Source organism: Aotus nancymaae, unplaced genomic scaffold (assembly GCF_030222135.1).
Source record: "Aotus nancymaae isolate 86718 unplaced genomic scaffold, 86718_ANA_hifiasm-v0.15.2.pri h1tg000016l, whole genome shotgun sequence".
NCBI lineage: Eukaryota > Metazoa > Chordata > Mammalia > Primates > Aotidae > Aotus > Aotus nancymaae.
In genome coordinates, this window is record NW_026988428.1 from 65914301 (window position 1) to 66036196 (window position 121896).

The 121896-nt window shown below is 47.1% G+C and overlaps 6 protein-coding genes and 3 pseudogenes across 34 annotated transcripts; 6 read left to right on the forward strand and 3 right to left on the reverse strand.

Moving 5' to 3' along the window:
• Positions 1-4791: 4791 nt before the first annotated feature.
• Positions 4792-16812, forward strand: LOC105731155 (microtubule-associated protein RP/EB family member 1). Its single transcript, XM_064377496.1, has 3 exons — positions 4792-5730; positions 9416-14103; positions 15221-16812. Exon 3 carries the CDS (start codon positions 15564-15566, stop codon positions 16230-16232), a length of 669 nt encoding a protein of 222 aa, XP_064233566.1. The 5' UTR covers positions 4792-5730; positions 9416-14103; positions 15221-15563; the 3' UTR covers positions 16233-16812.
• On the reverse strand, positions 13647-14160 carry LOC105731196 (large ribosomal subunit protein uL11-like; annotated as a pseudogene).
• Positions 16813-28343: 11531 nt separating the features above from the next.
• On the reverse strand, positions 28344-36431 carry COPS7A (COP9 signalosome subunit 7A). 2 transcript variants are annotated; one of them, XM_012472862.3, is made up of 8 exons: positions 36249-36431; positions 35639-35843; positions 32231-32306; positions 31911-31999; positions 30760-30962; positions 29716-29821; positions 29403-29554; positions 28344-29239 (listed from the first exon to the last, which is right to left on the reverse strand). In XM_012472862.3, exons 2-8 carry the CDS (start codon positions 35798-35800, stop codon positions 29200-29202), a joined length of 828 nt encoding a protein of 275 aa, XP_012328285.1. In that variant the 5' UTR covers positions 35801-35843; positions 36249-36431; the 3' UTR covers positions 28344-29199. The 2 variants fall into 2 exon arrangements, with proteins under 2 accessions (XP_012328285.1, XP_012328284.1); XM_012472861.3 differs by having other exon boundaries at positions 36276-36430.
• Positions 36432-41514: 5083 nt separating this feature from the next.
• On the forward strand, positions 41515-42821 carry LOC135275295 (nucleophosmin-like; annotated as a pseudogene).
• A 4998-nt stretch (positions 42822-47819) lies between these two features.
• On the reverse strand, positions 47820-47919 carry LOC135275487 (U6 spliceosomal RNA; annotated as a pseudogene).
• Positions 47920-55363: 7444 nt separating this feature from the next.
• PIANP (PILR alpha associated neural protein) lies at positions 55364-64233 on the forward strand. Of its 6 annotated transcripts, none has more exons than XM_012472883.3 (6): positions 55364-55568; positions 58051-58110; positions 58344-58849; positions 59596-59677; positions 60816-61037; positions 61434-62671. In XM_012472883.3, the coding sequence occupies exons 2-6, from the start codon at positions 58094-58096 to the stop codon at positions 61453-61455; spliced, it is 849 nt and encodes a 282-aa protein (XP_012328306.1). In that variant the 5' UTR covers positions 55364-55568; positions 58051-58093; the 3' UTR covers positions 61456-62671. The 6 variants fall into 6 exon arrangements, with proteins under 6 accessions (XP_012328306.1, XP_012328308.1, XP_012328307.1 ...); XM_012472885.2 differs by lacking the exon at positions 55364-55568 and adding an exon at positions 56151-56243; XM_012472884.2 differs by lacking the exon at positions 55364-55568 and adding an exon at positions 56262-57825.
• A 2589-nt stretch (positions 64234-66822) lies between these two features.
• Positions 66823-93145, forward strand: ZNF384 (zinc finger protein 384). 18 transcript variants are annotated; one of them, XM_012472799.3, is made up of 12 exons: positions 66823-67031; positions 68168-68227; positions 79459-79529; positions 79800-80037; positions 80273-80320; positions 80520-80853; positions 82045-82137; positions 86185-86409; positions 87088-87270; positions 88810-88888; positions 90121-90279; positions 91535-93145. In XM_012472799.3, the coding sequence occupies exons 3-12, from the start codon at positions 79464-79466 to the stop codon at positions 91913-91915; spliced, it is 1806 nt and encodes a 601-aa protein (XP_012328222.2). In that variant the 5' UTR covers positions 66823-67031; positions 68168-68227; positions 79459-79463; the 3' UTR covers positions 91916-93145. The 18 variants fall into 18 exon arrangements, with proteins under 18 accessions (XP_012328222.2, XP_012328231.2, XP_012328227.2 ...); XM_012472800.3 differs by lacking the exon at positions 66823-67031 and adding an exon at positions 67158-67299; XM_012472808.3 differs by lacking the exon at positions 87088-87270.
• Positions 93146-96303: 3158 nt separating this feature from the next.
• ING4 (inhibitor of growth family member 4) lies at positions 96304-109033 on the forward strand. Of its 6 annotated transcripts, none has more exons than XM_012472811.2 (8): positions 96304-96388; positions 102515-102586; positions 106211-106377; positions 106557-106671; positions 106839-106947; positions 107196-107343; positions 108226-108287; positions 108376-109033. In XM_012472811.2, exons 1-8 carry the CDS (start codon positions 96352-96354, stop codon positions 108413-108415), a joined length of 750 nt encoding a protein of 249 aa, XP_012328234.1. In that variant the 5' UTR covers positions 96304-96351; the 3' UTR covers positions 108416-109033. The 6 variants fall into 6 exon arrangements, with proteins under 6 accessions (XP_012328234.1, XP_012328235.1, XP_012328236.1 ...); XM_012472812.3 differs by having other exon boundaries at positions 106842-106947; XM_012472813.3 differs by having other exon boundaries at positions 106557-106662.
• A 3039-nt stretch (positions 109034-112072) lies between these two features.
• On the forward strand, positions 112073-121655 carry ACRBP (acrosin binding protein). The gene is made up of 10 exons (XM_012472815.2): positions 112073-112127; positions 112446-112664; positions 112888-112982; positions 113788-113905; positions 114805-115243; positions 115713-115845; positions 119170-119349; positions 119460-119627; positions 120686-120769; positions 121316-121655. Exons 1-10 carry the CDS (start codon positions 112085-112087, stop codon positions 121436-121438), a joined length of 1602 nt encoding a protein of 533 aa, XP_012328238.2. The 5' UTR covers positions 112073-112084; the 3' UTR covers positions 121439-121655.
• Positions 121656-121896: the final 241 nt, after the last annotated feature.

Genomic DNA, 121896 nt, shown 5'->3' on the forward strand with positions numbered 1-121896 from the left:
AGGCACTCTGGTTTTTCTAGGTCTGGAGCTGCCTCTGTCTGGTTTCTCCTTTTGCTTTCCACTTCCCCGGCTTACATACTCAATTGTACACCTTGGGAGGGGACAAAAAATCTTGAGCAGCGGGAAGCAAAGAGGTGAAAGCAGGGGGGTACGTAAGGGATCGAGAGAATCAGAGTTCTGATATAGTTGTAAGGGTTTAGGGTTATGAGAAATATTTGTATGGGACGGGGAGAGAAATCTGTAAGGGAGCAAAAAAAGGCTAGTGGCGAGAGGTTTTCTTGGATTAACTTTATGACCTTGTGCAAACCCTTAATAGGTCTCAATTCAGATTCGTCATGGCACGATGGAAATGATAATACAATATCTGGGAGGCTCTGATAAGATTAAATGAGCTAATGTTTATAAAAGCATCCTTTTAACCAAAAGCGTCTCTACTGATGTAGAATGTGTTGGGCCGAGTGACTTGGGGTCTGGAGGAGAGAAGGATGTTTGAGGAGAGAAGAATCAGGAGCTTGGTGGAAAGGAAAGTGAAAAAGAATGGAGGCTATCTTAGAATTTGTTAGCATTATTTGTTTTCTCTTCTAATCTGATTGGATCTGCTCCCAGTTCTCAAATTGAAAACATACATTTGCCCTTCCACTCACTAAAAAGCAAGGCAATTAGAAATACGGTTATACTTCATTATTATTCTTCCACCCTCTACTCTTCCACAAATATATTCCAATCAAACTCCAAAAGTTGTATTTGTTCTTAGTGTATTTTAATCTTACAGAGTATCATTTGCTTTCAAAATTGGCTCATGTCAGAATCACTCGTAGAGCTTTATAAAAAATAGAAAGGAAGACTGATTGTAGAGCGATTGAATCAGAATTTGTGAGATTAGTTTCTTGCACCTTAAATTTTTAAAAGCACCACAGATAGGTTTGATGTTCAGTCTAAGGCAAGGATTAGGAGTTTAGAGGATCCTCTTTTTTTTGTTTTCCATCATGGTTAGAACTCCTGCATACCACTGGGAAGGTGGTGGTGCACATCACTTATAGTGGATAGTTTTGTAGTCACGATGTCTTTGCAAAAGCATTTGCTGGTTCTTGTTAAACTATTACATTTGTATGATATAATGTAGATTGTGAATGGTAATCACTGTTTATTGAGTACCTGCTATCTGCCGTATCCAGTTCTAGGTATTTTAATTAATTTTCTCTTTTAACTTACCTTCCTCTGACTGACACCATAGCTTGTGTTCTTAACCACTCTGTGTTATTGTGTGCTAAAGTAAGTTTTTGAGTAAATTCTGGAGAGGCAAGTCTAGTATGTAAAATAATCCACACACTATAGGACAGAACTGTGTAAGACAACTATATATAGTTAAGCGTGGCAAGACTATTATGTATCACAGGAAATCATAAAAGGGAAAGATTATCATTTGAGGTACTGAAGGAAGATTGGAAGACGAGTGGAGAATTGTAGTGCTCCCGTCGATCTCTTTAGGGCTGTTATGATCTGGAAAGTCTTCTGGGAAAGACAAGTGGATGAGAATGGAGTCATGAGGTATTCAAGAGGCAGTGAAATGACTACCTGTATATCTGGGTTAGTGGAAAAGGAGGTTAAATATGTTAGATGGGATCAGACAGTGGAGACCTTTGAAAGCCAAGCAGAGTTTAGACCAGTAGTCTCCAAAGGGAGTTGTACAAGAGGACCTAATAAGTTATGGAAATATAATATTTGAACTCCTAAAAACTCTTTTCTATAGTAACAGTAGCTAACACTTATGGAGTTTAAACTGTATGCCAGATACTATTCTAAGTAATGTATGATTTATAATGTGTATATTATATTGGTACTATGTAGAGCATGCATATAATTTTTAAAATAAATACTTTAAAAAAATGCACTGTGCAAGCAGATATGTTGTAGTAGGAAACCAACGTAGGTTTTTTTTTTTTTTTTTTTGAGATGGAGTTTCACTCTTGTTACCCAGGCTGGAGTGCAATGGCGCGATCTTGGCTCACTGCAACCTCCACCTCCTGGGTTCAGGCAATTCTCGTGCCTCAGCCTCCTGAGTAGCTGGGATTACAGGCACGCACCACCATGCCCAGTTATTTTTTTGTATTTTTAGTAGAGACGGGGTTTCACCATGTTGACCAGGATGGTCTTGATCTCTTGACCTCGTGATCCACCCGATCTCTTAACCTCGTGATTCACCCGCCTCGGCCTCCCAAAGTGCTGGGATTACAGGTGTGAGCCACTGCGCCCGGCCCCCAACGTAGGTTTTTAAGCAGAGAAATATAATGAATATATTGTTCTTCTAATAGTACCCATAATAAATGGAAGAAAGAGATGCTGAAACCAAAGATAATAATAATTTATATTTATTGAGCACCTACTATTTGCAAGGCACTGTGTCAGCCGCTCGCCCATATATTATTAATTCTCATCAACCCTTTAAATTTTGAGCTTCATGAAGCCAGGGTTTTGTATTTTACTGTGATAGTCACAGCTTCTAGAATAATACTTGGCCCATAATTATTAAAAAAAAAAAACAAACAAATAGCCATGTGAGGTTAGTGTGACGTTACCTTCTGAGAAATTTCAAAGTAATAAAAGTAAAAGCAACTATTATTCATGGAATGCTTAATATGCTCTGGGTAATGTCCTAAATGCTTTATGTCTAATCTAATCTTACATCCAAGATTTATATCTAGTCTTCTTAACAGTCCTTTGAGATATTAATTCCTTAACTCTAGTAATTCTTACCAGTTCACTGACTCTGCCATCTTTTCCCTGTCTTATCCTATGTCCTCACTTCTTTATTCTAATCATTCCCTTTTATGCATTCTCAACTCTCCAGACCAACTCCCATTGTCATAAAAAACACTGACCCTGATTAAACAAAACTTTCCACATAATTTGCTGCCTGCCACTAAGCAATGGAGAACGGGGCTAGGGAAAACTCCAAACTAACTGGCCTTATGTTAAATTCATGCATACAAATCTCAAGTAGATTTTCAGTGCTACATTTTTCTAGGAAATCAGAGGGGAACAGTCATTTTCCCACCATAAACTCTAATAGTTGATATGTGATAATTCTTTGCCTTTTCTCTTATTACAGTGGGTAAGCTCCTTCTGCTCTGTTCTGTGGCCAGTTCCTTCACTTTGCATTTGATCTCATCCTCTCTCAACTATTCATTCCCTTTCTGGAATCAGTAATTGCCCGCCGCCCCCCACCGTGGAAATCCTGTCATTTCCATCAGCACAAAAATGTTAACTGATATTTCAAACAAACAAACAAACCTGTCCTTGTCCTTGTGTTTCTCTAGTCCAGTTTCTTGTTCCTCAGAAGGATTATCTATACTCCTCATCTGCTTACTTCCTTGCCTCACAGCTTCTCTTTTGTTTCCTCCAGTCTGGCTTTTAGTCCCACTAATCCAATAAAATTGCTCTTATTTATGCCACCTACAGCCACATCCTCCATATTCTGTGGTCCTCTGTTCTCTTCCTACTTCACTTTCAGCATTTGATAAAGTTAACTATTCTCTTCTTGAAACACTTTCTTTTTTGGTTTTTAGATTCTGTTTCCTTCTGTGTTTTTTTCCTACCTCACAGGACTGCTTTTTTATCTCCTTTACTGGCTCTTTGGGCTAGTTACTAACCTTATCTATAATGTGGTGATAAAAAGGTAGCATTAAAAAAAGATAATACCTATGAAGCACTTAGAATAATGCAGGACACCTGCTAAGAGCTATTTAAAGTTAGCTGTAAATATGATGTTATTATTTTGTTGTTATTATATGTTTGTTCTATGATATTAACTTTTAATTTCTGTCACTATGAGTGAGCTAGGCTATTTCTCCAATTCCATACTTTTGGATAGGGAAGAACAATGGCTTTTGGGCAGAATGCCAGTGGAAAGTCATCCCTAGAAAACAAACACAGATTTTCTAAAGGAAGTCCTATTTGTCTCTTTCAGCTCTCCTCAAGTGTACAAAGCACGAATGCTAAACTCCAAAGTTTGTTGATTGGAGCAGAAGTGCGTTAGCACTGTAAATCTTTTTGTTTTTAATTACATGAAAGTTGAGCAGCTAACTCTAAAATTCTACTCTAAGAAGTTAGAAGCGACTTGAAAACTGAAGTGTATCCAAAAGAGATTCGCATTCCTGCCATATGAAGAATAATTGACAGGACAGGAAATGTTTAACCTGGAGAAGAAAGTATTTAGTGGAGATATAATTGCTACACTTAATTGTAGAAGAGGGATTAGACTTGTTCTTTGTCATTCTGGAGGAGCACAGGGCTAAAAACTTCTGGGAAGCAGTCACTGATTCCCCTGTGGTAGAACTTCCGTTCTGTTATAGCTCAAAGCAGAATGGACCGCTACAGGAAGAAGTGAGTTTCCAGCTGTGCAGGTGTTCAAGCAAAAACCAGTTGGTTTCTTTGCACATATGCTATAGAGAAGATGTAAGCATTGGTGAATGAACTTTGAGGGTCCATTCTAGTACCAAGAACCTCAGTCTATGAAAAAGAAATGGGGGGCCGGGCACGGTGGCCCACGCCTGTAATCTCAGCACTTTGGGAGGCCGAGGCGGGTGGATCACGAGGTCAAGAGATCGAGACCATCCTGGTCAACATGGTGAAATCCCGTCTCTACTAAAGATACAAAAAATTAGCTGGGCATGGTGGCGCGTGCCTGTAGTCCCAGCTACTCGGGAGGCTGAGGCAGGAGAATTGCCTGAACCCAGGAGGCAGAGGTTGCGGTGAGCCAAGATCGTGCCATTGCACTTCAACCTGGGTAACAAGAGCGAAACTCCGTCTCAAAAAAAAAAAAAAAAAAAAACGAAAAAGAAATGGGATATTTGACAAAATTCTTGCCATTAAGCTTTCTAAAAGTCAGAACATCTTTTCTCAAGCACTTCACTCCTTTTATCATTATTTGTGATGTTATTCAGTGGTTTTTATAATAAGTCTCAACTATTGAACTGCATTCTTTTTTTTTAATGTTCTATATTAATAATCCTCTGCTTCCAACTGACATCATCAACTTTGTTTTTCATTAGTCACCAGTTTCAGATTCTGTTCCAGGAGACAGACTTATCTTTTGTGTTGCCCTCTGGTAGGCTTATTCATTATACCTCTGCATTGCTATGTGTTTCTCATGGAATTCTGTCCTTTCTTTTTTTCCTGTTTAAGACCTTTCTCAAAACATTCTATCCAGGAATCCTTCCTCATGGTAATGTGATTTAGTGCTCCTTTATTATGTATTCTCAGTTCCTTTCACTATATAGGCTTATACTTTCCTACTTTGTGACTGTTTAATGTGTTTTTTAAACAATGTGACTTATCTTTTTAGGTAAGTACATTGTACAGAGTAGGGAAGATATTTCCTCATGTCCTGTGGATTCTATGTTGTAGTATTTTGTGTTTATTATTGATTTTGATAGTTAAATTACTAAAGTACTGATTGAAAAATAGTATTGCAAGTTTTTAGGGAAAGGAGCTATTTTGTGTTCACAGTTTTAAAAATATTAATATTTGCCATTGTTGTATACTTTGGGGTTTTGTTTAAGGTTCTGCCGTTACTGCAATAGCCACATCTATGTGTCATGGCCCACCCTGTCGCCAGCTTCATCATGCCCTCATACCTCATGGGAAATGTGGACATTCCTCAGTCATTGGGGTCATGGCCACTGTTTGGAGCAACAGGATTCCTGGGCCGATATGTTGTCAACCACCTTAGTAAGTAAAGTTCCTTGAGTTCATATGTTCCATTTCCACTGATCAGGATTGCCTGATGAGAAGCCATGAGCTATGTTTCTCTTCATTTTAACAGCATTATGAATTACTCCTATCTTGGATGTATGTAATTTTTATTTGTTGTGACATTAAGAGCACATTCATGCTCCTATATAGGAATTATTAAGATGGGAATAAGGGACTCTGAAAAGCTATGATATCCTTAGCATGGCAAAATATTCCTTTTGTCAAATATAATATCAATTCACCTACTGTATTAGAATTTAAATATTTACCAAATCAAAAGTGTATAATATATCCACGTTATGTTACTATTGATCCTTTTTTCAATCGATTCTTTTAGGATGCATGGGGTCAGAGGTGGTTATACCATATCAGTGTGATAAATATGACACCATGCACCTTCGTCCCATGGGTGACCTGGGCCAGTTTCTGTTTCTGGTAAGGGCCTTTGTGGCTGATTGAAGTTGATAAATATACATTGCTAAGATCATTTTTAGGAGTAAGAGGGCTGATTGATTGAAATTGACACATATGGCCAGGCGCGGTGGCTCACGCCTGTAATCCCAGCACTTTGGGAGGCCAGGGCGGGTGGATCACGAGGTCAAGAGATCAAGACCATCCTGGCCAACATGATGAAACCCCATCTCTACTAAAAATACAAAAAATTAGCTGGGCATGGTTGCGCGTGCCTGTAATCCCAGCTACTCAGGAGGCTGAGGCAGGAGAATTGCCTGAACCCAGGAGGCGGAGGTTGCGGTGCGCCGAGATCGTGCCATTGCACTCCAGCCTGGGTAACAAGAGTGAAACTCCGTCTCAAAAAAAAAAAAAAAAGAAATTGACACATATAAATTACTAAGGTCATTTTTAGGAGTAAGAAGCAGTTAAAGCAGTAATTTCATCCTAAAATGAACCAGAGGCACTCTCTATTCACAAGTCATTCTTTCAGGTAGGTTCCCACATCTTCTTTGTCGTGCAAGCCCTAGACTGGCAGTTGGCAAACTTTTTCTGTGAAGGGCCAGATAGTAGATATTTCTGGCTTTGCAGGTCATAGTCTTTGTCATAATTACTCAGCTCTGCCTTTGTACCTGGAAGTAGCCATAGACAATATGTACACAAATGGGCATGACTGCATTTCAATAAAATTTTATTTACAAAATTAGGCTGCAGGCCAGATTTGGCCTATGGACTATAGTTTGCCAATCCCTGGTCTACACTTGTGCTGTCTAGTGTGGTAGCCACTGGCCACATGCGGCTACTGAGCACGTGAAATGTGGCTAGTCTGAATTGAGATATGCTGTGTGTATAAAATATGCAGCAGATTTCAAAGACTCAGTATGAAGGAAAGAATATCCAATATATCATTAATAGTTTTTGTATTTGTTACATATTAAAATAATATTTTGGATATATTAGGTTAAATAAAATCTATCGTTAAAATGAATTTCACTTGTTTCTTTTTCACTCATGTGCCTCATGTTATATTTCTGTTGGATAGTGCTCTATAGTCATTAAAAAATCACAAATAGGATGTTTTATAACTTGGCTATTTAGCATAGATTTAACTTAGAACAGTCCTTTCTGAGCATTCCCTTTGTCATTCTGTAATCTACAGGTTCTTCCTTTAGGCCAGTAGTTGCCAGTGGGGTGAGGCAGGGGAAAGAGCATAGAGGAAAGCCATAAGGGAGATTAATGAACTCTTTGGTTGTCACAGTGATTGTGGAGCCATCCTGGTTATTAGGTACAGGCCAGGGATGCTAAATATCCTACAGAGCACAGGACAGTCACTTTCCACAAAGAGTTGTGGTGCCCCAAATGCCTGCAGCCAAGCTATTGATTGCTATACTCTCTGACCTTGATGCCTAAATCTACTGATCTTATAGCTGACATTCTACTTTTATTGTCCTGTAAGGAATGGAGCTCTTCCAGTTACACATTTTCCCTTTTAAAAGATACGTGCTAAACATCGTTACTATCTGGTAATATTGATACAGATTATTTGTAATCCCTTTAAATTTTGACTTACTTTCATTTCGTTTTCACATTTTCATTTATTCTTTATTCAGTGTTCACAAGCTAAGTATAATACTTATATTATAAATTTCTTATTTTTAAAATGTTTTTCTTCTCCAAAATCTTATTATTAAATATCTTCTTGGTATTAAAGTTACAGAACCTTAGCTTATTCCTAGTTCTTTGTGCCTTAAGTTTATTGGTCATCTTGTCAGAGCCTCAAAATTGAAGTTTTTAAAAAGGGATAGCTGAAAACTTTTGAACCATTGGAATTAACCAAATGACATCTATTCCATTATTTCTGCAGAGATTTATTTTCTGAGTGTCTAGCATTGATTGACTTGTGCTCTGAGCATGTTCAGATGAACAAGACCACAGGAAACTCCGAGGCTTATATGTTTAGTGTTTGTTTATGTGTTTATTTTCAAGAAGGACTATTTGGGGTTGTGAGATACTGATTTCTTCATGTTAGTCTTTGTTTGCAACTGTTGTCTGAATGGCCACTTGTTTTACCCACCTGACTCTGCACCCTTGGGCCTTATTCCTGAGAATTTGGTTTTCTTCTAATATGTCACTCACTGCTGTAGATTTTATGTATATTTCACTTAATCCTCATAATAACTTCATGAGGTAAGTTGTGTTTTCTAATTTTACATGGGGCTTGAAGAGATAATTTGTACAAAGTTAGTACATGGCAAACTGAGATTTGCGTTCCTGTCTGTTTGACTCCAAAGCCACTGTTCTAGACTGTGCCTTTTAACCCACTTTCTATCATCAGTCCTAACTGGTTCTTTCTGCTGGGGCTTCATCTTTTTGTTCTTGAATCTCATTTGATAGTTTGTTTTCTCTTTTCTAAGTTAAACAGCATTTTAGTTCTCTCTCTCTCTCTCTCTCTCTCTCTTTCTCTTTCTCTCATCCCTGCTTTCTTTCTCTTTTCTCTTCTTGCCCCATCTCCATCCCATTGCACTGACCCATGTATGTGCACTTACTATTTGGTGCTAAGATATTCTTATTATTTGTTATCTTCCATTGAAATGCTTATAGAAACCAGCCCTTGGCTCACCCTGAAGTTTTAGGTAGTTCTTTTAGACTCTTGTTTTTATGTTGTTAATGTAGAAATGACTAGATCTGGGGTTATAAAACAGGAAAGAATTGAAATGAAATAAGAAAATAGTAATGAATGGCCCCAATTAATACTAGCCTTTAAAAGACATTCTCCCTATCTTCAGTCTGTAAGTGGTTGCTGTCAAGAAGAGAAAGTCTCTGTCTCCCAAATGATCCTCGTTTCTTTGACTATATTTCAGGAGAGGAGACTTGGTTTACTGGGTCTTTTTTTTAAAACTTAGTGTGCAGTAGTTCTGTGGACAAAAACAAATATGCTCCATTAAAAATCAATAGCCTCCTTTCTAGCTCTGTCATTTGATTACCTGAGTAAAATGTACTGTTACATGTTTGTCTCCAAAAGAGTGAGAGAATCAGCAGGGAGTTTGAGACGCCATTTCTGTGGTAATAGATGGAGCTTGTATGAAATGGCACCATATTATGACTACAGCACATGACCCATTTTGAAACTTGCATCCAGGAGGCTACAGAAGTGTTGAATGCCGAGATATACCCCGCTATGTTTTCATCTGATTGCCTTCTGCTATTATAGGAATGGGACTCGAGAGAGATTCTATCAGATGAGCAGTGCAACACATCAATCAAAGATGACCATATCAATCTTATTGGACAAGACTGGGAAACCAAGTAAGTCTTTTGACTCTCGTTTCTTCTTTGCTGAAGTCTTTCTTAGGGCTTAATAGACCTTTATTGGGTACCTTCTATGTGCCAGCTATCACAGTGACATTTTCAGTTAGTTAATAAGGGTTGGTTGAACAATCACTTGCATACCCAGTGACACCCCTTAGGAGATGTAGCTGACATTAAGTCTGGTATAAGTCAGCAGTGTGATATACTGCCCATAAAAAGCCAGTAGGTAGTATTGGTGTGGCTGATGTTGGTCCTGTGCTTAGATCAGTCCCTATGGGATGGGGTTAGAAATAGGATTTTGCCTGTTCTGTTGTTTAGCAAAAAACCTGTTTGTGGTTTGGGATTTTTTTTCCCCTTTCTATTGTAATGGCCTCAGGACCTAGTAATAATACCCTTTCTCCTCCATCCTCTACCCATGTCCAAGTCATATAAACTGAGGTGACCCAGAGAACCAGGAGCTGGCCCACAGTAAGAACCCCACCAGTCACCCACATATTCCAAGTCCATTTAACTCATATGCCTTCCTGGCTTTATGCTCCCATTCCTGGGACTGTCATTCCAGGGGCTGAGGGAAGAGCATGGGTCAAAGATGCCTTCTCTCAGCCCATTCTGGTTGGGGTAGGGGTAAGCAGAAAGTAGTAGCCTTCACCTCTCTGGCTCTTAGACATCACTGGAGTCTTCAGAGAGGAGAGGAAGGAGACAGGTGATGCTGCACCAGGATAAAGATAAGAAGATGGGACGGTGAGGCATGGGAGGTGAAAAATCACTGAGGAGCTGGGGCATGGTGAGGAGACCTCAGTAGCTGACTCTCCTAAGGAGCCTCTGTCCAGCCTCATCCCTCAGAAGAGCCTGTGTTGGGGGCACAGAGCTGGCATAGCCTGAGGGAGAGGGGCCTGGGATGCTGAAGCTTGACAGAGCACCTCATGGTGCCTCAGCCTCCCGAGTAGCTGGGATTACAGGTGCCTGCCACCGTGCCCAGCTAATTTTTTGTGTGTTTTAGTAGAGACAGGGTTTCACCATGTTGGCCAGGCTGGTCTCGAACTCCTGACCTCAGGTAATCCACCCGCCTCAGCCTTCCAAAGTGCTGGGATTATGGGCGTGAACCACCACACCCAGCCCATGTCTACTCTTAAATGGTAGCCCTTGGGGGATCAGGAGAAGCAGAGAGTTGCTTCCCCATCTGGGCTCAGGCCCCTCTGGACGGTCCCTGAGACGAGGCAAACTGGGTTAGCATTCAGAGTTCTTCACCTTTTCTCTGCCCCTTGAGATTCTTTTCTTCCTCCCTAAAGTGCTTATCTTTTGGGTGGGAATAGGGTGCTACTCCTGGTTTCTTCTGGCATCACCCCCTCCTTTTCATCTATCACCTGCCACCTGGAGAGCTTGCCATTTCTGGACCATCATCTTGAAGATGTCAGTGTTCTCCAGCCAGGAAGACGGCCAGCCAAGTATCTGAGGGATCTGGGCCCATGAAGCTAGAGGGTGGGAGAGAGCAGGGCCTTGAAAGACCTGTCCTGGTGGAATTGAGTCTCTAAAAGAGCAGAAATACCTTGGGAAAAGCCAAGATGACACTGAGGTGGTGTATTAGTCCATTTTCACACTGTTGATAAAGATAAACCTGAGACTGAGTAAAGTATAAAGAAAAAGAGGCTTAGGGTGGCTCACGCCTGTAATCTAGCACTTTGGGAGGACGAGGTGGGTGGATCACGAGGTCAGGAGTTCAAGACCAGCCTGGCTAAGATGGTGAAACCCCATCTCTACTAAAAAATAAAAAAGTTAGCCAGGAATGGTGGCACATGCCTGTAATCCCAGCTACTTGGGAGGCTGAGGTAGATAATTGCTTGAACCCGGGAGGTGGAGGTTACAATGAGCCAAGATCGAGATCATGCCACTGCACTCCAGGCTGGGTGACAGAGCAAGACTCCGTCTCAAAAAAAAAAAGGAAAAAAGAAAGAAAAAGAGGTTTAATGGACTCAGTTCCACATGGCTGGGGAGGCCTCACAATCATGTTGGAAGGCAAAAGGCACGTTTTACATGGCAGCAGGCAAGAAAGAGAATGAGAACCAAGCAAAAGGGGTTTCCCTTTATAAAGCCATCAGATCTTGTGAGATTTATTCACTACCATGAGAACAGTATGGGGGAAACCACCCCCATAATTCAATTACCTCCCCCCAGGTCCCTCCCACAATGCGTGGGAATTATGGAAGCTACAATTCAAGATGAGATTTGGGTGGAGACATGGCCAAACCATATCAGATGGGAAATGCTTTGGTGAAAGTAAACCAAGTTGGGCTGGGTCCAGTGGCTCATGCCTGTAATCCCAGCATTCTGGGAGGCTGAGGTGGGCGGATCACCTGAGGTCAGGAGTTCAAGACCAGCCTGGCCAACATGGTGAAACCCTGTCTTTACTAAAAATATAAAAATTAGTGGGGTGTGGTAACACACACCTGTAATCTCAGCTATTCAGGAAGCTGAGGCTAGAGAATTGCTTCAAGCCAGGAGGCAGAGGTTGCAGTGAGCCAAGATTATGCCGTTGCACTCCAGCCTGGGTGACAGAGTGACTCCATCTCAAAAAAAAAGTAAACAAAGCTGTGTTCCTAGCATACCACTGGGTACTTCAGATAAAGATATTATGTATTTGAGTAGGAGAATTCACAATTCACAATGAATATGGCAGGGAAGGACAGAAGCTGATTCCCAATATAGATGAATCTTAATTTCAGCAAGCCCAAAATATGATATAAATGACAATTTTAGAGTTGAAAGAGACCTTAGAGATTATCTGCTCTGGAAATTCCCAAATGTGGCAGTAGGTCTGCTTTCAGACCTAGTAAAGCAGAATGTCAGGGTTGGAGATGATTCAGATGCCCCTTAGCAATAATTCCAGATATCATCAAAACCCCCGTTTCCATTTTCTTCTGAAGAATTGGAGGTGAAGTGACTTGTTCAACGTCATACAGCTATCTAGTAGTACAGCGAGAGCCAGGACTCAAAATCTAGATGGACAGAAATGATACTAATATGCTGTATGGAATGATTCACCATAGAAGTCCTTTAAATAGAAAGTTTCCTACAGGGCATGGCAGCTCACGCCTGAAATCCTAAACACTTTGGGAAGCCGAGGAGGGAAGATCACTTGAGCCCACGAGTTCGAGACTAGCCTGGGCAACATGGCAAAACCCCATCTCTACAAAAACAAAAACAAGGCTTGGCGTGGTGGCTCATGCCCATAATCCCAGACTTTAGGAGGCCGAGGCAGGTGGATCATGAGGTCAGGACTCCTGACCAATATGGTGAAACCCCATCTCTACTAAAAATACAAAAAATTAGCTGGTGTGGTGGTGCGAGCCTGTAGTCCCAGCTACTCAGGAGCCTGAGGCAGAAGAATCGCTTGAACCCAGGAGATGGAGGTTGCAGTGAGCCGAGATCGTGCTGCTGCGCTCCAGCCTGGGCAACAGAGGGAGATTCTGTCTCAAATAATAATAATAGGCCGGGCATGGTGGCTCACGCCTGTAATCCCAGCACTTGAATCACTTGAACCTGGGAGGCCGAGGTGGGCGGATCACGAGGTCAAGAGATCGAGACCATCCTGGCCAACACAGTGAAAGCCCCTCTCTACTAAAAATACAAAAAAATTAGCCGGGCATGGTGGCACTCACCTGTGGTCCTAACTACTCAGGAGGCTGAGGCGGAAGAATCGCTTGAACCCAGAAGGCGGAGGTTACCGTGAGCCGAGATTGCGCCACTGCACTCCAGCCTGGTGACAGATCAAGACTCCATCTCAAATAATAATAATAATAATGATAATAATAATAATAATTAGCCGGGCGTGGCACATGCTTGTAGCCCAACTACGTGGAAGGCTGATGATGTGGGAGGATCACCAGAGCTAGGGAGGCAGAGGTTGCTTCAACCCAGGTAATATAGCAAGCACCGTCTCAAAAAAAAGAAAGTTTTTTGGTGGATTGTACAAATTTTTATGGAAAAAATTACCCAAGTGTGCTGATAACCCAGTGTGTTTGTTTTGTAGTCTTTTTAAAAAATCTATGGCAAAACTGCTTCATGTGTGTATGTTCTGTGAGGTTTTTGTTGTTGTTGTTAAATGATCCTTTACTGAAATATTTCCCTTTGTGCTTCTTAACTAGCTGGGCATTCCACAGCACCGCTGTTGATGTCATCTATGATGTCAGGAGGGTGGCAGCCATCAACATTACAGTCCACAGACTGGGCAGTCCCCAGGATCTCCTTAATGGTTCCAGAGAGTTCTCTGGCTAGAGATCCGTGCCACAACTGTCAAGCAATGTTGACATTCTCATCGAAAGCGATATTCCTGCTGTGTTTAATGTTTTTCTGTTTCTTTCTGTCTCTTGGTGGTTCCTTGAAGACTTTGCTGATCAGGGCAGAAGAAGGCGGCACCACCTCAATCTGGGCCTGTCTGTTCTGAATGGTCAGTTTCACTGTACTCCTCAGGCCCTTCCAGTCACCTGTTGCCTTGGCAATGTCTTCACCAACCTTTTTTGGAGACAGACCCAGGCGGCGGATCTTGGGGTCCAGCGCAGAAGTGGCACCAAATTCACCCCCGGTGCACCTCAGGTATACGACTTTGATCTCGTTGGGGTTGAACTTTGGTGGCATAGTGGAGGCAGCTGGTGTTGTATGAACTCAGATTCGGGACAGCCGAAGAAAGTTGCACCTTGGCCTCCTCCGAGCCAAAAGCCGAAAAGATGTTCTGTGAGTTTTGATACATGTACAGATTAGTGTAACCACCACCACAATCAGGATGAGAACAGTTCCATCACCCCTCAAAGCCCTCTCCTGCTGCTCCTATAGGCACACCTTTTCTCTACCCCTAACTCCTGGCAACTAATGATTTGTTTTCCATTGCTATAGTTGGCCTTTTCCAGAATGTCACATAATGAAATCACATAGTATGTTACATTTTGAAGGTGGTTTTGTTTTCTTTGTTTTGTTTTATTTGAGATGGAGTCTTGCTCTGTCACCCAGGCTGCAGTGTAGTGGCAAGATATCAGCTCACTGCACCCTCCACCTCCCAGGTACAAGAGATTCTCCTGCCTCAGCCTCCCTCCCAAGTATCTGGGATTACAGGCATGTGCCACCATACCCAACTATTTTTTTTTTTTTTTTTGAGTTGGAGTATCACTCTGTTACCCAGTCTGGAGTGCAGTGGTGCAATCTTGGCTCACCGCAACCTCTGCCTCCCAGGTTCAAGGGATTCTCCAGCCTCAGCCTCCCAAGTAGCTGGGATTACAGGCATGTGCCACCGCACCTGGCTAATTTTGTATTTTTAGTAGAGACGGAGTTTCTCCGTGTTGGTCAGCCTGGGCTCAAACTCCCAACTTCAGGTGATCTGCCTGTCTCGGCCTCCCAAAGTGCTAGGATTACAGGCATGAGCTACCGTGCCTGGCTTTGTTTCTTTTCTTTTCTTTTTTTTAATATTCGATATTTTAATATTCAATTCTAAATACATGAAACTAGTATTTTAATGTGACGCATCAAACAGTCATATTTTAATATTTCGGTATTCAACATAACTAGGTTCTAGTTCTTCACACAGTGCCTTATATACAAACTCTGATGCCCCTACACTACATACATACATGCTTCCATCAGAACTTGGCATCTTCTTGTCATTTTTGATTTGAGCTCAGTTCTATGTGCTCTTGATTGCAACCTTTAGTCTCTTTTGCAGTGAGCTGCTGTGCACAAAATCAGGTCAACATGTCTTGAGCACTTGGCCCTGGACCATCTCCAGACCAGAGCACACCAGGATTGCTGGATCATACAGTAACTGTATGGTTAACTATATAAGAAAATGCCCAAGTGTTTTCCACAGTGGCTGTATCATTTTGCATTCCCACCAGCAATTGAAAGAGTTCTAGTTCGTGTGGGCGGGTGGGCAGGGTCTGGCAGTCTGAACAAGACGAAGATGGAACCGGAGCCGGGTGCGGGCAGTGGACACAGTTCCATCAAGAGCAGAAGATGGCAGTGAACGTATAACTCAATGTCAGTGACCAGATCTAAGTCGACATGACATGCTGGCCTGGATCAATGAGTCTCTGCAGTTGAATCTGACAAAGATTGAACAGTTGTGCTCAGGGGCTGCCTATTGTCAGTTTATGGACATGCTGTTTCCTGGCTCCATTGTCTTGAAGAAAGTGAAATTCCAAGCTAAGCTAGAACACGAGTACATCCAGAACTTCAAAATATTACAAGCGGGTTTTAAGAGGATGGGTGTTGACAAAATAATTCCTGTGGACATATTAGTAAAAGGAAAGTTTCAGGACGATTTTGAATTTGTTCAGTGGTTCAAGAAGTTTTTTGATGCAAACTATGATGGAAAAGACTATGACCCTGTGGCTGCCAGACAAGGTCAAGAAACTGCAGTGGCTCCCTCCCTCATTGCTCCAGCCCTGAATAAACCGAAGAAACCTCTCAGTTCTAGCAGTGCAGCTCCCCAGAGGCCCATCTCAACACAGAGAACTGCTGCGGCTCCTAAGGCTGGCCCTGGTGTGGTGCGGAAGAACCCTGGTGTGGGCAATGGGGATGACGAGGCAGCTGAGTTGATGCAGCAGGTCAACGTATTGAAACTTACTGTTGAAGACTTGGAGAAAGAGAGGGACTTCTACTTCGGAAAGCTACAAAACATTGAATTGATTTGTCAGGAGAATGAGGGGGAGAATGACCCTGTATGCCACAGATGAAGGCTTTGTGATACCTGATGAAAGGGGCCCACAGGAGGAGCAAGAGTATTAACAGCCTGGACAAGCAGAGCAACATCCTAATTCTTCACTCCAAATCATGTGCTTAACTGTAAACTACTCCCTTTTATTATCCTTAGAGGACTCACTGGTTTCTTTTCATAAGCAAAAAGTACCTCTTCTTAAAGTGCACTTTGCAGACATTTCACTCCTTTTCCAATAAGTTTGAGTTAGGAGCTTTTACCTTGTAGCAGAGCAGTATTAACATCTAGTTGGTTCACCTGGGAAACAAAGAGGCTGACTGTGGGGCTCACTGTGCGGATGCGGGTCACACTGAGTGCTGGAGGAGGTGTTATGTCATAGGCTGAGGTGGTGACCTCAGTGGAGTAATGTGAAGACTGAATTGAATTTTAAGCTAATGTGAAATCAGAGAATGTTGTAATGAATAAATGCTTTAAGAGTAAAAAAAAAAATAAAGTTCTAGTTACTTCACATTCTTGCCAGCAGTTACTGTCTCTGGTTTTTGTTTTATTTTAGCTATTCTAATAGGTATATAGGTATTCTATTCATTCTACTAGATATCTCATTGTAGCTTCATTTTTTATGTTTTTATTTATCTTTAATTTTTTTTTTTTTTTGAGATGGAGTTTCGCTCTTGTCACCAGGCTGGAGTACAATGGCACGATCTCGGCTCACCACAACCTCTGCCTCCTGGGTTCAAGCAATTCTCCCGCCTCAGCCTCCCAAGTAGCTGGGACTACAGGCGCACACCACCATGCCCAGCTAATTTTTGTATTTTTAGTAGAGACGGGGTTTCACCATGTTGACCAGGATGGTCTCGATCTCTTGACCTCGTGATCCACCCACCTCGGCCTCCCAAAGTGCTGGGATTATAGGCATGAGCCACCGCGCCCGGCCTATTTATTTATTTTTTGAGTGGAGTCTCGTTCTGTCTCCCAGGCTGGCACGCAATGGCACAATCTTGGCTCACTGCAACCTGCGACCCCTGGGTTCAAGTAATTCTTCTGCCTCAGCCTTACGAACAGCTGGGACTACAGGTGTGCACCCCCATGCCTGGCTAAGTTTTGTATTTTTAGTAGAGATAGGGTTTCACCATATTGGCCAGGCTGGTTTTGACCTCCTCATCTCGTGATCCACCTGCCTCGGCTCCCAAAGTGCTGGGATTACAGGCGTGAGGCAATGTGCCCCCTCACCCCCAGCCTCATTATAGTTTTAATTTGAATTTGCTTAATGGCTAATGATTTGAGCATCTTTTCATGTGCTTATTTGCCATCACAATAGTCTCTTTGTGAAGTGTCTAAGTCTTTTGCCCTTTTTTTTTTTTTTTTTGAAAAAGAGTCTCACTCTATCACCCAGGCTGGAGTGCAGTGGCACGATCTTGGCTCACTGCAACGTCAGTCTCCTAAGTAGCTGGGATTACAGGCACCTGCCACCATGCAGGGCTATTTTTTTTATTTTTAGTTGAGACAGGGTTTCACCATGTTGGCCAGGCTGGTCTCAAACTCTTGACCTCAGGTGATCCACCCGCTTCGGCCTCCCAAAGTGCTGGGATTACAGGTGTGAGCCACCATGCCCGGCCCCACATTTTTAAAAATTAGGTTATTTTCTTACTGAGTTTTCACAGTTCTTAATATATTCGGGCTAAAATCTTTTACTAAGTAGATTTGCAAGTATTGCCTCCCATTCTGTAGCTTGTCCTTTCTTCCTTCTACTGTTGTCTTCCTCAGAGCAAAAGTTTTGAATTTTGATGACTCTCAACTTACCACTTTTTTCTTTTATGAGTCATGCTTTTGATGTTAAATCTAAGAACTCTTTGCCTAACTCCAGGTAACTAAGATTTTCTCATCTGTTTTCTTCTCAAAGTTTTATGGTCGTACATTTTATATTTACATCCACCTCTTTCTTCTTGGGTGAGTTTTGGTAACTTGTGGCTTTCAAGATTGCTTAGTCTGTTTTGTGCTGTTATTAATAGAATGCCTGAGACTTCAAGTGATCCACCCGCCTTGGCCTCGCAAAGTGCTGGTATTACAGGCATGAGCCACAGTGGCTGGCCTGCTTCATGTATTTTAAAGCTCTGTAGTTAAATGCACAGACATTCAGAATTATTCTATTGACCAGGCATGGTGGCTCACACCTGTAATCCAAGCACTTTGGAGGCCAAGGCAGGCAGATCACCTGAGGTCGGGAGTTCAAGACCAGCCTGACCAACATGGTGAAACCCCGTATTTATAAAAAATTAAAAAAAGAAAACAGAATTATTCTATCTATTTGAGAAACCAAATATCTTATTATTATATAATGTTCCTCTTTTTTTAAATTTTTTGAGACAGAGTCTCACTCTGTCACCCAGGCTGGAGTGCATTGGCATGATTTAGGCTCACTGCAACCTGGGTTCAAGCAATTCTCCTGCCTCAGCCTCCTAAGTAGCTGGGATTATAGATGAGTGCCAACACGCCTGGCTAATTTTTTTGTATTTTTAGTAGAGATGGGGTTCCACCATGATGGCCAGGCTGGTCTCGAACTCCCGACCTTGTTATCCACCCACCTCGGCCTCCCAAAGTGCTGGGATTACAGGCTTGAGCCACCGCACCCGGCTAATGTCCCTCTTTATCTCTGGTAATTTTCTTTGCTCTGAACTTTACTGTTACTACAGCCATTTCCAGCTTTCTTATGGTTAGTGTGGATGGTATGTCTTTTTCCATCTTCTTACTTCTAACCAACCTATTTCATACTGAAATTTTTTTGACACTATTTCTAGGCCTTTTGAAAAATTATTCTGATATCTTTTTAAATAGAGATTTAGTGGCTAATGCCTGTAATCCCAGCACTTGCAAGGCAGGTGGATCATGAGGTCAAGAGATCGAGACCATCCTGGCCAACATGGTGAAACCCCTCTCTGCTAAAAATACAAAAATTAGCTGGGCGTGGTGGCGCACGCCTGTAGTCCCAGCTACTCGGGAGGCTGAGGCAGGAAAATTGCTTGAACCCAGGAGGCGGAGGTTGCAGTGAGCTGAGATCGTGCCATTGCACTCCAGCCTGGGTAATAAGAGCGAAACTCCGTCTCAAAAAATAAAAATAAAAATAAAAAATACAATAAAATAAATAAATAAATAGAGATCTATTCACTGTGTTGCACAGGCTGGTGTCAAAATCATGGACTCAAGTGATCCTTAGGCCTCAGCCTGCCCAAGTGCTAGAATTACAGAAATGAGTTTTTGTTTGGAGACATGGTCTCACTTTGTCACCCAGGCTGGAGTGCAGTGGCACAATTACACCTCACTGCAGCCTCAACTTCTCGAACTCAAGCAATCCTCCCATCTCAGCCTCCCAAGTAGCTGGAACTACAGATGTATACCACCAGCCTATCTGTCTTTTAATTGTATTTAGGCCATTTAAATTTAATATAATTGGTGGGGTGTGGTGGCTCATGCCAGTAATCCCAGCACTTTGGGAGGCCGAGGCGGGTGGATCACGAGGTCAAGAAATCGAGACCATCCTGGTCAACATGGTGAAACCCCGTCTCTACTAATACAAAAAAAATTAGCTGGGCATGGTGGCGCGTGCCTGTAATCCCAGCTACTCAGGAGGCTGAGGCAGGAGAATTGCCTAAAACCCAGGAGGCGGAGGTTGCGGTGAGCCGAGATCGCGCCATTGCACTCCAGCCTGGGTAACGAGCGAAACTCTGTCTCAAAAAAAAAAAAAAAAAAAAAAAAAAAAAAAATACAAAAATTAGCCAGGCATGGTGCATGCACCTATAATGCCTGCTACTCAGGAGGCTGAGGCAGGAGAATCCCTTGAACCTGGAAGGCAGAGGTTGCAGTGAGCCAAGATTGCACCACTGCACTCCAGCCTGGGTAACAAGAATAAGACTCCATGTCAAAAAAATAAAAATAATTAATATAATTATTAATATGTTTGCATTTATATTATTTATTATTTATTTTATGTTTGTTCTGTTTGCAATTTCTCGGTCTCCATTTTCCATCTTTGTTTTGGTTTATTTGAATGTTATTTAGTATTCCATTTTAATTTATGTATAGATTTTTTTTCTTCCATTAAATCTCTTTTTATCTTTTTTTTTTTTTTTTTTTTTTTTTTTTTTAGTGGTTGCTCTAGGACAGGCATTGGCAAACATTTTCTTTTCTTTTCTTTTTTGAGACTTTGTTGCCCAGCCTGGAGTGCAGTGGCGCAATCTCAGCTTACTGCAACCTCTGCCGCCCACATTCAAGGGATTCTCCTGCCTCAGCCTCCCAAGTAGCTGAGATTACAGGTGCCTGCCACCGTGTCTGGCTAATTTTTGTGGTTTTAGTAGAGACACGGCTTCACCATCTTGGCCAGGCTGGTTTTTAACTCCTGACCTCGTGATCCACCTGCCTCGGCCTCTCAAAGTGCTGGGATTACAGGCGTGAGCCACCTTGCCCGGCTGGCCAACTTTTTCTGTAAAGGACCAGATATAATAAATACGATGAGCTTTGCCAGCCATACGATGTGTGTTGCAACACCCAAATCTGATGCTGTAGTGAAAAAGCAACCATACATAATATGTAAATGATTAGGTATAACTACATTCCAACAAAATTGTATTTACAAAAACCGGCAGTGGGCTGGATTTGGCCTGTGGAATATGGTTTACTAACCCTTACTCTGGGGATTATAAAATACATACTTTCCACAATCAGAGTTTCTTCTATCACTTCAAGTTAAATGTAGAAATTTTACCACTACATAGGTCCCTTTACTGTCTCCTTATCTCGTAGTCATATGTATTACTATAAATGACAAATACCACATACTACAAATACTGAAACTCCACATAGTAAATGCTAAAAATGCTTAGTTCTAGGTGAATTTATCTTTTTATTTTTATTTTTAATTTTTGAGACAGGGTTTCACTCCTGTTGCCCAGACTGGAGTGCAATGGCACAATCTTGGCTCACTGCAACCTCCGCCTCCCAGGCTCAAGCAACTCTCCTGCCTTAGCCTCCCACGTAGCTGGAACTACAGGCACACACCATCGTGCCCCATTAATTTTTTGTGTGTCTTTTGTAGAGGCGTAGTTTCACCACATTGTCCAGGCTGGTCTAGAATTCCTGGGCTGAAGTGATCCATCCACCTCAGCCTCCCAAAGTGCTGATCTGTCCACTTCAGCCTCCCAAATTAATTAATTTGTTTATTTATAGGCGTGAGCCACCACACCCAGCCTTCTAGGTGAATTAATTAATTTGTTTATTTATTTTTGAGACGAAGTTTCACTCTTGTTGCCCAGGCTGGAGTGCAATGGCGTGATCTTGACTCACCGCAACCTCCGCCTCCCGTGTTCAAGCTATTCTCCTGCCTCAGCAAGCGATTCTCCTGCCTCAGCCTCCCAAGTAGCTGGGATTACAGGTATGTGCCGCCTCACCTGGCTAATTTCGTATTTTTAGTAGAGATGAAGTTTCTCCATGTTGGTCAGGGTGGTCTCGAACTGCTGACCTCAGGTGATCCACTTGCCTCGGCCACCGAAAGTGCTGGGATTACAGGTGTGAGCCACTGCTTCCAGCCTTTTTATTTTTTGATGGAGTTTTGTTCTTTCACCCAAGCTGAAGTGAAGTGGCGTGATCTCGGCTCACTGCAACCTCCACCCTCTGGGTTCAAGCGATTCTCCTGCCTCAGCCTCCTGAGTAGCTGGGATTATAGGAGCCCACCAATTAGTAGTAGAAAGGGGTTTCACCATGTTGGCCAGGCTGGTCTCAAACTCCTGACCTCGGGTGTTCCATCCGCCTTGGCCTCCCAAAGTGCTGGGATTACAGGCATGAGCCACCACGCCCAGCTATAGGTGAATTTATAATTAAGTTTTAAAATTATATCTAGAGAATTCCCTCTTGAGGAAACACATCAGATTTAGAATTTTTACTTTCAACTGTCATAAACATTTTAAAGAACTTAAGGGTAGAAAAACAATCTATTATATTTCCCATTGCTATTGCTCTTCATCCTTAATGTTCTGTTTCTTCTGGTGTCATTTCTGCTTAAAGAACTTTAGCATTTGTTTTACAGTGGATTTGTAGGTTACAAATTCTTCTTTTCCTTCACCTGAGAATATGCATTGTTTGTTTTTTGAGATGGCATCTCGCTCTGTCGCCCAGGCTGGAGTACAGTTGGCTAGATCTCCGCTCACTGCAACCTCCTCCACCTCCCAGGTTCAAGTGATTCTCCTGCCTCAGCCTCCCAAGTAGCTGGGACTACAGGTGCATGCCACCATGCTGGCTATGGATGTGGATGTGAGTATATCTTGTTTGCTTTTCTTTATTTTCTTTTCTTTGTGACACAGTCTTGCTCTTGTCGCCCAGGCTGGAGTGCAATGGCATGATCTCGGCTCACTGCAACCTCCACCTCCCAGGTTCAAGCAATTCTCCTGCCTCAGCCTCCCGAGTAGCTGGGATTACAGGCGCCTGCCACCATGCCCAGCTAATTTTTGTATTTTTAGTAGAGACGGGGTTTCACCATGTTGGTCAGGCTAGTCTTGAACTTAGGTGATCTGCCCATCTAGGCCTCCCAAAGTGCTGGGATTATAGGCCTGAGCCACTCCACCCAGCCAGTTTTGGGAAGTTTTAGCCATGATTTCTTCAAACATTTTTTCTGCTCTATACTCTTTCTCCTCTCCTTCTAGGACTCTGTTGACAAGAGTCATTAGTATTGTCCCACAGGTCCCTGAGAGTTTTTAAAAACATTTTTTCAGGCTGGGCACAGTGGCTCATGCCTGTAATCCCAGCACTTTGGGAGGCCGAGGCGGGCAGATCACCTAAGGTCAGGAGTTCCAAACCAGCCTGGCCAACATGATGAAACCCCATCTCTATTAAAAATACAAAAATTAGCCAGGCATGATGGTGGGCACCTGTAATCCCAGCTACTCAGAAGGTTGAGGCAGGAGAATTGTTTGAACCCAGGAGGCAGAACAGTGAGCCAAGATCGTGCCATTGCACTCCAGCCTGGGTGATAAGCAAAGCTCCATCAGATGGATGAATGAATGAATGAATGAATGAGATGGGAGCCTCGCTGTGTCGCCCAGGCTGGAGTGCAGTGGCACAATCTCAGCTCACTGCAACCTCTGCTTCCTGAGTTCAAGTGGTGGCACAATCTCAGCTCACTGCAACCTCTGCTTCCTGAGTTCAAGTGATTCGCCTGCCTCAGCCTCTGGAGTAGCTGGGATTACAAGTGTGCACCACAGCACACCCAGCTAATTAATTCGGTTTTTTTTTGTTTTTTTTTTTTGAGATGGAATCTCGCTCTGTTGCCCAGGCTGGAGTACAGTGGTGTGATCTCGGCTCACTGCAACCTCCACCTCCCAGGTGCAAGTGATTCACCTGCCTCAGCCTCCCAAGTAGCTGGGACTACAGGTTTGTGCTACCACGCCTGGCTAATATTTTTGTATCTTTTTAGTAGAGATGGGGTTTCAGTGTGTTAGCCGGGATGGTCTCAATTTCCTGACCTCGTGATCTGCCTGCCTTGGTCTCCCAAAGTGTTGGGATTACAGGCTTAAGCCACCACGCCTGGCCTTTCTTTTTGTATTTTTAGAAGAGATGGGGTTTTGCCATGTTGGCCAGACTGGTCTCAAACTACTGACCTCAAGTGATCCACCCTGCTTGGCCTCCCAAAGTACTGGGATTACAGGCATGAGCCACCATATCCGGCATAGTTATTGCTATTTCCTATTTGATTTTTTCTATCTCCTATTTCTTTGCTAAGATTTTCTTTACATTTGTTTCAAAAGCATTCTCCCTTTCTTCTTCCTGCCTGGTTAGACTGCTTGCAGCATTTGCTTAAATTCCAACATCTGTGTCTCCTTGGGGTTGGTTGTCTTTTCTCTGGAGAGTTCTTGGTATACTGACTCATCTTAGATTATACTTTGGATATTTTGAATATTATGTTTTGAGGCTCTGGGTCTTGTTAAAATCTTAAGGAGAATGTTAAACATGTTGAATGCTAACTTTGTTTTAGCAGGTAATCAGGTTCAGGCAGCAAGTTTTGACCTGCCTTTTTGGCATTGTGGTTCCAATGTGTTTTATTTTAAAAGTGTTTGCAGTGCTAACTGCATCAGTCCGGCTCGGGTGCCACCCAGTGGCCAGTCAGGCCCAGACAGTGATCCATTCTGTAACTCAGTTCACAAAGCCTTAGGTGGGCTGTTTAGGGACAGATCTATTTGCACAGCTGAGCGCTGAGCCTAGGAGTTCACACATTTTTATGGAATTGTTCTCTTGATTTTCCTCCTGTGATCTCTCTGACATTTTCTGGGCCCCTGGGGCTTCCCTCCCCATTCCCATATGATCGTGACACTGTACTCTAGCCTGGGTGACAGAGCAAGACATGGTCTCAGAAGCAAAATGAAACAAAAAACAAGATATATTTGCCAGTTTATTGATAAATGGACAGTAAGTATAGGATTGTGTATCTTTCCCCATCCCCCAAATTACACAATTCTATTAAAGGACAGGCAGTGGGTCACAGAATGAAGCCTTTCTGCCTGCAGGCCTTTAGCCCACTATTCTTCCCATCCAAGAGGCTCACCCTCTCTTTTATCAGGCTAACTCCTACCTGGGCTTCTAGTTTTAAAGGTCATGTCCTTGGAGGCTTTTCTGACCTCAAGCAAGATGTAGATTCCAGTTAAATGCTTTTATATCACCCAATACTTCTTATCACACTTGAAATATATAACCATGTACTTAAGAACCTCAAAGGACAGGACAAGTCTCTCTTGCTCTCTTGCCCTGTATTCAAAAGTTTCGCTTTTGCTCTTCTCTCTCAGATGGTGACATTGGGCCCTCTTACATGTCTTCCAGGGGCCTGCAATAGCCTTTTCAGAGCCTTGCAGAGCTTAATGAAGGAGGGTGATGAGGACACATTTCCAGCTCACACCCTGGAGATTCTAACTCAATAGAAAAGGGTGGGAGTGGGGTCCAGGAATGCACATTTTCAGAAGCTCCCCTGATGATTTTGATGCTGGTGGCCCAGAAAAACTACCTGTGGTAGGCAACTTCTAACATGGTTCCCAGTGATTCCTGCCTCTGACAGTCACACCTTGTATAATCTTCACCCCTTGAGACTGGACCTGGTAACTGGTAAAAGTGATGTGCTGTCACTTCCATGATTAAGTAACAAGACTGTGATTTCACCTTGCTGGTGTTGTCTTTCTGGCTCTCGCTGTGATGTAGAAGGCTACCTGGGTGGCCTCTGGCCAACAGTCAGTCAGGAAATGAGGTCCTCAGTCCAACCACCTGTGAAGCAGTGAATCCTGCTGACAACCACTGAGTGAGCTGGGAAGCAAATCCTTCCCACTTGACCCTGAGAGGACTATGCGCCTAGATAACACCTTGACTCCAGTCTTGTGAGAAACAAGCAGAAAACTAAGCTCAGCTATGCCCAGATTCCTTACCTACAGAAACTGGGATTATAAATATGTGTTGTTTTAAGGCATGGTTTTAGGGTAATTTATTATATGGCAACAGGTAACTATTGTGACTGGCCCTAAAATCATCCAAGATTGCTATCTAGTAAGGACCAGCATGTGTGTGAGTACGCAAGTGGATGATTCTTGGTTAGGAAGAATCTTGGTGCCCTGGGCTCAGTTACACATGGAATCCCTAAATCTTGAACCAAATTTCCCGGTCAAAAACTGATCCTCTCCACCTCCCAAATAATCTACTGTCCTTTCCCCATGCCTTCATTGCCAAGAGACTTCTCTCTGTATATCAAAGGCAAATGACATTTGTCTTTATCCCATAACCTTGGGAATAATGGTTTCCCCTCCCTCTTTGGGTGAAGTCAGGCAGTACCAGCCTAGCCCACAGTGGACTTTACAGTCTTTTTTTTTTTTTTTTTTTTTTTTTTGAGACGGAGTCTCATTCTGTAGCCCAGGCTGGAGTGCAGTGGCGCAATCTCGGCTCACTGCAACCTCGGCCTCCAGGGTCCTGGTTCAAGCAATTCTCCTACCTCAGCCTCCCAGGTAGCTGGGATTACAGGCACAAGCCACCATGCCCAGCTAACTTTTGTATTTTTTAGTAGAGATGGGGTTTCACCATGTTGGCCAGTCTGGTCTTGAACTCCTGACCTTTTGTTCCGCCCACCTCAGCCTCCCAAAGTGCTGGGATTACAGGCATGAGCCACGGCTCCCGGCCTTTAGAGCCATTTTTAAAGGCTACAATAAGGGAGGCCTGGGAAGTTATGGGACCATTAGCCAGGACCAGCTTACAGGTAAAGGTGATAATAAGTTCCAAAGGAAAATTGGAGCATGGGTAGGAGTGGCAGGACAGGCTCAAAGCACCAGGAGTTAGCAACTTTTACACACTGGAGGGTGTGGGAAGAACGGGTTTATTTCAGAGGGAGAGACTGATTATCAAGTCTTGCTTGCCTAGGGAAAAGCTGAGAAGCCAAGAGTTTCAACTCCTGAAATGGGACTCACTAGACTGGTTCCATTAAGTCACTACTCCCCCCACCCCCCACAAGACAATAAGCTTACCTGGCCAATTTTTAATCAAAAACACAGGATCTGGCTGGGCATGGTAGCTCACGCCTATAATCCCAGCACTTTGGGAGGCTGAGGTGAGCAGATCACCTGAAGTCGGGAATTCAAGACCAGCCTGACCAACATGAAGAAACCCTGCCTCTACTAAAAATACAAAATTAGCCAGGCATGGTGGCACATGCCTGTAATCCCAGCTGCTAGAAAGGCTGAGGCAGGAGAATCACTTGCATCTGGGAGGCAGAGGTTGTGGTAAGCCAAGATTGTGCCATTGCATTCCAGCCTGGGCAACAAGAGTGAAACTCTGTCTCAAAAAAACAAAAGCAAAAAAATGCAGGATCCCACCTTTTTTTTTTTTCAAGACAAGTCTTACTCTGTCACCAGGCTGGAGCGCAGTGGTGCAACCTCAGCTCACTGAAACCTCTGCCTCCTGGGTTCAGGCGATTCTCGTACCTCAGCCTCCCGAGTAGCTCAGATTACAGGCACGTGCCACCAGACCCAGCTAATTTTTGTATTTTTAGTAGAGATGGAGTTTCACCATGTTGTCCAGGATAGTCTCGATCTCCTAACCTTGTGATCCACCCACCTCAGCCTCCCAAAGTGCTGGGATTACAGGCACGAGCCAACTCGCCCAGCCCCCATTCCCACTTTTGAATTCCAAGACTGATAGCTTTAGGACCAGTGAAGAGTGGTCCGTCCTAAATCTCTAAAGAACATCACAAGCTCTGGGGAGCAGCTGTCAACCCCAGGACCCACAGAAGGCAACCACTTCACATACAAACGAAGGCTTGACTGTCCCTCACACCAGGGCTTTCCAATTCCAGGGAGTCCATAGCAACACTCTAGGCCAAGGATCCCAATCCTCCCAGCACACTTCCTGGAGAGCTCTAGTGGACAGAGGGAGGAGTCCAATGGCTTCTGCTTGCCACAGATCTGACAGTTCTTTGTGGTTCTGATGTGAAAATTCAAGTTCATTATCAACTCTTTCCCTTGTAATTATATGAGGTGGAAGGATATAGGCTCAAGCTCCTGGAGAGCAGAAACAGTGGCCATCATTTGCATGTCCAGTGCCTGTCAGGTATTGATACCCAGTAAGTATCCATTACTACTGTTTTTTTTTTTTTTTTGAGATGGAGTCTCACTCTGTCACTCAGGCTGGAGTGCATGATCTCGGCTCACTGCAACCTCCACCTCCCAGGTTCAAGTGATTCTCCTGCCTCAGCCTCCCTAGTAGCTGGGATTACAGGTATGTGCTACTAAGCCCAGCAAATTTTTTTGTATTTTTAGTAGAGACGGGGTTTCACCATGTTGGCCAGGCTGATCTCAAACTCCTGACCTCAAGTGATCCACCCGCCTCGGCCTCCAAAAGTGTTGCAATTACAGGCATGAGCCACCGTGCCTGGCCATAGTCATTACTTCTGAATGGATGCTGAGATATGAAGCAACCTGTCCAAAGTCATACAGCCCAGGATCTAGGTCTCAGCCAGAGACTCAGCAAATAGTATCTGGTTCTCTTCATCTTCCAGCACTGTGCTTTAGAGTAAACTGGGAATGAGTCTTCTTCCCATCCGCAAATATCAAAGACAGAAGATACCCAGTTCAGGGTAGTTTGTAGATAGACTTTTCATAGATTTATTTCTGTGTCATGTTATATATAGATATATGCATATATACCTTTTTTTTTTTTTTAAATACAATCTATATACCCTTCCCTTCCCCATCAAACTCACAAAAGGAGATTAAACCCTTCCAGGACTGCCATCAAGCTTCCCGAGATGGCCAGGGCCAAGAAGGAACCATCTCTCAACATGTTAAGAAACAGCTGCCATTCTTAGGCTCTGGGGTTGAAGCAGCAGCATTCCCAGGACCCAAAGGGCAGAGAGAGGGAAAGAAATGAGTGTAGTGTGACAGGATTTTATGATGAACGTGTCCAGTGACTCTGGGAATGCCACACTGGGCCCCAAAATTCTCAGAGTTCGAGTAAAGGTGGGGGCCCTATGGCTCTTCAGAGGCTGCTCAATGCGGGGGTCGGGGGGAAGGTGTAGGAATTTGGGATCAGGCATGCAGGGTTGGGATGGTAGAAAAAAACGCCTGTGGGTTATGCGTGAGACAGAGCAAACCCCATCAGGGCTACCCACCTACTCAATGACATGTAATGAACAGGGACAGATGTTGAGCTCTTAAGGAAATATCGGAGAAATAGGGGAGAGGGCACGGCAGCAGGGAGCAACGGAAAACACAAAGTCACAAAAACAAAAAGTACCAACAAAAACACGACCTGCACTTGCCTCCTCCCTAGAAGAAGGTGTGATCTATGTTTGGGGTTGGGGAAGTGAAGGATCATGAACCTAGGATTATCAGCTGGCCAGGGGCACAGGAAGGCTCTTTGAGGACTCCTAAGAGGCAGGCAGGCAGCTGGGACCCCACATCCCCAGGGAGGAAACGACAGTCCCTTCAATTCGACTTGGACCAAATCTTGGCGCTCCCTCGGAGCCTGGCAAGAAGAGAAAGAGAGAGAGAGAATGCAGGGAATCCCCTCTGAAGGCTCCCCGACTCCCTACTCCCATGCAAATAACTGAAGGAAGTGAGGACAGTCAGGTCCCTGGGGTAAAAGCAGGGCACCCCAGAAGTGAGCAGTTCCTGCTACCCTGGCTCACCCCTTGCCCTTTGAGGCTTTCTTGCTGGGCTGGCGCTGGTTGGTGCCAGGAGCTGGTTCCCTCAGCTCAGTCAGGTGTTGCTCAGGGTCCTGAGATGTGGCTGCGGCTGCTGCTGCCGTCGTAACTTTAATGGTTTTTTTAAGGTTGGCAACCTACCAGGATGAAAGGAATGGGGATAGCAAGGAAGGTTCCAGAAACTTCCAGACCCTGCTCATTTTGTTGTTTGCTACAACCACTGTCCAAATCCCCTCTGCAAAGGACAAGTGGCCCAGGCTGGAGGAGCCTGGGTCCACCTGCTCCCCTGACTGCTCACCTCACTCTCAATCTGCTGCTTCAGGCCCAGCTGCTGCTCCTTGTGCTGGTTGGCACGGCTCACCTGCTCTTCAATGCCTGACAGTACAACCTCACAGCCCACACACCTGCAGGAGTCAGGGGAGAAGAAAAGTGTCAGCACACAAGATCTGCAATCACAGACTCACAGAAAACAGACTCAAAAAGAACCCTAAACGCAGGGCGCAGTGGCTCACCCCCGTAATCCCAGCATTTTGGGAGGCCGAGACAGGCAGACTGCTTAAACTCAAGACCAGCCTGAGCAATATGGCAAAACTCTGTCTCTACAAAAAGATACAAAAACTAGCCAGATGCAGTGGCATGAGCCTGTAGTCCCAAGCTACTCAAGAGGCTGAGGCGGAAGGATGGCTTGAGTCCAGGAAGTGGAGGCTGTAGTGAGTCAAGATCATGCTGCTGCACTCTAACCCGGGCAACGGAGCCAGAACACAGCTTCTGGCATTTTGAGTCTGAGTTGGGAACCCTCACCAGGGCACCTAGAAACCATCTGTGACAACGCTCCTAGCAGTGAGATAGACACAGTCAGAGAGGGATAAGGAAGTGCCTGGAGTGATATGCAAGATGGTGGTAGGAACTGAAAATAAAATAGGGTAGAAGATGTTAAAGAGAAAAAGAGGTGACTTAATGAATACAGAAACCCTGAAGTTAGACAGAGACACAAAATAAAAGAGAAGAGGAAAAGGCCCATGGCCTGTGGACAATGGTAGTGATAGACTGACTGCTGGAATCTAGCCTAAGGCGACAACCTTAGTGGTTAGGATCCCCTCAAGTGTACCACTCCCTTTTCATCCCTTAATTACTATATCAAGGACACTGACTTCTGCCGCCTCCCAGGGCCTCCCTACTCCTGCATTCCCCAGAAGCCTTTGGAGGGATGAACTCATTTCCCTTCATCCCCCTGAGTTCCACCTCTGCAGACCAGCCCAGCTCCTGCCCCTTCTCACCCTGAAGCACCTTTCTCTTTCTCAGAGTGAGAAGGAAGGGGACAGCACCAGGATATGGTTCTCACCACTCCTGCAGGGTTCGGGCAATGGCACTGAGGTCCTGGCGCTGGATGTCCCGCCCAATGCTGTAGTCAACCTCCAGCCGCTGGTTGCGCTGGTCCAGGGAGCCACGAAGCACATCAGCATACACAGCCTCAATCACAAGGTCTTCCAGCTGCCGCACGTTACGCAGGGCAAGAGCCTCCAGCAACACTGCATATGGGATACACTGGGGCCGCAGAGATCAGGCCAGGATTTGTGAGGCTCCGCAGTAGAAAAGGGCTTCCAAGAATCTTCCCTCCTTTTTCCCCTCCCCCAGCCCACCTGCCCTCCACTCCCATTCCTAAATCACTTCCTCTAAGAGGCTGGTTCTAAAGCAAAATAAATAAAAGTACTCCCACTTCAAAAACAGCATCATTAGAAGGACATTCTTAAATAAAATACAAAATGCTCCCCTACCACCCTTACCCCTCCCACACCACAGAGGGAGAAAAATGACACCTGCCTGGGTGTCACTCCTTTGGCCAAAGCTCAGGGTGTCACCCAGTCCTTAGTCAAGATCAGCTGGACATAGGGGAGGAAGCAGTAGTGAGAGAGGTCTGGAGTTACTGTTTATCATTTATACTCTGCCTACTTGGCACAGGCATTCCTTTGGAGGTATCTCTCAATAGAGAGCCTGGTTTAAAATAAATCCTGAGGACAACTGAGAGTCAAGTAACAATTGCGAGGCCGCATACTGGGCAGGCGGGGGAGGTGGGTGGCGATACTGGACAAAAACCAGCCTAATGGGAATAGAGAGATACTTCTGGGATATATATTTCTTATTCGAACAAAGAGAAGCCTAGCAAGTCATCAGGAGAGAGCCCGGTTTCCAGCCTGGAGGCTGTGTCCGCACAGGGCTTGATGAAGTGGGGAGGATGGTATTGCTGAACAACATGCTAGTTGCCATTCTGACCAAAAACACAAAAGATGTTTATTTAGAACTTAAGTTGATTGCAAAAGAAAAAGACAGAAAACTAAGGACAATATTCAGCCTAAACAGTTGCTAATGGAGTTTATATACAGACCTTGGAGGAGGGGAGGGCAGGAAATAGCCACAGTCCACACAAGAGCTGTCCTGGTGCAGACTCCCAGGGATATACGAAAGGATGCTCTAGACTAGGGGACTGCCACTCACCTTTACTTTAGCAGCCAGGGTGACAACTGATAGGTGTCGAAGCTTATTCTTCTGTGCCTCTGTTAGCGGGGGAAGATTCCGGGCTTCAGCTAGGGAAAAACGACAAAGTATAAGGAATCCTGATTGTGGTTTTGTGGGAAGCCCTAGCCTCCTTCCCTTGCTCCCTCCCCTCCCACTTTCCATGCCAATTCAGGTCTTGACCCTGATCCTCTGCACCCGGAGGTGGGATCTAAGTGGGATATCCCAGAAATTTCTTCCGAGTCCCTACAGAAATTGCCCTTCTATTTCCATTACTCCAGAGCACCAACCCCTCTGGTTACCTAAGTAGTCAGCGTATGTCCCATAAGCAAACACTGTGAGCAGCCGGAAGGTGGAGGCAAAGTCACTCTCAGCCAGCTGTGAGAATGAGGAAAAAGAGGAAGTGATAGGAAGTCTTCCCTCTCCACCCTCCCAGCCTTACAATGTTTTGAACGCCACTTTCTGGCCCTATCATTCCCGGCCAGTGTTAACTGTCCTGGCTCACCAAAAGGAGTTCTCTGCCTCTCTCATCACTCTCCCCACAGGATGGGCTCATTTCCACCTGCAGGCCTTTGTTTACACTATTCTCCCAATCCACAATGCTCTCTTGCTCCATATGCCATCCAATTCCCACCCTAAATTCAGAGTTGAGGACATTCAGTTTTCAGAGTCCAACAGACACACACACCAGACACTGCAAGTTGTGTTGTCTGGCCCTGAGAGTGTTTGATATTTCTAAATGTGAATATCTTTGGGCAGTCTGTAGTACTCCCCAATTCACCAGACTCCTGCCTCAGCCTCACTCATCTCTGAAAGCTGCACAGCCCACCTGACCAGGACACTATCTTGCATCACCCAGTCTAGTCCGCTCAGATCTCCTCTCTCCTCTCTTCCTATCACCAATCACTCATTCTGGCACCTTTTTTTTTTTTTTTTTTTTTGAGACAGTCTCGCTCTGTTGCCCAGGCTGGACTGGAGTGCAGTAGCACGATCTCGGCTGACTACAACCTCCATCTCCCAGGTTCCAGCCACTCTTGTGCCTCAGCCTCCCAAACAGGTGGGATTACAGGTGTGCACCACCACACCCAGCTAATTTTTGTTTTTGTTTTTGTTTTTTTTTTGAGTCAAGAGTCTTGCTCTGTCACCCAGGCTGGAGTGCAATGGTGCAATCTCGACTCACTGCAACCTCTGCCTCCTGAGTTCAAGTGATTCTCCTGTCTCAGCCTCCTGAGTAGCTGGGATTACATGCACCCACCACCACACCCGGCTAATGTTTGTGTTTTTGGTAGAGACATGGTTTCACCATGTTGGCCAGGCTGGTCTCAAACTCCCGACCTCAGGTGATCCAACCACCTCGGCCTCCCAAAGTGCTGGGATTATAGGCATGAGCCATTGTGCTGGGCTAATTTTTGTATTTTTAGTAGAGACAGGGTTTCACCATGTTGGCCAGCCTGGTCTCAAACTCCTGACCTCAGGTGATCCACCTGCCTTGGCCTCCCAAAGTGCTGGGATTACAGGCTTGAGCCACTGCACTCAGCCTCATTCTGGCACTAAATCAATCAATTCCTGCAGAAGGTTGCTACCTAAGAATATCTTTCAAGGTTATAGACCCAGTGTCTGGTATCACACAGAGCTATCCAGTAATTGGCTCTGAAGAAATACTTGTGGCCAGGGCGCAGTGGCTCACACCTGTAATCCCAGCACTTTGGGAGACCAAGGCGGGTGGATCATGAAGTCAGGAGTTCGGGACCAGGCTAGCCAACATGGTGAAACCCTGTCTCTACTAAAAATACAAAAATTAGCTGGGCATGGTGGCAGGTGTCTATAATCCCAGCTACTCAGGAGGCTGAGGCAGAGAATTGCTTGAACCTGGGAGGCAGAGGCTGTAGTGAGCCGAGATCGTGCCACTGCACTCCAGCCTGTGTGACAGAGCAAGACTCAGTCTCAAAAAAAAGAAAAAGAAAAAAAAGAAATACTTGCTAAATTAGTAATTTAGATTTATATTCATTCATCTTATCTCTTCAACTGGAATGTAAGCTTCAGAAGGGTTACCTCCATGCCTTGTACTTTTCTTGTACTCCCAGACCATAAGAAGGGTAGTAAATAGCCACTCAATAACTGCTACTTTTCCTTTTTTTTTTTTTTTGAGATTGAGTCTCGCTATGTCTACCAGGCTGGAGTGCAGTGGTGCCGTATCTACTCACTGCAACCTCCACCTCCCAGGTTCAAGTGATTCTCCTATCTCAGCCTCCCAAGTAGCTGAGAATGTAGTTGCGCACCACCACGCCCAGCTGATTTTTGTTTGTTTTTATTATACTTTAAGTTCTGGGATACATGTGCTTTTTTCTGTTGTTTATTTTTGAGACAGAGTCTCACTCTGTTGCCCAGGCTGGAGTGCAATGGCACGATCTCGGCTCACCGCAACCTCCACCTGCTGGGTTCAAGCAATTCTCCTGCCTCAGCCTCCCAAATAGCTGGAATTACAGGTGCCTGCCACTGTGCCTGGCTAATTTTCATGTTTTTAGTAGAGACATGGTTTCACCATCTTGGCCAGGATGGTCTTCAACTCCTGACCTCAGGTCATCCACCCACCTTAGCCTCCCAAAGTGCTGGGATTACAGGTGTGAGCCACTGCAGCCAGCCAAGGGCTTCTTTTTCATCACCTTCATTGATACTCTTTAGTTCCACTGCAGGGAAGTCAGCCAGTTTTCTCCATACCACAGAGTGAGTCAAAAGGTTAAACCACAGGCCCTAAATAACTTAGCTCACTTTACCCACATACCACTGTCATAGCATGTCAGGACTCCTTTGACTGTAAATTCTTTTTTTTTTTTGAGACGGAGTTCACTCTTGTTACCCAGGCTGGAGTGCAATGGCGCGATCTTGGCTCACTGCAACCTCCACCTCCTGGGTTCAGGCAATTCTCCTGCCTCAGCCTCCTGAGTAGCTGGGATTACAGGCACGCGCCACCATGCCCAGCTAATTTTTTGTATTTTTAGTAGAGACGGGGTTTCACCATGTTGACCAGGATGGTCTCGATCTCTTGACCTCGTGATCCACCCGCCTCTGCCTCCCAAAGTGCTGGGATTACAGGTGTGAGCCAACGCGCCTGGCTTGACTGTAAATTCTTAACTGCCACTTTTGTGTGAATGGTTCTCTCTGCTGTGTTCCTAGCAGTTTGCCATGTGTCTTTGGGAAAAAGACACATTCTCCCTTAGCTACCTTGAATAGATTAGCATATGCTGCACACAGGGAAGAACAGGGCATGCTAATTTAACGTGTTCACTCTCCACTTGTACAGACTTTGCACTTTCCCATAATCTCACTTTATTTCCACAATAACAGTGAGGGGCAGTATTGTCCCTATTTATAAAAGAGAAAGCTTAGGCCCTAAAACAAAAGTGACCTGATCAAGGTGACATGGCAAGAGCTGTAACACTGGTGAAGACCAGCTGGAAATCAGGTCTCCCATTCTGAACAACATGCTCTTTTGCTTAAAATGAAAAATATTGGGCTTTACAGATCCCTCATCTCCAAAGGGAAACTGGTTTGCTTATTTACTGGTTACTTTTGCAAGTTGGCATTTAATCAACACTGTTTACTTGTTCAACTGAATGGTTATGGGATTACAAAATGAGCCCTGCCCACCCATTCTCTAATTCAAACCTTTGCCCACGCTTCTCTGTGGGCTATTCTGGCCGGCAACCCACCTCTCTAACATTGGGCATGTCCAGTAGTTCTCCAAACACGTAGACACCAGGGGCCTCCAGCACCTGATGGATGAGTGTGGCCAGCGCTGCCCCCTTGGCCGACTTGGCTAGGAGCAGAAACTGCTCCTGGTTCTGCCCTGTCACCTTCACTTCCGCACTCATGACTGCACTGAGCTGGGGGGACCTGGGCTCAGGATGTCCAGAGCTGTAATGAAAGAGGACGTGAAGCTAGAGGTCCCTGATCGCTGGTAGGATGGGAAGCACAGGGCCAAGGGACTGGATTGTAAAGGCACGAAGTCAGTTCTGCATGAGTAATCAGATATGCAGCGGTCTAGAATTCTGATCTAGGAATCCTAAAGTCATCCCCCCGGGCCTAACCCCAAGCCCCACCACATGCACCCCACTGAACCCCAAAACACAGGTTGCAACGGAGAAAGGGGTGTCGCATGGTGTCCACCCTAACGACGACGCTGCCTCAGCTCTCCACTCCTGTCCCGCACGTGCCATAACCACGTGACCTCACCCCCAACGAAGCTTACAGGTGGCTCCACCCCCTCCCTTAAAGACACCGCCCAGAGACCGCGGGCTCCGGCCGACTGCTTCGTCGTACCCTGGGTCAGACTCTGCGGGCTGCTACCTGGAAGCTTCGACCTCCAGCGCACCGGGCGGGGCCGCCGCTCAGTCACCTCCGGCAGCTGTTCCAAGCCTTTCCTGCCACCTCCCTGCAGAGTCGCTCTGGCCACTAAACTCTATGGCGGGCTTCCGGCCGTACTTCCGCTCTAACGACGCAAGTTTCGGCAGGACATGCCCCGCCCCCGCTTTCTGACCGCTGAAGCTTTAGTGCGGGACGCAGGCATTCTACTCTCCGATTGGTCGCTGGGGGAAGAATGACGGGCCTCTTTTTTTCTACTTTGTTTCAATAAAACTTTATTAGTGGAGGAGCGCTAGCCACTAAATGAGGACGTCTCCGGCGGGTCCCTGGTCCCGGCTAACTCTGTGTCTGTTCTTAGCCGCTGGGGAGCTGGAGATCAGGACTGCACTGGGTGCCTGAGACAAGAGAAAAGCTGTAATGGAGTGAAGAAGAGGAAAAAAACGGGATGGGGGAATAAGGGAAAGAGAGGAAGCAAACAGTAATAATAGAAGTTTAGCAGCAGAGATCGCCTAAGTGGGGTTCATCCACTCACTTTTTTGAAGAGCAGGAGAAAAGAAGTGAGAAAGGTAAAAGAAATAATAATAGGTAACATTTATTGAGTGCTTACCATTGGTCAGATATCTTTTAAAATTTTATTCCGTTGAACCTTCACAAATGTTTCCAGTGTGACTTCAGGACACCCTCTACCATGATTACATACATATATATTAATACTTGTAGAATGATGCTTTCAGTATATGGACTCTTAATTTCTTGGGGAGGAAAAGACTATGTTATTCTCATTTTACAGAAAAGGAAAATGAGGCTCATAAAAATTCAAAGATTTGTCTGGAACTTTTCCAACTCAAAACCATCTTTCTATTTCAACATGATACTTTTATAAAAACAAAAACAACTAACATTTCTATAGTGTTTTATATTTCACAGCAGGCTGGCAGAAGGTCAAATGAGGGTAAAGTTAATGACATCTTGGCCTTTGTGTTAAGCTATGAGCATTACTTAATTCATCTGATACAACAATCTAGTAATTATCTCCACTTTCCAGATGGAAAAACTGAGACCCAGGAAAATTAAGAAACTTATAAGTAATGAAAAGATGAGAAAGTTAAAAAGAGAAAGATGAAGAGAAATAGGACTTGTAGTCTGTTAGGGCTAAAGGAACTGCAGACGCAGAGTTTAGAAAGTAAGCAGAAACAAAAAGGAAAAACAAAGGAGAAAGAGGAGAAAAAGAAATGAATGGAAAACGTGAAATGTAAAAGTGAGGAGAAGGAATCAAAGGCATAATAAAATATTCAAAGTTTGAAGGAACCAAGGAATTAATGAGTCCAAACTTATTTATTTATTTATTTATTTAGTGGCCACCTCTCCCTGCCCCAAGCTTATCTTCTTTGTTCTCTTTCTTTTTCTTTTTCTTTTTTTTTTTTTTTTTGCTGGGATTTTGCTCTTGACATCCAGGCTAGAGGGCAATGGTGCAATCTCGGCTCACTGCAACCTCCACCTCTGGGGCTCAAGCGATTCTCCTGCCTCAGCCTCCCGAGTAGCTGATATTACAGGCATAGGCAACCACGCCTGGCTAAATTTTGTGTTTTTAGTAGAGACGGGGTCCAAGCTTATCATTTTTAAAGAGAGAAGGGAAAAACATGTGAAATGAAAGAAGGATAAAATAACCCATATTTGTTCTATTATGCGCCAAGTGTTTTATTTGTTGATTTTTTTACTTCGTTTTGTTTTAGGCATGGGTTCACTCTGTTGCCCAGGCTGGACTGCAGTAATGCAATCACAGCTCACTGCAGCCTGGATTGTTCAAATTTTTATTTGATCTTTGCAACCCTATGAGGTGCATATTAGTGTCTCAGTTCACCTGTGAGGACACTGAGGAACACACAATTTAAATAGTTTGTTGAAGGTTACCAGTCTGTGATGGAACCGAGATCCATCCAAATGCAAGTTTGTCTGATTCCAACACTGTGTTAAGACAGAGAGGGGGGTTGAGTGTGGTGGCTCACGCCTGTAATCTCAGCACTTTGGGAGGCTGAGGTGGGCGGATCACTTAAGGCCAGGAGTTTGAGACCAGACTGGCCAATGCGGTGAAGCCCCATCTCTACTAAAAAAAAAATAAAAAAAAAAATTAGTGGAGTGTGGTGGCAGGCCCTTGTAATCCCCATTACTTGGGAGGCTGAGACAAGAGAATTGCTTAAACCTGGGAGGTAGGGGATGGAGGTTGCAATGAACTGAGATCGTGCCTCCGCACTCTGGCCTGGGCGACAGAGAGGAGAATCCTTCTCAAAAAAAAAAAAAAGAGAGAGAGAGAGTCGGGCATGGGGGAGATCAAGGCGGGTGGATCACTTGAGTTCTTGAGTTTGAGACGAGCCTGGCCAACATGGTAAAACCCCGTCTCTACTAAAAATACAAAAATTAGTCAGGTGTGGTGGCGCATACCTGTAGTCCTAGCTACTTGGAAGGCTGAAACGGGAGAATCTCATAAACCCAGGACGCAGAGGTTGCAGTGAATCAAGATTGTGCCATTGCACTCCAGCCTGGGCAACAGAGCAAGACTCCATCTCAAAAATAAACAAATAAAATTTAAAAAAAGAAAGAGAAGTGGGAAAAAAAGCAGAAAGGAAAGAAAGAGAAGAGAGGACAAAGAGATAACCTGAGATTTAGTCCTGATTTGGCCTTAAACTAGCTGTGACCTTAAAGCAAATCATGACACTTTGTGGTATCTCCTGTTCCATATCTGCCAAGAGAGATTAGATGTAAGGCCAATGTGGGTTCTGATGTTTTATAATTCTGTAGGAGAAAGAGGAGTAAGGGGAGAACATGCGAGAACGATGAGCAAGGAGAAAAAGAGAGTTTGGAGAAAGACAGGAGAGAGAATGGACTAAAGAAGTAGGGTTAGAGAGAGAAGAGGAGGAGCAGGAGGAAACGTGAAAAAGATAAGAAAAAGGAGTAGAAATGAGAAAAGAAGAAGGGAAAGTGGGAAGAAAAATAAAGGTGTCCCAAGAAGAAGACGGGGAACTAAGTAAACATGAGCAAAGTCCTGGAGGTAACATTCATTCATTCGTTACTAAGTGGCAGTTATATACAAGGGTATGTGCCAGGTGCTGTGTTTTTCATGCTAATTATAGAATAGATACACTGAAATAAAGCTAGAAAAGCTGACTGACATCCAAGGAATCAGACATGTAATAAAATATTCATCAGCCGGGCGCGGTGGCTCACGCCTGTAATCCCAGCACTTTGGGAGGCGGAGGCGGGTGGATCACGAGGTCAAGAGATCGAGACCATCCTGGTCAACATGGTGAAACCCCGTCTCTACTCAAAATACAGAAAATTAGCTGGGCATGGTGGCGCGTGCCTGTAATCCCAGCTGCTCAGGAGACTGAGGCAGGAGAATAGCCTGAACCCAGGAGGCGGAGGTTGCGGTGAGCTGAGATTGCGCCATTGCACTCCAGCCTGGGTAACAAGAGTGAAATGCCGTCTCAAAATAAATAAATAAATAAATAATAAAATAAAATAAAATATTCGTCATTGAGTCAAAAGGTATCTATTATTATTGCAGCTCCTGGAGAGGCAAGCAAAATCCACGCCCTCTTGCTGCTCATATTCTTGTGGTAGAACTCAGGCCTTAAATAAGTAGTTACAAGGTGATAAATAGGAAGAAAAACAAAACCAATGTAAGGGGCATGGGGAATGCAGGAGACATTTGTTATTTAAGGTCCTAAGGAGGGCCTCCCCAACAAGGTGACAAGGAGTAAGTTGGATGGATTTCTATGGAAATTTCACAGGCAGAGCAAACTACCAGTGCAAAGGCCCTGTGATGGGGACATACTGGATGTGTTTTCTGAGACAGAGTCTTGTTCTGTGACCCAGGCTAGAGTCCAGTGGCATGATCTCAGCCCACTGCAACCTCCGCCTCTCGGGTTCAAGCAATTCTCCTGCCTCAGCCTCCTAAGTAGCTGGGATTACAGGCATATCACACCACACCTGGATAATTTTTGTATTTTTAATAGAGACTGGGTTTGGCTATGTTGGCTAGGCCGGTCTTGAACTCCTGGCCTAAAGTGATCCTCCCACCTTGGCCTTCCCAAAGTGCTGTGATTACACCCGGCCTACGCCATTCCTTTTTTGAGACAATGAGATCCTATCTCAAAAGGAAAAAGAAGGCAGGCCAGGTATGATGGCTCACAGCTGTAATCCTAGCACTTTGGGAGGCCAAGGCATGTGGATCACGTGGTCAGGAGTTCAAAACCAGCCTGGCCAAGATAGTGAAACCCTGTCTCTACTGAAAATACAAAAATCAGCTGGGCGTGGCAGTGCATGCTTGTAAACCCAGCTACTTGGGAGGCTGAGGCAGGAGAATCACTTGAACTTGGCGGGGCGGAGGTTGCAGTGAGCAGAGATCAAACCACTGCACTACAGCTTGGGCTACAGAGTGAGACTCTGTCTTGAAAGAGAGAGAGAGAGGGAGGGAGGGAGAGAGAGAAAGGGAAAGAAAGAAAAGAAAAAGAAGGAAGGAAAGAAAAAGAAAGGAAAGAAAGAAAGAAAAAAAAAGAAAGAAAAGAAAAAGAAAGGAAGGAAGAAAGAGAGGATGAGGCCAGGCATGGTGGCTCACGCCTGTAATCCCAGCACTTTGGGAGGCCGAGGCGGGCGGATCACGAGGTCAAGATATTGAGATCATCCTGGCCAACATGGTGAAACCTCGTCTCTACTAAAAATATATAAAAATTAGCTGGGTGTGGTGGCGTGTGCCTGTAGTCCCAGCTACTCGGGAGGCTGAGGCAGGAGAATTGCTTGAACCCGGGAGGTGGAGGTTGCAGTGAGCTGAGATTGCGCCACTGCACTCCAACCTGGCGCCTGGCAACAACAAACCAAGTCTCTATCTCAAAAAAAAAAAAAAAAAAAAAAAAAAAAAAAAAACAGAAAAGAAAGGGAAAGAAAGAAAGAAAGCTGCCCTGGTGTGATTCCGTCCTGCGTGGCTGTTCTCTGGACTAGTAGTTGTTTATGTCCGAGCCTTCTCTCTCGCCTAAGAGTGTGTCACTACCCCATAGAAGATTAAACAGACATGTACATAAGCCGCCTGAGGCCCCAGAACTGTCTTTTGGGTTGTTAACTAAAGGCCAACAAAGATTATCACTTTAAGGTGGGTAATGATTAAAATGAGCACCAGTTATCTTTAAGAATGGTCAGTTTAGGGGCTGGTGCAAAGGATGAATTGCACATTGTTGAAGCAGAGGCAATGACTTAGGAAGGCAGTTCAATTAAAGTAACACTAGCAACTTTGAAAGTGTCTGTGCAGCCAACAGTTTCCCTGGGGACTTTGAAATAACACCACCAGTGGTCCTCTGGTTGAAGTGTGGTTCAGGGCTAGTGCATATTAGTGGACAGCACTTAGTAGCTGTGGAAGAAGATGCAGAGTCAGAAAATGAAGAGGAGGAGGATGTGAAATTCTTAAGTATATCTGGAAAGTGATCTGCCCCTAGAGGTGGTAGCAAATTTCCACAGAAAAACGTTAAACTTGCTGCTGATGAGGAAGATGATGAAGAAGAAGATGATGATGATTCTGATTATGAGGAAACTGAAGAAAAAGTGCCAGTGAAGAAATCTATATGAGATACTCCAGCCAAAAATGCACAAAACTCAAATCAGGGCTGGCCATGGTAGCTCACGCCTGTAATTCCAGCACTTTGAAAGGTCAAGGTGGGCAAATCATGAGGCCAGGAGTTCGAGACCAGCCTGGCCAACATGGTGAAACCCTGTCTCTACTAAAAATACAAAAAATTAGCTAGGTGTAGTGGCAGGCACCTGTAATCCTAGCCACTCAGGAGGCTGAGGCAAGAGAATCACTTGAACCTGGGAGGCGGAGGTTGCAGTAAGCCAAGATCAAGCCACTGCACTCCAGCCCAGGTGACAAAGTGAGACTCTGTCTCAAAAAAAAAAAAAAAAAAAGTCAAATCATAATGGAGAAGACTCAAAACCATCAACACCAAGATCAAAAAGACAAGAATCCTGCCGAGAGTGGTGGCTCAAGCCTGTAATTCCAGCACTTTGGGAGGCCGAGGCGGATGGATCACGAGGTCAAAAGATCGAGACCATCCTGGTTAACATGGTGAAACCCCGTCTCTACTCAAAATACAGAAAATTAGCTGGGCATGGTGGCGCATGCCTGTAATCCCAGCTACTCAGGAGGCTGAGGCAGGAGAATTGCCTGAACCCAGGAGGCGGAGGTTGCGGTGAGACGAGATCGCGCCATTGCACTCCAGCCTGGGTAACAAGAGCGAAACTCCGTCTCAAAAAAAAAAACAAAAAAAAAAAAGACAAGAATCAAAAAAAAAAAAAAAAAAACTCTTTAACACACCAAAAGGATCTAGTTCTGTAGAAGATATTAAAGCAAAAATGCAAGGAAGCATAGAAAAAGGTGGTTCTCGTCCCAAAATGGAAGCTAAGTTCATCAGTTCTGTGAAGAATTGCTTCCAGATGACTGACCAGGAAGCTATTCAAGATCACTGGCAGTGGAGGAAGTCTCTTTAAGAAAACAGGCCGGGCGCGGTGGCTCACGCCTGTAATCCCAGCACTTTGGGAGGCTGAGGCGGGCAGATCACGAGGTCAAGAGATCCAGACCATCCTGGCCAACATGGTGAAACCCCGGTCTCTACTAAAAATACAAAAATTAGCCGGGCATGGTGGTGCGTGCCTGTGGTCCCACCTACTAGGGAGGCTGAGGCAGGAGAATTGCTTGAAACCGGAAAACGGAAGTTGCAGTGAGCCGGGATCTCGCCACTGCACTCCGGCCTGGTAATAGAGCGAGACTCTGTCTCAAAATAAAAAATAAAAAATAAAAGAAAACAGTTTGGCTGGGCGCGTGGCTCATGCCTATAATCCCGGAACTTTGGGAGGCCAAGGTGGGCGGATCGCCTGAGGACAGGAATTCAACACCAGCGTGGTCAAGATGGTGAAACCCTATCTGTACTAAAAATACAAAAATTAGCCAAGTGTGGTGGTGCATGCCTGTAATCCCAGCTACTCAGGAGGCTGAAGCGGGAGAATTGCTTGAACCCGCGAGGCAGAGGTTACAGTGAGCTAAGATCACGCCACTGCACTCCAGCCTGGGTGACAGAGCAAGACTCCATTGCCAAAAAAAAAAAAAAGCTTAAAAAGTTTGTTAAAAATTTTCCATCCTTGCAACAGCTGGGGCTGCGAGAAAAAAAAAAAAACAACTCCTTCTTATTTCGTTTCTATAACCGTTGATATCTGGCTTTTTTTTTTTTTTTTTTAAGACGGGGTTTCACCATGTTGGTCAGGCTGGTCTTGAACTCCCGACCTCAGGTGATCCACCCACCTTGGCCTCCGAAGTGCTTGGATTATAGGTGTGAGCCACCACACCTGGCCTTTTTTTTTTTTTTTTTTTTTTTTGAGACAGTGTCCTGTTCTGTCGCCAGGCGCCAGGCTGGAGTGCAGTGGCACAATCTCGGCTCACTGCAACCTCCGCCTCCTGGGTTCAGGCAATTCTCCTGCCTCAGCCTCCCAAGTAGCTGGGACTACAGGCGCACGCCACCATGCCCAGATAATTTTTGTGTTTTTAGTAGAGATGGGGTTTCACCATATTGGCCAGGATGGTCTCAATCTCTTGACCTCATGATCTGCCCGCCTCAGCCTCCCAAAGTGCTGGGATTACAGGTGTGGGCCACCGCGCCTGGCCCTGGCTGTCCTTTTTATAATGCAGAGTAAGAAGTTCCCCTACCGTGTTTGGTAAATGTTGTTCAGGTTCCATTGCCAGGAATGTGTTGTCCAAAATGCCTGTTTAGTTTTTAAAGATGGAACTCCACCCTTTGCTTGGTTTTAAGTATGTATGGAATGTTATGATAGGACATAGTAGTAGCAGTGGTCAGACATGGAAGTGGTAGGAAGACAAAAATATACATGTGAAATGAAACTCAGTATTTTAATAAAGGAAAAAAACAGAGCCGGGCACGGTGGCTCATGCCTGTAATCCCAGCACTTTGGGAGGAGGCCAAGGCAGGCAGATCACCTGACGTCGGGAAATTGAGACCAACCTGGCCAACGTGGTGAAGCCCTGTCTCTACTGAAATACAAGAAGTTAGCCAACCGTGGTGGTGCCAGCCTATATAGTCCCAGCTACTCGGGAGGCTGAGGCAGGGGAATCACTCAAAGCTGGGAGGCAGAGGTTACAGTGAGCCGAGATCGCACCACTGAACTCCAGCCTGGCAACAGAGCAAGACTCCATGTCAAAAACAACGACGACAACGAAACAAAACAAACAAAAAAAAACAGTCTGGGCAAGGTGGCACATGCCTGTAATCCCAGCACTTTGGGAGGTCAAGGTGGGCAGATCACTTGAGGTCAGGAATTCGAGACCAGCCTGGCCAACATGGCGAAACCCTGTCCCTACCAAAAATACAAAAAAGTTATCTGGACTTGGTGCCGTGAGACTGTAATCCCAGCTACTTGGGAGGCTGAGGCAAGAGAATCGCCTGAACCCAGGAGGTGAAGGTTGCAGTGAGCTGAGATTGCACCACTGAACTCTAGCCCAGGCAACAGAGACTTCTCAAAAAAAAAACCAATAAAAATAAAATAAATGAATTCAACATACAAAAAGCATAGTCACAAAATAAGAGGTTGATAAATATAGTCATATTAAAATTAAGAACTTCTGATAATTAAAATATATCAAGAAAAAAATAAATGAAGATCACAAATACCTTTAAAAAGAGCAGATATTTGCAACATATATAACTGGCAAAATATTAGCATCCAGAATATATAAAAAACTACAAATTTGACCGGCTATGGTGCTCACGCCTGTAATCCCAGCACTTTGGTAGGCCAAGGCGGGTGGATCACCTGATATCAGGAGCTGGAGACCAGCCTGGCCAACATGGCAAAACCCCATCTCTACTGAAAATACAAAATTAGCCAGGCATGGTGGTGCATGCTGTAGTCCCAGCTACTTGGGAGGCTAAGAGGCAGGAGAATCGCTTGAACCCAGGAGATGGAGGTTTCAGTGAGCTGAGACCATGCTATTGCACTCCAGCCTGGGTGACAGAGCAAAACTCCATCTCAAAAAAAAAAAGCAAAACAAAACAAAAAAAACCTACAAATCAATAAGAAAAACACGAACAACTTAAATGAGCAGGCATTTCCCAGAAGAGGAAATTAAAAAGGCTAATAAATATATAAAAAGATGCTCAACTGCACTAGTAATCAGAGAAATGCCAGAAGAGTCCACATGGAAATACTATTGTATACCCACTAGATTGGCAAAAATTAAGAAGTCTCAAAATACAAGTGCTGGGGAGAATGTGGATCAATTAGTATTCAAATATTGATGAAAACTGGTCAGGCACAGTGTAATCCACCTGTAATCCCAGCACTTTGGGAGGCTGAAGTGGGCAGATCACCTGAGCTCAGGAGTTCGAGACCAGCCTGGCCAACATGGCAAAACCCTATCTCTATTAAAAATACAAAAATTAGCCAGGCATGGTGGAACATGCCTGTAATCCCACCTACTCAGGAGTCTGAGGCAGAATTGCTTGAACCCAGGAGGTGGAGGTTTCGGTGAACCAAGATTGTGCCACTGCACTCCAGCCTAGGCGACACAGTGAAACTCTTATCTCAAAAATAAATAAATAAATAAATACAAATTTTAAAAATTGGTGAAAACTGAAAACAATTTGGCATTCTCTTTCAAAGTTGATTTTTTTTTTAGACAGGATCTTGCTGTGTCACCTAGGCTGGAGTGTAGTGTTGTGATCTCAGCTCACTGCAACCTCTGCCTCCAAGTTCAAGGGCTTCTCGTGCCTCAGCCTCCAAGTAGCTGGGATTACAGGTATGTGCCACCATGTGCAGCTAATTTTTTTGTATTTTTAGTAGAGATGGGTTTTCGTCATGTTGGCCAGGCTAATCTTGAACTCCTGACTGCAAGTGATCTGCTTACCTCAGTCTCCAGAGTGCTGGGATTAGGGGCGTGAGCTGCAGCGCCAGGCCAAAGTTGATTTTTCTTATACCTCACAACCTAGCAGTCTCACTCCTAGGTATATACCTTAGAGAAACTCTTGCACATACACAAGACAGAAATACAATAATGTTCACAGCAACAATGTTTATAATAGCAAAAAAAAAAAAAGCAATTCATAAATGTATCAACAGGAGAATAGACGAAGTATTATATGTTTGGTATATTCACTCAGTAGCATTTACCCTCCAGTGAAAACGTGAACTGCAGCCACATGCAACAATATGGCTAAATCCTGGAAATATAATAGTGAGTGAAAAAACAAGTAAACAGTGCTAGAAGGCTACATATAATATGATTTTATTTATTGATTTATTGAGACAAGGTCTGGCTCTGTGGCCCAGGCTGGAGCACAGTGGTGCAATCTTGACTCACTGCAGCTTCAACCTCCCAGGCTCAAGTGATCCTCCCACCTTAGCCTCCGAGTAGCTGGGATTACAGATGTGTGCCACCATGCCCAGATAATTTTTGTATTTTTAGTAGAGACAGGGTTTCACCATGTTGGCTAGGCTGGTCTCAAACTCCTGACCTCAAGTGATCCACCTGCCTTGGTCTCTCAAAGTGCTGGGATTACAGGCATGAGCCAAGCACCCAGCCTAATTTTTATTTTTGGAGACAGGGTCTCACTCTGCCTCCGAGGCTCTCACTCTGCCTACCAGGCTGGAGGGCAGTGGTGCAATCGTAGCTCACTGCAGCCTCAAACTCCAGAGTTCAAGCAATTATCCCACCTCTGCCTCCTCAGTATCTGGGACTACATTTTTTTTTTTGAGACAGGGTTTTGCTGTTGTTGCCCAGGCTGGAGTGCAAAGGTGCGAACTCAGCTCGCCATAACCTCCACCTCTGGGTTCAAGTGATTCTCCTGCCTCAGCCTCCCGAGTAGCTGGGAATACAGGCATGCGCCACCACACCCGGCTAATTTTGTATTTTAGTGGAGACAATATTTCTCCATGTGGGTCAGGCTGGTCTCAAACTCCCAACTTCAGGTGATCTGCTGGCCATGGTCTCCCAAAGGGGTGGTATTACAGGCATAAGCCACTGCGCCTGGCCCTTTTTTTTTTTTTTTTTTTTGAGATAGAGTTTGACTCTTGTCACCCAGGCTGGAGTGCAATGGCACAATCTCGACTCACTACAACCTCCACCTCTCGAAGCAATTCTCCTACCTCAGCCTCCCAAGTAGCTTATTACAGGCGCACACCACCATGCCTGGCTAATTTTTGTGTTTTTAACAGAGACAGGTTTTCAGCATGTTGGCCAGGCTAGCCTCGAATTCCTGACCTCAGGTGATCTGCCCACCTCGGCCTCCCAAAGTGTTGGGATTACAGGCATGAGCCATCCCACCTGGCCTAATTTTCTTTTGATAGAGATGACATCTTGCTATGTTGCCCAGGCTGGTCTCAAACTCCTGAGGTCAAGTGATCCTCCCACTTTAGCCTCCCAAAGTGCTGGGATTACAGGTGTTAGCAACTTTGCCCACCCTATTTATTTTTTTGATTTACAAAAACATGGAAGGCTTCATGAATGTGCGTGTCATCCTTGTGCAGGGGGCATGCTAATCTCTGTATCGTTACAATGTTAGTATTTGTGTTGCCAAAGTGAGTGTGGTCCTGTGATCTCAGTTCACTGCAACCTCTGCCTCCTGGTTTCAAGCGATTCTCCTGCCTCAGCTTCCCAAGTAGTTGGGATTACAGGCGCCTGCTACCATGCCTGGCTAATTTTTTTGTATTTTTCGTAAAGACAGTATTTCCCCATGTTAGCCAGACTGATCTTGAACTATTGGCCTCAGGTGATCCACCTGCCTCAGCCTCCCAAAATGCTAGAATTACAGGTGTGAGCCACTGCGCCTGGCCAATAGACTGTTTTTTGGGTTTTTTTTTGGCAGAGTGTTGCTCTGTTACCAGGCTAGAGTGTAGTGGCGTGATCTCATCTCACTGCAATCTCTGCCTCCTGGGTTCAAGCGATTCCCCTGCCTAAGCCTACTGAGTAGCTGGAACTACAGGTGCAAGCCACCATGCCTGGCTAATTCTTTTTTTTTTTTGAAACAGAGTCTCACTCCGTTGCCTGGACTGGACTGCAGTGGCGTAATCTCGGCTTACTGCAACCTCTGCCTCCCCGGTTCTAGTGATTCTCCTGGCTCAGCCTCCTGAGTAGCTGGGATTACAGGAGCCCACCACCACGCCCAGCTAAATTTTTAGTAGAGGCAGGGTTTCACCATGTTGGCCAGGCTGGTCTTGAATTCCTTATCTCATGATTCGCCCACCTCGGCCTCCCGAAGTGCTGGGATTACAGGTGTGAGCCACTGTGCCCACCCTAATTTTTTTGTATTTTAGTAGAGATGGGGTTTCACTATGTTGGCCAGTATGATCTAGATCTCCTGACCTCATGACCCACCTGCCTTGGCCTCCCAAAGTGCTGGGATTACAGTCATGAGCCACCGTGCCCGGCCCGGTAGTAGTATTTTTATAGAGCATGAAATAAGTAAGATGGCGGAGCACGGTGGGTCACACCTGTAATCCCAGCACTTTGGAACAGCAAGGTGGGAGGATCGCTTGAGCCCAGGAGTTGGAGATCAGCCTGGCCAACGTGGAAAAGCTCCATTTCTACAAACAATACCAAAAAATTAGCTAGGCATGGAGGTGCATGTTTGTGGTCCCAGCTAGGCAGGAGGCCAAGATGGAAGGATTGCTTGAACAACATCACGACCTGGCATTCATATGCAAAAAAGGAAAAAAGAGACTAAACTATATTACTAAAGTGTACATCCATTTGTGAGAAAGCTATATATATGTGTGCGTATATATATGTATATATAGTATATATGTATACATACATACATATAGCATATATATGTGTGTATGTGTGTGTGTGTGTGTGCATACATTTTTTTTTTTTTTGAGATGGAGCTCTTACCCAGGCTGGAGTGCAGTGGCACGATCTCGACTCACTGCAACCCCCGCCTCCTAGGTTCAAGTGATTCTCCTTCCTTAGCCTCCCTAGTAGCGGAGACTACATGTGTGCACCACCACGCCTGGCTACTTTTTGTATTTTTAGTGGAGACAGAGTTTCATCATGTTAGCCACACTGTTCTTCAATTCTTGACCTCAAGTGATCTGTCTGCCTCAGCCTCCCAAAGTACTGGGATTACAGGCGAGAGCCACCGTGCCTAGCCAGAAAACTATATTTTAAAAACAGGGGCCAGGCATGGTGGCTCATGCATGTAATCCCAGCACTTTGAGAGGCTGAGGTGGGCAAATCATCTGAGGTTAGGAGTTGAACAGCCTGGCCAACATGGTGAAACTCCATCTCTACTAAAAATACAAAAATTAGCTGAGTGTGATGGCATGTGCCTATAATACCAGCTACTCTGGAGGGTGAGGCAGGAGAGTCATTTGAACCCAGGAGACAGAGGTTGCAGTGAGCCAAGATTGCACCACTACACTCCAGCCTGGGTGAAAAGAGTGAAACTCTGCCTCAAAATAAAATAAAATAGGCCGGGCCTGATGGCTCACACCTGTAATCCCAGCACTTTGGGAGGCTGAGATGGGTGGATGACCTGAAGTCAGGAGTTCCAGACCATCCTGACCAACATGGAGAAACCCTGTCTCTACTAAAAATACAAAAATTAACCCAGACCGGTGGCGAGGGCCTATAGTGCCAACTACTGGGGAGGTGGAGGTTGCAGTGAGCCGAGATCACGCCACTGCCCTCCAGCCTGGGCTACAAAGCAAGACTGCATCTCAAAGTAAAATAAAATAAAAATAAAAACGGGCAGGGAGCAGTGGCTCATGCCTGTAATCCTAGCACTTTGAGAGGCTAAGGTGTTGAGTTGAGGCCAGGAGTTGGAGGAGACCAGCCTAGACAACACAGTGAGACCCCTCCACCTCTATAAAATAATAATTAAAAAATAGCTGAGCTGGTGGTGCACACTTGTAGTCCCAGCTACTCGGGAGGCTAAGGGAGGAGGATTTGGTTGAGCCCAGTAGTTCCAGGCAGCAGTGAACTATGATTACACCACTGCACTCCAGCATGGGAGACACAGTGAGACCCTATCTCAAAAAGAAAAAAAAAGTAAACTACAAAAGTTGAAGAGTTTAGATTTAAGTTTATAAAAACGAGAAGGAATTGGAGAAGTAGAGGAGATGGTGAATAGAGAGCTTCTTCTGGGAGAGCTTTCCTGTAAAGGGAAGCAGAGAAGGGCACAGGCTGGGGCCAGACAGCCAGTTGAGAAGGACTTACTGTTTGTCTGTTTTATTTTTTTGAGGCAGAATCTTGCTCTGTTGTCCAGGCTGGAGTGCAGTGGCACAATCTCGGCTCACTGCAACCTCCGCCTCCCCGGTTCAAGTGATTCTCCTGCCTCACCCTCCAGAGTAGCTGGGATTATAGGCACATGCCATCACACTCAGCTAATTTTTGTATTTTTAGTAGAGATGGGGTTTCACCATGTTGGTCATGGCTAGTCTCAAACTCCTGACCTCGTGATCCACCTGCCTCGACCTCCCAAAGTGCTAGGATTAAAGGTGTGAGCCACCATGACCGGCCGAGAAGGATTCGTTTTAAGCTGGGAGGAATTACAGTGTGTTTGTGTGCTGCTGACAATGATCAAATAGACAGGAGGAGCATGATGCTATGAGAAAGGGAGGGACAGTTGCAGGAGTGATGACTCTGGGTGGGTGGCAGAGTTTGAGATCCCCACAGTAGGTGCAGTGGGGCTGGGGTGTGCTGTGGAAGTGAGGAAGTTTTCCCCTGCTTCTTTCTATTTTCTTAGAAAAGCAGCAAGGAAGCTCATTAGCTGAGAGAGAGAAGAGTTCAGAAGTAGAATAATATTGGATGTTTGAGGACAGAAAACAGACAGAAATTCACCTTAAATGATCCTGCTCATAGTGGCTCATGCCTGTAATTCCAGCACTTTGGGAGGGCAAGGTGGGAGGATTGCTTGAGCTCAGGAATTCAAGACCAGCCTGGCCAATACGGCAAAACCCCATCTCTGAAAATAAATTAATTAATTAAAAATGAGCCCAGAGATAGTGATGAAGATACCAGCAGAAGCAGAAACAGGTCAAGAATGTATAAAGACTGTGGAGTGTGGGTAGGTGCTCAAATTCATCTGAAGTCACATTTATCAATGCACATTTCACTGTCTGCCTACCAGACTCTAAGCTCCACCAAGACAGTGGTGATTTCATTCCTGCTCTCCACCTCTTGCATAGGCGTTTTTACAAGAATATATCCTCAGGCGTGGCACAGTACCTGGCATGTCATGGGCATTTTAAAAATATTTTGTTACTAGCCTGGACAACATGGCCAAACCTCATCTCTGCAAAAAGAAAGAAAGAAAAGAAAAGGAAAGGAAAGAAAGAGAGAGAGAGACAGAAAGAAAGAAGGAAAGAAAGAAAAAGAAAGAAAGAAGAAAATTAGCCCAGCGTGGTGGTAGTACCAGAACTTGGGGGCTGAGGTGAGATGATTGCTTGAGCCCAGGAAGTCAAGGCTGCAGTGAGCCATGATTGTGCCACTACACTCCAGCCTGGGCAACAGAGACCCTGTTTCAGGAAAAAAAAATTGTGTAAAGAATAAATGAATCGGCCGGGTGTGGTGGCTCATGCCTGTAATCCCAGCACTTTGGGAGGCCAAGGCGGGCGGATCACTTGAGGTCGGGAGTTTGTGACCAGCCAGACCAACATGGAAAAACCCCGTCTCTACTAAAAATACAAAAATTAGCCAGGTGTGGTGGTGCATGCCTGTAATTCCAGCTACTTGGGAGGCTGAGTCAGGAGAATCACTTGAACCCGGGAGGCGGAGGTTGCAGTGAGCTGAGATTGCACCATTGCACTCCAACCTGGGCAGCAAGAGCGAAACTCTGTCTAAAAAAAAAAAAAAAAGAAAGAATGAATGAATGAATCAAGAATAATAGAAATAATTAATGACCCAAGATCCTCAGTGTCAAAGGCACTTATACTGAGCATGAATATTCACTTGATAAATTTGGTCCATGCCAGTGACAGGAGTTCACCTGGAGCATATCCTCATGATACTCTGGGGCTTACAGGGCCCAGGATGTGGCAGGAGGTGCACACCTAACTCACCTGGCCCCTTGGCTGGGTTCACATCCAGTGTACACTGTCTATCCCCCACCACTGGGAGACATAGGAGGACAGGCAAGCAAGAGGGCAGCCGCTGCAGATGTTGGTCAGAACAGCAGCTTCCTTCCTTCTAGGAGGCAGGAGCAGCAGGCCAGTTCACAATGCAGCAGATGAAGGGGCAGAATCTGGAGGGGTGTGGACACGAGCACGGGCTCAACCTGAAGCATTTGGCACAGGGCAGAGATCAGTGGGGAGCTGGCAGCTAGAGAGGAAAGACAGGAGGACAGCAGGGGAGAGAATTAAGAGTTCAGAGTGGGCAGGGGTCTCAGGAGAAGTTCACTAAGCAGTACATGCTGAGCATCTACTACATGCCAAGGCAAGGCACTGCAGTAGGAGTCGGGATACACAGTAAACAAGACAAATAAGATCTTGGCTCTCTAACGTATTGGGGGGCAGGAGGGAGCAGACAATAAACAGTAAACACATATAAAATTATTTCAGAAAATGATGAGTTCGGCCAGGTGCAGTGGCTCATGCCTATAATGCCAGCATTTTGGAAGGCCGAGGCGGGTGGATCACTTGAGGTCAGAAGTTCAAGACCAGCCAGGCCAACATGGTGAAACCCTGTCTCTACTAAACTACAAAAATTAGCCGGGCATGGTGGTGTGCACCTGTAATCCCAGCTATTTGGGAGGCTCAGGCAGGAGAATCGCTTGAACCTAGGAGGCAGAGGTTGCAGTGAACCAAGATCACAACACTGCACTCCAGCCTGGGCTACAAGAGCAAAACTCCGTCTCAAAAAAAAAGAAGAAGAAAAGAAGTGATGAGTTGGAAAGACAAACATAATGACGAAATAGAGTGGAGGCCACTTTAGATTTTAAGAAAGGATGAAGGAGCCAACCAAGTAAAGATGGGGAGAAGGGTGGCAAAACATTCCAGGAAGAGGAAATCAAAAGTGCAAGGGCCAGGCGCAGTAGCTCACGCCTATAATCCCAGCACTTTGGGAGGCCAAGGAGGGTGGATCTTTTGAGGTCAGGAGTTCAAGACCAGCCTGGCCAAAATAGTGAAACCCTGTCTCTATTAAAAATACAAAAATTAGTGGGGTGGTAGTGGTGTGAATCTGTAATCCCAGCTACTTGGGAAGCTGAGGCAGGAGAATCGCTTGAGCCTGAGAGGCAGAGGTTGCAGTAAACTGAGATCATGCCACTGCACTCCAGCCTGGGGGACAGAGAGAGACCCTGTACAAAAAAAAAAGAATGACTTTTGATGTTCTAGAACAGCAAGTAGTCTGATCCAGCAGGAGCACTGTGTATGAGGGGGTACAGGCTGGGGGGCTTCTCCTTACAAGGAGTTCAGATTTATTCCAAGCAATGAAAAGCCACTCGAATATTTTAAGCAGGGAAGAGCATGACACGGTTTTGATTTTTAAAATATTATCAATATTGCTAAACTAGTTTGTAAAGACAAGGACAGATGCAAGGGACCAGTGAAGAAGCTATTATGATAATCTGGATGAGACATGATGGCTTAGACCAGGACTATAGCAATTAAGACAGAGAGAAGGAGATGGATTCAGGATATATTTTGGACACAGAGCTCACAGGAATTTTGGTGAATTAGATACAGGGAGGGAATCAGTGAAAAAAAGGGGAAAGGAGGGATGTTTCCTAGATTTTTAGCCTGAACAACTAGTAGGTGTCAAGCCTGGGGATCACTGGGGAGAGGTGGATTGGGGGTGGGAAAATTCAAGACATCTATTTTAGTCACATTAGCTTTGCATGGCTATTAGACATCCAAGTGGAGATGTCAAGCAGGTTGTTGGATAAATGAGTCTGGCGCTCTGGATATAAATTTAGGACTCACTGACATTTACATAGTATTTAAGGCCTGGGACCGGATGAGATCACTGGACAGAGAATGTGGAAAGAGAGAATGGCTGGCCAAGGACTAAGCCCTCGGAGGCTCCAACATTTAGAGGTTACCCGAGGAAGACTAAGAACAGCCAGTGAGGCTGGAGTGAAAGGAAGGGAGTGTGGTGTCCTAGACGTGCCCTGAGGTAAAACAGGATAGTGTGGTAGCGAGGGATGGGGTCCAGGTGGTGGGAGAAGGGGCAGGGGAGGCTCCTTCTGATAGAGAGTTTAGGGAAGGCCTCCCAGAAGGCGTTGGACCTAAGTGAGACTGGAATGAAAACAGTGAGTCATTGTGAAAAGCCAGGGAAAAGCATTCCAGATAGAGGGAGCAGCAAGTGCAAAGGCCCTGAGGCAGGTTAAGCTTATCTGCATCCGGGAACATCCATCAGGTCCCCTGTGGCTGAGGCATAGAAATCTTTAGAAAAGGAAATCAGAGAGCAGCTAGAAGTGCTGGAAACGCCCAGGAATTTTGACCTGATCCACTAAATGCACGGTAGCAGGGCCAGAGTGGAATGGGGGACCAAGCTGTGGGGATAATCCGAAGATGGTGCAAGGTACTTCCCTCCCAGTCCTTCCCTCCACCCCTGGCCCCCAGTCTTGACCTCAGAGAGTTTCCACAGCGGGCAAAACAAAGTCGGGGGACGGCAGTGGTGCCTCACGCCTATAATCCCAGCACTTTGAGAAGCTGAGCGGGGAGGATCGCCTGAGCCCAGGCATTGGAGACCAGCCTGGGCAACACAGTGAGACCCCATCTCTACAAAACAAAGTTGGGAATGCGGAGCATTGAGTGACTCAGAATCTCAGAAACGGATTGAGGCTACCATAGGTGTCCCTGGAGTCAGGATGAAGGAGGTGAGGAGACCTGCCATCAGAACCCAGGGAGCCGGAAGGTCGCTGGACCCCGCCACCCTCTCCAGCCCTCCATCTGGGACAGAGCCGGGCGCGACTCCTGCAGCGCGGCAGCGGGAGGGTTAAACCGTGCGTGGCCCCTGGCGGGAGGGGGAAGCGGAGACGGAGCGGTCCCCGCCGCCGCGCCGAGCCCGGCCGAGCCCAGCCGAGCCGAGCCGAGCCGAGCCGAGGCGAGCATCTCCCGCCGCCGCCGCCGCCCCGCGCCCCGGGCGCCCGCCCCCCACCCGCTCCAGCGCCCTGCCGCGGGCCAAACCTCCCGACCATGCCCTGCACCCCGCACGTTCCTGCGGCCCCCCAGCCCCGCGCAGCCCCGAGCGCCCGCAGTCGTCGCGCCACCGCGCCAGGCATGCAGGTGAGCGAGAGGGACCCCCATACCCCCACCCGCGGGGAGCCCGGCCCTGCCCTTCCCGGCTCCGCGCCCTTCGCCTGCTGCCCCTCCCGGCGCGGTCCCTCGCCCAAGCCGAAGCCTTCAGCCTCCTGGCGCCCCTTCCCCAAAGGGCTCTCCATCCTCCGCGGTCCTGGCTCCCTCCCTCGCTCCCTGGCGCGGCCGTCCCCATCCCCGCGGCTGCCTCCATCCTGCCTCGCCTCGGCGGGCGGCTCCGCGCAGCCTCCTGCTTCGGGTCCCCGGTCTGCTCTCGGCGCTCCCTGCCGCGGAGTCCCTTCGTCAACCTCCTTTTCCTGGTCTCCCCCTACTCTCGCCGCTCTCCAGCCCTGTGCGGGGAGTGCGGGCCTGCAGGATGGGTGGCCTGGGGGCCACGCTGGGGAGGGGGCCCGGCTCCCGCACCCCGTGGCTCCCTCCCCACCCCCAGCCGGTCTCCTGCGCACAACAGGTCGGTGAGGAGCGGGGAGAGGGGTGGGGGTAGCGCGCCAGCCCGGGGACTGCGGGCTTCCTGGAGGGGGCGGCTGAAGCCGTGCGGGGCCCAGAGGCTGGGTTGGCGCTGGTTGGGGGGAATGCACAGGCGGAGGGGCGAGAGTCCTGGAGTCAGCTGGCCACAGATGCGCCCGGGAGCCCTTCTCCGCTTCACTGGTTCGCTCTACAAGCCTCGCTCCCTCCCTCTAGCTTTCTTCGCTTCCCCTCTCTCCCTTCTTTCCACCATGCCCCCATCCCTATCTCTTTCGGTTTCTCTACATCCCTTTACATTTAGGGGAGCAATTCCCAACTCCTCCATCTTTGCTGCTCCCCGCCTCTGTTTCCCGGCCCCTTCCTCCTGTCATTTTGTCTTCAGCATTTATGTTCTCTGCTTTTCCACTTCCTTTCTCCCCATCCTGGGCTCTTCCCCCTCTTCCCCCTTCCCCTTCCCCCCTCCACTCCTCTGGCTGTCCTGCCTGGACCACTGTCTCCTTCTCCTCCTGCCCCTTCTTCCCCTGCACCTGTGACCCCTTCACGCTCTCCGTTTCCCCTCCCCGACCTTCGGCAGCCTCCAGAGTTCGGGTCTTCTGTACCCACTCTCCTCCTCTCTTCCCAGTCCACTCTTTTTCAGGACTGTCTACTCTCTCTCACCCTGCACTCCAGGCCGGCTTCCTCTTCACCTTTCTCCTCTCTCACTCTTAAGCAGCCTTTCCTCTCCCAGCCCTTATCCCCTTCCCATCTCTCCCACTGCCACTTCCCCATTCCCTTCCCCTGACTTTCCCATCTTATTTCACTGTTGTTCTCTTGGAAGATTCAATGGGCAGATTTGTTTGTTTTTATTTTATTTTGTTTTTTGAGACGGAGTCTCGCTCTTGTCGCCCAGACTGGAATGCAATGGCGTGATCTCGGCTCACTGTAACTTCGGCCTCCCAGGTTCAAGCAATTCTCTTGCCTCAGCCTCCCGAATAGCTGGGATTACTGGCAACCACCACCACGCTAGGCTAATTTTTGTATTTTTAGTAGAGACGGGGTTTCACCATGTTGGCTAGGTTGGTCTCGAGCTCCTGATCTCAGGTGATCTGCCCACCTCGGCCTCCCAAAGTGCTGGGATTACAGGCGTGAGCCATCGTGCTGGATCCATTGGGCAGATTGAGACCCAGAATCCAGAGGACACTGGTTGTCCTGTCTTCACTCCCTCTGGGGAGCCTACCCCTCCTGGATCCACCACCCTCAGCTCTGAGAACATATACCGTTTCTCTTTCAAAACCAACCATACTGATTTTCCCGGGATTCTTTACCCAGGAGAGCTGCATCTGAGGGGGTGGCTTCTTCCTGACTCCACCTCCCTTCAGAGGGCACCTATGCACTTAGATGATTAAACATTAAGAGCAAAAATTATATTCTGTAGTTTTTCTCCCACTCACCTCTCTTTCTGTCTCTTTTCTTCCATCCCTCCATCTCTTCCTCCCTTTCTCCTGAAGATGCAGACTCCTGGGGCTAATCATAAGACAAATACCTGGCACTGCCAGTGGGGTGGGAGGGCTAGAAGGGCCCCCTGCACGCACGCACACACTCGCTGGCTCAGATTGACTTTCCCTTCCCTCCCCCCACCCTCAGACTCCCTCCCTAGCGGTAGGTGCTCAAGGAATCACAAGGTTCTTGGCTCTAAATTAAGATCCAAGAAAAGCCTGGAGCTGTGGGCAGAGGAAGTGAAAAGAAAGGAAGCCGGAGAAGCCAGAGTAGACCCTGGGGTGGAGAGGTAACAGGGACCTGAGAAGTTGTAGATGGGGCTGGGGTCTGGTCAGGCAACCACGCCGGAGTTTTCCCCCAAAAGGATGCTAAGAAGCAGTGGATCCTGGGTGCAGCAGCATAGCTGGCAGCCGGGTGGCCTGGGAGGGCAGATGCGGGTAGAATTGGTGGATGAATTAGCTGAGGAAGTACACAGGGCAGGGCTGGGGGTGTAACAGCCCCCTTTTTCTCCCAGTAAAGGCTGAAAATCTGGGTCACAGCTGAGGAAGACCTCAGACATGGAGTACAGGATGTGGTAAGTTTGGCCCAGCAGAGGGAGCTTGGAGACCACGTTCCCTGGGGTCATGACTCCCTTCCTAGACCCATCCAGGGCCTTCCCTCCTGAGGGCCATCCTCCCTAGGAAAATGGGAAATGAGGCGAGAGTGTTTCCCCAGGCCCACCTGGAGGTTTCTGGTGTGAGCCTGCCCTTCCCACACGTAGGCCCACAGTGGGCCTGTGTCTCAGCCACGCTCTCTCCCTTCTTGCAGGCCTGCGCTGCTGCTGTCCCATCTCCTCCCTCTCTGGTCACTGCTGTTGCTGCCCCTCCCACCACCTGCTCAGGGCTCTTCCTCCTCCCCTCGAACCCCACCAGCCCCAGCCCGCCCCCCGTGTGCCCGGGGAGGCCCCTCAGCCCCACGTCATGTGTGCGTGTGGGAGCGGGCACCTCCACCAAGCCGATCCCCTCGGGTCCCAAGATCACGTCGGCAAGTCCTGCCTGGCACTGCACCCCCAGCCACCCCATCAGGCTTTGAGGAGGGGCCACCCTCATCCCAGTACCCCTGGGCTATTGTGTGGGGTCCCACCGTGTCTCGAGAGGATGGAGGGGACCCCAGCTCTGCCAATCCTGGATTTCTGGACTATGGTTTTGCAGCCCCTCATGGGCTCGCAACCCCACACCCCAACTCAGACTCCATGCGGGGCGATGGAGATGGGCTTATCCTTGGAGAGGCACCTGCCACCCTGCGGCCATTCCTGTTCGGGGGCCGCGGGGAAGGTGAGTGGGAAAAGCTGGGAGGGATACGAAGGATGGGGAGGCTGGGTGAAGACACCAAGGGGCAGAAATAGAGGCCTTGTCTGTTACTTCCTTCAACAAATGTGTCAGGCACTATACTGGCACAGGATGCAGAGATAAAGACGCCCTCGCGGAGTTCAGGTCCACTGGAGCAGACAGATATGAAAGTACACGGAGAGGAGTCAACATAGTGAATGCCTTAATAGAGGCACGTGCAGCATGATTTAGGAAAAGAGAGAAGGGAGAGTCTCCTCCTGCCTGGGGATCAGGACACCTTCAGATAATTGACATTTGAGCTGGACCTTGAAAACAGAGTGGGAGTATTCCGGGCAGAGAACACCATGGATGAAGGGCACTACGCGGGTGATGTCTTGGCTCGGGGAGTGCCAATGGAGGAACAGTGCCAGTGGTTTGGGAGTTGGGCCACGGCAGAGACATAGTTTCTAGGCATAGTGATAGGTTCTCTCTGATCATGGGGCCTCATCCTCATCACATATACACGTAAGATTTGGTGAAATACTTTTGGGACAGTGGAGAAAAAGAGCTGAAAACTCAAGGAAATGCTGTTGATAAGAATAAAGAGGGAGGCTTAAGAGGAGCAGACCGTCAGGCAGTGTGGATCCACACAGCAATGCCACTCCAGCCGACAGAGTCCACAGCCGAGCCCCGGGCCCTCTTGGCTCCTACCACCTTGGGGCTCCCTAAAACTTTCTTCCCACTCCAATCAGGTGTGGACCCCCAGCTCTATGTCACAATTACCATCTCCATCATCATTGTTCTCGTGGCCACTGGCATCATCTTCAAGTTCTGGTAAGTTGGGAGAAGGAGGGTGCTGGTGGATGGGGCTGGAATGTTTGGCTCTAGCCAGGAGGGGCAGGAGCAGCAATTTTGCTGGGGGATGGGTGGGAAATGGTGGATGAAGGAAGACCTTGGGTAAAGGTAATAAGGATTTGGCTGGGGGAAGACAGTGAGAAATCAGGGCAGATTCTGTCTCCCAGGAAAATACAAGGATAATGGGAGTGCAGGGGAATTATTTCTGTGCACTGGGGGCTTTGGTGGGCTTCCCTTGCCCTATTTCCTCCAAGACAGAGAAAGCTGACCCAGTCTGCAGAGCCCTTGTTAGGGTTGCCTGGGGGGAGCGAGAAAATCCAGAGCTTTCTTTCTTTTTTATCTTTTTTTTTTTTTTTGAGACAGAGTCTCTCTTTGTCGCCAGGCGCCAGGCTGGAGTGTAGTGGTGCGATCTCCGCTCACTGCAACCTCCACCTCCCGGGTTCAAGCAGTTCTCCTGCCTCAGCCTCCTGAGTAGCTGGAACTACAGGCACACGCCACCATGCCCAACTAATTTTTGTATTTTTAGTAGAGACGGGGTTTCACCATGTTGGCCAGGATGGTCTCCATCTCTTGACCTCGTGATCCGCCCGCCTCGGCCTCCGAAAGTGCTGGGATTACAAGTGTGAGCCACCATGCCCGGCCGAAAATCCAGAGCTTTCTTTGCACACATTTAATAATGGATCACTCAGTCCTTCACACTTGACTGAGAGAATCGTTAGACTCAGGTGTCCAGGTCATTAGCTTGCTTTGAACTAGAACTAGTTCAACTGGCCAGCTGTCTGCCAGGGAGAGAAATGACTCTTCTGGGCATGCAGGGGAGAGGACATTGTGGTGGGACTCTGTGTGTTGGTGAGGAGCAGATTCTAATTCTGTGGATCTGGATCAAGTTTGGAGGGCAAGGAGGTTTAGATTTCCAAGCCCCGGCTAGAGGGCAGGGGAAGTGGTTTTATGGGCACAGAGTCCCAGGCGATTTAGTAGAGGGAACTGTTAGAGGCCCAGTTTCTCTGCTGTAAGATGTTGGGAATGACTGGGCAAGACTGGGGGTGACCATTGGTGCAGGCCCAGGATGGAGGTTACTTGAGTGTACAAGAGAACCTCTTTCCCTCTGGTGCCCCAGCTGGGACCGCAGCCAGAAGCGACGCAGACCCTCAGGGCAGCAAGGTGCTCTGAGGCAGGAGGAGAGCCAGCAGCCGCTGACAGACCTGTCCCCGGCCGGAGTCACTGTACTGGGGGCCTTCGGGGACTCGCCTACCCCAACCCCTGACCATGAGGAGCCCCGAGGGGGACCCCGGCCTGGGATGCCCCACCCCAAGGGGGCTCCAGCCTTCCAGTTGAACCGGTGAGGGCAGGGGCAATGGGATGGGAGGGCAAAGAGGGAAGGCGACCTAGGTCTTCAGAGCTGGGGTGGGGGTGCCCCATGGGGGGTGACGAGGAGGCAGTCGTGGCCTCCCACAGCCCCTGACTCTCCTTCCCAGCCTGGTCCTGGGTCCTCCCAAGGGGGCTGGACCGGGTCCTCTCTGGGAGGAACCCTTCCTTCTCCCAGTCTCTCAGGATCTGTGTCCTATTCTCTGTTGCCCGTAACTCCAACTCTGCCCTCTTTGGTTTTTTCTCATGCCACCTTGTCTAAGACAACTCTGCCCTGTTAACCTTGATTCCCCCTCTTCGTCTTGAACTTCCCCTTCTATTCTGGCCTGCCCCTTGGTTCCTGACTGTGCCCTTTCCCTCTTCCTCTCAGGATTCCCCTGGTGAATCTGTGATGCCCCCCAATGTTGGGGTGCAGCCAAGCAGGAGGCCAAGAGGCCAGCACAGCCCCCATCCCACTGAGGGTGGGGCAGCTGTGGGGAGCTGGGGCCACAGGGGCTCCTGGCTCCTACCCTTGCACACCACCCCGGAAGGCTCCCTGGCCCCGTGGGCAATCCTATCTGCTCGCCCTCCTGCAGGTGGGGGCCTCACATATTTGTGACTTCGGGTCCCTGTCCCCACCCTTGCGCACTCACATGAAAGCCTTGCACACTCACCTTCACCTTCACAGGCCATTGCACACGCTCCTGCACCCTCTCCCTGTCCACACCGCTCTGCTCAGCTGACTCTCACGTTCTCCCTCTCGTCTCACATTTGCACTCTCCTTCCCACATTCCGTGCTCAGCTCAATCATTCAGTAGTCAGTGTTTCCTGCACTTTACCTCTCATATGCGTTTCCCGGCCTGATGTTGTGGTGTTGTGTGGCGTGCTCACTCTCTCCCTCATGAACACCCACTCACCTCGTTTCCGCAGCCCCTGCATGCTGCTCCCGAGGTGGGTGGGAGGTGAGCTGGGGGCTCCTCGTGCCCTCACCTGTCATGGTCCTGTCCCATTCCACACCGTGTATTTCTCTGTCTCCAAGGGCACCGGCATCACCCTGAGGGCTCCCCCATGGGAATGGGGGTAGTGAGGCCCCAGACTTCACCCTTACCCCACTGCTAAAATCTGTTTTCTGAGAGATGGGTTTTAGGGAGTCACCTGCTGCACTACATGAGAAAGGGACTCCCATTTGCCCCCCCTTTCTCCTATAGTCCCTTTTGTCTTGTCTGTCCTGGCTGTCTGTGTGTGTGCCATTCTCTGGACTTCAGAGCCCCCTGAGCCAGTCCTCCCCAGCCTCCCTAACTCCACCTAGGCTGCCAGGGACCGGAGTCAGCTGGTTCAAGGCCATCAGGAGCTCTGCCTCCAAATCCACCCCTTCCCTTCCCAGACTCCCTCCTGTCCCCTCCTTTCCTCCCTTCTTCCTTCCACACCTTCCTTTTGCCTCCCTGCCCTTTTCCCCTCCTCAGGTTCTTCCCTACTTCTCACTGGCTTTTCCACCTTCCTTCTTCCCCTCTTCCCTGGCTCCTATGCTGTGATATATATTTTTGTATTATCTCTTCTTCTTGTGGTGATCATCTTGAATTACTGTGGGATGTAAGTTTCAAAATTTTCAAATAAAGCCTTTGCAAGATACTCAAGTCCCCTAGTTCTGCCTTCTGACCCCCGTAGAGAGGAGGAGTGGGGGCAGCCAGTAGGAGGTATAGGATGAGGTGGGGACCCCCTCCAGACCTAAGTCACCTGCCCTCCTCTGACCTGGAGCTGGGGGCCAATTGGGGCTTTAACTTGGGACACAATGGAAGGGAGCAGTCCTGATGAGGAGCAGTGATACAAGAGAGAAACTAGAATAGAAATTGTGGCTCACTTGTTCCTTGCCAGGGAGAGTCAAGAGAGACCCTAAGAAGGGAGACAGTAGAAAAGGAAAATTACATAGAAGGATAGGAAGTGGAGCAAGGAGGAAGAGAGCTGATAAGAGAGTTGGTGGGAGAAGGGGGAAAGCAGAAGAGAAAAATGGAGCAACGGAGAAAACATGAGAGGGAGCCATCTGAAACAAGCTGCCCTGCTTGGTTTATTTTCAGCCTTGCTCCCTAACCTGCCCCCACCCACAGCTGTCCCCCAAAAGCTGAGCAGAATCAGAAGCCCTGTGGTTAACTCATTAGCTTTCCCCACTGCCCTCTCTGAGAGAGGCACTGCAGGAGTGTGGGGGCAGGATCAAGGGGTGTGTTTGGGGAGGGAATGCAGACTGCCCAGCTGGGATCAGTCACCTCTGAGTCCCCAATTCTAGGTTTGGTTCTTGAAACAGCCCTGTGAAAACCCACACATCAGCCTCTCAGCTGTTGCTAGGCTCTATTTCCATGGTAACCACCCAGGTCCCATCTCTCCCCCCTCCCCCAATCTGTGCCCCACTTGCTCCCTGGAAATGGGGTGGCCCCAGGGAGGATAGGGATGATGTAGTGTGCAAAAGGGGGGGCCAGGCTGCCCTAGACTGTAGATGGCCCTATACGTTTATCTTTCAAGCTAGGATAGGAATGTCTGTGTGTTGGGAGCTTTACTGTGAGCTAAGGGAAGTGTGGCTGAGCCTGTGCAGCACATAACGGTGAGTGCCAGGAGGAGGCAGCATATTTCTCAGGACTAGGGCAGTGTGCACATTCAGGGCGTCAGACTCCCTAAGAAAAGGACTGCTACAGAGGAAAGAAGCAGACCGGGGCCAAGGATTGATGAACTAACTCAAAGCAGAGGTGCCAGGCAAACAAGCTTCTGAGGAGTCAACTCACTGGGGCATGAAGAGATTCTAGCATGCAGCTGATGGGAGGGAGCAGGCTGGATGGAACCTGAGGGTACAGGATGAGGTGTGGATGGCATATGCTCTGGGCATAAGGGAGGCATCCAGATCCAAGGAGGGTGGACAGGAAGCTTCATTAACCTTTCCTTCCTTCCCGGCAGGAATCTAGTCCTTGTCAGGTGAGGGTGGGGAGAAGAGAGAAGCATTGGCACAGAAGGGGAAGGAGCTCAAGTTCCAGAGAGCACGCTGGGCTCTCACCTTCAGCAAGGATCTCTCCTCAGAGGGACAGTGTGACCCGTGGCTCATCCATATGCAGAAGGCACACATGAAGGCCCCTAATGAAGAGGGAATTAATTACTGCCTGATTAGACCGCTGTTTCTGTAAATTTAAATAAATTAAAATACACCAGCAAGACACTGGAAATCCTCACCTGTTCCCTCTCCTTAAATGTCCTCCTTTCCCCATGGAAAGTCAGATGGCAGGAAAGACAGAGAAGGAAGCAGACCGTCCCAAGCTCTGAGCCATATTAAAAGAATCCTCCCAAACGATATTGCACTGTCATGTTAGCCATAAGAAGTCATGAGGCTCTTTTCTCTCTCCTGTAGTTGAAACAGAGACTGTGGGGCTTTGGGAGGTCCTCAGAAGGCTGCAGCAGAGTCATTAACCAAGAACAAAACAATGGCCATGCTGCCCTTTTGGGAATTGGAAGGTTCTTTGAGGTCACACATCACAGGCACCACTGGAACCAGCATCTCTTACCACCATCCTTTCTTTGCCTCCTGAGCCGTGCATCAAATGACTCAGCCAGGCTCCTCTTAGCATTTTTCTGGAATGCTTGCCATTGTGGCTCAGACCAAACCAGGGAATGGGGAAGCCCCCAGGAGGAGGGAGGGATCTCCCAGGCACAGCTCAGGGTGTGGAAGTGATTCAAGATGGAAACAGTATGCCAGCTGGAGAACCCCAGGCTAAAATTAACAGCCCTCCTCCCCCTACGCCCCACATTTATTGTTCTAAAGCTTTTCCCTAAGGAGTTCAGAATACTTGAAACTTGGTTCTTCTTCTTTTTTTTGAGGCAGAGTTTTGCTCTTGTTGCCCAGGCTGGAGTGCAATGACGTGATCATGACTCACCATAACCTCTGCCTCAGCTTCCCAAGTAGATGGGAAACTTGCTTCTTATAGCAAAGGCAGGAACAGGGCTGACAGAGATACTGAAGCCTGGGAAGTGCTCAGTTAATGTAAATAGGAAAAGAACAGGAGGAGAACTAGGAGGTACAGTAATTACTACTATTTCTTGTTCCCACCTTTTAATACCAGCCCCTGATGTCAAGGTTTCTCGAATCTGCAATCTCTGATCCCCACAGCACTAGGTCTGGTCACATCTGAGCCCTTAAGATCCTAATTCTGCCAGCTGTTGCTACTCAGTCAACAGAGACAGTGCTGAGCCCAAAAATGTGATAAAGGGAACAGACACTTTAAAAAAGATACAAACTACGATTACAAAGAGATGCATCATCTATTTAAATATTTAAAGGTGTACTTTGTTACCTTCTTGCTTTGACCTTGTGGGGAAAAAATCACTTAAACATTCAGAGGCTTATTTTCATTATCTGTAAAATGGGCATTGTAATTATTTCTGCTAAAGTTATTTTTCGTCTGGCACGTTGGCTCACGCCTGTAATCCCAACACTTTGGGAGGCTGAGGAGGGCAGATCATGAGGTCAGGAGTTCGAGACCAGCCTTGCCGACATGGTGAAACCCCATCTCTACTAAAGACACAAATAATTAGCCAGGCGTGGTGGCGGGCGCCTGTAACCCCAGCTACTCAGGAGGCTGAGGCAGGAGAATGGGTTGAACCTAGAAGATGGAAGTTGCAGTGAGCCAAGATCACACCCAATGTACTCCAGCCTAGGCGACAGGGGGAGACTCCATCTCAAAAAAAAAAGTTATTTTTCTCAGCAAGGGGCTCTTACCGTTAGTAGGAGATACCTCAGTTCTGCTCAGAGCTGGACCCAGAGGGATTCTGGCCAGGTCACGGTGCATGCTTTTAATAGCATTCATTTATTCAAACAACATATATTTATTCAGCATTTACTATGTGCTCAGCAAAGCAGCGTGAGTATTTTCTTCCCTGAGGAGCTGACAATCTTGCTGGGGAATCACATGTAGGAAATAAAATATCAATAAAAGGTATGCATTAAATGCTGTAAGAATGTAAAGGGACCATTACAGGTCAGAGCAATCAAGGAAGGCTTCCTGAAAAGGTTATTAGGTGTTCATAATGAACCAAAGTTCATTTATACAACAGGAATTTACAAACCACATAAGTGCCAGGATATGAGGATTCTGCAATGAACAATTCAGTCCTCGCTGTCCTGTAGCCAGATTTTAGTGGGAAGAGGTGAACAGCAAACAATGTATCAGGTAGTAATGAGTGCCATATTTGAAAGTAAAACAGGGTAAAGCGATAGAGATGTGAGTATGGGCAACAAGAAGAGACCAAAGTAAAAAGAGTAAGGGATGTGTCAAGAGAGGCAGATTTTCATGGCTGGGAGAGGTTGTAACCCTGAGCCGAAGTAGAAACCTCAGAAAAACATGGACACGTCCTAGTCCATTCTCGCATAGTCAAAGCACTAAGACATTCTTGGGGGTATCAGAAAAAATAATGGTCACTTCCTCTATCAGCTTATTCCACCCAGAGGGAAGAGAAACAGGGTCACAGCAGCTGAAGAACCTACACCTCTTCTCCTACCTTGATGCATAATTCATGAACCTGTCGCGTTTCCACCCTCCCACTTCCCCAGAAGTCCCTTCAGGAAGCCCGGGGCCGCAGTCCTCCGGCTCAGCTTTTGCCCTTAGCAGAACCCGCCTTCACTTCCGCTGTGGCGTCACATCCACCGCGGGTTTTACCCGCGTCGCTGGACAGAAGCTACTTCCGCCCCGAGTTAGCATAACTTCTGCCCTGAAAAATCCCGCAGCGCTAGCGGCGCCGGATGTGTTCCAGCCACTCCCGGAAGTGACTCACTTTTGCACGGCCCTCTTTCTCCATTAGCGCCCCCCCAACATTGCTATTTCCCTCCCTCCCCCCTTTTCGTTTCCGGCTCTCCCGCCTTCTCTCCGCAGAGCTCTTCTCTGAGCCTGTGGGGGGGGAGGGAGGGAGGGGGGCGTGGAGGAATTGGGGTTCGCGGGAGCAAGAACTACAGTACCACTTCCGGGTGAGTGCAAGGGGAGGGAGGCAGGGAGGGGGGCCACCCACCGCCTCGCGCCCCCGCCCTGCGGGTGTCTCGTGCGCGTTCCGTGCGTGTGAGTGTGTGGGTCTGTCTCGCGCCAGAAGTGCGTGCCCGCGCCGTACGCCTTGCGCTCTCCCCCTCCTTTGCCCCCCTTTGGTCCTCCCACCCCACTCGGCTCCCTCCTTTCCCAGCAAACGCCGCCCCCCCCGCGCTCTGGCTCAGGCTCTGGCGCCGCCGCAGCCGTTGCCGCCGGGTGAGTCTCGCGCCGCTGTAGCCGGCGCGCGCCAAGCTCCCTGCTCCTTCCCCCTCCCCTTTTCCTTGGCGGACGGGGAGGGGGGGTCCACGATGTGACTGTGTGTGTCCGTCCCGGAACCGGAAGTGGTTGTGGAGGAGCGGGCGATGGGGAGGAATGGGGGGGTTTAGGGGGCGGGTGCCTGTCTGGTGGGTGGCAGAGTTCAGCTCCCTGGAGGGGAATGAGGGACGTCCCAAGGAAGGGTCTTTGAGAAAGGGTTAGGGGGCGACATCAGGAGAAAGCTCCCAGGAACTGTCTCAGGGGAGCGAAGGTTTTGGGGGGACAGCTGGGGTCTCCAGAGATAGACCACTGTGCAGACTGAGGGAGGTACTTCTTGGCACAAGGCCTTGGGTAGGCAGGGGACGAAGTCCTCGAAGAAGTGGGGGGAAGGCTAGAGGAAGTGGCTGGGCCTGAACTGGCACAGTGCCTGACACAAGGACTTGTGCATCCCCCAGCCCTCAGCTTTGCCTTCTGAAGCCACTCCTCAGAGGCAGAGACCCTCCTCCTCTTCCACCTCTCCTGTTCCCTGAACCCTGGTTACCTGTGGCCTGGGAACGAACAAGGACCAGTCTCTGAGCCTAGGAGTGGAACCCAAACGTTGCTGATAGAGTTCGTCTTAGTTTCTAGGAATTGGATTTATTTCCCTTGTATCCACGTAGAGGGTGGCACTAGACTCCTGTTATTATATCCACCAGTCTTTGAATTGCTGGTTGGGGGGTCTCCCTGCCTTACAGACTGACTGCTGACAGTCAGAATTCCTGAAGTTCTCCACAGTTCTCTGGTGGCTGCACCCTGCCTGGCCCCTGTAACCTAGACAATTTGTTTACAGAAAGTTCAGGAGCCCTGGAAAGGAGAAGGAATAAGACGGCAGGAGGAAGAGAGAGAGAGGGTAAGATAATTTGAGGGTTAATGGCTTTTCTGGTTTTGGGGGAGAAGGGGGTCACAACTAAATGGGGCGTGTGTGTGTGTGTGTATGTGTGTTTTCACAATGTGATAGAATACTTAAAGTAATAGCAATTGTAATGCTGAAATTTGTTGTGGCAGAAAATATCAGCTTTTTTCTATTATCTATTGAGGGTCCCCAGGAAGTTTTTGTGTTAAAAGTTAGCACTAAACCCCATCAGTTTCCATTCCCACTAATGCTCATCAGGAATGAAATGTGAAATGCTCAGGTGAAGCCACTGAATAGTGTTGCCTTGTGTCCAAAGGAGAAATTTTTATTCTGCTTTGGGACACAAAGACCCTAAGTGCCAATATAGACCTTATGGAATTGCTTTCCTGTATCTGGAACAAGCAGGGCCGAGTTTAGAATGGAGTTCCTATCCCAAATATTTCAGTGGAGTGTTAGAAGTGGATCTGTGGAGTGATTCGAATGTGTGACACAGGGCTATTTGAAATTGGTGTGGCAGTATGAAATTTTCAGGGGGGGAAAAAACTGCTTCATGGGTAGTTTGGAGTGAAGTGGATAAAACTATATGGAGTAGACTCCAGAAGTAGGTGTGGAAGAGTTTTGGAAGAGTTTCACCATATCTGCCTAAAAGAGTTTGCATTCAGAGCTTATGATCCCAGAGGTATCTTTTTTTTTTTTTTTTTGAGATGAGTCTCGCTCTTGTTGTCTAGGCAGGAGTGCAGTGGTGCGATCTCGGCGGCTCACTGCAACCTCAGCCTCCCGAGTAGTTGGGATTACAGGCACTTGTCATCACACCTGGCTAATTTTTTGTACTTTTAGTAGAGACGGGGTTTCACTGTATTAGCCAGGGTGGTCTCAATCTCCTGACTTTGTGATCCGCCTGCCTCAGCTTCCCAAAGTGCTGGGATTACAGGCATGAGCCACTGTGCCTGGCCCCCCGAGGTATCTTTTAAAAACCAGTTCCAGGACAGTTTATAAAATGCCTCATGGGTTTCTGAGCCAAGTTGTTGATGAAATATTGGGTACATATCTCTTCTTCTCCAGACTTACTTATCTATTTTAGCCTCACATTCCCCAAATCCATCATTTATAGTGGAACAGACAAGGCAAGGAGAACCACAGCGCTGTCCCTCCCATGGGATGCAGGGTAAAGTGGTCCAGTGGTACCCAGGGTAGAAGCTGTTGGCCCGGGTTGCCAGCTGTGGGGTGGTAGCAGTCCTGTTTAGTCTGTGTATGGTGTGATGATGTTTCCCAGTAACATCGGGGTGCATTTGTTCTGAGTTACTTGTACTTGGAAGTCTATGGATAGTAGTAGGAAAGCCTCACGTATCCTACTGGGATGGCCCTTCTTGAATGTCTTTAGAACCTGAGAGAAAGATTTTGTTTCCTTACTGAGAAAAAAAAAAAAAACTTTCTGTGTTTCTTCAAGTCTTCAGTTAATGTAGCCTTTCTGCAGTTGTGTGTTTTGGAATGGTTTCTCAACAGTGTCTAAGTTCTTTCTGTAGTTGAATTCAAGTTGATTGGTTTTTTTCCATCTTTTTTTGTTGTTGATGATGCTACTTGTAGATGATTACTAAGCTGGAGGCTATAGATTTATTACTTTTGGGTAATTCCTTTGTAATTATGTAGTTCTTATGTAATTTTCACTAATTGTTGCTAATAGTGCTCATCTTGTGGAAGTATTTCTATAACTCTTCCTTTTAGGAGCATTTGGGGCATTTTATCCTTTCTCTTTTTTGTGCTGCCTTTATCCCATCACCATATGCCTTACAAACGTATTTGCAAAAGGCTCATCCTCTTCCATCCTCCATTCTAATAGAAACCTAGTAAAATAGTTAATTCATCCACTTAAGTAGTTAAGAGTCATCCACTGATGTATGACCTAGAATTAGAATTCACAAATCTTGGCCAGGCGCAGTGGCTCACACCTGTAATCCAGCACTTTGGGAGGCTGGATCACCTGAGGGGAGCGGATCACTTGAGGTCAGGAGTTCAAGACCAGCCTGGCCAACATGGTGAAACCCCATCTCTACTAGAAATACAAAAATTAGTCAGGTGTGTTGGCAAGCGCCTGTAATCCCCAGCTACTCGGGAGGCTGAGGCAGGAGAATAGCTTGAACCCAGGAGGTGGAGGTTGCAGTGAGCTGAGATTGTACCACTACACTACAGCCTGGGCAACAGAATGAGACTCTGTCTCAAAAAAAAAAAAAGAATTCACAAGTCTTGATTCCTAAGGCCATTCTCTAGCTACTGAACTTGATGGGTATATTTCATGGTTTTCTAAGGATTGGTTGTGTTAAGGGAATGTTATTTTCTTGGGCAAAGAAAGTCATGCTTTATTTGAAAAAACAACAGTAAAAATCAATTAGCGGGTTCTGGGAAAGAAATGGCGGTCTTCACCATATCTGCCAAAAACACCTGCTGGAGGCCATGACACTTTCATTCCTGGATGGTTGGTAGCATTATGGAAGGATGTGGTCAGATAGACAAAGCTCTGGTCCAAGAGTTCAAATCCTACTGTGTTTCATGATTATTATTAATACTTGATAGTATCTCTCTTCTTTCTTTCTTTATTTATTTAAATTTATTTATTTATTTTTTTAAATTTATTTATTTATTTTGAGATGGAGTTTCACTCTTGTTGCCCAGGCTGGAGTGCAATGGCACAATCTCGGGTCACTGCAACCTCAGCCTCCCGGGTTCAAGCAATTCCCCTGCCTCAGCCTTCCGAGTAGCTGAGATTAAGGCATGCACCACCCTGCCCAGCTAATTTTGTATTTTTAGTAGAGACAGGTTTTCTCCATGTTGGTCAGGCTGGTCTCGGACTCCTGACCTCAGGTGATCTGCCTGCCTCAGCCTCCCAAAGTGCTGGGATTATAGGCGTGAGCCACCACGCCCGGCTTAGTGTTTCTCTTTACCTCCTGAGTGCTTCTGAGATTTCTTTTGAGATTGGAGAAGGAACATGTAGTTCCTTGTCTTTTGAGAGAAAATTACCCTCCGACTTAATTATAGTAAACCTCCCCCCCCTACTTTTTTTTTTTTTTTGAGACTAAGCCTTGCTCTGTTTCCCAGGCTGTAGTGCAATGGCATGACCTTGGCTCACTGTAACCTCCCCCTCCCAGTTCAAGCGATTCTCTTGTTTCAGCCTCCTGAGTAGCTGGGATTACAGGCACGTGCCACCACACCCACCTAATATTTTGTATTTTAGTAGAGACAGGGTTTCGCCGTGTTGACCAGGCCAGTCTTGAACTCCTGAGCTCAGGCAATCCACATGCCTTGGCCTCCCAAAGTGATAGGATTACAGGTGTGAGCCACCTTGCCCAGCAGTAAACCTCCCGTCTTACTTTTGGTTTTGTTGAGATGGAGTTTCGCTCTTGTTGCCCAGGCTGGAGTGAAATGGTGTGATCTCCACTCATTGCAACCTCTGCCTCCCGGGTTCAAGCAGTCCTCCCATCTGAGCCTCCCAAGTAGCTGGGACTACAGCTGCGAGCCAGCATGCCTGGCTACTTTTTAAACTTTTTGTAGGCTGGGCGCAGTGGCTCATGCCTGTAATCCCAACACTTTGGGAGGCCGAGGCGGGCAGATCAGCTGAAGTCAGGAGTTGGAGACCAGCCTGACCAACATGGTAAAACCCTGTCTGTACTAAAAGTACAAAAACTAGCCAGACGTGATGGCGGGTGCCTGTAATCCTAGCTACTTGGGAGGCTGAGGCAGGAGAATCGCTTGAACCTGGGAGGCGGAGGTTGCAGGGAGCTGAGACTGTTCCACTGCACTCCAGCCTGGGCAACAGAATGAGACTCCGTATCAAAAATAAATAAATATTTAAAAAAATTTTTGTAGCCGGGCTCAGTGGCACACACCTGTAATCGCAGCTGTTTGGGAGGCCGAGGCAGGTGAATCACGAGGTTAATAGATCAAGACCATCCTAGCCAAAGTGGTGAAACCTCGTTTCTACTAAAAACACAAAAATTAGCTGGGCATGGTGGCACACACCTGTAGTCTCAGCTACTCAGGAGGCTGAGGCAGGAGAATCACTTGAACCCGGGAGGTGGAGGTTGCAGTGAGCCAAGATTACGCCACTGCACTCCAGCCTGGCAATAGAGCAAGACTTTGTCTCGAGAGAAAAAAAAAACTGTAGAGATGTTTTAATTTTTTGTAGAGACAGGGTCTCTCTAATTTGCCCCAACTGTTCTCGAATTCCTGGGCTCAAGTGATCCTCCTATCTTGGCCTCCAAAAGTGCTTTCTTTAAATATATTGCCATAATCATTAAAACTGGCACAGTCTGTGTAGATATGAGTTTTTGGTGTAATATCAATGGGCTTCTTTGGGTTATAAGAATGTTGATATGTGCCTGCTTGGATGTTGGATGGTTTGGAGAAATTTCCTCCACAAAAGATAGAGTAAGTGGTAAAACAGACAGTAATCAGGTATCTGAGTAATCAGGCTCCAGAGTGCCCTGTTACACAACTCTGGGGGCGCCATTTACATTGTATTCTAGCAATAGTTTTGATTCTTAGCTCTCCATGGATCTCATTTTAGGAGTACAGAGATGTAATAAACTGGGTATCCAAGTAAGTGGGAGGGGCTTTTTATTTATTTTCCTTTGTAAAGTATGGCCTCTTTATTCAGGCTCTGTCATCCTAAAATCATTTATCTTGGTAGCTAAGTGAGGTTTCACAGGATGAGGAATATGACCTTGAACTGTGTGTCATTTTGCTTTTATCAGAAACTTCAATTTTGAAAACATTTATTGAGAACTACCTGGAAAATATATAGTTCATTCCTGGAAGTATTCTAAATTTTAATTCCTGGATCAAGCCAAACATCAGAAAGTGTGTACTGCAGTTACATGGTTTTGGTTCCTTGTAGAACCCTTTTCCTTAACTTGTTCTTTGGTGCCTGGAGTCACATTCCTGCTTTGCTCTTTACTGTTGAACTCTGCGCCTCCAGTTTCCTCATTTCCAATGGGAATTACGGTACCTACCTCATTGTTGCAGGGACTAGATAATGTAATAGTTGTAAAGTGCTTAGAACACTACCTTTAACACAGTAAGTGCTTAATAAGTGTTGGTGGTGATGACATTGTCCACCTTTTTTTTTTTTTTTTTTTTTTTTTAAGACAGAGTCTCACTCTGTTGCTCAGGCTGGAGTGCAGTGATGCAATCTTGGCTCACTGCAACCTCCACCTCCCAGGTTCAAGCAATTCTTCCATCTCAGCCTCCCGAGTAGCTGGGACTACAGGCGTGCACCACCATGCCTGGCTAATTTTTGTACTTTTAGAAGAGATAGAGTTTCACCATGTTGGCCAGGCTGGTCTTGAACTCCTGACCTTGTGATCCACCCACCTCGGCCTCCCAAAATGCTGGGATTACACATGTGAGCCACCATGCCCGGCCTCTTCCTTCCTACATTTTCACATCCATAGTGGATGTACTTCTTTGATTTTTTTTTTTTTTTGAGACAAGGTCTTTCTGTGTCACCCAAGCTGGACTGTGGTGGTGCAATCTTGGCTCACTGCACTCAGGTGATTCTCCGGCCTCAGCCTCCCAACTAGCTGGGACTAAAGGCATGTACCACCACACCTGGCTAATTTTTGTATTTTTAGTACAGCTGGGGTGTTTTGTTGTTGTTTTTGAGACGGAGTCTTGGTCTGTCACCAGGCTGGAGTGCAGTGGCAGAATCTCGGCTCACTGCAACCTCCGCCTCCTGGGTTCAAGCAATTCTTCTGCCTCAGCCTCCCGAGTAGCTGGGACCACAGGCACATGCCACCACGCCCGGCTAATTTTTGTGTTTTTAGTAGAGATGGGGTTTCACCATGTTGGCCAGGATGATCTCGATCTCTTGACCTCGTGATCCACCCGCCTCGGCCTCCCAAAGTGCTGGGATTACAGGCGTGAGCGGTGAGATGGGGTTTTGCCATGTTGGCCAGGCTTGTCTTGAACTTTTGAGCTCAAGTGATCCACTCACCTTGCCCTCCTAAAGTGTTAGGATAACACATGTGAGCCACCACGCCCAGCCAACTTCCTTGATTTTTTGGGAATAATTATATATATTGGACCTTTCATTTACTCTCCCTAGTAATTTTTAATCTTTTCTTTTTTTTTTTCTTTGAGACAGAGTCTTGCTCTGTTGCCCAGGATACAGTGCAGTGATGCGATCTTGGCTCACTGCAGCTTCCACCTCCCGGGTTCAATTCTCCTGCCTCAACCTCCTGAGTAGCTGGGATTACAGGCATGTGCTACCATGCCCAGCTAAGTTTTGTATTTTTAGTAGACACGTGGTTTCACCATGTTGGCCAGGCTGGTCTCGAAGTGCTGACCTCAAGTGATCCACCTGCCTTGGCCTCCCAAAGTGCTGAGATAACAGTTGTGAGCCCTGGCACCCATTCTCTTCATCCTAATTCTCTACTTCATTCCCATCATTCATCACCACTCTTATCTTGTCTGTTTCATTTCTCTCTACTAGAAGATTAGACAGAGGGATTGTGGGTAAGACTTGAGCCCCTAGCATTGTTTGCAAAACCTACATGTAGGAAGTTACTATTGTTCAATTCATTAAATATGTAATTGTGTTTTGGGTGATAAAGTCGTATGTTGAAGACATTTATAAGATACAGATGTAAAAGATGCGATTGCTGTTTCCCCAAAAGCTTGGCAAGGTTGGATTCTCTTAAATTGTGATCTGATTGTGTCTTGATTCTGTTGCCTGAAGAGAAGTGTGAGACCCCCATCTTTGTTTTGTTTTGTTTTTTGTTTGTTTTTGAGACAGGATTTTGCTCTATTACTCAGGCTGGAGTGCAGTGGTGCAGTCTCAGCTGACTGCAGCCTCTGCCTCTTGGGCTTAAATGATTCTCCTGCCTCATCCTCCCAAGTAGATGGGATTACATGCACCCGCTACCACCCCTGGCTAATTTTTGTGTTTTTTGCAGAGATGGGGTTTCACCATGTTGCCTATGCTGGTGGACTCAAGCAATCTGTCCACCTTGGCTTCTCACGGTGCTGGAATTACAGATGTGAGCCACTGCAACTTGTGTGTTTTTTTTCTTTTTTCTTTTTCTTTTTTTTTTAAGAGGTGGGATCTCACCGGGTATGGTGGCACGTGCCTGTAGTCCCAGCTACTCGGGAGGCTGAGGTGGGGAGATCGATCACTTGAGCCCAGGAGTTCTGGGCTGTAGTGCACTATGCCGATCAGGTGTCCGCACTAAGTTAGGCATCAATTTGGTGACCTCCCAGAAGCGGAGGACCACCAGGTTGCCTAAGGAGGGGTGAACCGGCCAAAGTCAGAAATGGAGCAGGTCAAAACTCCTGTGCTGATCAGTAGTAGGATCATGCCTGTGAAGAGCCACTGCATTCGAGCCTGGGCAACATAGGGAGACCCTGTCTCTCAAAAAAGAAACAGAGATGGGGTCTTGCTCTGTTAACCTAGGTTGGAGTACAGTGATGTGGTGTGATGATAGCTCACTGCAGTCTTGAATTCCTGGGCTCAAGCCGTTTTCCCACCTCAGCCTTCCAAATAGCTAGGATTATGGGTGTGTACCACCACATCCACTTCTTTTTTTCTCTTTTTTTTTTTCCAATTTTTTTTGAAACACAGTCTCACTATATTGCTCAAGCTTGTTGCAAACTCCAGACCTCAAGTGATCCTCCTGCCTAGGTCTCCCAAAGTGTTGGGATTACAAGCATGAGTCACCACACCCAGCCTTAAGACTCCTTTATAAAGCTATAGCTGAAAGGACGAAGTAAGTACCTGTGTCAGAGACTGATTAGTTTTATTGTGTTTTATAACTCAGAAAATAGAGTTGATGTATACTTGATTTTTGGTCATTTAATAGTGAGCCTATTTACATGAAGCTGTTGTAGTCACAGATTTGGTATATTCCGCCCTTGCTACTTTTTAAAAAGGCTAAAATTCAGTTTTTCCCTTTGTAGATTTTATGAAAATTGATGGTGCTGTTTAATAGAACAAAAAAATGTGATGTTTTCTATAAAAGGATAAGGAACAGAATTATGTTAGAGTGATTTCCAACTTGAGTGATTTCCAACTTCAGTGCCTTTGTTAAAGATCCTTCCTTGTTTCCTTAGTCAGTTCTTAAAACCCAAGTTTCTCTGCCCGGCCACCCTTTAGCTCTCAGTATCTCTGGTGTCCGCCTCCAGCGTATCTTCAGTGGGTCTAACTTGCCTGTCATGGGTCTTCCCCACCTGAACCTTGGTTGTGCTTTGCTCAGAGTAGCAGCCTGGTAATAAAAAAAACTGTTTATTTATTTTCTTGTTCCTTATGTCCCCATTTCACCAGTCTCACACACTCTTCTTATTTGCCTGTTGTGGGGTTCTGTCTTTCCTGGTCCAGGATTTTGGGAAGCTACTCTTGACCAACATACTGCCAATGAAACCTTGCTAGAAGAAGTGATCAGTATGTGAAACTGGGTGGTGGGATCTGTTACTTGTTGGCATGATTCTGAGGAGTTACTTTTCTTGCTCCTTATTTCTCACAGTTTTTGTTTTGTTTTGTTTTTGAGATGGAGTTTCACTCTTGTTGCCCAGGCAATGGTGCAATCTTGGCTCACTGCAACCTCTGCCTCCTGGGTTCAAGCAGTTCTCCTGCCCCAGCCTCCCGAGTAACTGGTATTACAGGAGCGCACCACCATTCCCAGCTAAGTTTTGTATTTTTAGTAGAGACAGGGTTTCACCATGTTGACTGGGCTGGGCTCGAACTCCTGACCTCAGATGATCCACTTGCCTCAGCCTCCCAAAGTGTTGGTATTATAGGCATGAGCCACCGGGCCTGGGCACAAAGTTTTAAGCTTAATTATCCACATACAGAGCATTTGAACTCTTAGAAGCACAGTTGTTGTTGTTGTTGTTGTTGTTGTTTTTGAGGGGGAGTCTCACTTTGTTGCCCATGCTGGAGTGCAGTGGCGTGATACTGGCTCACTGCAGCCTCCACCTCCCAGGTTCAAGCGATTCTCCTGCCTCAGCCTCCTGAGTAGCTGGGATTACAGGCATGCACCACCACACCCAGCTATTTTTTTGTATTTGTTAGTAGAGACGGGATTTACTCCTGTTGGCCAGGCTAGTCTTGAACTCCTGACCTCAGGGGATCTGCCTGCCTTGGCCTTCCAAAATTCTGTGATTACAGGTGTGAGCCACCACGCCTAGCCTTTTATTTATTTTTTTTTTTTGAGATGGAGTTTTGCTCTTGTCACCCAGGTGGAGTGCAATAGCACGATCTCAGCTCACTGCAACCTCGGCCTCCCAGGTTCAAGCACTTCTGCCTCAAACTCCTGAGTAACTGGGACTACAGGTGTGTGCCACTCTGCCCGACCAATTTTGTATTTTTAGTAGATGCGGGGTTTCACCATGTTGGACAGGCTAGTCTTGAACTCCTAACCTCAGGTGATCCACCCACCTCTGCCTCCCAAAGTGCTGGAATTACAGGTGTGAGCCACTGCGCCCAGCTAGAAGCACAGTTTTTGAGAAATACAAAGCAGGAGTCTAGCACTATGTGTGTATTCTGGCCCACTACTATTGTGCCTATTCTGAATCCCTTTGGAAATCTGGGATACTACTGCTAGTGCCAGAACACTTTTTTTTTGAGATGGAGTTTTGCTCTTGTCACCCAGGCTGGAGTACAATGGCATGATCTCAGCTCATCACACCCTCTGCCACTCGGGTTCAAGTGACTCTCCTGCCTCAGCCTCCTGAGTAGCTGGAATTACAGGCATGCCCCACTATGCCCTGCTAATTTGGTATTTTTAGTAGAGACGGGGTTTCTCCATGTTGGTCAGGCTGATCTCGAACTCCCAGTCTCAGGTGATCCGCTCACCTCGGCCTCCCAAAGTAGTGAGATTACAGGCGTGAACCCCCACACCCAGCCCCAGAACACTTTTTAAAACTGGTAATTCCTTGATTCTCACTGCTCAGTGCAGCGTGTATGGTACTCAGTATAGAACCATGGATGTTCTTAGACCTTGGTGGGATTGGTGGGGTGTGGTCTTCAGACAGTACTTGGTACTCAAAGTATGCTTTCATTCTGATTCTAGCCAATTTTTTTTTTTTTTGGAAATGGAGTTTTGCTCTTGTTGCCCAGGCTGGAGTGCAATGGATTGATCTTAGCTCACTGAAACCTCCGCCTCCCGGGTTCAAGCAGTTCTCCTGCCTTAGCCTCCCAAATAGCTGGGATCACAGGCATGTGCCACCACACCCAGCTAATTTTGTATTTTTAGTAGAGATGGGGTTTCACCATGTTGGTCAGGCTGGTCTTAAACTCCTGACCTCAAGTCATACACCTGCCTCAGCCTCCCAAAGTGCTGGGATTACAGGTATGAGCCACCGCACCCAGTCTTCATTTTTTAATGTTCTTAGTCATTTTGTGTTCTGGCCTGGAACCTTTTCAAAATACATAGAACTGTAGACATATCGGTTGGAACTCTTGAAATTTTTATTGGCTAGGCATGGTGGTTCACACCTGTAATCCCAACATTTTGAGAGGCCAAGGCGGGCTGATCCCTTGAGCTTAGGAGTTCAAGACCAGCCTGGGCAACATGAAGAAACCCCATCTCCACTTTAAAAAGAAAAAAAAAATATTCTGGCATAATGGCTCATGCCTGTAGTCCCCAGCTACCTGAGAGGCTGAGGTGGGAGGATCACCTGAGCCTGGGAGGTTGAGGCTGCAGTGAGCTATGATTGTGCCACTACACTCTAGCCTGGGTGACAGAGTGAGACCCTGTCTCAAAAAAAGAAAAAAAAAAAATCTTTTTTATTTCAAGGAAGATAGTTTAGTTTTGAAGAACAAGAAAAAGAGGAATAATAATAGGTACTGGTACCTGGCTGTTTTCAGGTCAGTCGGTGATTTGTTTTTTGTGACGTTAGGTACATCCTCTTCCCTCTCATGGCCTCAGTTTCTTTTTGCCAGCAAAGGAAAGTAGTATCAGTTCTTCTTTAGGGGCATGAATAATACTGTGTGAGTAAATGCAGTACGTTTAAGTTCTTTCACAGTCAGTGAGTAGGGTAGCCTCTGTTGGATAGGGATACAGTGACAAGTGGCTCTGACCAAGGAACTAATGTGCTAGACACTAAGGTCTTAACTACAAGTCGCCAGCCGTGTGATCTGGTGCCAGAGGAGAGCAGGAACCCTTCGATTCCCCTTTTCCATTGCTTAGCTTTTTCAGAGTAATTCCTGAGTGTGATGTGTTCTCTCCTTTTTAATTCAGGTAGAATGGAAGAATCTCACTTCAATTCTAACCCATACTTCTGGCCTTCTATCCCCACAGTCTCAGGACAGGTAAGTCGTGTTGCTTTCTTGCTCTCCCTAACTCTCAGTAATAAGTTCTGTTACTATGGAGACCGAAGGTTCACCACATGTTGTTTTACTGGGTCCCCCACCCCTGAGAATTATTTGGTGTTTCTGTCTTGGCTTCTCTCTAGAAGGCCAAAGGTATGAACTACTCATCCTTGATCCCTACGAAGGACAGACAGTAAAATGTGCTCACGAGCAGGCAAAACAGTCTCTCAGTCTGAAGAGGGCACTCCCTTCCCCTTCCTTTTCTCTTAGATTGAGAACACAATGTTCATCAACAAGATGAAGGATCAGCTGTTGCCAGAGAAGGGCTGTGGGCTGGCTCCACCTCACTACCCCACCTTGCTGACAGTGCCTGCCTCAGTGTCCCTGCCCTCGGGCATCAGTATGGACACAGAGTCCAAGTCAGACCAGCTGACCCCACACAGCCAAGCGTCCGTTACCCAGAATATCACGGTGGTCCCTGTGCCGTCTACAGGACTGATGACTGCTGGTGAGCAACTCTGCTCTTCTCCAATCTGAGGTGTTGATCTTCCATGATCAGTACCCCAGGCTAGAGGGCTCCAAGGACATGGGGAGTGGGATATGTGTTTGATTACTCAATCAAATTTTTATTAAGTGCCTACTGTGTGCCTAGCAATGTGCTAGGCATTGTGGGGGATACAAAGAAGTAGAAGATGCGGTCCCTGCCTTTGAGGAGGTGACATTCTTTCCTTCTCTGAATCAAGGAGTCTCCTGTTCTCAGAGGTGGAGAAGAGAAGGGAGTCAATCAAGGGGTAAATCTCACTGTTACCAGGGGGGTGGGGACAAGGGTTAGGAGACCATTATTTTTCTACAGGGTTTGGGGTTTCCTATGTATTCTGGGTTGGGTGGGGGCGGTGAAGGGTTAATTAGACAATGATCTGGGGGAAATGAAATAGGATTAGGATCAGGACTGAACAACATGACGCCATCTCCCTTTTCTCCCAATCCTAGGTCCAGGTTTGGTAATCACGTCCCCCTCAGGCTCTCTTGTGACCACAGCATCATCAGCTCAGACCTTCCCCATTTCGGCTCCCATGATTGTCTCAGCTCTTCCCCCTGGCTCACAAGCCCTGCAGGTGGTCCCTGACCTCTCCAAGAAGGTAGCATCAACCCTAACTGAGGAAGGAGGTGGAGGTGGTGGTGGAGGTGGCAGTGTGGCTCCTAAGCCACCCCGGGGCCGAAAGAAGAAGCGGATGCTGGAATCAGGGCTGCCTGAGATGAATGACCCTTATGTCCTCTCCCCTGAGGATGATGATGACCATCAGAAAGACGGCAAGACCTACAGGTAAGACTCAGAGCCAGGGGCAGGATGGGGTGAGGATCCCTGGCTTGGTGATTCACCCTCTACCTTCATTGGGTTCTGCCCCAGTCAGGCGCTACGCTCTGACAGCTTCCCAGCTCTGAGCCACTTGCATGTCAGGTGTCCCATCATAGGACAGGAGACAGAGCTGCTAGCATCTTGTTAGGATGCAAAGACCATTTCACCCTTTCCTTTGTTTAACCCTTGTTTTGGGGGTCATTAGCACTGACCTATTTTTTAGTAACAAAGTAAAATTTCTTTCCTGTAATAAGGCTTTATGCTGGATTTGAGACTCCATCTGGAGCTCCTTTTTGCTTTCTACATATTCCATTCCTATTTTTCTTTTTCTTTTTCTGTTTTTTTTTTTAAGAGACAGAGTCTTACTCTGTTACCAGGCTGGAGTGCAATGGTGCAATCTAGGCTCCACCTAGATTGAAACCTCTGCCTCCTGTGTTCAAGCAGTTCTCCTGCCTCAGCCTCCCGAGTAGCTGGGATTACAGGCACCTGCCACCATGCCCGGCTAATTTTCTTGTATTTTTAGTATAAACGGGGTTTCACCATCTTGGCCAGGCTGGTCTTGAACTCCTGACCTTGTGGTCCACCCATCTCAGCCTCCCAAAGTGCTGGGATTACAGGTGTGAGCCACCGTGCTCAGCCTCCATTCCTATTTTTCTAAGAAACCTTTCTGGTAAACACCTAACCTATGTGCCATCCACCAGTTCCTGGACCATATTTGAACACCTAGCCTGCCTGACCCTGCATGGTTGGGATGATGGGAAGGGCCTTCATAAGAAGGTAGGAGGAATAGAATGCCTCCCCTTTGGAATATGTACTTACAGAATGACTTTGCTCACTTTCTAATTTATGAAAGTCATTTTGATTCTCTGCTTCCTCTAAGTTCCCCTTTACCAAAAAGCATTATATGCATATTTGCATGTGCTACTATACAAAAATAATTACATAAATAAACTGCCCCTTGAAAATTGAACATCGTTTAATCCCTTTGAGAGCTGTCACATGCCCTAGTGGGTTTGGGGAGTTTGGTAGCACTGTATAGAATGGGATAACTACTGTCACGGCTTTGATACAGACAGGGGCAGATGTGCATGGCTGGGATTCTGGGTCTGTCCTTAGTTCCTTAGTGTACCCAGATGGGCAATGTTGTTCCCATTTTAGGAGCGAAGGGAACTGCGGCACAGGAAATGGACAGAGCCTTGGGCTCATGGATTCAGTTCCCGGCTCCACCACGAACTTGCTGTGTGACCCTGGGCAAGTCCTTTTTCCCTCTCTGGGCCTCAGTTTCCTCATCTATAAAATGGGGATAATTCTGTTTATGCCTCCCATGTCATCCCATTTGTTGGGAGTATATATCAGATAAGATTCGAAATGTTGGGAACTTCAAAAGAAAATTAAGAAATAGTTATTTAGCATTTATTTTTATTTGTGTTGTATGGTTCTGTGGAGAGTAGCCTACAGAGTGTTTATATCGCTCTTTATAAGTGCAAATGAGAGGAGTGTTGCTATGCAGAATTGAGCACTACGGAATTCCAGCTCATATTCCAAAAGTTCATTGCAGCTTTATTATTACAGGTGTACCCCACTTTATACAATAAAAGTGTTCCTGGAAAATGTTTCCATCATATCATATTATAAAGGTACCTGACAAGTTTGATTCATTTAAAGGCATTCTTTTAGATATCATTTCACAAAATTAAAATCCCTTTTAAATCATTGTATAGAAATCGGGATTCTTATGTGTTTGTTTCAAGTGAGGCCTTTGTGACATGGAGATACAGCAATATAAAATTTGTTGTTGTAGAAGTAGTGGGAGGATCCTTTAACGTCCCGTAGAGCCCTTCTGATGGATCAAGATCCTCTCATTCTGCCCTTTCTTCACTGGGACCCATGTTAAAGCTATCTCTGGACTTTCCAAACTGTGTATATTAAAAGAAATGTGAATATGTAGTTGGAAGAAAGCCTCATAGGACTTTCCACACATTCAGTATTTTTGGAATTCCTGAATGACCCTCCACCCAGGTAACTAAAAAGAACTCTGAAGTTGAAGGGAGACTAATTGTATCCCAGGTAAACAGAATTTCTTTAGAAACTCAGAACGCTGACATTCCAAAGAAATCTTTTTTTTTTTTTTTTTTTGATTACTGAGACAGACTCTTGCTCTGTCGCCCAGGCTGGAGTGCAGTGGCATGATCTTGACTCACTGCAACCTCTACCCCCTGGGTTCTAGAGATTCTTGTGCTTCAGCCTCCCGAGTAGCTGAGACTACAGGTGCGTGCCACCATGCCCAGCTAATTTTTTTGTATTTTTAGTAGAGACAGGGTTTTACCATGTTGACCAGGCTGGTCTCAAACTCCTGACCTCAGGTAGTCACCCGCCTCGGCCTCCAAAAGTGCTGAGATTACAAGCATGAGCCACCACGCCTGGCAAAAGAAATCTTATAAAATCACAATTAATTTCTATTTTAATGTATGTTGAGTCAGCCATATCCATTCCAGTGGTCAGTAGCATTTCACTGGGTATTGGGGGAATTGGGTTGTGGTACTCTAGGCAAGTCAACATATCTCCCACTCTTTGTTCCCCTACATAAAATGGGAAGATCAGCCATGCCTTCATCTATCTTGTAGGAATGTTTTGAGGGAAAATCAGAGTATTTGAAATTGTTTTGAGCATTTTAGGAAAAATGGATGATAATTCAAAGTGGTCATTGTAATCAAGGCCATTGCATTGCATGCTTCCAAGGGGCCTCATTCTCATTGTGTTGGATGTGAATAGTGCCCCTGGAGGAATGCACCCAGTGATGTGGATGCTGGCTTTTCTATCCCATGCTGACTGCCACAAGTCTCCTAAATTAATTTTCTTTTTTTTGTTTTTGAGACAGAGTCCCACTCTGTCGCCCAGGCTGGAGTACAGTGGCACAATCTCGGCTCATTGCAGCCTCTGCCTCCTGGGTTCAAATGATTCTCCTGCCTCAGCCTCCCCGGTAGCTGGGACTACAGGCATGTGCCACCACGCCTGGCTAATTTTTTGTATTTTTAGTACAGACAGGGTTTCACTGTGTTAGCCAGGATGGTCTTGATCTCCTGACCTCATGATCCACCCGCCTCGGCCTCCCAAAGTGCTGGGATTACAGACGTGAGCCACGAGGCCCGGCCAAAATTAAATTTCTTTCTGGCCACCTAGCACCTTGCATTAAAGGACTCTCACTCTCACTCTTAGTTGATTTCATAGGATTTTTGAGTTGGAAATATTTTAGTGATCTTGGTCAGTCCCTTCCTGGTAGATGATTATAAGCTCTGCTTGAATACCTCTGGTGTTAGGAATCTTAAAGTAGGCTGGCATCATGACTTTGTAGTGAATATCTGCCCTTGGCAAATTACTTACTTTCTGAGTCTTTGTGTTCCTTTCTGTAAAACATGGATAAGACTTGCCAAGTTGTGAGGAGTAGAAACAATGTGTCTGAAGTGCCTAACCTAGTGCCTGGCACTGTCAGGCATAACAACAAATGGCAACTATTTTATCATTGTCATCAGCATTATTATACCTAGTGTCTTCTGAGATTGCTCATTCCCTTGCCAGCACATTATAAATGAATTTAAGTTTTGCAAGTTTTCTTATTGGAAACTTTAAGTGGGTTATTTATTTACTTTTATTAACATTAATGTTAAGGGCAGAATTGTGTGTTGAACACCCTCATACACAAATTGATGAGATTTTATTTGAGTTAAAATAAATCTGTTATTGTACCTGTCTGAGAAATTGTAGCATCAAGGGAAATTAGTTTGCAACTTAGTACATTTGCCCTCCAAGTGACAGTGTGTCCAGCTTCTGACCTCAGTCTTAGTGAATAGTAGTATGAGCTCATCCATCAGCACTGATGCTTAACATGAATGCGATTTTATTACTGAAGAATACTTGGCTTACCTTTCACTGTCTTAGGTGTTTTGCTGGCCCTTCTGGGGGCAGAAATTTATCTCTCCATTTTACAGACCAGAAAATTGAGGTCTAGATTCATGAACTAGCTTGTAACTGAACTCTGAGTAGAGCCCAGGCATCCTGATTCCCATTGGCTGTGTCCTTTGGATTATGCTCACTATTAACAGAGCCTCCCCCTCTCTCCTGAGATGATTGGGCATCTCAGAAAACTGCCAGGGATCGATAAGCTGGTAACTAAAAAATTCTCCTGAGATGACAAAAGTGCAGAAATCATCACCCCACACCATCTCAAGCCTCTCTTAAGAAGATAAGTTAGGGAGAACCCAAAGAAGAGGGACTTGTGCTAATTGCCTGGCTTCCAGACCATTGCCTTTTCTACTAGCTTACAGTTTCACTGGTGAATTGTTTATGAAAATGATAGATAGCTTTTACCCAGTAAAGTCTGACTAGTTGTGGCTTAACTTGCTCAGAGGCCTCCTTATCTGATATTGGTGGACAATACCAGAGTGGAATTTCGATTACCAACTTGGGATAAGTGAAAGTACGATCAGGTGCTATTGATGTCGACCCAGAGTGCTGACACTGGCTGTGTGTGCTAGGGAAGAGGAAAGATTTGGCATGGAAGATAGGTGTTTTGTAAACATTTTTCTCCCATATGCTTGAGGGATGGCATCCTCCCCTAGCAGCTATATCATTGCAAAAGTGGTTATCACTTGATTGTCACAGGGCTGTGGTAAGGAGGTGGGTAGATGATGTGTGGAACATCAGATAAGAGGGTGGAGAGCAGACATACATGGTTTGGAAAAGCCTCTCCAAATAATTCTGATATTTCCCCACCCCCATCCTTCTAGGAATTCCTGCCAAAAAGGAAGTAGGGAAAAATCTGAGGGAAGAAAATTATCTGTGGAGACAGGAGAGTATTTACTTAGTTGTTCCTCATTATTGTTAAGGAGTCTTGAGGAATATAGAGGGATGTACTTCATACATGGGAACATTAGGGAAAGGAATTCCTTAAATGTTTGAAATCAAGCTGTAGGCAGAGGGAAAACAAGTTAACCTGATATTCCTGGCCCATTGAAATTCACATCTGCCCAGAGTCCATACTGTTTTTCTGTTTTACCTAGTTGAATTCTTATTTTTGCACATTGAGGCAGTCCAGTCATTCAGCAGACGTTTATTGAATATTTATAATGTGCTATGCACCATGTTAGAAGATAGGCCATAAAGATGAATACGTAGAGCTCTACTCTCAAGTTGCAGTAGGAGGGAGCTCAGATAGGTGGGCTTCTCTTGGAAGTAGAGGGGAGGTTTCAGCCATACCCTCTTGGTGGGAAGGGTTCTAACCATTGCCCTCACTTGGCTCAGGTGCCGGATGTGCTCACTGACATTCTACTCAAAGTCGGAGATGCAGATCCACTCCAAGTCACACACCGAGACCAAGCCCCACAAGTGCCCACATTGTTCCAAGACCTTCGCCAACAGCTCCTACCTGGCCCAGCACATCCGTATACACTCAGGGGCTAAGCCCTACAGTTGTAACTTCTGTGAGAAATCCTTCCGCCAGCTCTCCCACCTTCAGCAGCACACCCGGTAAGGCAGCTCTCGGTTTACCCTACCACCTGGCCATGAACCCCAAGACCACGTTGCCTGCACCTGCTCCTCTCTCCACATGTATTCTTTTTTCCCTTTCACCTTTGCCCATTGGTAGCTTCAATCTCTTGTTACTGTCTGTGGAAATTACATATCCTAGAATTTGGGGGGCCTCGAAAATTGTGGTCTCCAATTCCAAAGTCTGGAACAATTTTTGTGGTTTCTCTTTGTGTCTGTGTTTGGAAATCTGCAGAGCAGGCCTGCTTTTACTATATGCTTCAGTTCAGAGCCAAGGTGTGCATTCAACTTCAGGTCCATGGGGAACAGGCGGTATTGGTCTTTGTTCAGATTACTATTTGGAAGCAGGGTATCTGTGGTGAGTGTGTTAACCTTAGGAAAAAGCGGAGGGTTGACGAGACTGACTACTTTAAGGTTACCAGGAGCCATGGGTTGCAACTCTTCATCATCTCACTGCCATTCTAGCCACCGACTTACGATCAGCAACAACCTAGATCTGGGTATCCTCTTCATTCGCCTATCCAGGCTGGAGTGTTTTGGGAGGAGGGAGGAAGGGGCTGCTCTCATCCGTCAAGCAACATCATTTCACCCAGCAGAGAGCTGAACCCCTGGTGTCGAACTGCTTCCTCCTCCCCCCTTCCCTCCTCTCCTCTCCGGCAGGATCCACTCCAAGATGCACACGGAGACCATCAAGCCCCACAAGTGCCCGCACTGCTCCAAGACCTTCGCCAACACCTCCTACCTGGCCCAGCACCTCCGTATCCACTCGGGGGCCAAGCCCTACAACTGTTCCTACTGCCAGAAGGCCTTTCGCCAGCTCTCCCACCTCCAGCAGCACACACGGTAAGGGAGAGTGGCGGGCTACTGACCCCGCCCCGCTGGCATGCCCTCCCCACCCCCGCCCCGGACACACACAACAACCCGCATGCGGGGGGCGGGGGAGAGACCTGGCTGGAGGAGAGAACCTGGCTGGCATCTGGGAGAAGGAAGACCAAACAACATTGGAGATTCAAGTGGACACTGAGAGAGAGCCTCTCTGGGGCAGGAGCTACGTCGGGGAGCTGCAGTGACTGTGTGATACTCACTGATCCATGGGAGACAGACACATACGTGGAGTGGAAACAACTTTTCTTTTTTCTCATTTTCCTCCCTGAAAATACTCATGTACTCATCTTGCAAGATTTTTCCCTTGATGCCAAAGCAGAAGCATTTGAGTGGAGAAGACCATACCTCTAGCCCTTAGGGTACCAATTATGAACAGGAGAGAGAACCAGACATTAACTGGGCACCAGCCTGTGACACCCACAGCAACAAGCAAGGCTCCGAGGGATGCCAAGAGTAGAGAAGAAAACAAAACATGTACCAAATATTCAGAGAGAAGTAGCCAACAGGACATTTTCAAGCTCATGCTTCATAAGGATGCCCAGTGTTTATCCCGTGAATCTGGAGTGACTAGAAAGAAGTGAACCTGCCAACTAGAAGAGGTGATGATCTCCTTCAGCGCTATCTCAGTTTGAACAGGAGTCCAGATGTACAGGCCATAGGGCCTTTCACCCGGCTTGTGGATGTGATGATCTCACCTTAAAGTGATCAGACATCCTGCTTTGAGAAGAGGAGGAGTCAAGCTTTCTTCACAGAGAAGAGACATGTTCTGTGATGTTTTCAAGATTTTATTCCAGAGGTCCAGAAGAGCACCTGGTCATAGAGATGGTTCTGAAGTCACTGATGAGGAGCAGGTGTCACTGCACCCTCAAGTCCTTGGCTCATCCTAGCAGAGGACCCTATAGTGTTGGAAAAAGATAGTAAAGTAAAAATTGATAGTAAAGTAAGCATTTCCTGCCATTAGAGGGCTGGACTACAAAAAACCCTTAGGAGTTTTCATGAGTTTCCATTACTATCACTACTACTCTCCACAGTCAGTGTAACTTTGCTTTTCTGTGATACCATAACATTCTCTGGAAGTGATGCTCAAGGCTGAGGGGACAGTTTCTGGCTATAAGGTGGGACCAAGGAAGACACGTTGTGCTTTTCTTTTTCCTTGCCATTGTGTTTATCTTACGTTCTTGAATGTTTGTTAGGACAGTTACTGTAGGAGCTGACTTGTATGCCAAATTGTGGACTGCCTGTCCCTTGGGTGCTGAGTCCTCGGTCTTCCTCTCCCAGCAGAGGGGAGGCTCAGCTTGAGCTGAGTGATGGAGATATTGACCAGAAGCAAGGCATTACAACCTGATCCACGTCAGAGAGGAAGGCTCGTGCCTCTTGGAGGCCCATGTAATGTGCCTCCTTAAGAGAGAAGGATTGGCCTGGAGAAGATTTGTTGAGCCAATTCCTAAATGGTTTTGCTGACATTCTTTCCCTTTCTTCTCTTCCCATCCTGTGCAGAATCCACACTGGTGATAGACCATACAAATGTGCACACCCAGGCTGTGAGAAAGCTTTTACACAACTCTCCAATCTGCAGGTAAATGTTCCACCTTCCACACAAGACCTTGATCTGAGACTTGGGGCCATTTGAATAGTATACAGGTTCTCAAATGTTTTCAGGACTCCTTTACACTCAAAAATTATCGAGGGACCCGAAGTGTTTTTGTTTATATGGGTAATAGCTGCTATTACCCACATAAACATGAAACTGAAAAACATTAAAAATATAATAGTAATCTGTTTAGAAAGAACAAAAATAAACCCACTGTGTGTTAACATAAATAATATATTCCAAGACCCTCCAAAAACAACTGATTAAGAAGAATGGGATTATTACACATTTTTGCAGGTGTCTATTTTTTATTTTTGGGATAGGACCTTGCTCTGTCACCTAGGCTGAGTGCAGTGGTATGATCATGGCCCACTGCAGCCTCAGCCTCCTGGGCTCAAGTGATCCTTCCACCTCAGCTTCCCAAGTAGTCAGGATTACAGGCATGTACCACCACACCTGGCTGGTTTTTTAATTTTTGTAGAGATGAGGTCTTGCTATCTTGCCTAGGCTGGTCTCGAACTCCTGGACACAGGCCATTCTTCTGCCTCAGCCTCCCAAAAGTGCTGGGATTGTAGGCATGAGTCACCGCACCTGGCATAGGGGTCTTTAATGTCTTAAGCCAAAAGATGAATAGATTCTCGTATCTGCTGCATCTGGTCTATTGTGTTATCACATGTCATGTAACCTCTGTAAATGTTACATGTAAAACATAAGGCAAAATGAAGCCACTTGAAATTTTGAGGGGAGCAAGATTTCAGTTAGGTATTTTGTTTTGTTTTGTTTTTGAGACAGAGTCTCACTCTGTCACCCAGGCTGGAGTGCGGTGGTGTGATTCAGCTCACTGCAACCTCTACTTCCCAGGTTCAAGAGAGAAAGGCAAACATTGTCTTATTATTTTGAAAAGAGTTTTGATCCTGTGGGTCCCCTGCAAAGGTCTTAGTGTTCCCTAAAGATCCCCACATCTCACTTTAAGAACCACTGGACTGGTGAGACAGGCATAAGCTGTCTCGGGATCCTGGTATGCGCCACATGAGGTATGCTTTGTCCCTTAGCTGTAGCTTCTCAATTTCCATTTGAAGCAGTTTCTACTTTCTTCAGATGGAGAGAGAAGCTGGGAGGCCTGACATCTACATCTACCTTTGTGCTTTCCATCAAGGTCAAGTGGGCAGGAAGAAAGAGTACAATGTATTCATTCTGGTTTCTCCCAATTTTCTCAGTCCCACAGACGACAACACAACAAAGATAAACCCTTCAAGTGCCACAACTGTCATCGAGCGTACACGGACGCAGCCTCACTAGAGGTGCACCTGTCAACGCACACGGTGAAGCATGCCAAGGTGTACACCTGCACTATCTGCAGTCGGGCATACACATCAGTGAGTGCTCCATTTCTTCTCTTTCCCTCCTGAGTCCTCTAAGAGTACAGTCCACTTCACCCCATTTTCTGGATAGAGATCTATTGCAGTGAATACCCTGCCTCCTTAGCTCCAACTCAACAGAACAAGTAAAGATTCAGAAATTAGACTCATAAGCCGATGAATTTAGGGGATGCCTGATTCCCTAATCCTACAGAGATTGATAAATTGTAATTCTTCATTTTATTTAAACATAAGGCAAAATAAAGCCACTTAAAATTTTGAGGGGAGCAAGATTTCAGTTAGGTGTTTTTTTGTTTTGTTTTGTTTTTTTGAGACAGAGTCTTGCTGTGTCACCCAGGCTGGAGTGCAGTGGTGGGATCTCTGCTCACTGCAACCTCCATCTCCTGGGTTCAAGAGATTCTTCTGCCTCAACCTCCCAAGTAGCTAGGATTATAGGTGTGTGCCACCATGCCCAGCCAATTTTCCTATTTTTAGTAGAGATGGGATTTCACCACATTGCCCAGGCTGGTCTTGAGCTCCTAACCTTAAGTCATCCATCTGCCTTGGCTTCCTAAAGTACTGGGATTACAGATGTGAGCCACCACACCTGGCCCAGCTAGTTAGGTATTTTCCATGAGACTCCAGAAAAGGTTGTAAAGTTGTTTCCTTCAGGGGTCTTTGAAAAAAATAGCAGCTCATTCCTTTGCCAGTTGAATGTTCACAGTGACTTCTAAAGGTTCCCCTCTCTTTTCTTCTCAAAAATGAGCCACTGGCCGGGTGCTATGGCTCATGCCTGTAATCCCAGCACTTTGGGAGGCCGAGGTGGGTGAATCATGGGGTCGGGAGATCGAGACCATCCTGGCTAACACAATGAAACTCTGTCTTTACAAAATACAAAAAATTAGGCAGGCATGGTGGCATGCACCTGTAATCCCAGCTACTCAGGAGGCTGAGGCAGGAGAATCACTTGAACCTGGGAGGTAGAAGTTACAGTGAGCAGAGATCGTGCCACTGTACTTCAGCCTGGGAGGGAGACAGAACAAGACTCCATCTCAAGAAAAAAAAAAAGCATCCACGTGGCTGGGGGAGAAAAAAAAAAAAAGCAGTGAGCCACTGAAAGTGCTACTTGAGTTTTGCTCACTTCTGGCTCCAGAAAACCGGTATAAATATAAAGCTTACTCTACTTACAGCAGAGTCAGCCTGGGGTGCTAGTTACAAGTAATCTATTTTCCTTCCCTTTTGTCCTTCAACTTCTTTTTATCATCTCCCTCAGGAAACATACCTTATGAAACATATGCGCAAACACAACCCTCCTGATCTTCAGCAACAAGTGCAGGCAGCAGCGGCGGCGGCAGCAGTGGCCCAGGCTCAGGCTCAGGCCCAGGCTCAGGCCCAGGCTCAGGCCCAGGCCCAGGCCTCCCAGGCATCACAGCAGCAGCAGCAGCAGCAGCAGCAGCAGCAACAGCAGCCACCACCACACTTCCAGTCTCCTGGGGCAGCCCCCCAGGGTGGGGGTGGTGGGGACAGCAACCCCAACCCTCCACCCCAATGTTCCTTTGACCTGACTCCCTATAAGACAGCAGAGCATCATAAGGACATCTGTCTCACTGTCACCACCAGCACCATCCAGGTGGAGCACCTGGCCAGCTCTTAGAGATCCGTGCTGCCACCCACTGGGAAGAGGAAGAAGTCCTGGTTTCTTCTTTCTCCAACTCCTCTTGGTGGGAAAAGTCCTATTCTTCCTTGACAGGCTTTGGCTCCATCTCCTTGGGCCTCAGGCACGGCTTTCCTCCACAAGATACCAACCTTTTTCTGAACTCTTCAAAAGGAACATCAGCCCTCCTGATTGCAAAGGAATACTGAGCTTATGGTGTCATCCAGCAGCCTCCCCTCCCAAGCAAAGCTTTTAAAATTGGGGGTTGGTGCTCAAGGGAAGGATTTGCTATGACCTCATAGAAACGTGTCCAGCATGGTCACTTACCCTATCCTTACCCTCCTTATCCTCAAAGTTTGGGCTGATAGAAGACTAGAGGCTGGTCCTCCCAGATTACAGAGAAAAGGGAGCCCCAAATGCAACCAGCCTCTTGTTCTATTCTTGCCTGCAAAAGAACAGAGGTTTCTTATATGCCTCAGTCCCTGAGAGCCATTTCTTCCCCTACATCGTCTCACTTCACTTCCTATTGACTGCTGGGCGAAGAAGGAGATTTGGGGTAGGGGTTAGACCTCCTTTTATTTGAAGGGGGCAAGGGCTGAGATGTGGTCCCCAAGGGGCCAGAAATTCCCAAGTTGGTCACAGGTGGCTTAGAAGTGTGGGTTACGGTTTTATGGATTTCCTTGGAGCCTCTCTCCTCCTCCTCTGCCTGCATAGACCCTACACTCTCAGTCTCCCCAGCCCAACCCCCAAGGAGCTGTGGGAGGTTTTGTGTTCTCTGTGAAACTCCAGAACAGGGATGTTGCAGAGAAGGGAGAGTTCAAGGCAAATACAAGGACTGGACTTAGCTCCCTAGGTGCCACGGTCAGATGCCGGACACGGATTTATATATAAATATATATATATAAATATATTATACCCACTCATCACGGCCATCATTGTTGTAACCATTTCTGTGTTTATAAATGCATTATCTCTGAGAATTTTCATATTTGATGTTTTGTTTATTTTATTTTTGTCCTTTTTTTCCCCCTCCACCCCTGTCATCTGGCCACAGCATTTTTTTTTTGTCTTTTTTTTTTTTAATCAGATTTCAGAGAAAAGGAAATTTAAAAAAAAAATCGGAAATCAGTTGTTATAAAGCAGTTTAAAAATGAAGAAAAAAAGAAAACTTATGTACAAACCAAGGGGTGTTTTTAGAACATTGTATAGAAATAAATTCATGTAAAAGGATCAGAGGCAGTGGAGCTACTGATGTGAGTGAGCATGCGGAAAAGGTCTTTGGGGAGATGTCCAAGAACAGTTCTGAGGATTTATACCAGAGTGTGTGTGATGAACAAGTGCTTATGTGATGATGCCCCATGTGTGTGATTCTCCAGTCACGGAAGGGTACAGTTTCATTAGCTTTCAAGTGAAATTCTGGTTTATGAAGACTTCTACATACACGTTCTGTCATGGGGATTGCATTGCCTAAATACGTGAGAGCAAAGTTTTGGTCATGTGTTAACAAACAGCTAATCTCCCTATGGAAGAAAAACGGAAGCCTCTTGAAAGGACCTACACTCCTGCCTGAGTCTCTGTGGAAGAAGGGCTTCCAGTTGGCAGTGTGTATGTATATGTATGTTCATTATCTTGTGAAAATCATAACCAGTTAAGGGGTGCAAGATTGATTTATGCAGGAAGAGCTGTAGTACTGTGGAGTAGAATGTGGTCAGGAAACAGACTTCAGCCCTTTGCCTACCATCAGCCAGTGTTGGCCAGGGTGATTCTTCAACTGTTAGTGAAGGGATTGGACTAAATAACTCCCAAGATACCTTTTTTTGAGAATTAAGAACCTTGCTTACAGGCCAGGTGCCATGACTCAACACCTGTAATCCCAGCACTTTGGGAGGCCAAGGCAGGCAGATGACGAGGTCAGGAGTTCAAGACCAAACCCCATCTCTACTAAAAATACAAAAATTAGCCAGGCGTGGTAGCTCACTCCTGTAGTCCCAGCTACTCAGGAGGCTGGGGCAGAAGAATCACTGGAACCTGGGAGACAGAGGTTGCAGTGAGCTCGGATAGCACCACTGTACTCCAGCCTGGGCCACAGAGCGAGATTCTGTCTCAAAAAGAGAGAAAACCTTGCTTTAAGCATTGAAAAAGTTGTGACGAAGCTCTCATATCTAAGAATTGGTGGTTCTCTGGGACTGCTGGCCAACAGCACTTACCTAGTTGGCCTGGGATGGTTAAAATAAGTGCCTACTTATTTTAGTGCTAGATATCCTCTGTGGGCACTTAAGATGGTGTCTCAATATATTGTGTGATACCAATTAATGTGTCACATGACCAAATATGCCAGTGTTTCTCAGCTCCCTATTTTCTGCTTTTTGCTCCACTCATCAACTCTTGAAAGGCCTTAATGGCCCTAACTTCATCACCAATATTAGAACCAGAATCTACTCTTTTTATGGATACATTCACATGCACTCACTGCAACAACCCAGGAGGCAGTTAGAATTCTTACTGTATGGTAAAACAGGCACAGAGATTAAATTACCGAAAAGCATGACTCTTAGAGTGAAGTCTTCTGGATTCTATTGCTGTGTCTTAACTACCTGTACACTGGTAAACCTGGGTTTAGGGGCTACAGATCCTTTGAGCTCTGATCCCCCTACCACTCAGCCCCTGACCCCCTCCTCCAGCCTGCTCTTACTGTCCAGATAATGTTCTAAATACACCCCTGCAGCCATCTCGAAGCAAAACAAAGTAACTTGCAATCCGCCCTGGGTTGGAAGTTGCTCTTCTTCACATAATGTGGTAGAAATCATATAGCATATAGCTCAAAGTCTGTCTCATTAAAAACTTGTCATAAGACATTGATAATTCTATTTTTTTTTTTTTTTTTTTTTTTTGAGACAGAGTTTCGCTCTTGTTACCCAGGCTGGAGTGCAATGGCGCGATCTCGGCTCACCGCAACCTCCGCCTCCTGGGTTCAAGCAATTTTCCTGCCTCAGCCTCCCGAGTAGCTGGGACTACAGGCGTGCGCCACCATGCCCAGCTAATTTTTGTATTTTTTAGTAGAGACGGGGTTTCACCTTGTTGACCAGGATGGTCTCAATCTCTTGACCTCGTGATCCACCCGCCTCGGCCTCCCAAAGTGCTGGGATTATAGGCGTGAGCCACCGCGCCCGGCAGACATTGATAATTCTTATTAAGGACGGGTATGAAAGGTGTGAGAGATGGCAATTATCTCTAAAATACTATCTTACTAACACCATTATTAGGTTATGGCCCTTGAGTTCTGTTTGCCTAGTGTGTTGGCAGCCTCTCATGCCCTTGACTGGTTTCCATTCTAGTGAAAACCATAGAGGTCATCGCTGACTAGAGTGATGGCTGGCAACTAACTACTAGCCCAGTAGTAATACTGCTCCATACCTCAATCCCTTCAGAATCATGATGCTAACATCACATATAAACAAAAGCAAAACAGAAATATGAGATTTCCCCCTTAAGAGAGTAGCAAGAGGGGCCAGGCGCAGTGGCTCACGCCTGTAATCCCAGCACTTTGGGAGGCCAAGGTAGGCGGATCACCTGATGTCGTGAGTTAAAGACCAGCCTGACCAAGGTGGCGCAGCCACTCGGGAGGCTGAGGCAGGAGAATCGCTTGAACCCAGGAGGCGAAGGTTGCGGTAAACTGAGATCGCATGCCATTGCAGTCCAGCTTGGGCAACAAGAGCAAAACTCTGTCTCAAAAGCAAGAGGGCAAGGCTGAAAGTAATATTTTTTTTATATGTGAAAGTGTATTCGAGTTTAAAGGACAGGAGCTCTGAACAAAAGGTGTGCAGAATTATAGCTTTATTGAGTCATTCTTTGTATTTATAAGTAGAAAGTTGATAATCTTTCTCAAGTTAAACAAATGATGCTGGGGGAGACGGTGTTTGTGTGAGTTAAAAGAAATGAAGAGGGTTTAAATCTCTCAAGGCCTGATACTCCTCAACTTCCTTAAGAAACCATATGGCTTGAAAAAAGTCATATTCTGCAAAAGAGGGGAAAAAATGTTGGATCTTCCAGTTGCTGAGAAAGGATGTTTACACAATACAATCCTAAAGAGAACGGTTACACCCGCACCGATTACCATGCTTTCCCGTTTTGGAGGGAAAAAAGTTTGCCAGAGAATGCAAAATGGCGACCTCCAGTGACGTCATACCTACCGCGGTCGCGTCGTGGGGTCTCTGTAAGGGCGGAAGCGCTCTACAGCCGCCTCGCTATGGGCAGTCGTGGCTACCGTGCAAAAAGATAAGTTTCAGCGTCGGGCGGATGTGTACCGGCGGTAATTTAGTAAGGGCGGAAGTTTCCCTTTTAAGGGCGGAAAAGCTTTAACCCCAAAATGGCTTCGGCCCCTGTCGCGTTACAGTCACTTCCGGGGCAGATCGGAAGTTGCTTTGTTTTGCTTCGAGATGGCTGCAGGGATGTATTTGGAACATTATCTGGACAGTAAGAGCAGGCTGGAGGCGGGGGTCGGGGCCGTAGAATGGTGGGGGGATCAGGGCTGAGAGGATCTGTAACCCTTAAGTCCCAGTGATGAGAAGGTCACAATTGTGAAGGGGTTCTGTGGCAGGAAATATTGGAGGGTGCGGAGAAAGAGGGGGCGGGGCAGCAGGATCTAGGCCCTGCTGTTGGGTGTAGATGAGGGAGGGGCTGCGGGGTGGGGGTTAGGGATGTGTCTTGAAGGGCTAGGATGCTTGGCCGGGAAGATTAATTGCTGCCCCCATTCTCCAGGGTCTCAAGCCTCGGTAGATTTTTTTTTTTCCCATAGTCGTTCAGAATCGATATCACCCACTGCCATTTGGAGCAGCAGTAAAGACCTTTCCTCCACTCCATTCTTACTCAGAAGTGGCTTCTCATGGGGTTGAGAGTGGTGGTGGTGAGTGACCGCTGTCAGATGATGAACTGGAACGCTTCTTTTCATGGAGTAAAGATCTAATTCCCATCAAATGAAAATATGGTGTTTAGGCCGGGCGCGGTGGCTCAAGCCTGTAATCCCAGCACTTTGGGAGGCCGAGGCGGGTGGATCACGAGGTCAAGAGATCGAGACCATCCTGGTCAACATGGTGAAACCCCGTCTCTACTAAAAATACAAAAATGAGCTGGGTATGGTGGCGCGTGCCCGTAATCCCAGCTACTCAGGAGGCTGAGGCAGGAGAATTGCTTGAACCCAGGAGGGGAGGTTGCGGTGAGCCGAGATCGCGCCATTGCACTCCAGCCTGGGTAACAAGAGCTTAACTCCGTCTCAAAAAAAAAAAAGAAAATATGGTGTTTATATCATTTGTGTAAACCACCCCTGCACAAAGCCTACTGCCCTGTGCACTTACATTTGTTTTAGGGTCCGGAGTCATTTATTCAACAAATATTTATCGAGGTCCTGCTGTGAGTCAGACATAATGTCAGGCACTGGGGTTAGAAAAATGAATAAGACGAGGCCCCTGACCTCAAGAAACTCATAATCTACTAGGAAACAGATTCTGCAAATAATTATAAAACACTGTGACAAGTGAAATAATAGAAATACATTAAAAAGGACAGTTGGTAGGCAACGCTGGAGAAAAGGGGAATAATTACCTGGGGATATAGGAAAAGCTTTACAGAGGAGGTGATGTTTGAATAGGGTCTTGAAAGTTATTTGCCAGTGAGGAGAGAAAAAGAGAAATTCCAGGTTGGGGAAAGCATCAGCAAAGGTAGTGTGATGGGTTTGTTGCAGTGTCAAGGGTGTTTGATATTTATGACCCATAGGTCAGCATATCTGATATTTATGACTCTAAGGTAAGAGATTGAGAAACAAGACTGGAGAAAGAGGCTGAGGCTAGATGGGACAGGGTCTTTTAAGCCAGACTAAAAAGTTTGCATTTTAAAGTAGACTGATTTTTATAAAGGAAAATGATTGATATATAGTAAATTGGAGCATGATAACGTTGGTAACAGAGATCAATTAGTGATAACATTCCAGGACAGAGATAAGAACCTGATTTTAGGGAGTTACAGAAGTATTTAGGAATTAAATATGAAAGGACTGACTGAGTGGTTGAGAGACAAGGAAGAATCTAAGGTGGCTTCTTCTTGCTTAGAAAGTTAGGTGGACAGGCTGGGCACAGTAGCTCATTCCTGTAATCCCAGCACTTTGGAAGGCTGAGGCGGACAGATCACTGGAGGTCAGGAATTCAAGACCAGCCTAGCCAACATGGTGGAACCCAGTCCCTACTAAAAAAAAAAATTAGCTGGGCATGGTGGCATGTGACTATAATCCCAGCTACTTGGGAGGCTAAGTCAGGAGAATCACTTGAATCCAGAAGGTTGCACTGAGCCAAGGTCATACCACTTCACTCCAGCCTGGGTGACAGAGAGAGACTTCATGTCCCTCTCAAAAAAATAAAAATAAAAATAAAAGGCTGAAGTCTGGGCATGGTGGCTCATGCCTGTAATCCCAACACTTTGGGAGGCTGAGGCAGGTGAATCACCTGAGGTCAAGAGTTCCAGACCAGTCTGGCTAACATGGTGAAACCCCATCTCTACTAAAAATTATCTGTGCGTGGTGGCAGGTGCCTGTAATCCCAGCTACTTGGGAGGCTGAGGCACAAGAATCCCTTGAACCCAAGTTCACACCATTGCACTCCAGCCTCGGTGACAAGAGCGACACTGCAACTTGAAAGAAAAGAAAGTTACTCAGAGAAGAAAAGATCATGCCAACTGCTGCAGAGTTATTTTTTAGGATAGGCCTAATAACACCATTTGATTTGGTAAGTAACCAGTGACTTAAAGTAATGTCAGTGAACTGGTGGTAGCAGACCTGAGGTTGTCGGTTAAAACAGTAGAGGCATTTTAATTTTTTTAATTCATTTTTGTTTGTTTGTTTGTTTCTTGAGACGGAGTCTCACTTTGTTGCCCAGGCTGGAGTACAATGGCATGATCTCGGCTCATTGCAACCTCTGTCTCCCAGATGCAAGCGATTCTCCTGCCTCAGCCTCCAGAGTAGCTGAGATTACAGGCGACTGCCACCATGACTGGGTAATTTTTCTATTTTTTTTTTTTTTTAAAGACGGGGTTTCACCATGTTGGTCAGGCTGGTCTTGAACTCCCGACCTCAGGTGATCTGCCCGCCTTGGCCTCCAAAGTGCTTGGATTACAGGCGTGAGCCACCATGCCTGGCCTAATTTTTGTATTTTTAGTAGAGATGGAGTTTTACTATGTTGGCCAGTCTGGTCTCAAACTCCTGACCTCAGGTGATCCACCTGCCTTGGCCTCCCAAAGTGCTGGGATTACAGGCATGAGTCACCACACCAGGCCTTTTATTTTATATATATATATATATTAAAATATATATATATATTTATATTAAAAATACATATATATTTATATATCTATATAAATAGATATATAAAATTCATAGGTATTATGTATAATATATAATTTTTATAGAGACAGGGTCTGGACATGTTGCCCAGGCTGGTCTCAAACTCCTGAAATCAAGCGATCTGCCTGCCTTGGCCTCCCAGAGTACTGGGATTACAAGCATGAACCACTGTGCCCGGCCAGTAGAGGCATTTTTTAAGTTTTAGGTGGAGTCTTGGGAAGAGATCTTTTTTTTTGTACTGGGGGGACAAATATTCATGCATTTATTCAGGTATTTACTGAGTACCTGCTCTACGCAAGTCATAATTCTAAACACTAGGGAAACAGGAGAGAATAAGATAGCCATATTCGGCCTGGGGAGACATACCAAATAACTAATTTCACAATTATTTTTTTCTTTTTTTGTTCTTTGAGACAGTCTTGCTCTTTCACCCAGGCTGCAGCCTCCCCTTCCTTGGTTCAAGCAATTGTCCTGCCTCAGTCTCTCAATGTCGAGAGAGGCCACTACGCCCATCTAATTTTTGTTTTGTTTTGTTTTTGAGATAGTCTCCCTCTGTCACCCAGGCTGGAGTGCAGTGGTGCGATATCAGCTCACTGCAACCTCTACTTCTTGGATTTAAGCAATTCTCATGCCTCAGCCTCCCAAGTAGCTGGGATTACAGGTTTCACCATGTTGGCCAGTGTGGTCTTGAACTCCTGACCTCAAGTGATCTGCCCGCCTCGGCCTCCCAAAGTGCTGGGATTATAGGCATGAGCCACTGTGCCTGGCCCTAATTTTTGTAATTTTAGTAGAGAGCCATGTTGCCTAGACTGGTCTCAAACTCCTGTCCTTGAGCGATCCACCCACCTCCCAGAGTGCTGGATTACATGTGTGGGCCACCGTGCCCAGCCAACTGATTACATATTTATTTAAGTACAGTTGGATAAGTGCTTTAAAAAGGTGGATAGAATACCTTGACATACATCAGAGTCTAGGAAAGTTGAGTTTGAGCTGAACTTTGGAAGAATGAACAGGAATTTAATAGGCCAAGAGGGATGGGGTGGACAGGATGTGGAAAAGCAAGCAGTGCATTCCAAGCAGAGAAAACAGCTTGTGGAAAGCCAGATGGCAGGAGGAACACAGGCCAGTTTGAAGCACTGAGAGGAGCACAAAGGGAGACTGACATGAGTTAAGGCTGGTATGAGGTAAGCAAGGGCCAGAAAGTGCAGACCGTCTTAAGAGCAATAGGAAGTTACCAGAAGGTTATAAGCTAGAGAGCGACTTGATTAAGTTTGCATTTTTTATTTTTGTGGGTTTTTTTGGTTTTTGTTTTTTTGAGTCAGTGTCTTGATCTGTCACCCGGGCTGGAGTGCATTGGCATGATCTTGACTCACTGCAACCTCTGCCTCCCGGGTTCAAGGGGTTCTTGTGCCTCAGCCTCCCAAGTAGCTGGGATATTACATGCATGTGCACCATGCCTGACTAATTTTTTGTATTTTTAGTAGAGATGGGGTTTCACCACGTTGCCCAGGCTGGTCTTGAACTCCTCAGCTCAGCTGATCCTCCCACCTTGGACTCCCAATGTGCTGGGATTACAGGCATGAGCCACCACACCTGGGCAGATTTGCAGTTTTTAAAAAGGACATTCTGGCTACTATATGGAAGTAGATTGGAAGTATTATATGTATAATTGAGGATACTAGAGACTATTTGTAATCTGAGGACAAAGAGCTTGGAGGCAGTGATTGAAAATAAAGGAAAGGGGCTGGGCTCAGTGGCTCATGCCTGTAATCCCAGCACTTTGGGAGGCCGAGGCATGTGGATCACCGGAAGCCAGGAGTTCGAGACGAGCCTGGCCAAAATGGTGAAACTCTGTCTCTACTAAAAATACAAAAATTAGTTAGATGTGACGGCACACGCCTGTGGTCCCAGCTACTCTGGAGGCTGAGGGAGGAGAATCCCTTGAACCTGGAGGTAGAGGTTGCAGTGAGCTGAGATCGTGCCACTGCACTCCAGCCTGGGCAACGCAGCAAGACTCCATCTCAAATAACAAAAAAAAAAAAAAAAAAAGGAAAGGAAGGAGAAGAGCTTATTTGTGTGTTCTTTTTGTTTTTGAGAAGGAGTCTTAACTCTGTTGCCAGGCTGGAATGTGCATTGGCGCAATCTTGGGTCACTGCAATCTCTGCCTCCTGAGTTCAGGCGATTCTCCTGCCTCAGCCTCCTGAGTAGCTGGGATTACAGGCATGTACCACCACGCCTGGCTAATTTTTGTGTTTTTAGTAAAAACAGTTTCACCATGTTGGTCAGGCTGGTCTCAAACTCCTGACCTTGTGATCCACCTGCCTCAGCCTCCCAAAGTGCTGGATTACAGGTGTGAGCTACTGTGCCCAGTGGGAAGAGCTTATTTGTAAGGAAGGTCACTGAAAGCAAAAAGGGCGGGATAGCTGTGCAGAAATGGAAAGGTTTTGGAGAGAAATAGGTGAGCATGGCTTCTCATGAGGGAACTGATAAATCCTGTCACAGATAAATCCAGAGGTTAAGAGGAAGGAAAACTGATATGCACTTCATTTTTTTGTTTTGTTTTGAGATGGAGCCTCACTCGGTGGCCCAGGCTGGAGTGCAGTGGCTCGATCTTGGCTCACTGCAACCTCTGCCTCCAGGCTTCAAGCATTTCTCCTACCTCGGCCTCCCAAGTAGCTGGGACTACAGGTGCGCACCACCACACCTGGCTAATTTTTTGTATTTTTAGTAGAGACAGGGTTTCACTGTGTTAGCCAGGCTGGTCTTGATCTCCTGACCTTGTGATCTGCCCGCCTCAGCCTCCCAAAGTGGTGGGATTACAGGTGTGAGCCACCCCTCCCGACCTTGTTTGTTTTTGAGACAGGATCTTGCTCTATCACCCAGGCTGGAGTGCAGTGGCTCGATCACAGCTTACTGCAGCCTCTGCCTCCTGGATTCAAGTGATTCTCATGCCTCAGGCTCCCAAGTAGCTGGGATTAGAGGTGCAAACCACCATACTGGGCTAATTTTTGTATTTTTAATAGAGTTGGGGTCTCGCCATGTTGGCCAGGCTGGTCTCAAACTCCTGGACTTGAGTGATCTGCCCCCTTGGCCTCCCAAAGTGCTGGGATTGCAGACATGAGCCACCATGCCAAGCCTGAACTGCACTTTAAAAAGGAGCTGTAACGCCTATGCACAGTCAGTCCTGTGATTCTTTGTTTCTCTCTCTTCCCTAGGTATTGAAAACCTTCCATTTGAATTACAGAGAAACTTTCAGCTCATGAGGGACCTAGACCAAAGAACAGAGGGTACGTACAGAGTAAAAAGCTTTTGTAATAATGAGTGTGTGTAATTTATTTTTCTGCTTGGTGTTACCATATCATCTGGTATGATCTAGAGAACTGTGGCTTCTCTCTCCTTTTTTGCTCTCCTGCAATTCTTAAAACAGGATAATGATCCTCATTTCTGTATCAGCTTTTTTATAACAAATAGAGTATTGTGAAAATGCCTCAAGAATTCAAAGATGCTATATTCTTTATGTCTTCCTCGAGAAGAATTAGGCCAGGTGTGGTGGCTCACACCTGCAATCCCAGCACTTTGGGAGGCATAGGCGGGCGGATCACTTGAGGCCAGGAGTTTGACACCAGCCTGGCCAACATGGTGAAATCCCCATCTCTACCAAAAATACAAAGTTAGCCAGTTGTGGTGGCATGTACCAGTAATCCCAGCTACTCAGGAGACTGAGACATGAGAATCATTTGAACTTGGGAGGTGGAGGTTGTAGTGAGCCAAGATCATGCCATTGTACTCCAGCCTGGGCAATAGAGCAAGACTGTGTTTCAAAAAAAAAAAAAAAAAGAAGAAGAAGAATTAAAGAAAGTCGACTGAGTCATTTCTGCTCTCTATGTTTGATATGTTTATAGGATGACTAGAATGTTTCTACTTCTCTGCATTGTTAATGTTACTATCACAAAATTCCCAGTGTGACTTTAGACCAACTTATGGTAGTTGGGAGCTTTGCTATATGAGAAGCCCTTAAAAGAAAGAAAAAAGAAAACAAAGAGAGGAAAGAAAGAATAAGCAGTAATTGACATCAGGATCTCTACACTGTTCACGCTTACAGAAGCATTAGATACCATCTCCAGCCTTGAACATTGAGCAAATTTGGCTGCATTGGGGCATTCACTTGGTTTCTTCAAATCAAAGATGTCTGTTGGAGCTATCCCCATACCCACTGAAGGATCTTTAGGTCTTATCTTCCATTCTGTGTAGCCATGTTCAAGGATGTAACAGGCTGGTTTTGGGATATGTGAAGCTGTGTCTTAAATTCTCTGGGTAAGTTTGCTCATGAAAAGGTGAACATCATTGAAAACCCTGGACATAGTTTCCTGAGAACTGCCTGCTGAATGGTGAGAACCAGATTGCTTTTTTTGTAATACAGTTGTAACTCTTGAGTTCATGCATAGAAAGACCAGTTGGGGCTGGGCAAGGTGGTTCACTCCTGTAATCCCAGCACTTTGGGAGACCGAGGCGGGCTGATCACGAGGTCAGGAGATCGAGACCATCCTGGCCAACATGGTGAAACCCCGTCTCTACTAAAAATACAAAAATTAGCTGGGTATGGTGGTGTACACCTGTAATCCCAGCTACTCGAAGGCTGAGGCAGGAGAATGGCTTGAACCCGGGAGGCAGAGATTGCAGTGAGATGAGATCACACCACTGTACTTCAGCCTGGCAACAGAGTGAAACTCCATCTCAAAAAAAAAAGAAAAGGAAGACAGTTGGAGATTATGGAACTCTATGTTTTTTCAGCCTCTTCCAAGGGCCTGGAATAAAGTGGAGTATAAGCAGTGTATTCACAGATCTTCCTGGTTATCTGTTTCTGCACTACATTACAGTCAGACTTGTCTCTTTCTACTGACACATTTATGAGCGCTACCAAATATTAGTAAACATCTGTAGTCTCAGTCTCCTGGAACACTCTTCCAATATTAAAACATTTGGGGCCGGGCGTGGTGGCTCAACACCTGTAATCCTGTCACTTGGGGAGGCAGAGGCGGGTGGATCTCCTGAGGTCAGGTGTTTGAGACCAGCCTGGCTTACATGGTGGAAACCTGTCTTTACTAAAACTACAAAAATTAGTTGGGTGTTGTGTGTGTACCTGTAGTCCCAGCTACTCGGGAGGCTGAGGCAGGAGAATCACTTGAACCTGGGAGCTGGAGGTTGCAGTGAGCCAAGATCGCACCACTGCACCCCAGCCTGGGTGACAGAGTGAGACTCGGCTTCAAAAAATAAATAAAACATTTGGGAGGCCAGGCTCATGCCTGTAATCCCAGTACTTTGGGAGGCTGAGGCTAGCAGATCACTTGAGGTCAGAAGTTCAAGACCAGCCTGCCCAACATGATGAAACCACATCTCTATTAAAAATACAAAAATTAGCCAGATGTGGTGGCGCACACTTGTAGTCCCAACTGGTTGGGAGGCTGAGGCATGAGAATTCCTTGAACCTGGGAGACAGAGGTTGCAGTGAGCCAAGATTGTGCCACTGCACTCCAGTCTGGGCGACAGAGCGAGACTCCATCTCAAAACAAACAAAAAAACACATTTGGAGCAATATCTAAGATGGACAAACAGGTAAAATAAGTGGTGGAAAATAAAAGCAAGTTGCAATGATGAGCCAAATAGTTTGGGCACCCTGGGTGCAGTGGCTCACACCTGTAATCCCACCACTTTGAGAGGTTAGGCAGGTGGATCATTTGAGCCTAGGAGTTCAAGACTAGCCTGGGCAATATAGTGAGACCTTGTCTCTACAGATAATTAAAAAAATATATCAGGGTGTGGTGGCATGTGCCTGTGGTCTCAACGACTCCAGAGGCTGAGGTGGGAGGATCATTTGAGCCCAGAGGTTGAGGCTACAGTGTGATCCATGATTATGCCACTGCACTCCACTGGCAACAAAGTGAGACCCTATTTCAAAAAAAAAAAAAAATTGAGTGAGCAGTAAGATAAGCAGAAGAATTGCTACATGGATGGAATAAGGTCTAATTTTAAATTGCATGATATACACAACTACTCAGGAGGCAGAAGTGATAGAATCACTTGAGGTCAGGAGTTGGAGGCCAGCCTAGGTAAGAAACATAAGAGAGACTCTGTGTCTGCCTCTAAAAATAAATAGATTAGGCAAGGCATGGTGGCTCACCCCTTGTAATCAATCCCAGCGCTTTAGGAGGTCAAGGCAGGCAGATTGCTTGAGCCCAGGAGTTCGAGACCAGCAGTTCGAGACCAGCCTGGGTAATGTGGAGAAACCCCATCTCTACAAAAAAATAGAAAAAATTAGCCAGACATGGTGGTACCTGAGATGGGAGGATCACCAGACCTCAGGAAGTTGTGGGTGCAGTGAGCCATGATTATGCCACTGCACTCCATCCTGGGCCACAGAGTGAGACCCTGTGTCAAAAATAAAAATATTAATACATAATTTTAAAATGTATGATATAAATGTACAGACTTGGAAGCCAGCAGCAAGCAGATGACTCAGCCTGATTTGCAGGAGACAGCTGCTGTGGGATGTTTTTGAGAAGGAAACAATGGCTTTTGAGACAAAATTCAAGAAACAACAAGCCCTGCAAAGAAGCATCTTCAGACATGAACAAAATATCAATGTGGTGTGCAAAGGATCCCATGCTGTGTTGCGATAATTTACATTCCAAGTATGATAGCAATGTTTTCAGCACTTTGAAAGGACCTTTAAAGCAAATATTGTCAGTATATTGCATTACTTGAGTGCATGGCACAGTACCTCTGAACACTGAGTACTTTTTACTTGGAGGGTTATGCTAGTCAATGGAAAAGGTCCAAGGAACAAGAGGAAGAAGTGTGTTTCACCTAGCCACTCAGGGGCCATTGTGACCAGGCCTCTGTCTCTGTTGTAGACCTGAAGGCTGAAATTGACAAGTTGGCCACTGAGTATATGAGTAGCGCCCGCAGCCTGAGCTCCGAGGAAAAATTGGCCCTTCTCAAACAGATCCAGGAAGCCTATGGCAAGTGCAAGGAATTTGGTGACGACAAGGTGCAGCTTGCCATGCAGACCTATGAGATGGTATGGCCCTGTTCATGGCTCCCCACCTACCTCCCATCTAATCCTCAGGGTCTTAGACCCCTCCTTCAACTGTGTTGGGATCTGTTTGGGGTCTGTGAGATCCATAGACTCTGCCTTAACCTATTTTGTTTAATTGGAACCAGTTTTGTACCTCTCCTTTCTTCTTCCTTTCCACCCAGGTGGACAAACACATTCGGCGGCTGGACACAGACCTGGCCCGTTTTGAGGCTGATCTCAAGGAGAAACAGATTGAATCAAGTGACTATGACAGCTCTTCCAGCAAAGGCAAAAAGAGTGAGGAGGAGGGTGGGGCTGTGAGAGGTGGGGCGAGGATTCAATGAGAGAAGACGCCAGCTCTTCATCTGGGGGCAGTGGGGCACCAGGTTGGAAAGAGAGAGAGAGAAGAGGACTTAACTGATCTTTCTGTCTCCCTGCCTTCTGGCTTTCCCCCTCTTTCCTAGAAGGCCGGACTCAAAAGGAGAAGAAAGCTGCTCGTGCTCGTTCGAAAGGGAAAAACTCAGATGAGGAAGCCCCCAAGACTGCCCAGAAGAAGTTAAAGCTCGTGCGCACGTGAGTGTATCAGGGAGCCCTTTGCCAGATGACATCCTCTTCTCTCCCAGTGCCCCACTCCCAGCCTGCACTGCCCCCTGCCACTTTCTATATCTCTGTGCCAAGAACTCTTCTTATCATGTTGGTATCTGCTGGAGAAGAGAAGCCACAAATCATTTGCCCCACCAGGATCTCCTGCCACCTCCGAAAGCCTCAGGCTTTAGCTTCCCTTCCTGTAGATGACACTTTCTCTTCCTCTTGGCATGCAGAAGTCCTGAGTATGGGATGCCCTCAGTGACCTTTGGCAGTGTCCACCCCTCTGATGTGTTGGATATGCCTGTGGATCCCAACGAACCCACCTATTGCCTTTGTCACCAGGTCTCCTATGGAGAGATGATTGGCTGTGACAACCCTGATGTAAGAAACACTTTGCCTCAGGATGGGGGGTTGTGAGGGGCATGAAGGGAGTGGGTACAAGAGGGAAAATCCCACAGTTGAGTACTGGGACTTGAGAATAGAAGGAAGATGGGCTGGGCATGGTAGCTCTTGCCTGAAATCCCAGCACTTTGAGAGGCTGAGGCAGGCAGATCACTTGAGGTCAGGAGTTCGAGACCAGCCTGGCCAACATGGTGAAACCCCTTCTCTACTAAAAATGCAAAAATTAGCTGGGCGTGGTGGCACACACCTGTAATCCCAGCTACTCGGGAGGCTGAGGCAGGAGAATCACTTGAACCTGGGAGGCAGGGGTTGCAGTGAGCTGAAATCGTGCCACAGTACTCCAGCCTGGGCGACAGAGCAAGACTCTGTCTCAAAAAAAAAAAAAAAAGAAGAAGAAAAGGCCTGACGCGGTGGCTCATGCCTGTAATCCCAGCACCACCTTGGGAGCCCGAGGAGGGTGGATCACTTGTCAGGAGTTCGAGACCAGCCTGGCCAACATGGTGAAACCCAGTCTCTACTTAAAATACAAAAATTAGCCAGGCGTGGTGTCATGTGTCTGTAATCCCAGCTACTTAGGAGGCTGAGGTGGGAGAATTGCTTGAACCTGGGAGGTGGAGGTGGCTGTGAGCTGAGATTGTCATTGCATTCCAGCCTGGGCAACAGAGTGAGATTCCATCTCAAAAAGGGAAAAAAAAAAGAATTGAAGGAAAATGGTGGGAACTGGTTGGCCTTGGGACTTCCAAGAATGCTCCAAAAGGATGGAGTACAGGACAGGACATACCTAAGGAATCTGGAGGGGCTTTCTCTCCTTCCTCTGGCCCGTCCTGGCCCCTGACTACTTTTTCCTTCTTCCTCTTCCAGTGTTCCATTGAGTGGTTCCATTTTGCCTGTGTGGGGCTGACAACCAAGCCTCGGGGGAAATGGTAAGTGGCAGGAGCTGAGGGTCCCTGAGGTGAGTGGTAGAGGGCATTCTCCCTTTCACTTACTTTTCTCTCCCCTTCTGTTTTTCAGGTTTTGCCCACGCTGCTCCCAAGAACGGAAGAAGAAATAGATAAGGGCCTTGGATTCCAACACAGTTTCTTCCACATCCCCTGACTTGGGCTAGTGGGCAGAGGAATGCCTGTGCTGGGGCCGGGGGTTCAGGGAGAAGTGGATGACACAGTACTGTCATCCCCTCTCCTCCCCTCTCCCCACTCCCGGTGCTGAGGCTGCATCAGACCCTGGTAGGGAGGGGTACCGCAGCCACTAACGGTATGTGCTCTCCTTCAGTCCTCTCCCTTCAAAGGGACGTGGTCTTGCCCACTGTCCTTTTGCCTCCATGCTGAGGTTGGTGCTGTATTTCAGAGGGAGGGTCCTTTTCATTCCCCTTGCTTTGTATTTAAGGACTGGGGCATAGCATGGGGGCAGTCCCCTAGACCTCTTCCTTCCCCCTCCTCCTGTGGTGAGGGCTAGGTATGATCAACACTGTCTTCTCCATTCCCTTCCTGCTTTTTTCATGGTGGGGGATCCCCCAGGTTATCTAGGCTCTGGCCCTAGTTGAAGGGGAACCCCTTCCTCTGTGCCAAGAGGATTCATCCTGGCCTTGTGAATGGGAGAGGGGGCAAGGTGGAATGCAGATAACTCACATGTAAAAGGAACTTGGGTAGGTAAATAAAAGCTCTACATGTTGGCCTGCTGTGTTTATTGTATAGACATTGTTTTAGTAAATGTGCTGAGCATTTCTTTTTGCATCCTCTGGGTTGGATACGATGTGAGACGATGGCATGCCAGAATTAGGACACGACATGAAACCAGAGTGATGCCTCTGCCCGAGAACCCACAAGTTCTCAACTTGGGAAAGACAGAGGTGCTGAAGGGTGGGCCTCAGACCAGGGGTCTCCAAAACTTTGTAAATTGTACAGCTTTTCTCCATAAAACATCTTTCACTTAATTTCCAATAAATGATGTATTTCTGTTATTCATGTGTACTACTATACTAAATATTAGCTTGATTTCTTCCTTTATGTTTTTTTTTGAGACAGTCTTGCTCTGTCACCAGGCTGGAGTGCAGTGGTGTGATCTCAGCTCACTGCAACTTCCACCTACCAGGTTCAAGTGATTTAACTGCCTTAGGCTTCCTAGTAGCTGGGACTATAGGCACAAGCCACCATGCCCAGCTAATTTTTGTATTTTTAGTAGAGATTGGGTTTCACCATGTTGGCCAGGATGGTCTCGGTCTTTTGACCTCATGATCCACCCGCCTTTGCCTCCCAAAGTGCTGGGATTACAGGCGTGAGCCACCATGCCTGGCATGATTTCTTAAAAAAAAAAAAAAAAAAAAAAAGTGGGCCAGGTGCAGTGGCTCATTTCTCTAATACCAACACTTTGGGAAGCCAAGGCAGGTGGATCAACTGAGGTCAGGAGTTTGAGACCAGCCTGGCCAACATGGTGAAACCCCATCTCTACTAAAAATACAAAAATTAGCTGGGCATGGTATTGGGTGCCTGTAATCCCAGCTACTTGAGAGGGTGAGGCAGGAGAATCACTTGAACCTGGGAGGCAGAGGTTGCAGTGAGCTGAGATTGCACCACTGCTCTCCAACCTGGGCAACAGAGTGAGACTCTTGTGTCAAAAAAACTAAATAGGCCAGGTGAAGTAGCTCCCACCTGTAATCCCAGCGCTCTGGGAGGCCGAGGTGGGCAGATCACCTGGGTCAGGAGTTCGAGGCCAGGCTGGCCAACATGGTAAAACCCCGTCTCTGCTGAAAATACAAAAATTAACCAGATGTGGTGGTGCATGCCTGTAATCCCACCTACTTGGGAGGCTGAGGCAGGAGAATCACTTGAACCCAGGAGGCGGAGGTTGCAGTGAGTGGAGACCAGCCATAATTTTTGTATTTTTGGTAGAGACAAGGTTTCACCATTTTGGCCAGGCTGGTCCTGAACTCCTGGCCTCCAAGAGGTCCACCCTCCTTGGCCTCCCAAACTGCTGGAATTCCAGAAATGAACCACGGTGCCTGGCCTCTATTTTATTTATTTAATTTTATTATTATTATTTTTTGAGTCAGGGTCTCACTCTGTCACCCAGGCTGGAGCTCAGCTCACTGCAGCCTCAACCTCCAAAGACTCAGGTGAACCTCTTGCCTCAGGCTCCCTGAGTAGTAGCTGGGACAACAGGCACACACCACCACACCTGACAATTTTTTTATTTTTTGTAGAGACAGGGTTTCACCATGTTGCCCAGGCTGGTCTGGAACTCCTGGGCTCAAGGGATCCATCCACCTTGATCTCCCAAGTGCTGGGATTATAAACGTGAGCTACCAAGTCTGGCCCAAGACAATTTCTTGTTTTATTTTTATTTATTTCCTTTTTTTTTTTTTTTTTGAGACAGGGTCTCACTGTCACCCAGGCTAGAGAGGAGTGGCTGGACTGCATCTCATTGCAGTCTTGACCTCGTGGGCTCAAGCGATCCTCCCATCTTGGCCCCACAACAAGCTGGGACTACAGGCGTATGCCACCACGCTTGGCTGATTTTTTGTATTTTTTGTAGAGACCAGGTTTCACCCTGTTACCGGGGCTAGAATTTCTCATTTTAAACACAAAACACATACAAAAACAAATGTTCTCCTCCCACACCTCAGTGGATTGTGTTACTCGCCTCCCCCTTGGAAACCACTTTCTCAGACCATTGAGCCACCGTCTCGTTTTCCCCTTTGACCCATTTTGCTCATGGGGTGCCCTCTCTAGTTCCTGCCCAGATAGGCCTTGACTTTGTTTTGCACATTCTGTCTCTGCCTGTGCTCAGCTCTAGACCTCACGACCTGTTGGGCAAGTTGCTTTCCTAAGACCTGATTTCTCAGCTGTAAAACGAATGATAGTGTATCCACCGTATGGGATTCCTATGGCAAGTAAGGTAGTGCACCTAAAGACGCTAAGTGGCAGCGTGCAGTGGCTCACACCTGTAATCCTGCACTTTGGGAGGCCAAGGTGGGCGGATCACCTGAGGTCACCAGTTCGAGACCAGGCTGGCCAAAATAGTGAAACCGTCTCTACTAAAAATTCAAAAAATAGCCAAGGGTGGCAGAGGGCGCCTGTAATCCCAGCTACTTGGGAGGCTGAGGTAGGAGAATAGGAGATGGAGGTTGTAGTGGGCCGAGATCCTGCCACTGCACTCCAGCCTGGGCAATAGAGCAAGACTCTGTCTCCAAAAAACAAAAACAAAAGAAACCCCACAAAAATTAGGCTGGGCTCACGCCTGTAATCCCAAAACTTTGAGAGGCCAAGGCGGGCGGATCAAGAGGTCAAGCGATCGAGACCATCCTGGCCAACATGGTGAAACCCCGTCTCTACTAAAAACACAAAAGTTAGCTGGGCATGGTGGCGCGCGCCTGTAGTCCCAGCTACTCGGGAGGCTGAGGCAGGAGAATCGCTTGAACCTGGGACGCGGAGGTTGCGGTGAGCCGAGATTGCGCCATTGCACTCCAGCCTGGGCGACAGAGCAGGACTCCGTCTCAGGAGGGGAGGGAAAAAAAAAGATGCTAAGCGAAGGTAGCTTTTGCCATCCCTATCATCTCGATCGGCTTAGCCACCTGAGGGCTCCGCCCGGCTGTCGAAGCCCCTCCCCGGCCCGCTCTTTGTGACGCGTGGGCGAAGTCCGGGTGCGCCCCGCCCCGCCCCGCGTCTGCGGCTTGTCTCTGCGGCTTGGCCCGTTAGAGGCGGCTTGCAGCGAATCTTCCAGGGCCATGAGGAAGCCAGCTGCTGCCTTCCTTCCCTCACTCCTGAAGGGTGAGAGGTTTCCACCTGCTCCAGCAGACCCGCCCCGGGCTCAGTCCTCTCCCTCCCGAGAGCCCTGCTTTTATGGTTTCTGGAACGCTTCCTCATGGTGGTCGTGCTGGGTCTGCTCCCTAGCTCCTGGGATCCTCCCATCTTCCCCCGCCCGCTGTCGGACCTTTGCCTCTGTCTCTAGAATCCCCTCACCCTGGTCAGCAGGGATAACCCGCCCGAGACCTCTGTTCCTAATTTGCCAGTCTGGGTCTGTCTGCCCTGGTCCCGGAGCGGGTTTTGGGGTTCGGTCCTTCCATCGCCCCTTCGCCCTCTCCGCAGTGCTGCTCCTGCCTCTGGCACCTGCCCCAGCCCAGGATGCGACTCAGGCTGCCACTCCAGGCAGCCCTCTCTCTCCCAGCGAATACGAACGCTTCTTCGCACTGCTGACCCCAACCTGGAAGGCAGAGACTACCTGCCGTCTCCGTGCAACCCACGGCTGCCGGAATCCCACACTCGTCCAGCTGGACCAACATGAAAACCACGGCTTAGTACCGGATGGTGAGGGCCAGACTTGTGGCCAAGACACCCAGAGTGTTCACCCAAACCTCAGGGCAAAAGCCCTGCGCTCATGTGAGGCGGGGAAGGGCGTGGCTGGCACCACCTCACCCTGAGCTCATACTCTCCACCCTCCCCACCCTCCCCATGGCGTCGAGTCCACTGCTCCAGCCCCACCCCGAGCTCCCCCTGCGGGTTCATCTTCTCCATCCCTGCCCTTTCTCAGGTGCTGTCTGCTCCGACCTCCCTTATGCCTCCTGGTTTGAGTCTTTCTGCCAGTTTACTCAGTACCGTTGCTCAAACCACGTCTACTATGCCAAGGTGAGGCCCAGGACAAAGGTTGGATCTGGTCTCCCACGGCCAAGGGAGAGGCGGCAGGAGTGGGAAGTTGAGGAAGGGCTCCGGGAGAGTATTCCTTAGCTCCTCCTTCCCTGCCATTTTGCCAGTCATTTACCCAGATTATAGATGAATGCAGTCTCACCTTGGACATTCAGATTGAACAATTCTGTTACTACAAGAAAAGTAGGGAAGAGACTGGGCATGGTGGCTCACACCTATAATCCCAGCACTTTGGGAGGCAGAGGTGCGCAGATCACCTGAAGTCAAGAGTTCAAGACCAGCCTGGCCAACATGGTGAAACCCCATCTCTACTAAAAATACCAAAAAAAGAAAAAAAATTACCTGGGCGTGGTGATGGGTGCCTGTAATTCCAGCTGCTTGGGAGGCTGAGGCAGGAGAATCACTTGAGCCCGGGAGGCAGAGGCTGCAGTGAGCCAAGATCATGCCACTACACTCCAGCTTGGGTGACAGAACGAGACCGTGTCTCAGGAAAAAAAAAAAGTAGGGAAGAGGGTTGGGAAGAGGCAAAGAGATAAGCCCTTCCATTTCTTCGAACAGGTCAGTGATTTTGAGTCAAATGCAGAAGTGACAGTAGGGATGTGACCCAGGCAGAGGTTTATCTTCTGAAAGGACCCCTTCTCAGGTCTAGAGGCTTCCAGCAGGGACCATGTCTCTTTATCCCTGCCTAGAAACTGTGAGAGATGAGACATGCTGGAAAAGGGACTGAGGAACCAGCTGGACCTGGTTCTTTGGGAAAGGCTTTCCCATTTTCCTTCTCTTCCTTCAGAGAGTCCGGTGCTCCCAGCCAGTCTCTGTTCTCTCACCTAACACTCTCAAGGAGATAGACACTCCAGCTGAAGTCTTGTCCACCATGATGACCTCCCCCATCTCACCCCACTTCACAGGTGAGACCCTCTCAGCAGCTGAGAGACCACTAGCTACTCCTCTCCTGATTCCCAGAGCTCACAATGTAAAGCATCCATGCAAGGAAATAGGAAGCATGTTGTGTGGGAAGGGGGCGCCAGCAGACAGCTGTTTACACAAGGGAGTGTCATCTTTTTATGAATGTAAGTTAGGGCTCTCCTGGACGAGTATCTCTTCTGCCATTACTTACAACTTTGCCCTGAATCCATTTTTCCCAATTCCAAAGACTTTGTTGCACTGGAAAGCCTCTGAGCCATTTATAAACTAGCGTCTTCACTTTAAAAAGGATTAGCTGCTAGCTACTCAGCATACTTGGTGTTTCCTAAGGGAGAGGGATAAAAGGTGGCATTTGAGATGGAAGTTAGGGAAGAGGAGTGCTTGCCAGTGAGGTGGGGAGGTGACGCGTACCACCAACTTCACAATCACCATAAGAATGTTCTTTTAGTTGATTACCTATATTCTTTTTTTTTTTTTTTTTGAGACGGAGTTTCGCTCTTGTTACCCACGCTGGAGTGCAATGGCGCGATCTCGGCTCACCGCAACCTCCGCCTCCTGGGTTCAGGCAATTCTCCTGCCTCAGCCTCCTGAGTAGCTGGGATTACAGGCACGCGCCACCATGCCCAGCTAATTTTTTGTATTAGTAGAGACGGGGTTTCACCATGTTGACCAGGATGGTCTCGATCTCTTGAACTCGTGATCCACCCGCCTCGGCCTCCCAAAGTGCTGGGATTACAGGCTTGAGCCACCGCGCCCGGCCACCTATATTCTTTTCCATGTATATAAGTGTGACTTGGTCTGCTTTGTTTATGTGTGTGTCCCTCTGTGAACAAAGACACTCAGGACACCAGTCTCTTTCCCTTCTCTCTAAACCCTAATGTAGTGACAGAACACCGGGCCTTCCAGCCCTGGCCTGAGAGGCTTAACCACAACGTGGAGGAGCTCCTGCAGTCCTCCTTGGCCCTGGGAGGCCAGGAGCAAGCACCAGAGCACAAGCAGGAGCAAGGAGTGGAGCACAGGCAGGAGCATAAGCAGAAAGCGGGGCAGGAACCAGAGCAAGAGGAGGGAAAGCAGGAAGAAGGACGGGGGACGAAGGAGGGACTGGAGGCTATGTCTCGGCTGCAGACAGACTCGAAGCCCAAGTTTCACTCTGAATCTTTATCTTCTAACCCTCCCTCCTTCACTCCCCGGGTACGAGAAGTGCAGTCTACTCCTATGATGATGGAGAGCATCCAGGAGCTCATTCGATCAGCCCAGGAAATGGGTGAAATGAATGAAATATATGATGAGGAATCCTACTGGAGAAACCAAAAACCTGGCAGGTATAGGAAGTTCCGACTCTCTCCTCCACCCTGTCCTCCCTTCTGCCTTCCTTGGGAGTGAGAAACCCTTTTCCTAGCATCAGCCTCCAGATCTGCTCAGGCCTGTCTTGGCATCAGGCACAGCTAGCAGCCGCCTGCCTTGCCCGTTCTGTGCCTGTTGTTGGCTTAAGCACTGCCAAATGCTTATTCTCTGTGTAAGCCCTGTACATGGAGCTACCAGACTTGGGTTCTGGTCTTGTCTCTGGCCCTGCTTAGCATTGCAATTCTGAGAAAGTTATTTCTCCTTTTGGATCCTCAGTTCCTCATTTGTAAAAGGAGGCAATTTGTCCAAAGGCCTCTAAGGCTCCATGCTAAGCATGCTGAATGTGTGTGACCAAGAGCAGAGACTAAGGGAAGGGGAGGAGGGCGGATGTAGTTTCCTGCCCCGGCCACCTGGTCCAGCCCCACCGTCAGTGCTGTCTTCTTGCAGCCTCCTGCAGCTGCCCCACACAGAGGCCTTGCTGGTGCTGTGCTATTCAATTGTGGAGAACACCTGCATCTTAACCCCTACAGCCAAGGCCTGGAAGTACATGGAGGAGGAGATCCTTGGTTTCGGGAAGTCGGTATGCCCACCATACTGTCTAATGGATACATGCCACTGGGCGTCCTCTGGGCCAGGCACTGTGCTAGTCTGTGGGAGTGGAGGACGGGCAGAAGCATGAGGCATAGCTGGACAGATTCTCTCCAAGTAGGACACACTTCTTGGGAAGGACATCACCAGTCCACCTTAAAGGAACAAGGCTCAAGACCCAGTCTGGAATCCAATTCAGTCCGGAATTCATTCTTCACCTTCCTGAGTTGCCAGGCTTCCAGATTTCACTTTTTTTTTTTTATTTTAAAGATAGGGTCATGTTCTATCACTCAGGCTTTGAGGGAAGTGGCGTGATCATGGCTCATTGCAGCCTTGACCACCTGGGCTCAAGTGATTCTCCCATCTCAGCCTCCCAAGTAGCTAGGACTACAGGCATGTGTCACCATGCCTGGCTAATTTTTTTTATTTTTTGTATACATGGGGTCTCGCTTTGTTGCCCATGCTGGTCTTGAACTCCTGGGCTCAACCCATCCTCCTCCCTCAGCCTACCAAAGTGCTAGAATTATAGGCATGAGCCACCACGCCCAGCACTAAGTCAACTGTTGATTCTTTGTACAGTTCACCATCTTCCTAGCTTTGCCTTAGATGCAGCTCTTCTTCTTTCCAGAAAGTTCATAGATCCCATTCCAGGGAATTTGTAAAGAGATTCTAGTCTCCGTGTGTCCTCAACAACCAGCAAGTCTGTTCCCAGGAAAATATACTTTAGATTTTCACAAATAATACAATTTAGCAAACATTTCTCAAGAGCTCAGATCCCATCCAATTATCTGTTTGTTCAACAAATACTGATTAGGCACAAACTCTACTAGATATTTGAGATGTTAGCAGTGCATGCAATAGAGCCAGTCCTCTGTCCTCTTGGAATCTAGGGTGGGAGACAGACAAGGAAATACGCAGGATGGTGTGATGGGATCAGTGCTGTATCGGGGATAGGCACAAAGTGTAGAGAGAGATGGGGTGAGTGGGGGACAACTCTCCATGTTTGGGAGGATCAGAGGGTGCTTCCAAGAGGAACTCATGTTTAAACTGAGACTTGAAGATAAAAGAAGTGAATCTAGGCAAAAGAAGGGGCCTGGTAGAAGATTCCTGGTAGAGGGAGTAGTATGTGCAAAGGCTCTGATGCAAAGAAGAGTAATAATGGCTGGGTGCGGTGGCTCGCGCCTGTAATCCCAGCACTTTGGGAGGCCGAGGCAGGTGGATCACCTGAGGTCTGGAGTTCGAGACCAGCCTGACTAACATGGAGAAACCCCGTCTCTACCAAAAATGCAAAATTAGTCGGGCGTGGTGGCACATGTCTCTAATCTCAGCTACTTGGGAGGCTGAGGCAGGAGAATCGCTTGAACCTGGGAGGCAGAGGTTGCGGTAAGCCGAGATTGCGCCATTGTACTCCAGCCTGGGCAACAAGAGCAAAACTTCTTCTCAAAAAAAAAAAAAAAAATAGACCAGAATTTTTTTTCTTATTTTTTTGAGATAGTGTTTTACTCTGTCACCCAGGCTGGAGTGCAGTGGCATGATCACAGTTCACTGTATCCTTGACCTCCCAGGCTCAGGTGATTCTCCTACCTCAGCCTCTCCAGTAGCTGGGACTAGAGGCAGGCACCACCACACCTGGCTCATTTTTTGTATTTTTTTGTAGAGAAAGGGTCTCGCCATGTTGCCCAGGCTGATCTCAAACTCCTGGGATCAAAGCAATCCATTTCAGCCATCCAAAGTGCTGGGATTACAGACATGAGCCACCGCAAAGAGTAGAAATTTTATGAGTGAAATTAGTATGCTTACAATGAGCATACTGTCTGCTCTTAAGGGGCCAAGAACCCATGAGAAAGTTAATATGGATACAGTAATATTACAAAAGGAATGTGGTCGGTGAGGTTCTTCAACAAAATGTAAGAAGTTCAGGGTTTTATGGAGGGAGCTCACTGGATTTGATGGCTTAGATAAGAGGACAGTAAGAAGTGAGTCCCTTTTACCTGGAGCAGAGCAGCAGGAGACAGAGTCAAAGAAATCAACAGGGTCATGATGCAAAAACTCTTGAATCGTGGCCGAGCGAGGTGGGCTCACGCCTGTAATCCCAGCACTTTGGGAGGCCGAGGAGGGCAGATCATGAGGTCAAGAGATCGAGACCATCCTGGCCAACATGGTGAAACCTTGTTTCTACTAAAAATACAAAAATTAGCTGGGCATGGTGGTATGTGCCTGTAGTCCCATCTACTCGAGAGGCTGAGGCAGGAGAATCACTTGAATCGAGGAGGCGTAGGTTGCAGTGAGCCGAGATTGCGCTACTGTACTCCAGCCTGGCGACAAAGTGAGACTCCGTCTCAAAAAACAAAACAAAACAAAACAAAACTCTTGAATGGCAACATGAGTATTTGCATTTAATTTGATAGGAAAGGGGAATCCAATAAAGATTTTTGGTCAGGGACATGATGCCTCCCTTATGTGGGAAGAGTAGGCAAGGTGCTGTAGGAGATTTCATGCACTGTGATGGGCTGTGCCCACCAGGGAGGAAGGAGGACCATGGGATTGACTAAAGATGCTGCTTAGCAAGATCTCCTGCTAGTGCTGAGGAAGCTCAATCAGGGCAGAATCCAGCTGGTAGATGGGTAACCCCGCTCTGAAGAGTATCTTCCAAGAACTTGGAGGTTTCCAACCCAGGTGTTTGAGCAGAGCATAGGTTTTAGAGTTGGAAGGACCTGGACCCATGTCCCAGCTTCCCTATCTGTTAGATAGGTGGCTTTGAGCAACTTACTCAACCGCACTTAGAATTAGATTCCTCGTCAGTAAATGTGAGCAGTATTAGTACCTCTGCTATTATAGGGTTCTTGTGAAAACTAAATGAAATGAAAGCATTTATAGCCATGGTGCTGGCCCCGTGTCAACTCTTTGTAAATATTAGCATTATCATTGGCAGAGGTGGCAGGGGAGGGTTATGCATTCTTTTCAGATAGGCTAAGTTGGGGTAACTAGATCACATGGTCACCGATCACAGACATCTGTCAGGCACTTGGCAATGAGGATTTGGAGCCCAGGCAAGAGTCCAGCTCGCTACTCCTATCTTTGGGTGTCACCTACAGGTCGATGAAGAGTACCTAGGAGTAGATAAATCATCCAGGAAAAGGGTGAAGAAAGGTCCTTGAGGAACCCTTGAGGAGGGGGATAAGTAGAAAAGCCAGAGGAGCTTTTGGAAGAGGCTGAATGCAAAGACATTCTGCAGGGCCCACCCTGGAGGGCTGAGTCGTGGGAGAAGGCAGGCCCCTGACTTTCAGCCTCAGCCTCACCCATTCTCCTGCCCCAGGTCTGTGACAGCCTTGGGCGGCGACACCTGTCTACCTGTGCCCTCTGTGGCTTCTGCTCCCTGAAGCTGGAGCAGTGCCACTCAGAGGCCAGCCTGCAGCGGCAGAAATGTGACACCTCCCACAAAACACCCTTTGTCAGCCCCTTGCTTGCCTCCCAGAGCCTGTCCGTCGGCAACCAGGTACCTAGCCCGGCAGCCTGCAGTGGGAAGGCAGAGTTGACGGGGGTGGGGTGGGAGGAGCCAGCAGGAGGGGAGGGACACGCACCTCTCCCCTGTCTCCTGTGCCACAGGTAGGGTCCCCGGAACCAGGCCGCTTTTACGGGCTGTATTTGTACGGTGGACTCCGCATGGACTTTTGGTGCTCCCAGCTTGCCACAAAGGGCTGTGAAGATGCTCGAGTCTCTGGGTGGCTCCAGACTGAGTTTCTTAGTTTCCATGGTGGGGACTTCCCTACCAAGGTAAGAGCCTTCCCCAACCTCAGCCCCATCCCCACCTTCACACTTTCCTTCCAGTTACTCGCTCTAGGTTAGCCCTAGTTTGCAGAAGGGGGCTTGGGCCCCTGGGTTCTGAGAACCAGTCTTCACTGAACCTCCTGCCTCTTTCCAACAGACCACTGCACCCCACCCCACCCTCCACTGTTAGAGTAGGCAAAGGAGTAGGGACCCGGAGGGCTGAGAAAGCCCAGGCGCTGGAGGTTCTGGTCCCAGCTCTGCCAGTTACTTGCTGAGTGGCTGTGATCAAATCATTTCCAGCTCAACCAAAGTTAGAGTCATTTCTACAAGAAAAGACTAAATGACTCGTACACGGCTGCCCAACCCCGTGAGCCAGGACTTCCCCGCCTCAGCCCGGCGGGCTCTTCCCAGCTCTTCCAGTGCCTTCCCTGCTCAATGAGATCAACTTGGCTCCCTGCTCCCCTGAGTTACCTCCCCTGTGGAATGACCTGTTGTTACCGAGAGCCAGGCCTCTCTTTCTGTGGTTTGAAGGGAAAACCAAGGCAAGGAAAAGGAAGGGCAGCTGAAGCAAGGGCTGGCAGCTGAGTTGAGGGGCCCATGCCCAGCTCCTGTCCTAGGCCCCTTGATCTGGAATGGGGAAGTGAGGTCCAAAGAAGGAAGTGACTCACCACTGTCACACATTGCAGAGTCTCTCCCCCTTCCTTCATCTACTTACCAGAAAAAAAAAAAAAATCCCTGACATCAGGCCGCTAATTGGGTCCCTGTCCCATGTTCTAGACCCTTATCTGCCCCGCCCTGCCCTGCTCCCCCTTCCTCAGCCGCTTTCTCTGTGAGCTGAGCGGTAGCCTTGTACTCTCCCAGCCTCCTGGCTTCTTCCCGGCAACCTGTGGCAGAGAGGGAGGGGAAAGGCAGAGGGAAGGCAGAGTGAGGGGCCCCCAGATGTGGAAGGCCTGGGTCTCAGGCCGCACCCTGCCCCTGGCTCTGCCCTAGCAGATACTCCCTGGAGGGCTGCTGTCTGGTGAGGCTTCTGATATCCCCCTCCCTCTCCTTGGCTCTTGGCTTAGATTTGTGACACAGACTATATCCAGTACCCGAACTACTGTTCCTTCAAAAGCCAGCAGTGTCTGATGAGAAACCGGAATCAGAAGGTGAGCACCCCTACCCTGCCCCTACTTCTTCCAGTAACTCCTCCATCAGGCACCACAGTTGCTCTATTCTGAGGCCCTCTCTGCGAGCAGCTAGGATGTGGAGAGCGGCTCCCTGCTTGCATCTCTGAGGCAGAGGCCTCCACCAGCAGGCTGTCCTCCACTCCTCCAGTCCTGGAGGAGGCAAGGCCCTCCCAGGCGGGTGGTGGATGACAGAGGAGGGCCCTGAGAGCACCACAGGAAGAACCCTGGGCTGAGAATTGGACGTTGAAGTCTCGGTCTCTGTCTCCTGTTCTTACTCACCAAGTGGCCTGGGATGAGGCACTTCCCCCTCGAGCCTCAGCCGCCTATTTCTGCAGGAAAGGGGTCAGGCTGCTCGGCGTCTCCTCTGGCTTTAAAAACCCACATCTGAGTTTCCTCCTTCCCTCTACTGCCCTGTGCCCATGCCTGCCCAGCTCTCGATCTGGTGGGCTTCTGACACCTCCCCTCCTCCCCACTCCTGTTGCCTGGCTCTGTGACACAGACTGTCTGCACTGAATCCCTGTGTAGGTGTCCCGCATGAGATGTCTGCGGAACGAGACTTACAGTGTGCTGACCCCCGGCAAAAGTGAGGCCATTGTGCTTCGATGGAGCCAGGAATTTAGCACCTTGACTCTAGGCCAGTTCGGATGAGCTGGCATCTATCCTGTCCGCACCCCAGCCCGACCTGTCCACATTCTCTAGGTTTTTAGACCCCATCTGTCAGTTTGCTTTCAGGCTTCCCCTTCTGGGTCTGTTACTCGGCCCCTACTCACATTTCCTTGGGTTGGAGCAGCAGTCCCAGAGAGCGCATGGTGGGAGCTACACCCTCCTTAAAAGATGACTTTACATAAAGTTTATTTTTAGCCTGTGTGGTCTATTTTTGTTGTGATCCACATCCTCAGCACTGCTACCCTGCCCTGTGGCAGTCAGTCCCTAACCTCCGGTTTTACAGATCCACCTGCGGGTGAGAGAATCTCATGGGAATGGTGGTCAGGAAGCATCCATCTGCCAGGAGAAGCAGAAGACCTGAGAACCCAGGGAGCTGGACTGAGGATGGCCAGGGCTGGGGCTGTGGGGATGGTGTGGGCATGAGGGCAGGTGTGACGTCA

Coding starts and splice junctions, on each gene's coding strand:
- LOC105731155 (XM_064377496.1), top strand. CDS start 15,564: ATGCTGGCCTGGATCAATGAGTCTCTGCAGTTGAATCTGACAAAGATT.
- COPS7A (XM_012472862.3), bottom strand. CDS start 35,800: ATGAGTGCGGAAGTGAAGGTGACAGGGCAGAACCAGGAGCAGTTTCTG. Junction 29,555..29,715: donor AGCAGCAGATTGAGAGTGAG/GTGAGCAGTCAG, acceptor TCATCCTGGTAG/GTTGCCAACCTTAAAAAAAC. Junction 29,240..29,402: donor AAAGCCTCAAAGGGCAAGGG/GTGAGCCAGGGT, acceptor TCTTCTTGCCAG/GCTCCGAGGGAGCGCCAAGA.
- PIANP (XM_012472883.3), top strand. Junction 58,850..59,595: donor GTTCGGGGGCCGCGGGGAAG/GTGAGTGGGAAA, acceptor CACTCCAATCAG/GTGTGGACCCCCAGCTCTAT. Junction 61,038..61,433: donor CCAGCCTTCCAGTTGAACCG/GTGAGGGCAGGG, acceptor TCTTCCTCTCAG/GATTCCCCTGGTGAATCTGT.
- ZNF384 (XM_012472799.3), top strand. CDS start 79,464: ATGGAAGAATCTCACTTCAATTCTAACCCATACTTCTGGCCTTCTATC. Junction 80,854..82,044: donor AAAGACGGCAAGACCTACAG/GTAAGACTCAGA, acceptor TTCCCATTTTAG/GAGCGAAGGGAACTGCGGCA. Junction 90,280..91,534: donor GCAGTCGGGCATACACATCA/GTGAGTGCTCCA, acceptor CATCTCCCTCAG/GAAACATACCTTATGAAACA.
- ING4 (XM_012472811.2), top strand. CDS start 96,352: ATGGCTGCAGGGATGTATTTGGAACATTATCTGGACA. Junction 96,389..102,514: donor TTTGGAACATTATCTGGACA/GTAAGAGCAGGC, acceptor TCTCTTCCCTAG/GTATTGAAAACCTTCCATTT. Junction 108,288..108,375: donor ACCAAGCCTCGGGGGAAATG/GTAAGTGGCAGG, acceptor TCTGTTTTTCAG/GTTTTGCCCACGCTGCTCCC.
- ACRBP (XM_012472815.2), top strand. CDS start 112,085: ATGAGGAAGCCAGCTGCTGCCTTCCTTCCCTCACTCCTGAAGG. Junction 112,128..112,445: donor CCTTCCCTCACTCCTGAAGG/GTGAGAGGTTTC, acceptor CCCTCTCCGCAG/TGCTGCTCCTGCCTCTGGCA. Junction 115,244..115,712: donor AGAAACCAAAAACCTGGCAG/GTATAGGAAGTT, acceptor GTCTTCTTGCAG/CCTCCTGCAGCTGCCCCACA.